This window comes from Lithobates pipiens, unplaced genomic scaffold, assembly GCF_037356315.1.
Source record: "Lithobates pipiens isolate NorthernLeopardFrog02 unplaced genomic scaffold, aLitPip1_a1.2 Scaffold_8, whole genome shotgun sequence".
NCBI lineage: Eukaryota > Metazoa > Chordata > Amphibia > Anura > Ranidae > Lithobates > Lithobates pipiens.
In genome coordinates this window covers 502,913,852-503,035,747 of record NW_027507903.1, presented here as the reverse complement: position 1 = coordinate 503,035,747, position 121,896 = coordinate 502,913,852, and the positions used below count along the sequence as shown (strand labels likewise).

General features: G+C 43.9%; 2 protein-coding genes across 4 annotated transcripts in view; both read left to right on the top strand.

Annotated features, from left to right (window-relative positions):
• Nucleotides 1–4,759: 4,759 nt before the first annotated feature.
• On the top strand, nucleotides 4,760–51,987 carry SSBP1 (single stranded DNA binding protein 1). 2 transcript variants are annotated; one of them, XM_077469248.1, is made up of 7 exons: nucleotides 4,760–4,905; nucleotides 18,832–18,897; nucleotides 19,239–19,293; nucleotides 22,004–22,144; nucleotides 22,815–22,908; nucleotides 23,826–23,914; nucleotides 51,828–51,987. In XM_077469248.1, exons 2-7 carry the CDS (start codon nucleotides 18,874–18,876, stop codon nucleotides 51,866–51,868), a joined length of 444 nt encoding a protein of 147 aa, XP_077325374.1. In that variant the 5' UTR covers nucleotides 4,760–4,905; nucleotides 18,832–18,873; the 3' UTR covers nucleotides 51,869–51,987. The 2 variants fall into 2 exon arrangements, with proteins under 2 accessions (XP_077325374.1, XP_077325375.1); XM_077469249.1 differs by having other exon boundaries at nucleotides 4,849–4,915.
• Nucleotides 51,988–97,568: 45,581 nt separating this feature from the next.
• Nucleotides 97,569–121,896, top strand: part of LOC143960540 (cyclic AMP-responsive element-binding protein 3-like protein 2) — an 89,476-nt gene continuing 65,148 nt past the window's right edge. For both annotated transcript variants that reach the window (XM_077469247.1, XM_077469246.1), the window contains exon 1: nucleotides 97,569–97,994. In XM_077469247.1, coding sequence (XP_077325373.1) covers nucleotides 97,899–97,994 — 96 coding nt within the window. In that variant the 5' untranslated portion in view covers nucleotides 97,569–97,898. The remainder of the gene's footprint in view (nucleotides 97,995–121,896) is intronic.

The window sequence follows — 121,896 nt, the reverse complement described above, 5'->3', positions numbered from 1 at the left end:
CATTGAAGGGAGGGTGCGGCTTGGTGCTTTGACCAGTTACCCTTGACACTGACATCACACACTGTTATAGGCACGATCCTCTGTATAGGCGCATCTACCATACATACAACCTTCATCTCCACCAGAGACTCTCCCCTCTACCCCATATTGGGTAATCCTGCTTTCCCCCTGGACTGGAATGAGTATGAGACACTCACATCGACTGGTAGAGACCGTGGCTTACATTTTTTAGAAGACAATCATTGGCCTTCCGTTCAATCCCTGATTTATGAGAATGGTCACTTTCAACTGCCGTTCTGGAAAGCAATGCGTTTACACCATTTCCTACACTCCATAGCCAACCCAGCACAATTCAATCGCAATTTGATGACCTTTGAGGACTACCACAGTGGTGTAGTGGTTAGCACTTTCACCTAGCAGCAATAGGGTTGCTGGTTCAAATCCCAACCACGACACTATCTGCCTGGAGTTTGCATGTTCTCCCTGTGCTTGCGTGGGTTTCCTCCGGGTACTCCGGTTTCCTTCCACACTCCAAAGACATGCTGGTAGGTTAATTAGACCCTGTCCCAAAAAATTGGCCATAATATGTGTATGTGTATGTCAATGTTGTAAGTGTGTCGGGACTCTACAGGTTAAAGGACTGCATAAATAGCTGCAGATGGACACCAGTGGCAAGAAAAGCGCCCTGAGGCGATTCAGTTCATATAGGTAGCGCTATACAAGTCATTCATTCATTCATACCACAGGGACGAGGGGGTTTTATCTGAAGTACTATCTAAAACTTATGATATGCTCAACTCTCCTTCGGAACACCCCGACCTGACCTTCATACAGAAATGGTAGACTGACCTACAGCTCTTGTTTACTGATGCCCAAAAACAAACTATAATCAGATTCTCCTTTAAAAACATCCATTTGCGCAAAAATACAGGAACTTAATTATAAGCTCTTGACCAGGTTGTATTGCACACCTCAGTTGCTGCACAAGTACTTCCCAGCCACTGCAGACAAATGCTGGAGATGTCAGATGGATAAAGGGACGCTTCTTCATATCTTCTGGTCTTGCCCTCTGCTGCAACATTTCTGGATGACAGTCCGGATGGTCACTCAAAAATTTACAGACTACACGATAAGTAACGATCCAGCTTTTATCCTGCTCCATGCCACTACAATTCTGGCATGGAGCTCTAAAAAAATCGATAGTTAGACATTTGCTGAATGCCGCTCAATCCTGCATTCCCCTTATGTGGAAGAAAAACTCACCCCTGTCTGTTGGGTTGTGGCTATGCAGAGTGGAGGAGATCAGGAGATTGGAGGACTTATGCCGCGTACACACAACTAGACTTTTCGACCAACTTGGTCCGGCGGACAATCCGACGGACTTTGCAGCTGAGGTCCGCCGGACTTTCAAAAGAATGGCCTTGGCCACACACGATCACTTCAAAACTGCGGCGGATTTGAACGTGATGACATAGAATAAGGAAGTTCATAGCCAGTAGCCAATAGCTGCCCTAGTGTCAGTTTTAGTCCGAGTCCGGCGGACAAAATTGAAGCAAGTTTTATTTCTAGGTCCACCGGACTTTGTGGAAGAAGAAGTCCCCTGGAGCCCACACACGATCGAATTGTCCATCGAATTCAGTCCGCCGGACCAAGTCCGTCGAAAATGTCCGGTCGTGTGTACGCGGCATTAGTCCTCACAGCACAAAACAAACAAGAGAAATACTCTGAGGCATGGAGGTTCTGGAATATATTTATTCTATCTGATGAAGGAGTGTCCTTGCTTACCACTTGAATATTAAAACGCAGCAGGCCTGAGGATAACATGCCCATCACTCCCCGGTCAACACCCCCCCCCCTTCTTTCCTACCCCTCTCCCTGGTGACTCTCTCTCCCTTCTTTCCATTCTCTCAGGAACCTCTATGTCCCCCTTCTTAGTCTTCCTGTCTTTTCTGATTCACCTGTACTCAGGGATTGGACAGCGCAACTAGATCTCTGATTACAGAGACAAGGTGATATTTCTTATCGAAATAACCCCAGATGTTAATGATAAGACCCCTTTCACACCACACCGCCCATAGCGTGAGCGGTAAAACGCCGTAATTTTTGGTGGCGTTTTACCGCCGGATTTGCGGCGCTAGCAGCCGAGAAAAGGGTTAAAACCACCGGCAATATGCCGCAATAGCAGCGTTTTGCCGGTGGTATTACAGCGCTGCCCCATTGATTTCAATGGGGAGCAGCGGTGGAGGAGCGGTAAACACACTGCTCCTTCACTGCTCCAAAGAAGCTGCTGGCAGGACTTTTCCCTGACGTCCTGCCAGCGCACCGCTGTAGTGTGAAAGCCCTCGGGCTTTCACACTACAAACAATGGTGCAGCTTCTTTCGGGCGGATTGCAGGCGCTATTTCTAACGCTATAGCGCCTGCAAAACGCCCTGGTGTGAAAGGGGTCTAAATGTTAGCTACGGAGGCTGAATATATTACCATAAATCTTATTGTTATCAATGTTTTATGCTACAAATGCAAGACAGATTACCGGCTTATTTCAAATGTACTTATCTATGAAACATGTTCTGTTAAAGTTGGCATTGTACTTTACTTTCTCTGACTTTTCCTTTTTCTGAAAACAATAACATTTATATTTGAAAAAAAAAAAACTTTTCCTTTTCTATCTACAGCACTGTAATTTCATGTAAAATGCAATGCAATATAGCAACCTGACGGTGTACAGAACTTCCCCAGAAATGTAATTTCCTGCTTTTGTGACTGGCTCAAATAAGATTTTAGGTATCATTTTTGGCAAGTTGCTCCTAAAGGTTTAATCATTTATAAAAGTATGCAGGCCTTGAAACTTTCTCCATTAGAACACAGCTAGTGTTCAGCTGATCAGTAAAAAAAACTCCCATTCAGACTCAGTCTACATTGACACAGATGTCTAAATTTCAGAGTTTAGCTGCATTTAGTTAGAAGACTTTGCTAAAAGCAGCTGGACTCACACAATGCAAAGAAGTCAAAGAAGTATCAAACAAACATAGGAGAACAAACAGCTTTTTTTTTGCCAACAAAAGTGGAGGTTCTCTTTAACATCTTATGGACCGCCCCACACAGAGATACTGCGGAAGGGCGACCCTCCTGCGTTAAATCACGTACATGTGTGTGATTTTGTGCTCTGGGTCTGGGGCGCGCCGGTGGCGACACGATCCAGCTGTGATTGGACACAGTGGGAGCCAATCCGCTTGTCCGGCGGACGCGATGTCTGCTTGGACACGCTGATCGTTCTCTGAAGATGCAGTATGGTGGTCTGACTATGTAAACAAGGCAGACCGAAATTCTGTGAAAGGGAAAGATGGAGCTCTTGTGTTCCTGCTAAACAGTAACACAGATCTCTGTCTTCCCCCAGTCAAAACATCCCCCCCCCCCCACTGTTATAAAGCACTCTCTAGGAGCACCACTTTTAACCCTTTGATCACTCCTGATGTTAACCCCTTCCCTGCAGTGTCATTAGTACAGTGATAGTGCTTTATTTGTTTAGCACTAATCACTGTATTGGTGTCACTGGTCCCTAATAAGTGTAACTTAGACCCATTTTTTCAGGAGCTAAAGGACTAAAAATAGTACCTGCAAAGCGCCTGAAAAACGCCTCCCCGCCACCCTAATGCGAAAGTCGAGTGCTTTTACACTGGGGTGCTGCACTGGCAGGACATTAAGAAAAGTCCAGCAAGCAGCATCTTTGGGGCGGTGGAGGAGCGGTGTATGCACTGCTCCTCCACCGCTCCTGTCCATTGAAATGAATGGGCACCGCTGCCAAAGTGCTTCGGCAGCGGTGCTACACGGGCACATTTAACACTTTCTTTGGCCGCTAGCAGGGGTTAAAATTTGCTAGCGGCCAAATAGCGCCACTAAAACAGCTGTAAAGCACTGCTAAAACTAGCAGTGCTTTACCGCGAACGCTGCCCGCAGCTCAGTGTGAAAGGGGTCTTAGCGTCAGATTTGTCTGCTGCCAAAATCTCTCTAAAAATCGCTGCTTGCCGCCATTACTAGTAAACATATTGAAATAAATATTCAATAAATCTATCCCATAGTTAGTAGACGCTATAACTTTTGTGCAAACCAATCAATATATGCGTATTGGGATTTTTTTTTACCAACAATATGTAGCAGAATGCATATTGGCCTATATTGATGAAGAAATTGTATTTTTTATATTTTTTTATCGAATATCACTTACAACAGAAACTAAAAAATATATTTATTTTTTTCAAAATTGTCCTTTTTTTGTTTATAGCGCAAAAAATAAAAACCGCAGAGGTGATCAAATACCACCAAAATAAAGCTCTATTTGTGGGAAAAAGGGACATCAATTTTATTTGGGTACAGTGTTGCAAGATCGTGCAATTGTAAGTTAAAGTAACACAGTGCTGTATCCTAAAAAATGGCCTGGTCATGAAGGGGGTAAAACCTTCTGGGGCTGAAGTGGTTAAATACAAACCTATAATAATAATAATGATAGGTTTGCATTCTCAGCATTAATCTCACAACGCCGTCTAGTGTCCATTCTTCAGATTGCAGCCGACCAGAACGTCCTCTTGGTTTTCATAAGAAACAGCAGGGACGTGCTACGTGCGCCACCTAGCGGACGGACGAACTCATGCAATAATCAAGTTACAGGGTAAGAAAGTTAGTAGCAGAAGGAGGAGGTTCAGGAAGAGGGGTAGGTAAGGATCCAGGAAGTGGGGCAATTAAGGATCCAGGAAGTGGGGCAGGTAAGGATCCAGGAAGTGGGGCAGGTAAGGATCTAGTAAGTAGGACGGAAGTGGCCTGATCCGGACGGAAGTGAGGCAGCAAGTGTGACAGATTCAGCGGTCCCCCTGTTGGTGATCACGTGTGTAGAAGAGATTGACCCCGGCAAGGTATGAGAAGGTTGTTGATGTCAGGTTTACTTCCCTCGATGTAATAGCTATCTTTTACATAAATACAGATGATATATAGGATGGGGGTGGGTAACATGCAACTATGAAGAAGGCATGCTGGGGCTTGTATTTCCCAGTACATTGTGACCTACAGCTTTTGCCTCCAAATTCCTGAGATTGGAAAGAGAGAGCACGTTTAGATCAAATATATTTATGTCACACCCATCCTCCCTCCCTCTGTACATGCAGTCCATGATCAGTTTGTAAACATGGCACTTTTGTAAGGGACTAGACTGAGGCTCCCTGTGTTGACAGGACCTCACAGACAAAAACCCACTGTTAGCAGAGCAAGGGGAGGGTTACATCGGCTGAAAATGTTTTTACTTTTGGCTGTGACTTCCTTTCCCAGTGACACCAGCTCCCTATTTCTTGTGGTGTCACAAGAGCAGGAAGTGAGGAGAAACCTCACCAATGTGGATCACCTGACAAAATGTTTATTATTTTTTTCACTTCGTCCAAACCTAAAGCGGTATTAAACCCAAAGGCAAACATTTATTATATTGCAGCTTACCAATTCTTAGATGTGATGGCTGCGTTTGTTTGCTTTTATTAGGCTTTCTTTCTTTTATTTTCACCTGCTGATCCTGGCAGTAAGTCTGTTGTTTTTCAACAGAGCAAGCTATCCTGCAAATTTAGCAGTTAGGGTGGTGAGACAAACCATTCACCATGGACGGGGATGCTTATGTAGCGGATGACATTTGGGATCACACGCTTTGTAAATTTAGTTTTTGACTTCAGGACAATAAAGGTTCTGAGGGTTAATTATTATAGGTAGGCCTAACACCAGTCTAGCCAGGCTGTGTTTAGAAGTTCTGCCTGGTCATGTGAGCGGTGAGGTGCAGATGACAGGCTAGAACCAAGTCTGGTTGGATGTTTTGGTATCGGCCCTCTCTGAGCCAATCGGCGGGAGTGCCGGGGCCCGCTGAGGAGTCTGGGAGGGGGTACTTAAGTGGGTATTGGTCACGTGTTCGGGGTTCCGGAGTTGTTTGTGAGACCCCTGTGGTCTGTTCTGGTTCCAGGACCGGGGTAGCCCGTGAGGGGTCATGGGTGTTCGACATCCCGCAACATGTTCATGTCAGTGGCCCCTGGTAGACCCGTCTGGTCTGGGTTGGGGATCCGTCCGTTCTCGAGTCTCGGAGCCGGCTGGTCCGAGGCGCTGTAACTGAGGGAGGATTCAAAGTGTCCGGGTGTGCTCTCAGCTTGGAGGGACACCACAGCTTGTGGAAGTGACAGGGGGAGGACTCTTTGGAGGAGGGCCGTAAAGTGGCACCCTGAGAAGTGCCTGGTTACTGAGTTGAGAAGTACATTGATGAGTTCACACTTTTCCAGTACCATAAAGGAAGCGGGAAACGTTCCAGGTACAGTTGGAAAAAGATTCCTGTATACTCTCAGTTGATTGTTCAAGTTTTGAGTCAACGTGCTGACTGCCATGATCTCTGGCTAGAGATCTGTTCAGCCTTGAAGTACCCAGCTGCGAGTGGCTACTCTCTGGGTGGAAATAGAGACTGTGTTAAACCTGCAGTTCAAGGTACCTGAGTTCTTCACCCGTGCCCTTTGTTCCCTAAAGAGACTGTGTTTGTGAAAGTTCTACTGCAAAGTAAACCTTTGAAAAAGGACTTCCTCTGTGTCAGTGTACAAGTCGTTGGGTATCAACCCTGGGAACCCCATAGACGCAGAGGAGCAGGCCAGGGGAAGGTAATCGGTAAGCCCATTCAGTCAAGGCCGCCCTGCAACGGGTTATGGCCGCTGCATGTGGGGGCTCGTAGTCTGGGATTTACTGTTACCTGTTTTTCGAACTGCGCCATTTTGGAAAGACTTTCACTGAGGTGCGTAAGCATGGGAGGAGCCTGTATCGAAAGCCCGCAAAAATCTACAGGAGCCAGCGCCCAGTGGGAGGAGTCTGAGCTGATCTTTTCTCCGCAAGGGGCACTGTGTGAGTGCATGTTGCGGAAGGAAGCGGTGAGGTTGTTTCTCAGAGCTTGGAGAAAGATCCTGAAGATGTTTCGACCTTTGCATGCACAGTCAGCACCTTTACCTAGGATGCCTTCGGAGAAGGGTCTGGCGAGTGTGCAGACATCGGGGATGGAGGTTATGGATACTGGCATCCGGTTCGCCCTGTGCAATGTAGGAGAGGTTGAGGCACTTGGGACATTATGTGGAAGGTTTGACGGTCTGGTCATGAATCCCAGACTGTTCTCAGGATGCCCCAAGTGCGGGAACTATGTGTTCCAGGTGGAGCAGCCTGTTGTCCCACCCCGGGCCTTTCGCTACAATTGGGCCACGTGTGTCGCCACCGAAGAAACTGTTAATGCGGCACCGTTGCCGTCTTTCGAGGGTCAGGCTACCATGAGTGACTTTACCCCTCCTGAAACCTAAGACCTTTGCTGAGGTTCTGGAGGAGGCTCCGCAGAAGAAGATTGCCGTTGCCACGTGGACCGTACAGGCGGAGGAAAGGATCAAGACGTCCCACCATTGTAGAGGCAGGCCTGCACTCCGAGGCCGGACATTTGGAAAAAAGTTTTTAAGTGCAAGCCTCGGGGCACCACCAGAGTCAGTATGGAAAACTACTTACCTGTTAGGGAGTCTTCGCCTAGCTCACCAGCGGAAACTGGCTCTGACGAGGGAGATGATTGGTAATTTGAGCCGAAACTCCCGTGAGTAAATAGTTTTAGACTTTTAAATCCTAAATGGACTGTTTGCCGGTGTATGACACTGCCCAGAATGATGGAGCCGCGAGGCCCCTGAGAATTTTGATTAAGCGGGCGGCAACAGAGTATGTACTTGATTTCTCCTGAGTTGGGTGAAGTCATGGACTTTGCAAAGGAGACATAAGGAAAATGTCAGGACCGCTTGAAGGTTTCAGAGTTCCCCTAAGAGATGTTGCCATATGAGAAATGCTAAATGGAAGAGGGCCTTTTCACAGGAGCTTTATGAAAGGTTTCAAGAGTGTTTACTACACTGGAGCTATGGTCGGCACATCTACAGTGACAAAATTATAATCTGCCGCCTGGAAAAGGAAAGAGCCATCTACTTCATTACTACTGTGGATGCTGAAGGTAAAGACCTGACTCTACCTGACCCAAGGTTCTATTGGTGAACTGTTTCTGGAGTAAAGTTTGAGAAAGTTTGCAGAAAGAAAAGGAGAAGAATTTCCTTGTGTCTTTAACTGTTTCCTAAGTGTTTCTGCAATACACAACAGGAATGCATGTCAAGTTCTTCAGCCTTTTTGGCCCAACGTGTTAATTTGTTAAAGGACTTGCAGTTGCAACAGCTCTGACCACTAGGTGGCGTGAGTTGGCAGGAAAAATAGTAATAGTGCGCAGAGACTTTTTTTCTTCCATTAACCACTTGACCACTGGGCACTTAAACACCCTTAATAACCAGACCAATTTTCAGCTTTCGGTGCTCTCACATTTTGAATGACAATTACTCAGTCATGCAACACTGGACCTATATGAAATTTTTGTCCTTTTTTTCACACAAATGGAGCTTTCTTTTGGTGGTATTTAATCACCGCTGGGTTTTTTATTTTTTGTGCTATAAAAGAAAAAATACAGAAAATTCTGTAAAAAAATGAATTTTTCTTCATTTCTGTTATAAAATTTAGCAGATTAGTAATTTTTCTTCATAAATTTTGGCCAAAATTTATACCACTACATATCTTTGGTAAAAATAAGTACAAATTGGTGGATATTATTTGGTCTTTGTGAAAGTCATAGAGTCCACAAGCTATGGCGCCAATATCTGAAAATTGATCACACCTGAAGTACTGACGGCCTATTTCAATTCTTGAGACCCTAACATGCCAGAAAAGTACAAATACCCCCCAAATGACCCCTTTTTGGAAAGAAGACATTCCAAGGTATTTAGTAAGAGGCATGATGAGTTTTTTCAAGTTGTCATTTTTTCCCGCAATTCTTTGCAAAATCAAGATTTTTTTTTTTTACTTTTTTTTTTTTTTTTTTCACAAAATTGTCATATTATCAGTTTATTTCTCACACAGCATATGCATACCACAAATTACACCCCAAAACACATTCTGCTATTACTCCCGTGTACGGCGATACCACATGTGTGAGACTTTTTTACACAGTGCGGCCACATACAGAGGCCCAACATGCAGGGAGCGCCATCAGGCGTTCTGGAGCACCCAGGACAATTCTGACATTTCTCTCCTACATGTAAAAATCATCATTTATTTGCTAGAAAATTACATTGAATCCCAAAACATTATATATGTTTTTTTAGCAAACACCCTGGAGAATACAATGGTGGTCGTTGCAACTTTTTATCTCGCACGGTATTTGCGCAGCAATTTTTCGAATGCTTTTTTTTGGAAAAAAAACTGTTTTGTGCTTAAAAAAAAAAAAACACAGTAAAGTTAGCCCAATTTTTGCATAATGTGAAAGATGAAGTTACACCGAGTAAATCGATACCTAACATGTCACTCTTCAAAATTGCACAGGCTCGTGGAATGGCGCCAAACTTCGCTACTTAAAAATCCCCATAGGCGACGATTTAATTTTTTTTTTTACTGGTTATATGTTTTGAGTTACAGAGGAGGTCTAGGGCTAGAATTATTGCTCTCGCTCCAACGTACGCAGCGATACCTCACATGTGTGGTTTGAACACCGTTTTTATATGTGGGCGGGACTTACGTATGCGTTCGCTTCTGCATGCGAGCACATGGGGACAGGGGCGCTTTAAAAAAAAAAAAAAAAATTTTTATTGTTCATTTTACTTTATTTATTTTAGTTTGACATTTTTTTCCCCAAAAATAAATTTTTTGATCACTTTTATTCCTATTACAAGGAATGTAAACATCCCTTGTAATAGGAATATGGCATGACAGGTCCTCTTTACAGTGAGATGTGGGGTCAATAAGACCCCGCATCTCACCTCTAAGCTGGGAAGCCTGAAAAAAAAAAAAAAAAAAAGATTCTGGATTTGATAGTATTGGCGAGTCGGCAGAAGCACCGGAGGGCGGCGGGAGGGGGGGGGGGGGGTGTCTATGGCTGGGTATTGCAGGGTATCACCGACTATGGCTGGGTATATCAGAGTATGGCTGGGTATCTCAGAGTATGGCGTTGCAGAGTATTGCGTTGCAGAGCATTGCAGGATATTGGAGGGTGTTGCAGAGCATTGCAGAGTGTTGCACGGTATTGGCAGGTGTTGCAGAGCATTGCAGAGCGTTGCACGGTATTGGCGGGTGTTGCAGAGCATTGCAGGGTATTGGTGGGTGTTGCAGAGCATTGCAGAGTGTTGCAGGGTATTGGTGGGTGTTGCAGAGCATTGCAGAGTGTTGCAGGGTATTGGCGGGTGTTGCAGAGCGTTGCAGAGCATTGCAGGATATTGGCGGGTGTTGCAGAGCATTGCAGAGTGTTGCACGGTATTGGCGGGTATTGCAGAGTGTTGCAGGGTATTGGTGGGTGTTGCAGGGTATTGGTGGGTGTTGCAGGGCATTGGTGGGTGTTGCAGGGCATTGGTGGGTGTTGCAGGGCATTGGTGGGTGTTGCAGGGCATTGCAGAGTGTTGCAGGGCATTGCAGAGTGTTGCAGGGCATTGCAGAGTGTTGCAGGGCATTGCAGAGTGTTGCAGGGCATTGCAGAGTGTTGCAGGGCATTGCAGAGTGTTGCAGGGCATTGCAGAGTGTTGCAGGGCATTGCAGAGTGTTGCAGGGCATTGCAGAGTGTTGCAGGGCATTGCAGAGTAATGGCAGGGCATTGCAGAGTAATGGCAGGGCATTGCAGAGTAATGGCAGGGCATTGCAGAGTAATGGCAGGGCATTGCAGAGTAATGGCAGGGCATTGCAGAGTAATGGCAGGGCATTGCAGAGTAATGGCAGGGCATTGCAGAGTAATGGCAGGGCATTGCAGAGTAATGGCAGGGCATTGCAGAGTAATGGCAGGGCATTGCAGAGTAATGGCAGGGCATTGCAGAGTAATGGCAGGGCATTGCAGAGTAATGGCAGGGCATTGCAGAGTAATGGCAGGGCATTGCAGAGTAATGGCAGGGCATTGCAGAGTAATGGCAGACTATTGCAGTGTAATGGCAGACTATTGCAGTGTAATGGCAGACTATTGCAGTGTAATGGCAGACTATTGCAGTGTAATGGCAGACTATTGCAGTGTAATGGCAGACTATTGCAGTGTAATGGCAGACTATTGCAGTGTAATGGCAGACTATTGCAGTGTAATGGCAGACTATTGCAGTGTAATGGCAGGGTATTGCAGGGTAATGGCAGGGTATTGCAGGGTAATGGCAGGGTATTGCAGAGTATTTGCAGGGAATTGAGGGGTTACTTTTCGGTGAGCAGCGATGTGGGCACTGCAGATGCAGCCCACATCGCTGCTGACACCGATCTCCTCCCCCTCCGCTGTTCCGATCGGTACAGAGAGGGGGAGGGAGGAACCGGCGTCATGTTATGTTATGGTTTGTTTACAAGTGATCACTCCGTCATTTGACGGAGCGATCACGTGGAAAATGGCCGCGAAAATGGCCGCGACGAGCGGCCGTTTACCGTGATCCGTGATGCGCCGGGTCCTGTGGACCCGGCGGTCACGGATGCTCTCGAGTGCGCGCCCCAGGGGGCGCGCGAGAGCAGAATTCTGGGAGGACGTCATATGACGGCCTCCCACAGTTAAGAAACCGCCCTAAAGCCGTCATTCGGCTATAGGGCGGTTATTAAGTGGTTAATGATTAGAATGTGTTAGAGAAGACATTTCATATGCTGTTGAAGGAGGAAATTCCGTTGTATACATGTCAGAATCTTGCCCTTCAAACTATAGGGTGTACAGTGTTGCCCTTTTGCATTATGTTTTCTTTTCCAGGATACATTGAGATCAGCTATCAGGATCATCAGAGGAGTCCGGGTGGAATAGATAGCTAGTTGGGTGGTGTGTATACAGCATTGATATGACATTGTGATAAGTGTTAAATGTTTGAACATGTTTCCTTTTCTTTCCCTTCCCCAACACCCAAAACAAGAACTCAGGTGCTGTTAGTTTTGTTACTGAATAGGATTTTTACTCCGGCCGTTACCCAGATGATGGGGACATCATCTAAATGGCTGGGGGGATGTGTAGCGGATGACATTTAAGATCAAATGTCACATGCTTTTGTAAATTTTAGTTTTTGACTTCAGGACAATAAAGGTTCTGAGGGTTAATTATTATAGGTAGGTAGGCCTAACACCAGTCTAGCCAGGCTGTGTTTAGAAGTTCTGCCTGGTCATGTGAGCGGTGAGGTGCAGATGAGAGGCTAGAACCAAGTCGTGTTGGATGTTTTGGTATCGGCCCTCTCTGAGCCAATCAACGGGAGCGCCGGGGCCCACTGAGGAGTCTGGGAGGAGGTACTTAAGAGGGTGTGGGTCACGTGTTCGGGGTTCCGGAGTTGTCCGTGAGACCCCTGTGGTCTGTTCTGGTTCCAGGACCGGGGTAGCCCCGGTCCGGGTCACAGGGTGTTCGACATCCCGTAACATGTTCCTGTCAGTGGCCCCGGTTGGAAAAAGGTTCCTGTATACTCAAAGTTGATTGTTCAAGTTTTGAGTCAACGTGCTGACTGCCATGATCTCTGGCTAGATATCTGTTCAGCTTTAAAGTGCCCAGCTGCGAGTGGCTACTCTCTGGGTGGAAATAGAGACTGTGTTAAACCTGCAGTTCAAGGTACCTGAGTTCTTCACCCGTGCCCTCTGTTCCCTAAAGAGACTGTGTTTGTGAAAGTTCTACTGCAAAATAAACCTTTGAAAAAGGACTTCCTCTGTGTCGGTGTACAAATCGCTGGGTATCAACCCTTGGAACCCCTAGATGTGGAGGAGCAGGCCAGGGGAAGGTAATCGGTAAGCCCATTCGGTCAAGGCCGCCCTGCAACGGGTTATGGCCGCTACACTTAAAATGACCAGCTTTTATTTATGTAAAACCTTTATCCTAAAGGGAAAGAAATGGTTGCTGTAACTGATTATAAAGTATGAGCTGGAGTTTGGCTTCAATTTGTTAGTGTATCTAAATTTGCTAGTACATTGAACACTCTCCTCTCCCAGACTGACAATGCTGCTGTCCAATGGTGCCCCCTGTGCTCCTTCATCCAGAATAGGGGGCACTCTAATGCAGGAAGTGTGTTTACTGGCTAGATCACCAGGTAAAAAAGCTTAGAAAAACAAAACTAATGCAGCCACCACATCTAATAATTGGTAAGCTGCAATATGACATTTTTGGTTTTGGGTTTACTACTGCTTTAAGCATTCCCTACTTCAACCAAAACTAGAGAAAATATGTATTGTACTTTATAAATTATTATATAGAGCACATGTATCACACTGCAAAAAAAAAAAATATATATATATATTAGGGATGCTTTTTTTTTTTTTTTTTTTTAAAGTACTCGCTGATACCGATACCTACTGCAACTGTTTTGTTTATACTTCAGCTGTCAGTAATAGTACAAAGCATTGAAAAGTCATTTAGAAATGAAATATATTGATTGTTTTTTAATTTTGCGCTTTTTTAACCACTTTCAGACCGGACCATTTTGCTGGTAAATGACCAGAGGTCTTTTTACACTTTGGCACTGCGCTGCTTTAACTGGTAATTGCGCGGTCATGCAATGTTGTACCCAAACAAAATTTGCGTCCTTTTCTTCCCACAAATAGAGCTTTCTTTTGATGGTATTTGATTGCCTCTGCGATTTTTATTTTTTGCGATATAAACGTAAAAAGACCGCAAATTTTGAAAAAAAATGATATTTTCTACTTTTTGTTATTAGAAAAATCCAATAAACTCAATTTTAGTCATACATTTAGGCCAAAATGTATTCAGCCACATGTCTGGTTAAAAAAAAGTCAATAATTGTATATTTATTGGTTTGCGCAAAAGTTGTCACATCTACAAACTAAGGTACGTTTTCTGGAATTTACGCAGCTTTTAGTTTACGACTGCCTATCTTATTTCTTGAGGTGCTAAAATGGCAGGGCAGTACAAAACCCCCCCAAATGACCCCATTTTGGAAAGTAGACCCCCTAAGGAAATTGATAAGAGGCATGTTGAGCCCATTGAATATTTTATTTTTTTGCCTCAAGCGATTGAATGACAAAAAAAAAAAATTTTTTTTTTTTTTACACAAAGTTGTCACTAAATGATATATTGCTCACACATGCTATGGGCGTATGTGAAATGAAACCCCAAAATAAATTCTGCTGCTTCTCCTGAGTACGGGGATACCACATATGTGGGACTTTTTGGGAGCCTAGCCGCGTACGGGGCCCCGAAAACCAAGCACCGCCTTCAGGCTTTCTAAGGGCGTAAATTTTTGAGTTCACTTCTCACTACCTATTACAGTTTTGAAGGCCATAAAATGCCAAGATGGCACAAAACCCCCACAAATGACCCCATTTTAGAAAGTAGACACCCCAAGCTATTTGCTGAGAGGCATGTTGAGTCCATGGAATATTTTATATTTTGCCACAAGTTGCGGGAAAATTACAAACTTTTTTTTTTTTTTTTTTTTTTCACAAAGTTGTCACTAAATGATATATTGCTCATGCATGCCATGGGCATATGTGAAATGACACCCCAAAATAAATTCTGCTGCTTCTCCTGAGTACGGGGATACCACATATGTGGGACTTTTTGGGAGCCTAGCCGCGTACGGGGCCCCGAAAACCAAGCACCGCCTTCAGGCTTTCTAAGGGCGTTACAGTTTTGAAGGCCATAAAATGCCAAGATGGCACAAACCCCCCCCAAATGACCCCATTTTGGAAAGTAGACACCCCTAAATTTAGGGGTACACTAGTGAGACTAGGTAATAAATGGCGGGTGCCCTGAAACTATAAAAAAATAACTAACCAACCAGCGTCACCTGTAACAGTTATATGGTGATCACTGGTGAAAGGGTTAACTAGGGGCAATCAGGGGGCTTTATGCGGTAGTATATGGGGGTCCCTGGCGCTATAAAAAGCTGCGGCGAACCTAAATACCTACCTGCCTAACTAGCGTCACCTGTGACACTAATACAGCGATCAGAAAAACGATCGCTTATTAGGCTGGGTTCACACTGGAGCGATGCGGGAACGCCACGAATGCGCGGCGGGTTCCCGCATCGCATGCCTCCCGGCGGCAGTTCACACTGCCCTATGCGAACTGCTGGGAGTGTCAGTGAAATGTTAATGACACCCCCAGATCAGTTCGCATATCGCAGTGCGATCTGCAAACTTGGATCGCATGGTGTGAACACCCATGCGATCCGATTCTGCTGCGGACCAAAAAAAGGGTCCCGTGCGAGTTTGCGGCGGGTGCGACACGAATTCAGCCATACTATCTGTATAGCTGAACTCGAATCGCACAGAGATCGGATGTGATTTGCACTGCAGTGCGGTGCGAATCACATCCGTTCTCATAAACCGCTGCAATGTGAACCCAGCCTTAGTGACACTGGCGACGGGGGGTGATCACGGGGTTAAACCTTTATTGGGGGGGTTAGGGGGGTACCTTAGAACTAAAGGGGGCTAACCCTAACTGCCCTAACAGTTACCGTATATACTCGAGTATAAGCCGAGATTTTCAGCCTCTTTTTTTGAGGCTGAAAGTGCCCCCCTCGGCTTATACTCGAGTCATCGCTGTCTGCCCGCTCGATCAGCGTGTCGAGCAGACAGACAGCGGCCATTCTATAATTCAAAAGCCGCGCCTCCGGCTCCGCCTTCGCCTGTGATAGGCGGAACACTGAATTTCCCAGCAGCCTGTGTTCCGCCTATCACGGACATCGTATCATCCTCGTACTACGGACGAGGATGATACGATGTCCGTGATAGGCGGAACACAGGCTGCTGGGAAATTCAGTGTTCCGCCTATCACAGGCGAAGGCGGAGGCGCGGCTTTTGAATTTTACAATGGCCGCCGAGGCGCCGACGAAGAGGGCACGGGACGGAGGCAAGGCAAGGCAAGGCACGGCACGGGACGGAGGCAAGGCAAGGCACGGGACGGAGGCAAGGCAAGGCACGGCACGGGACGGAGGCAAGGCACGGGACGGAGGCAAGGCACGGGACGGAGGCTCGGGACACAGGTAGGCTGGACACACACACACACACACACACACACACACACACACACACACACACACACACACACACACACACACACACACACACACACACACACACACACGGATGGATGGAGACACACACACACACACGGATGGATGGAGACACACACACACACACGGATGGATGGAGACACACACACACACACGGATGGATGGAGACACACACACACACAGGGATGGATGGAGACACACACACACACAGGGATGGATGGAGACACACACACACACAGGGATGGATGGAGACACACACACACACACAGGGATGGATGGAGACACACACACACACAGGGATGGATGGATACACACACACACAGGGATGGATGGATGGATGGAGACACACACACACAGGGATGGATGGATGGAGACACACACACACACACACAGGGATGGATGGACGGACACACACACACACACACACACAGGGATGGATGGACGGACACACAGGGATGGACGGACACACAGGGATGGACGGACACACACACAGGGATGGACAGGCATGTCTCACCCTCGGCTTATACACGAGTCAATAAGTTTGCCAGTTTTTTTGGGGGTAAATTGGGGGCCTCGGCTTATATTCGGGTCGGCCTATACTCGAGTATATACGGTATTAGTCACAAATGACACCCGCCGGCTGATCAGGGGGTTAAACCTTTATTAGGTAATAAATGGCGGGTGCCCTGAAACTATAAAAAAATAACTAACCAACCAGCGTCACCTGTAACAGTTATATGGTGATCACTGGTGAAAGGGTTAACTAGGGGGCAATCAGGGGGCTTTATGCGGTAGTATATGGGGGTCCCTGGCGCTATAAAAAGCTGCGGCGAACCTAAATACCTACCTGCCTAACTAGCGTCACCTGTGACACTAATACGGCGATCAGAAAAATGATCGCTTATTAGGCTGGGTTCACAATGGAGCGATGCGGGAACGCCATGAATCCGCGGCGGGTTCCCGCATCGCATGCCTCCCGGCGGCAGTTCACACTGCCCTATGCGAACTGCTGGGAGTGTCAGTGAAATGTTACTGACACTCCCAGATCAGTTCGCATATCGCAGTGCGATCTGCAAACTCGGATCGCATGGTGTGAACACCCATGCGATCCGATTCTGCTGCGGGCCAAAAAAAGGGTCCCGTGCGAATTTGCGGCGGGTGTGGCGGGTGCGGCGAATGGCTGAACTCGAATCGCACAGAGATCGGATGTGATTTGCACTGCAGTGCGGTGCGAATCACATTCGTTCTCATAAACCGCTGCAATGTGAACCCAGCCTTAGTGACACTGGCGACGGGGGGTGATCACGGGGTTAAACCTTTATTGGGGGGGTTAGGGGGGTACATTAGAACTAAAGGGGGCTAACCCTAACTGCCCTAACATTTATTACAGTCACAAATGACACCAATGCAAAAAAAAAAAAAATGACATTGGTGTCACTGTGACTGGGGGGCAGGGGTAATTGGGGGGTAAAGGGGGGGTGTGAGTGTGCCTGGCATGTTCTACTGTGTGTGTAGAGTGTTGGTGCAACTCACCGATCCGCTCTCCTCCGTGTCGGAACGAAAAATATCGACACGGAGGAGAGAATACATCACTTCCTCTCCTGTGTTTACATTACAGGAGAGGAAGTGATGTCACGGGGGATTTCTATTCGTCGGGAGCGATCGCGAGGGGGTGGCCATGAATGAATGGCCGTCCTCTCGTCCGGGATCGCTCCCGAACGAATACCGACCGCCGCAGGCACCGGGCGGGGGCCCGATCGGGCCCCCGACCCGCGGGAGGCAAGGGACGTACATGTAAGCCCTTATGCCTGCCCGTGCCATTCTGCCGACGTACATCGGCGTGCGGCGGTCGGCAACTGGTTAATGTGAGATGTGTAAATATATGTTAATATGTATGTATTCACTAACAAAGCAAACAAAAAGGTTTTAATTTTTTATCGTTCATAAAATAGACATGAACAAAAAAAAAAGAAAGCAGGAAAATAATAATTAAATGGAGGAGAATAGGGAGTTAATTAAGGCTGATTAGAGTAAAATAAGGGTTAATAAGGGGTTAAACAGAGGAACATTTGTTCATCCCCACTGACGGTTCAAGCCTGAAAGTATAGTTTTCAGGTATTGGAGCATTTGCACGAGTACCGATACTAGTATTGGTGCAACCTATATATCTTGTATAGATACGTTACACACAAAGTGATATATTTCAAGCATTTATTTATTTTATTTTTTTTTCATTTTGATTATAGGTTCTAATGAAAATCTGAAATTCATTATCTCAGAAAATTAGAATATTACATAAGACCAATAAAAAAATAAAAGATTTTTAATATAGAAATGTTGGCTTACTGAAAAGTATGTCCATGTACAGTGTAGTATGCACTCAATACTGGGGCTCCTTTTGCATGAATTACCGCATCAATGTGGCATGGAGGCGATCAGCCTGTGGCACTGCTGAGGTGTTCTAGAAGCCCAGGTTTCTTTGATAGCAATTGTTGAGTCTGGTGTCTCATCTTCCACTTGACAATACCCCACAGATTCTTTATGGGGTTTAGGTCAGGTAAATTTACTGGCCAATCAAGCGCAGTGATACCATGATCATTATACCAGGTATTGGTAGTTTTGGCAGCGTGTGGGCAGGAGCTAAGTCCTGCTGGAAAACATTATCAGCATCTCCATAAAGCTGGTCAACAGAGGGAAGCATGAAGTGCTCTAGAGTTTCTTGGTAGAGGGCTACCCACTTCTCCTTTAATAACTAATTCTGACAAAACCCCTTTCTATTTCTAGGTCTTGACATTTCTTTGGTGTGGTTAGCGTCGGTCAGCACAGATGTTTCGCAAAGCGGCAGTGCAGGTAAGACCACCTTTTATGTGCTCCTGCTAAACACAAAATGACCCAGTGCACCCAGACTGATGGATAAAAAAGGATGTCCTGTCCCGTGACTCAAAGCTTAGGCTTTTGGTCAGGTGATACTTGCCGGAGGGAAGGATCAGCCAATCTAAACTCCAGTCCTACTGTCCTACAGAGATCCTATGACCAAATGCCTAAACAGCAATGGAAAAGTAGTCTGTTCCCAGAATGCTATGCAAGCTTTTTCTCTTGTGCTGTCAATTTGTAGCATATAATTAGGAAATTGGACACAGAATATTGAATTCTCCTTTCACGTTGCTTCTGTGTCTGGTTTTTGTTGTCAGGTGTTACGACAGTCTGCAAGATTTCAATCCACTGATGCGGGTGTCTTGGAGAGGTGTAAGTATTTTAAATCCAGGAATTTACTTATGAATTTGCATCTAGTAACTACTTACGAGCAGTTGTACGCATATACTGTATATAGCAGCACATTGTGGACTTATGCAGTGCTGCCACTACTGTCTTTTTCCTAATGTTTGTGTTACAGAGTGCTTGAAAAATAATGATCGCTTTAATATTGCATGACAATAAACCTATCCAATGCATTTCTACAAATTTGTTCGTTCTTCAGGGTTTGATCATGTCGGATCTGTTGGTCATGGGCGCTGCTGTCTTTTTCCTAATACAATGTTGGTGTTCCAGAGTGTCTGCTATGCCTGCAGTGGCCAGTCAGATGACTCATTTATTTCCCAAATCAGTTGCTTGAATGGAGCTTTATATGCAGATGTCAAACTAGACCCCAACCATGGATGCTCAACCTTTGGCCCTCCAGCTGTTGCCGAACTACAATTCCCATCATTCCTTTGTCTTTGGGAGTGATACTTGTAACTACCCGCTTTGCAATGCCTCATGGGACTTGTAGCTCCACAATAGCTGGAGGGCAACAGGTTGAGCAATTTATTCTACGTAGACTAGATAAGGTGATTCTGCAAGATCATACTAGAAAGGCAGTTTCCAGTTAGTTTTTCTAGGCCAAACGTAAAATTTTAATTTTAATTCCTTGGAAATGTGAGGCTCCTCCAACTCCCCTTTAATACATCCTACTGTCTGCTATCTCCTGTACAGTTTCCATACTGTTGTAAATTGCTCACTCTGTGTATTAATGTAAATAACGCAACTTCCGCAACACCCCTCCGCTTCTTTGCAATGCTAGTATGCAGAAACAAATGCCGCATACACACGGTCGGAAAAAGCTCTCATGGTTTTCCCGATGGCATTCCGACGGGATTTTGCTCAAGCTGTTTTGCATACACACGGTCACACCAAATTCCGACCGCCAAGAGCGCGGTGACGTACAACACATACGACGGGACTAGAAAAGGGAAGTTCAATACCCAGTGGCCAATGGCTTCCATCTCGTAGTTGAATCTGAGCATGCGTGAGTTCTTGCACTTCAGAATTGTATATGTATATACACGATCGGAAGTTTTTTTCAGCAGGAAAATTGAGAAAATGCTCTCAAATTTTTGCTGGCGGGAATTCGGATAGTTAAATTCTAATGGAGCATATACACGGTCGCATTTTCAGATGAAAAGCTCTCATCGGTCTTTTGCTGGCCAAAATTACGATTGTGTGTACGCGGCATAAGACCAAATGTCCCTGCCTAAGAAGTATGCTCATTGACCGATACACGCTGTGAATCATTCTTCTTGTTATTGAATCTATACTTTGGATTTGTTTATTGTTAAATAAAAAACAAAAAAAAAAATTATTTAAAAAAAGTGAATTCTGTGGCTATTCAGTGTGACGGGGCGTGTAAATCGCCATAATAATAAAGGTGCATCTCTGCGCTGTGGTGACACAGAGAAATAATATACCAAACTTATAAATAATCACAAGAAAAAATGTGTAGCCCCAAAAGTAAATGACCAGCAATGAAATGTGAATACTGTGTTATAAATGGACAGCACATCAAGTATGAAGTACAAAAAAGTGCTTAAGTGACAAAAATATAAATCCAATCTTAAATGAAAATCAACAATAAAAAAAATGATATAGTGAAAAATATAGATTTAAATGCACAGTCCCATGATAGGATCAGCAATATAAACTTATTGGTGAAAGCACAAGGTTCAATGAAAAGATGTGCACAAAAAATTGGCGGTGACTTGAAAAGTGAAAAGGTGATCCTGTACAATGCTCCAGAATCATTCACCGCACCCCTGTGAAATGGACACTCACTGGAAAAGCTGGCTGTCGGTACAGCAGCAAACAGTGTAGATCTGCCATCTGTTGTTGAGGAGGCTGTTCAGCAACTCGCACCATCCAGATGTAGCTATATTAAATCTCACCGGGAGCCAGATGAAGTCTCCATAGTGTAGTATTTATTGGATTTGTATTTTAAAAGGAAAAATAAAATTAATTATAAAAACATATAACAATAGGTGCCACTGCCATCCTGGTTTCGGACAGTGGCCTGGTTTTCCATATTTATTCATAGGATTCAAATTCAGAGCACCTTCTGTTATCTCTCCTCTGCCGTGTACAGTGACTGTCTGTTCACCAGAATACAATTGACAAGGCTATAGCTAACTAGTTTGTCCACTCGTGAAAAAAGTGAGGACAGAGCTGCACCTGACAGGAACAGAGTCGGGGGGGGGGGGGGTAGAAGTAATTGTTATAGCCCAACTCTGTGCTCCCTCTCTAGCAAGTGATCAGTCCACCTAACCCCCCAATGGATATGTTATTCTGTTTTTCCTAAATCATCTTCCAGGACTGCACATGAGAGTGTGGTTCCGTCTAAAATTGGAGACACAAGGCTTACAGACCGTAAAAGAGCAAACTCAGACTCCCCACTTCTGTTCTTTGTGTTTCCCTAGGCCTGGCAGAAAGAACATTGATTTTGCAATCCCACATTATCCAGCTTACATTCTACCCCAGGCACAGTGGACCTGGCTGGCTTGGATAGGTTGGACTGGGAAGCAGAGGTCTTTGAAGATTTATAATCCACACCTCTGCTCGCCACCTTTGGCTGTTGTCTGGCTGTGTCCCAAGTAGCTGTCTTTTTTTTTTTTTTTTTTAATGGTTCTCTTTCATTATTATTTTTCAGCCTTGAACAAGGTGCAGGTTCTGGGCCGTGTCGGCCAGGACCCAGTAATGAGGCAGTCGGATAGCAAGAACCCCGTTACCATATTCTCTGTGGCTACTAATGAGATGTGGCGGACAGGTGAAGCAGAGTTGTACAATACAGGTGAGTACGCTCCTGTTTGAATAATGCAGATTGATTCTAAATGCATTCTTTGCTTTACAGAGGACCAATCAGATTATAAATACTCGTAAAGAACACAACAAAGGGCACTACATTCTCAGTCTGGCTTTTGTTCTGGTGTCCTTTTGCCTACCAGGGGCTGTAAACTCCCAGCCTCATGTATACACATAAGGACAACATATGAATTGTCTTCTTCATATTTCATCGGGGAGGTGACCACCCTGGCAGCGCAGTGCTCACTTTTTTTATTTATTTTTTTGGGAATCCGTTGACTCTTTTTGCTGTTCATGCTGTAACAACCGATAACAAAGAATTTACTCAACCATTTTCAGAATACCTTCTATAAGTTGATTGCGTCATAAAACAGGTTTAAGTCACATCTTTACAACAGTTTTAATGGTGCAGCTGGTGGTTTGCCTCAATTTTTTTTTTTTTTTTTGTGAGTAGTTTTCCATGCAGCCAGTCACAAACCAGAGAGAACATGGAGTTCCCTATGTGAATTTGTGAACATAGTTGTCAAGGGGCAACTTTCTGCTTAAAACCAGATAAGTTTCCTAAAGGCTTGAAGCTCTCTTTAATGCATATTTCATATGCTTAGTGCTGCTAGGGCACATATTTGTCGATGAGGTGAAACTTGCATCCTTCTCTACAGGTGGAGGAGACATCAACCAGAAGACAACTTGGCACAGGATATCTGTCTTTCGGCCTGGCCTTCGGGATGTAGCCTATCAGTACCTCAAGAAAGGGTAAGCTTGTGTGTTGGAATTGGCTATTTGACTTTTGGACTGTAGAGTGGTTTATGCCAGGGCAAATGGAAGAGGAACGGCACTTTCTAAGTGCAGTAAAACGGTACATTTTAATAAAATTTTAAAAATCAATACACTCACAAAAGTGGTTCATAGATGGGCATTTTTACCAAAAAAAAAAAATTCTATGAACCACTTTTGCGAGTGTATTGATTTTTAAAATTTTATTAAAATGTACCATTTTACTGCACTTAGAAGGCGCCGTTCCTCTTCCATTTGTCTTTTTCAGAGCACTTTTTACATTTCTACTCGGAACTGGCAGCTCCCTATGGACCGTTTCTTTTTAATTATTTTAACTATTTTACCTTATACTTTATGGACATTACTGACTGTAACAGCCCATTGTGGTCATTAATACTATTTATACTCTGTTCATTCCCATTCAACACTATATGAGTTTACTAGTCATATTCAGAGTGTGCCGTATTATCTTTTGTTTTTTATGCCAGGGCAAGTCAGAGTTTTTCCATTTTTGCCTCCCCAATTTAATTTTGGCTGATGCCTAAGCTACACTTTATAGGCAAAAGTTTTTGGGCAAACGACCACCTGAGCTCTATCCATTCTAAGACAAGTGTGCTACTGGAAGGATCACCAGGTGAAACTAAAGCTTGTAAAAAATAAATATAGTTCAGCCACCACATCTAAGGACTGCTGCGTTGCAATATATTACATTTTTGTCCTTTGCTTAGATATACTTTTAACTTTTTTTTTTTTTTTTTCTCCTGTAAATAAAACGCCAGCAAAAGTCAATCAAAGTTGTTTACAGAAAACATTTGATCATCCTGTCAGCCCTGGGATGTTAATAATGTGAGAAAAATGAATTACTTTTGGTTTAATTCCTTGTTCCCTCCTATAAGTGCTCGGGTGTTCGTGGAAGGCAAGCTCGATTATGGAGAATACACAGACAAGAACAATGTGCGCAGACAGGCCACCACCATCATAGCAGGTAAGGAGATCCTGGGAAATCACTAGGGTTGAAAACTTCTGGTTTTCATAACAAATCCTGTGTACAAGGTGAGGAAAGTTCATGGACACCATGACAGGCAGACACTTGTACAGATCAGTTACCAGCTGGATATTTAGAATGTGGAGCAGCAGGTAAAAAACTGCACTCTCCAGTTTTACTAAAACTGGAGAGTGCAACATCTGGTGCAGCTGTGCATGGTAGCCAATCTGCTTCTAACTTCAGCTTGTTCAATTAAGCTTTGGAAAAAAAAAAAAAAACCTGGAAGCAGATTTGTTTCTATGCAGAGATGCACTTGATTTTGTACTCCCTGGTTTTAGTAAATCAACCCCACTGGTTGATGTGGAGGAACTTGAGTGGCCTGTACAACTCTACTGAACACCTTTGTGATGAAATGGGATACCAGTTGTGAGCCAGATCTTCTCATTCAACATCAGTACCTAACCTAACAAGTGCTCTTTTGGCACAAATGCCTACAGACGCACTCCAAAAACGCACAAAAAGCCTTTTTAGAGGACGGCTGTTATAACTGTGAAAGAGGGCTAACTGCATGGTTTTAGACTGGAATGTCCAACAAGTTATGTGTGATGATCAGGCGTTTGCAAACCGGTGACCATATATGTCCATACCATGGAAACCATTATGTTGGATCAGATTGAAGGTTCAAATAGTTACAAATTTGTTGTGGCTTCAGTCTGAGTTTTGGTGCGAAGAAACAAAGTGTATATATGTCTGTGTCAGTGTGACTATTGTTTGTTAGCGTCTTCAGATATTGCACTGCCAGCAGGGAGCAAAATAACACAAAAATATATTCATTATTCTCACCTGTCACGGTATGGTTTCAGCTATTGTGCGAAGCTGCTGGGGAAAATAATCATGAATAGTTTGCTAAAATAATATGGTGCATTTGGAAGGACTCAGACATCAAAGAAATTAACAGACAGATTTTAGCCCTTCCCTACTTTGTCAAAAACTAAAACTAAACATTTTGGCAATATATACTCTATTTTTTTTTTTTTTTTAATGGAGCGAAGGAAATGCAAAAAATTTTAATCCAGGTTATATTGCAGGTAGTATTGCAGCTATGTTAAAGTGACAGTCAATTCGGTTTACGTTAAAGCCCAACTCCAGGCTGCTGTTAAACTTTTTAAACTTACCCATGTAGTGCGCACTTGCAGAAACCCCTCCCCCCCCCACCCCACCTGCAAAATTCTCATTAGGCTAAGATGGGAAGAAGTACAGTTACTTACCTTATTCTTTGCTCCCCAGAACTCTCCAATGATGTCTGTGGGTTTTACTGTGGGTGGGCCCTCCGCATCTCTCCATAGATTGCAGGACTGCCGGTCCTGCATTGTGTAATGAGAGATAGCTGTGACTGGCCAGGCAGTGAAGTGGAGCAGCTTCAAGTGACCAGCCACATGGAGAAGAGAGAGCCTGCCGGAGTGAAGAATAAGGTAAGTATTTGTACGTATTTTTTCCCCCCTAGCCAAATGAACTTTTAGCCTTATGCACTGTGAGAGAGAGGATGGACCCCACTGTATGGGTAAGGTTATGAGCAGTATTGGTTTTGGCTTTAAAGAAAACCACAGACAACATTTTTTTGACAGAGTGGGAAAGGGTAACAACATCTGTTGGATTATTCTTGCTGCCTGTTGGGTGAGGCCGCGTACACACGGGCGGACTGTTCGCCCAACCTTGTCCGCTGAACAGTGTTTGGGCGGACAGTCCGCTCGTGTGTGGGGCTTCAGCGGACAGTTTCAGCGGACAGTTGGACGAACAAGGTCTTACGGAAATTCCGAAAAACTGTCCGCTGAAACAAGGTTTCAGCGGACTGTTCGCTCGTGTGTAGGCTTGTTCGGCCAACTAAGTCTCGCGCATGCTCAGAAAGGATTTCCACGTCGGAAGGTTGCATTGCAGTGTATTGGACGTCGAAATTTTCGATCCGTCGTGCGTGCCGAAACGTCATCGCGCACGGTTTCAGCAAACTGTTCGTCCGTCGTGTGTGGCCATGTCCGTCCATGCTAAGTTTGAGCGGACTGTTTGCCGAAACTGTTGGACGGACAAAGTTGGGCGAACAGTCCGCGCGTGTGTACGCGGCCTAAGACTTCTTATCCCTGTAACATCAGGATTGAAAGTGAGGGAGGAAATCCAAAGGTTATCAGAATAGAAGGACATCGCATATCTCCCCATGGGGACCCAATGGTTGTCCCTAAATCAAGAAGTAATAATGAAACTCTCCCATAGAAAATAACAGTATATATAATAAATTACAACAGAGGCCATGAAAAAGTTAAAGGTTATGTATAGTGGCATTACATATTTTTTCACATGTTTTCATCTGTCTCCTTACCTCCTTTGTTAATTTTGTAGACAAAAATGACTAAAACATTTAGTTGACTAAAATACGACTAAAACTAAAATGCATTTTAGTCAAAAGATAAGATTAAAACTAAATTGAAATTTGACTTCAAAATTAACACTGGCCTTTAGTGCATGTTCATATCTCAGTACCTTAAATAATAATAACATATGAGATTTTTCACTCCAGCGGTATATAATAAGTTTGTAAATTGTAGAGAAATGTTAACTAATACATTACAATTGAATTACACCCATTCGATTTAGAGACAACTAAAATTAGTTTTAGTCTACTAAAATGTACTGGAGATTTTAGTCTACTAAAATTTACTGGAGATTTAGTTGACTAAATACAAATAAAACTAAAACAATTGCAGAAGACTAAAATGGGACTAAAACTAAAATGCAATTTTTGCTGCCAAAATTAACCCTGGTCACAAGACTGCCCTAACTGCTGATGAAAAAAGGTATTTAGCAGTTTATATTTACTAAAATAATTGCATTTTCATGTTCTATGTACTGTGGGAGAGCAGATATAGTGAATGGAGGGTCCTGGATTTAGTAACAATTTTAAGTTGGCTTTGTACACATGCTGGAACAGAAAAGAAACTTCCTCCGCTTTTACCATAGGATTGGATTTGTACAATGTCCAAAATGGCTTTGCACGCTGTAGCATTAAAAAGACCCTTCACTGTCATATATATAATTATTTTCTCACCTCGTCTTTCGGGACAGCACCTGGAGAGAGCGTAGCTCCACCCACTTTCCCAGGAAACACTGCAGTCAGTTTTCTTTATAGACCGGACACTTCCACCATGGCCTCAGTTGTAGTGTTTCCTCCGACCATGGTGGACACGCTGCAGGGAACCAGGGGTGTGCTACGCTCTCTCCAGGTGGAGATAGTATGGGGCATACCTGTTGTCTTTTTTTGTTTGTTTGTGTCTTCAGGCCAGCCCAGCATCTTCCCTTTACATGTGGGGGATTCTCTGTGCCTGCTCCCCTTCATATCGGGCTGCAGGGCATCCCGCTCTCATCAGACTGGCGCTGGGGGCTGGTAGAGGATGGCGTGATGCACAGCGGTGTAGGCAGCGCCTTCTCTGTGTATCGGCCTCCATGCTTCTTCCGGGTCCCGGGCGGCGAGTGCGTCACTCTGGCTGGGGGCGGGACTTCCAGCGGTGCGACGCAGCTTTCGGTTCCGGCCGCTGGAACGCAGGGGGAGAAGGCGGCCTCACGCTGGTGTTCAATTTCCGGTCCTCGCAGTGGCAAAACGACCGGGAAATTCAAAATAAAAGCAGCCGGACGCCACTACAGCCTCGGCACTATGGAGGAACAGATGGCGGTGGCAGGAGCCACTAACACCAGCCAGACTCAGGTAAGCAGGGGCAGCGGTCCCTGTAACTTATCTAAGGGTCTTGTTTTCTCCCTCCCTTGTTCCCCCTGGGGGAAGCAATGGAGCCTGCGCCACTCTTCCTTGGTTTTAAAATGTTCTAAGGAGAGTGTGTATTATATGCTTATAGGTGGCTTATGGGGAAAAGTCACAGAGGTTAAGCTGCAGCAACAAGCATGGGGGCTAAAGGGTTAGCCATTTTTCCTTGGCAGCTGATTTATTGTTTTTCTCTTAGGTAATGCTGTTAATCATTTTATTAAGTGATGATTTAATAGGGGTTTGTGTTGGTTTATTTCAGGCTAAAGTCAAGGAAAAGATCAAACTTTCCTCCCCTTCCCCTAAGAGGAAATACCCGTCTTGCAAAAATACGCTTAGAGTCATGGGCTAAAGCATTATGCAAGACATCTATAGCAGACCTAGTTAGACCATCCTGTTCTCGTCCATGTGTCTGCACCGAGAAGTGATTCAGAGGACGAGGAGAAAGGTGCTTCCCCCAGGTTCTGAGGAGGAAGAAAAAAGAGCAGTTTCTTCTCGCTATAAGCTGTCTTTGGAAGATGTAGATGATCTGTTAAAGACAATACATACAACCTTAAGCATCAAGGAGGACAAGGCTCAACTGTCCTTGAATGATAGGATGTATCAGGGCATGGGGGAAGTAAAACACTGGGTATTCCCAGTCCAGGTCTGGAATAAGAAGCCAAAGCTTGATGCGGCTTTTTCACAGGTGTCCAGCAATACGGACTTAGCCTTCGAGGACATGGGTGTCATGAAAAGACCCCATGGACAAAAGAGCAGACTCCCTATTAAAAAGGCATGGGATTCTACTCTAGCCAATTTAAAACCAGCAATGGCATCAACTGTGGTGGCTAGGAATCTGGAACATTGGCTTGAGCAATTAAAAACGCACATTGAAGCAGGCACGTCTCGCAAGGACCTGTTAGACACACTGCCTGTGCTGTAGAAAGGCGTAGGGTACATGGCAGATGCCTCTGCCAAATCTATTAAAATGTCGGCAAGGTCTGCGGCCCTGGTGAACTCAGCCCGCAGAGCCTTATGGGTCAAGACATGGGCAGGGGATATGGCTTCAAAAGCTAAATTATGTGGGTTACCTTTTGAAAGGAACTTAGTTTTTGACCCTGACTTGGAAGCCGTGCTCGACAGAATGGCAGACAAGAAAAAGGCATTTCCACTAAAAAAGGTGGTTATGCCACAGACCAAGAAATATTTTCATTCTTTTCAACAGGACGAGGAAAAGGAGACAGGATATAAAAGACCCTGGAGGTCCCAAAGAGCAAGGGGGAGGTCAGGAGGAGTATTCCGATCTCCTGGCCAAACCGCGAAGAACCAGTGACTCATCCGGCGGTGGGAGGAAGGCTACAGACCTTTTTCCACAGTTGAAGATGGCGACCTCCAGTCCATTCGTCCTCAAAATAATTGCAGAGGGCTACAGACTGGAGTTTTCCCAATCCCCTCCAAGTCGCAGAGGGAGAGGAAGGGAAGGGGTGCTATTCTCACATCTTCCTAGTAAGGAAGCCATCAGGGAAGTTTCGTTTAATTCTAAACCTGAAAATTCTGAACAAATCAATCAGTTACAAAAGGTTCAGGATGGACACAATTTTCTTTCAGTAAAAAACCTTTTGACCCCAGGCTGTTTTTTTTGGCCTTAATAGACCTGAGGGATGCGTACCTGCATGTACCCATAGCCCGACATCACAGAAATACCTTAGATTACGGGTAAAGATGGGAGAGTCGATTACGCATCTACAATTCAGAGCCCTCCCTTTCGGCCTGTCATCCTCACCAAGGATATTTACAAAAATTATAGCAGAGGCCCTCGCACCCCTCAGATTAAGGTGGATATCCATAGTTCCATACCTGGATGACCTCTTGCTTTTTGCCAGAACAAGGGAGCTACTGGAGAAAGATCTGGAAGTGACAAGGTCACATCTGGAGAATCTTGGATGGATCATCAACAAAGAAAAATAAAATATGATCCTGTCCCAGACAATAACATTTCTGGGGTATACCATCAGTTCTATTCGGGAAAGAATTTTTTTTCCCAGAGGAAAAGAGAGAAAAGGTACAAAAGGCAGTAAAAGGGACTCAGACAAATCTACCAATCTCAATCAGGGCAGCCATGTCAGTTCTAGGCCTCCTCACGTCCTCGATTCCAGCAGCATAATGGGCACGTTCCCATGCAAGGGACCTCTAGCAGACAATTCTCAGGAATTGGTCCTACGGAGAACCTCTAGAGAAATTGATCAGGATCCCCCCTCAAGTTCAGAGGAAACTATGGTGGTGGCGGAATCGGTCAAATTTGGACAGGGGTCTACTTTGGACTTTTCCCATAGAACAAAGACTGACAACAGTTGCAAGCTTCTGGAGTTGGGGTGCCCATCTGGATGGGCAGATGATCCAGGGAGCATGGACAACCAGGGAGGCCAGGAGATCCTCCAACTGGAGGGAGCTGAGAGCCATTCTCCTGGGACTATGGGCTTTCAGAGACCAAGTTCCGGGTCACCACATTCAGGTGTTGTCAGACAATGCCACAGCAGTGGCCTATGTAACAAGACGGGGGCACAAGAAGCAACGTGTTGCTTACCTCAGCCCTTCAGATTATGTCCTGGGCAGAATCTTACCTTGCATCCCTGACGGATAACAGAAACATGGGGTACTCCCCAAATAGACCTGCTCGCATCCCACTCCAATACAAAGGTAGAGACTTACTTCTCCCTAAACAGACGAGACCAAGCGGAAAGACTAGACGCGCTAGCGCAACCATGGACCTTCCACTTGTGCTACGCCTTTCCCCCCTTCCAAAAGATTCCATTAGTGCTAAAAAAGCTGCAGAGGGAATCCACGACCATGATCCTAGTAGCCCCATTTTGGCCCAAAAGGACATGGTTTTCAACTATACAAAAGTGGCGGTGGGACCCCATTGGGGTCTTCCTTTACAGAAAGTCCTTCTAACTCCGGGGCCCCTTCAACATCCCAATATCGGGCACCTAAGTTTAGCTGCCTGGTTACTGAGGAGCAGATCCTAAGAAATAAAGGCCTGTCTAATAAGTTAGTTTCAACAATACTAGACAGCCGAAAGAAGGTCATTAGATCAATTTATTTTAAGACATGGAAATGTTTTCGCTCCTGGTGCGTAAGTAAAGTTTTCTCACCAAGGGAAGTTGTTTCCGTGTTAGAGTTCCTACACGAAGGTATGAAAAAAGGGTTGGCGATTTAGCACCCTAAAGGTGCAAGTAGCCGCCCTCTCGGTGTTCCTGGAGAGACAATTATCCCAGGACCCCCTTTATTAGATTTTTTTAGGCACTGATCAGAGCTAGGCTAGCATACTACACTATCTAAAGATCACAAGTGAATTTAGAAAATCAAATTACTATTCTCTTGCCCACGAAAGGGATACAGGGCTTCCAAAAACACCATAAGTAGGTGGCTGCGAATGGCCATCTGTGTAGCCTACAAAACTTCAGGGGTAGATCCTCCCGCAGGAGTAAAGGGCCCATTCAGTCAGGGCAGTAGCCACATCCTGGGCAACACGGGCAGGGGCTTCTCCGGGGCGTATTTTCAGGGCGGCTATGTGGACAAGCTTCTCCACTTTCACCCACCATTACAGATTGGACTTGCTCTCTGCTTCAGAGCAGTCCCTTGGTAAAAAAAAGTCCTACAGGCGGTGGTCCCACCCTAGAGTATGTACTCTATCATCTCCAGGTGCTGTCCTGAAAGACGAGGTGAGAAAACCTTAATTATACTTACCAGTAACGGTATTTCTACAAGTCTTTCAGGACAGCACCGATGACCCACCCTAAAGTATTATAAAATGTGGTGTTATTGCTATGTTCTGCTTATCTAATTTCAGCATGGCTGGAGGTACTCTAAAACAACTGAGGCCATGGTGGAAGTGTCCGGTCTATAAAGAAAACTGACTGCAGTGTTTCCTGGGAAAGTGGGTGGAGCTATGCTCTCTCCAGGTGCTGTCCTGAAAGACTCGTAGAAATACCGTTACCGGTAAGTCTAAGGTTTTTTTTTTTTTTTGTTTTTTTACATTATTCCATGCGTACATATGACCGCAAATCCCTTTTGTTTGCGGCTGGTGGTCCTTAATTCTCCGCCAAATGCCTTGGGGTTATGAATGCAGGGAGAATGAGGGCACTGCTATATGACATTCATCAGCGTTGACAGGACACACAGACTAGCCGGACTAGGTATTTAGCCCTTTCATGACTAAGCCTATTTTTGGCATTTGGTGTTTACAAGTTAAAATCCATATTTTTTCCTAGAAAATTACTTGGAACCCCCAAACATTATATATATTTTTTTAGCGGAGACTCTAGAGAATAAAACAGCGATTGTTACAATGTTTTATGTCACACGGTATTTGCGCAGTGGTGTTTTAAACTCAACTTTTTGGGAAAAGGGACACTTTCATGAATTAAAAAAAAAAAAAACTGTAAAATTAGCCCAATTTTTTTGCATAATGTGAAAGATAATGTTACGCCGAGTAAATAGATAACAAACATGTCACACTTTATAATTGCACGCACTCGTGGAATGACGACAAAGTAAGGTACCTAAAAATCTCAATAGGCAGCACTTTAAAAAAATTTTTTACAGTTACCAGGTTAGCGTTACAGAGGAGGTCTAGTGCTAGAATTATTGCTCTCGCTCTGGCGATCGCAGCGATACCTCACATGTGTGATTTGAACACCGTTTACATATGCGGGAGCAACTTCCGTATGCGTTTTCTTTGCTTCGCGAGCTCGCGGGGATGGCGGGCGCTTTTAAAAAAAAAAATGTATTTTTATTTTTTTATGAATAAATTGTTAAAATAAAATAAAAATTTGATCACTTTTATTGCTGTCCCAAGGAATGTAAACATCCCTTGTGACAGTAATAGGTGGTAACAAGTAGTCTTTATGGAGGGATCGGGGGTCTAAAAGACCCCCGATCCCTCCTTTACACTTCAAAGTATTCAGATCGCCGAAAACGGCGATTCTGAATACTGTATATTTTTTTTAAAACCGGCACCATTGGCAGCCGAGTAAACGGGAAGTGACGTCATGACGTCGCTTCCGTGTTTACTATTAGGAGACTGGAACGAAGCCGATTACGGCTTCGTTCCAGTTCCTCCCCAGCAGCCGGAGGCATCGGATGTGCGATCGGTGCTCCCGATTGAACGGGAGCATCGGTAACAGCGGCGGGAGGGAGGGATGGCCCCTCCCGCTCCTCCGTCATAACAGCCAAGCGGCTTTTAGCCGCTTCGGTTGTTATGGCTGAATAGCCAATCGCCCGCTGTAAAAAACGGTATCAGGATGATGCCTGCAGGTGCGGGCATCATCCCGGTATACCCCCTGGAAGCCGAGTACGCACATCTGCATACGCTCGGCGGGAAGGGGTTAGACAGACTAGCTATTTAGACAGAGCATGATTAGAAAATGTATTTAAGCAGTAACCTTTTACCATGTGGATCATTGTGTGGCTTTTCCTTCTACTTTGCATTTCTCTAGCAGATGCCAATAACGGTGAATGTAAAATTTGGTAAATCCTGTTTTTTTTTGTTTTTGTGTTTTTCATGCTTGTGTTTATTGGACCTCTTTTAAAGTTCCCCAAGTTCTTTTTTTCATTCTGTTACAACGGCAAGAAAAAAAATCTTTACACTTGTCAACGTGTCAACTAAAAACTACAAATCATTTGTTATTCAGGCTGTAAGATTAGTGGGAACATTTTAAATTTTATGTGGTAGGTCCTCTTTAATCTCACTGAGACTGTATTAATAGATACAGTATCTCACATAAGTGAGTACACCCCTCAGATTTTTGTAAATATTTTATTATCTTTTCATGTGACAACACTGAAGAAATGACACTTTGCTACAATGTAAAGTAGTGAGTGTACAGCTTGTATAACAATGTCAATTTGCTGTCCCCTCAAAATAACTCAACACAAAGCCATTAATGCCTAAACCGCTGACAACAGAAGTTAGTAACCCCTTAGTGAAAATGTCCAAATTGGGCCTAATTAGCCATTTTCCCTCCCTGGTGTCCTGTGACTCGTTGGTGTTACAAGGGCTCAGGTTTGAATGGGGAGCAGGTGTGTTAAATTTGGTGTTATCGCTCTCACGCTCTTATACTGGTCACTTGAAGTTCAACATGGCACCTCATGGCAAAGAACTCTGAGGATCTGAAAAAAAGAATTGTTGCTCTACATAAAGATGGCCTAGGCTGTAAGAAGATTGCCAAGACCCTGAAACTGAGCTGCAGCATGGTGGCCAAGACCATACAGCAGTTTAACAGGACAAGTTTCGCTCAGGGCAGGCTTCGCCATGGTCGACCAAAGAAGTTGAGTGCACATGCTCAGCATCGTATCCAGAGGTTGTCTTTGGGAAATAGACGTATGCGTGCTGCCAGCATTGCTGCAGATGTTGAAGGGGTGGGGGGACAGCCTGGCAGTGCTCAGACCATACACCACGCACTGCATCAATTAGGTCTGCATGGCTATCATCCCAGAAGAAAGCCTCTACTAAAGATGATGTACAAGAAAGCCCATAAGCAGACTAAGGACATGGATTACTGGAACCATGACCTGTGGTCTGATGAGACCAAGATAAACTTATTTGGTTCAGATGGTGTCAAGCCTGTGTGGTGGCAACCAGGTGAGGAGTACAAAGGCAAGTGTGTCTTGCCTACAGTCAAGCACGGTGTTGGAAGTGTCATGGTTTGGGCTTGCATGAGTGCTGCCGACACTGGGGAGCTACAGTTCATTGAGGGAACCATGAATGCCAACATGTACTGTGACCTACTGAAGCAGATCATGATCCCCCCCCGTCAGAGACTGGTCCAACATAACGACCCCAAACACACCTCCAAGATGATACTGCCTTGCTAAAGAAGCTTAGGATAAGGGTGATGGACTGGCCAAGCATGTCTCCAGATCTAAACCCTAATAAGCATCTGTGGGGAATCCTAAACGGAAGGTGGAAGAGCGCAAGGTCTCTAACATCCACCAGCTCTGTGATGTCCTCATGGAGGAATGGAAGAGGACTCCAGTGGCAACCTGTGAAGCTCTGGTGAACTCCATGTCCAAAAGAGTTAAGGCAGTGCTGGAAAATAATAGTGGCCAAGCAAAATATTGATACTTTGGGCCCAATTTGCACATTTCCCCTTAGGGGTGTACTCATTTTAGTTGCCAGCGGTTTAGACATTAATGGCTGTGTGTTGAGTTATTTTGAAGGGACAGCAAATTTACACTGTTATACAAGCTGTGCATTCACTTTACATTGTAGCAAAGTGTCATTTCCTCAGTGTTGTCACATGAAAAGATATAATAAAACACTAAAGCTCCATACACACTACCAGTTTTTCTGCTGAGTTTTTTTTCCTTCAGATTTACCAAAACCATATAATATGAGGTCAAACCTTAGGAGTTTCAATGTGTATGCAATCAGGCAGGTCCTTGCACTACATGTTTTTGGTAAACCTGAAGGAAAAACTCATCAGAAAAACTGATAGTGTGTATGGGGCTTAACAAAATGTGAGGGGTGTACTCACTTTTGTGAGATACTGGTATATTAAAAGATTCTAGCACTTGCCTGAAAATACAAATGAGCGGATGTCCCATAGCATAGCAGACCAACGTGATCCTGTCTAGACAGTTGTGTGCCGCACTGACTTGTTTAGTTTGGCTGCAGAACATTTTAATTTAAAGTAACCCTGGAAAGGAAAACATTTGTAATTCTGGAACAACGAAATTACAGTCTGATATCATGTAGACATTTCATCTCAGCATGTTCTGCACAAATAAATATAAGATGTCCTGGAGTTCATTTAATTAAAATGTATTTTGTGTTCGTCATGTAGGCAACGTCAACAGCTAATCTGGTAAATTAAATAGAACTGCCATAGAGAGTGCCAGTGTAAATTATGTTACTGCTGTTCATGTGTGAAGTGTATGTTACAGATTTGTCACATATCATTACCAAACATACAAGTTGCAGTCCCTGAAGTTGCCTCAGTGCTTCCCATATATTTCATAAATTACATACCCGGCACAGGTATCCACATTGGAAATTTCCTCCCCTATTCCTGTTCCAATGACAAACAAACATTTTGGATTTCCCATCGCTTTCTGTCTTGCTGACAATGATCACATGGACAAATGGGGCAAAATAATATTTGAAGCTATTTTTCTTGTAGTTTGGATAGAGTATGGGATGCTTAAAGCCCTAGAGCATTGGTCCAGGGGCCATATGTGCCCCTTTGCCTTTATTGGCCCTTGAGGCACTATTCCTGCCACTGATGCCAGCAATGGAGCACTATTCCTCTCACTGATGCCAATTATAGGGCACTTTTGCTTACCATGATACCAACAATGGGGCACTATTCCCCCCCCCCCCCTTTAATACCAAAGATGGGGCACTGTTTACTTCCAGGACTTTTTCTACTCATACTGGCCACGGTATGGCCCCCAAAGTCTGAAGGACAATAAACCAGTCCTTTGTTTGGAGACCCGTGCCCGTGTATGGGATGGTAAACCCTAAGAACTAAAATATGCAGGCAGGTAGGGACTTTTTGTAGAGGAGGTGTTGTTGTTTTTTTTTTTTTTTTTGGGTTAATCTACACTTACTATGAAACTTAGGAAAGACAAGTGTACAGTCCCAGCGTATTAAAAATGTTAGGAATGGAGCCAGTTGCCGAGAAAATGTAATTCCACACATGATCAGGGCAAAGCAAGAAGATTGCGGCAGAAGAGGAAAAATAATATGGTACCAGCAGAGAGGCAGCGGGTGCGTTGAGCTTGGACCTCACATCGCTGGAGGAGAGCACACCCAGAGGTGAGAGTGTCATAATATGCAAGTATGCTGTGCAGGCCCCAAAGTATATAGTAGTCAGTGGACCTAAGAGATTTTACAATCGCAATGTATAGTGTATGGCCTGCTTTTATACAGCTGTCGCATCAGAAATGTTTCCTTTCTTCTGGTGACAGCTGTCACTTTCAGTTCCAATGCCAATGGATCACCAGGACAAAGAGAGAAGGTGAATCTCTGAGTGGAGATGCAGACAGCATTGAAAACCTCAGAGGATCTAACCCTTCCACACTCCATCCAAAATTATATATACATTTTTTTTTTCTTTTTGGGCTTAAAATAGACTTGCATTTCTACAAGAGACCTTGTCACTCTTCCTATGGGGTGCACAGAGAAGAGGATGAGCCTAGAGTGCCGGCGGGGGATCCCAGAAATGGAGGTTCAGGGACATTCATTACAATACCATTGCACAGAGCAGATAAGAACATGTTATTTCCAGAAAAAAAATTGACTGCTTTAAGTCATATTTCACACATGTGCCTTCACCACTCTTTAACCACTCAGCAAAGGTACCGCAGGCAAGCAGCCACTGTAGGCAAAGCGGTTTAACTGTATGTCGCTGCCTACTTCTGCGTTTTGGTCGTGCAGCACAAGCCTGTCAGCAAATCTGGCTAATGATCCACAGCTGGGACCGGTCAATCACCTGCATATATTCACAACCCAGAGCTCTGTGTTGACATTCAACACAGAATGCTGTACACAGTTAACAATCTGTGTTTCTCACCCCTGCAAAGCGGGGATGAGAAACTTAGACATTTAGTAAAAGCAGCACGCTTTACACACATACATTAACCCCTTGATCTCCCTAAATGTTAACCACTTTCCAGCCAGTGTCATTAGTACAATTACCGTGTGTAGTATTATCGCTGATTACTGTATTAATGTTACTGGTGATGTCAGTAGCAGTTAGTTCCCCCATGCCTCACTTAGTGTCAGATTTTCCACAGCACTATCCTAGTCCCATTATAAGTCATTAAGAAATTTGGTAAATAAAAATTCCAGTATATATTACATAGGTGCTATAACTTTCACCCAAACTAATCAATATACACTTATTGGATTTTTTTTAAATCAAAAACATGCAGCAGAATAGGTTTTGGCAAAAATTTTATGAAGGAATTACATTTTTTAGTTGATATGGTTTATAGCCAAAAGTAAAAAAAATTAAAAAAATTATATATTCAAAATTCTTGGACTTTTTTTCATTTATATCGTAATAAAAATAAAACCCAGTGGGGATCAAATACCACCAAAAGAAAGCTCTATTTGTGTTTAAAAAAATTATATAATTTTTTTTGGGTACAGCATGCATGCATGCTCACATAATCAGCAGTTGTAGAGCAGTGCTGAATAGCAAAAAAAATGGCCTGGTCATAAAGGGGTTAAAACCTTCCAGAGTTAAAGTGATTAAAGCTAAACTCCATACAGACAGTTAAACAGATGAAAGACCTATATGGCAGATGTCTGCTAAAGGATTTAATTTTCTCTCCATCCAGTCCTGAAATTTTCACAACGCTGCCATGAAGTCCTGTCTGGCAGGGCCGGAGACCTGATTTTTCTCTATTGCAGTATTGTGCACTGCCCCTGCAAAACACGTTTGCTGTTTTTTATGCCTTTTTAACCACTTTCAGACCGGACCAATTTGCTGGTCAAAGACCAGACCACTTTTTGCGATTCGGCACTGCGTCGCTTTAACTGACAATTGCGCGGTCGTGCGACGTGGCTCCCAAACAAAATTAACGTCCTTTTTTTCCCACAAATAGAGCTTTCTTTTGGTGGTATTTGATCACCCCTGCGGTTTTTATTTTTTGCGCTATTAACAAAAATAGAGCGATAATTTTGAAAAAACGCATTATTTTTTACTTTTTGTAATAATAAATATCCCCCAAAAATATATAAAAAAACATATTTTTTTCCCTCAGTTTAGGCCGATGCGTATTCTTCTACATATTTTTGGTAAAAAAAATCGCAATAAGCGATTATTGATTGGTTTGCGCAAAAGTTATAGCGTTTACAAAATAGGGATAGTTTTATAGCATTTTTATTAATAATTTTTTTATTTTTTTTTTTACTAGTAATGGCGGCGATCTGCGATTTTTATTGTGACTGCGACATTGTGGGGGACCCATCGGACATTTTTGACACATTTTTGGGACCATTGTCATTTATACAGTAATCACTGCTATATAAATGCAGTGATTCCTGTGTAAATGACACTGGCAGTGAAAGGGTTAACCAGTGGGTGGCAGTGTAGGGGTTAAGTGTTCCTAGGGGTGTGTTACTAACTGTGGGGGGGTTGGGCTTTCATTTAGTGTACACTGATCTCTGCTCCAATCACATGGAGCAGAGATCAGCGTCACTAGTTGCTAGGCAGAATGGAAAAATTTTGTTTATACAGCATTTCCTCCATTCGGCCGCTCCGTGAGACGATCGCGGGGATGCCCGCGGCGATCGAGTCCGCAGGTCCCGCGACCGGACTCACGGGGGTCCCGACCAGCGCGGGAGCGCGCCGCCGGCGGCGCGCTCCCGATGGCACGGCGGCAACGAATATTGGACGTACATGTACGCCAATATGTCTGCCCGTGCCATTCTGTCGACGTACATCGTCATGCGCTGGTCGGGAAGTGGTTAACCAACAATGAATCTGGTTTTTGGTTTGACACTCCTTTCTGTACTTCTGTGGTTGGGGCTACTGTTGCGTGCCCATCGAAGAAAGCCATGCTGTGTGGGAGTTGCCTTGTCAGAGTTATTGAGCTAGTTTGAAATTTTCCTAGTCTGACTACACATGCAAACCTAAAATTTCCTAGCGCCTCTTGAGTATGTTCTGGAGTCTGGCCTGTGATTTGACCGTGAAAGAAGAAGCAGCAGATTGAGCTCACCCCTAGGTCACTTTGCACTCCTATTAGCATGGTGCTTGCATTGTAGCACAGGGGATTGGCTCCTTGTCCTGCTTCTCTTTCTGCCAGTCTAGGCTCTTCTGTACAGTGACTGCAGGACCAGGTCCTATTCGGGTAGTTACACTGCTTACATTTAAAAATACATTAGTGATAAATCAGTGAATACAGAGCTACGTTCATTTCTACACCTTTCTTGCATTTATCTTGTTGGATTTTACAGGTGCAAAACCATTCCAGCCATTTAAAAAATATATATATTTATTACACACGACTGACTTCCCTGCTTACCAAAGTATGTCACGAATTTGCAGGTTGAATTTCAAATCTAGCTGATGCTTTTTTATCTATAATTTGAGGCCACATGAAGGTACAGCAGGTGCCCGGGGCTCTTTTCATATGTGGTTAAGTATTCTTAGGAGTTTCCTTAAATGACAGCTGTGCTCTGGGCCTTTATGAATTTAAAACTGTACAGCATGGCATACCTAGAAAATTAAAACAACTTTGCCAGAGGTAATGGACATTTTCAGGAGTAGAATTTTGAAAATGAAGTTTTTATATAAAATGTTAGTTTTTATCTTTTGGTATTTAATAGGCCTGTGGCTCCAATACTTTCTAAGTTGCTGATCAGAGCTTATGCTTTGCATACTTGCCAACGACTCAAACATAAGATAGCCAGGCAGCTAGCCATTTTAGGAGGGAAGGTCGGTAATGTAAGTAAACTTTAAAGTGGTTGTAAAGCTTTTTATTTTTTTCTATAACAATCATGTTGTACTTGCCTGCTTTGTGCTCAGAACGGCCCCAAACTGCTGGAGTCCCCTGCAAGTGCTCTTCAATCCCCTCTTCTGTGTCCGCCCCCATAGCAAGCTGCTTTCTGTGGGGACAGATGTTCAGGCTCATTCCCAATCCAGGCTGTGTGCGCCAGTAGACACACACACAGCACAGCTTGGCCCCACTGCCTGCTCCTGCTACTGCCACTGTCTCCTGTGAGTAGAGGAACATAGACCAGCAGCACTGCTGAAGATGGGCACAGCGTTGGCTCAAGATGGTACCTGGGTAATTATATAGGGAGGTGAAGGGGCAATATTGCATATCAGACAGTACTGAACTTTGTGATAGAGGTCAGCAGGCTCTTTTAACACAAGAAGTTTCCCAAGACTAGCAGACAGCTAGTGTACCTATCCACAGGAAAAGTAGCATGGTAGAAGCTGTCAAAGAAAGGCCAATGAGTTTAAGGTTGTAGTCAAATTAATGAAATCACTCTTAAAGTGGAGGGCCACCCTAAAAAAAAAAAAAAAAAAAGCATTAATATTCTTCAAAAAATATTTGAAGAAAAAAATATTTTTTTACCTGTCCAGAAATCCCTGTTGCTAGGCAGTCTTCCTAATCTGCCTTCTTCCTACTCCTCGGTGATCTTCGGTCTTCTCTTCCTCCGCGCTGTCTTCTGGGTAATGAGGCGCGCTGTGTTCTGGGAACTGTGTGTTCCCTAACAGCGCATTCCCATTCACAAAGCGCCGTGCGACTCGCACATGCGCTGTAGGAAATGGGCAGTGAAGCCGCAAGGCTCCACTGCCTGTTTCCCTTAGTTTGAATGGCAGCGCTGGGACCCGAGAGCCGAGGGACATGTCAGTTCCACATGATCTTATTAAAAAGCTGTACATTTTAACACTTGCGTGGCTCAGTGAATATGCAGTTGGCTAAAGGATAGATAGAGTGTGATGGTAAATGGGGTTCATTCAGAAAATCGACCAGTCACTAGTGGTGCACCCCAAGGCTCTGTAATAGGTCTTCTTTTATTTAATCTATATGTAAGTGATATAACTAAAGGTTTGCTGGTTAAGGGTATGTCTTTTTGCTGATGACGCAAAGGTGTGTAATAGGGTTGATACTCCTGGCGATGTCTGTAACTTGGGCCATGATTAGGCATTGGTGGAAGATTGGTCAATGCAGTGGAAACTGCAGTTCAATATTTCTAAATGTAAAATAATGTACCTAGGGTAAAAGAATCCCTTCTTAAAACATAATGTTAGGGATACAGTGCTGGCCAGAACTATAGAGGAAAAATATTTGTGGAAGATTATTTCAGATGCAAAATGAGCAACCATTTCTAGGACGTATCACTTGAGGGGTCACCAGCAGGAGGAAGGAGGTCCTGATTCCCCTGTATAGATCTTCAGTTATGACTAGATGGATCTCCAGCAGGAGGAAGCGGGTTCTGATTCCTCAATATAGATCTTTAGTTATCACAAAAGGGATCACCAGGTGGAGGAAGGAGGTCCTGATTCCTCGATTTAGATATTTTTTTTTAATTTATTTAATTTTTATTAATATTTTCACCAATACAAAAAAAATAATTTACAAGACCGGGGTGGCGTAGCCTAATACATTCCAAGACATAAGACAAAATATGATTGAGTAATGGCATTGACATAGCATAATTCACACTTAAACCTAAATGTTAGATATATTGTTGACAAAGAAAGAAAAAGGGGGGGGAGGGGGCGTCGTCCCCACACCCAGACACTCCATCCAGGAGTAGTGTTATGGGGTGGGGGGCGAGGCCTCCCTCCCCCCGCCCAGCGCCAACCTACCCCCTCCTTCTCTATCCCCCTTTCTTACCCTGCTGCGATCAATTTGCTGTTTTATTGAAAATTTTCCATACGTAACTAACCATATTATACTGTATAGAGAAGGAAAAAGAAGATACCAATAACGTACCAGGCAGGTTAGTGCGCTGAAACTGTTATGTAGCGCCTACTCATCGATGCCACCCCTTGATGCACTTTCCCCCCCCTACCCCCCCAAACCTCCCTACCACCCACCCCACCTCGAGCGCGCAATGCCGGCAACAACCGTCCCAGTCACAGCCAGACAGCCACCTCCGTACGGGCCAGAAGAAAAAAAAAAAGAAAAAGAAAAAAGGAGGGGGCTCCGCATAAGGAGGAGGGGAGGAGAATCCTCCCTGCCATCCGCCGGGCGGGTACTAGGCCATCCATATATTGACCTCACTCCAGGGGGAATCCCATATCAGTCAGCCAAGGATGCCATAATATCTCGAATTTTCTTAAATTATTTAGCTTTATAAGCATTACTCTCTCGCACCATATTAGAGAGTTAATTGCGTTGACCCATTGTCCAGTATCCGGGGGGTTCCTAGCTTGCCAATTAATTGCTATCAGTCGCCTAGCTTGATATAGGCACTTCAGGACAGATGGCTTGATTGGCAGAGGAATATTAACCCCATCAAATATCCCCAGTAAACAGGCCCTGGCCTCAGGTTTCAGGGTGGTCTTAAAGGCTCTATTTATTTTAATGACTATTTCTAACCAATAACTATATAGCTTTGGGCATTTCCACACCATGTGGAGGAGATCCCCCGGTGCCCCACATCTAGGACATTCATCCCTAGGTTTCCTCCCCATTTTCCATAACTTCTGGGGGGTGTAATATGCCCGATATATGAGGAACAGATGGGACACGCGCTGCGATGGAGATATAGAGGCCAAATGCCCCTGTTCAAGCGTTTTAGCCCACTGTTCCCGAGATATCGGGCCGAGATCCCCTATCCAACCCTGTCTACTCTTGGCTGGGCCTTCACCTTTCAGGAAACTGCCTCTAAGCTTCATATATAGGCACGAAATCTGGCCTTTTGCGTGCCCATGATCTATAAGGGCCTGGAGCAGGGGTATTTCAGTTCGCTCGATAGTGAGTGACCCATATTGGGCCTGGATTGCATGTCTCAGTTGCAGATATTTGTAAAATGACCTATTAGGGACATTTAATTCCTGGCTGATAGTTTCAAAAGATTTCATTACGTTCCCCTCATAAAGATGTACTATTCTATTAATCCCCTGGCTATCCCATTCCGGAGCTTTGTCGACCTTATTTAGTTCAGACAGATGACGATTACACCATAGAGGAGTATAGGTAGTTATTCCCGCATATCCTAGCTTGCGCTTTGCTTGCTGCCATACCTTCCTCATTAGAGTATTAGTGGGGCAGCTATAAAAAAGGGCATTAGCCTCCAGGGCTTCGGGGACCAGTTTATGGGGTGCTCCCATCATCATCAACTTATGACCTATAGACCCCCCCTCTTGAAGTCCTGCCCCTGTTAAGTGCTGGAGTTGGGCGGCCAGGAAGTATGCACCCAAGTGTGGTATGGCCAACCCTCCCTCCGCGACGGGCAGCTGCAGCGTATGCAAGCCTATCCGAGCATGCCCCTTTTTCCAAATTAATTGCCGAATGAGCGAGTCCATGATTTGGAACCATTTCTGGTTGATCCAAATTGGAGAGTTGTATAGAATGTAAAGTATTTGGGGTTGCCAAATCATTTTTACTAGGCTGCAGCGGCCCGCCACCGAGAGAGGGAGGCCACACCAACTATTAAGTTTCGTCTTCATTTTCGTCAATAATGGTGCCAGATTCTCGTTGGCATATTGACTTACGTCCCCTGATATCCAGATGCCCAGGTACTTCAGCTTAGTCACCAACTCCAGGCCTGTTATCGTTGAGGGGGCCCCGTGTTCCCCATGCCGGAGCAGTGGTAAAAGAGCTGATTTGCCCCAATTGATCTCTAAGCCCGATTGTTGACCGAACTCGCCCATCAGATGGATCACTCTATTCAGGGTAGAATCCACATCGCCGATAAAAAATAGGAGGTCATCCGCGAACAAGGCAATTTTTTCCTCGGAACTACCCCGCCGAAAACCCTGTATGTCCGGGCAAGATCTTACCAGGGCCGCAAGGGGCTCCATGGCCAATACAAAGAGGAGGGGGGAGAGCGGGCACCCCTGCCTTGTACCTCTTTCCAGTTGGAATGATTCAGAGGTTTCAGTACCCAACTTGATTTTGGCCCTAGGTTTGTTATACATTAATTTTATCCACTGGGTAAATAAGGGGCCAAATCCAAACCTCTCTAGGACCCTCCACAGATAGCCCCATTCCAAGCTGTCGAAGGCCTTAGTGGCATCGAGTGCTAGGATGGCCCCCACCCCCTCATTATCTCTAGGTAATTGGACATTAAGGAAGACTCTTCTAATATTAGTGCTGGTCGCCCTACCCGGGATAAAACCCGACTGATCTGGGTGTATGAGTTTGTGAATGTATGTGTTTAACCGAATTGCTAGTACTTTGGCTAGTATTTTAATATCCGTACATAGCAGGGATATCGGCCGATATGATGAAACTTCCTGGGAGTCCTTTCCCTCCTTCAAGATTAGAGTAATATTAGCCTCACGCATCGAGTCGGGGAGTTCCCCTGTCTCCAATGCGTGATTCAATATCACGAGGAGTTCCGGCAATAGGACCTCCCCATAGCGTTTATAGATTTCTACTGGAAGGCCATCTGGCCCTGGGGATTTATCGTTAGGCATTGCGGCTACTGCATTCCTTAATTCTTCCAGCGTAAGTGGTAGCTCAAGGGATAATTTATCATCCGTTGATAAAGTTGGTATTGCTGTCCGAAGTAAAAAATCAGTCGCCGAATTACCTTGTCCCTGGATGACAGATTTATATAAAGTTCTATAGTAGTCATGGAATACCCTCATAATTGCGGAAGGGCTGGAGACAAGAACGCCTGTAGGAGACTTGATTACCTGGGCTACTGTTGGCGCACTGTTAGTTTGAACCAGGAGAGAAAGGGTTCTACCTACTCTCTCTCCTTCGCCAAAGTAATGCTGGCGCTGAAAAATCCGCCTGTTCTCTGCTTTTTTTAGGAGGGCTATTTTATAGACTTGTTGGCTGTCCAGCCATTCCCGCCGGCTTGCGGTCGATGGTGCTGCTATGTATGCTTGTTCTGCCTGGGCGACCTTATTTCTCATTGCTAAGTCCTGGTCTCGAGCTTTCCTCTTAATAGTTGCCACTTGTTGTATTAATGTGCCCCTAATGTAGGCTTTTAAGGAGTCCCAGACCGTACCCGGAGGGGCAGAGCCCCTATTTATTTGAAGAAATTCCCCTAAGTTATCCTGGTGGGAGCTTGGGGGACCCATTAATACCAGCCAGCCCGGGTTAATCCTCCACTCTCTTGGACCTGGTCTAATACCTAGAGACAGTATCATGGACAGGGGGGAGTGGTCAGACACCCCCCTTACTCCGTATTCTATCTCCTGGACCACCTCCGCGGCTGCTTTATTGCCCAGTACCATATCAATTCTTGATAGTGTGCAATAAGTGCTGGAGAAGCAAGAATACTGTCTTACTTGAGGGTGACGTGTTCGCCATAAGTCATTTAAACCTATTTCGGAGATGAAGCCCTGCAAGCGCCCCATTTTGGTCACCAATGGAGCAGGAAATCTATCCATATGCGGGTCCAGCGTTTCGTTGAAGTCGCCTACTACTATACATGGGACATCTGGTTTATCTAGACAGAACGTCGTCAATTTAACCATTACTTCCAGTTTAAAGGGAGGGGGTATATAGATATTGGCTAAGATGCATTGGCGCCCGGACAGGAGACCAAACAAAAAAACAAATCTTCCCTCTTTGTCGATAGAGGACTCTTTGCACAGAAAGTCCGTGCCTCTTTTAACAAGAACACTCACCCCTCTTGAATATGTTGTATGAAAAGAGTGGTAGTATGCCGAAAACCTCCGGTTCCTTAACAATGGGGCTGTACTGGGGGTTAGATGTGTCTCTTGAAGGAAAAGCAAGCCGGGACCTCCCCTTCCTGTTTCCAGAAAAACTGCTGCCCTCTTTTTTGGGTCTCCCAGCCCCCTCACATTCCATGATAAGATGTGTACACTACCCATATATGCTGTTAGTACTCAAACCGGACGGGACAGGGGGGAGGGAGAGGAGGGGGCCCGCCCTCCCACGACGGGCCCACTGTCCCTCCCCCCCCCCCCCAATTCCGTTGTATCGGCTATACGCGCTCGAGGTGTTCCCCTTAACCCTACTACCCACCCATTCTCCCCCCCTCCCATCCCCCCACCCCCCCCCAACTTCCTGAGCAACCCCTCCCCCCCCCCTCCTCCTCCCACCCACCCACCCATCAGGGTATCCCCTGGGGGACGCTATTGTGGCTCGACTTTCTATACTCCCCAGGACCCTGGACACCCGACTCCGTTCCCCCCGCTCTCCCAAATAACCCAGGGAGCCCTAGGCTCCCCGGAGTGTCTCACCTCGACCCCACTCAGTACCCCGCTACCAATGCAACCTAGGCTCAAGCTAGCAAAAAAAAAAAAAAAAGAAAAGAAAAGGAAATGGGAAAAAAAAAAAGGGGGGGGGGGGAAGGGGAAGCGGCAGGGCACGTTCGATGAAACATCCTCGATGCTTAACCATTAAGCGTTACTAATAGTGTTTACACTATATTGCAACATACCTGCCATCTCCCTTTCTCCCTTTCTCCCTTTCTCACCCCCCCATGCTAATCAGTGATCTTATAGAACATACCACATACTATCATGATAAAAATTCCCCCATACTGCTCAACAAAGTTATTTCAAGTGCAGATATTATATAGAATTAAACAGTGCGCTCTTGCATCCCAAAAAAACAGGGGGGGGGGTGTTCAATGACGTCCCCTCCAAGACTTATGTGAAGTATATAGTGATATTTGCATTGTATTGTGCGATTTATACCAACATTTATGCTAACACCCTTACTCACCCCTCCTAAGTATTCTACATCTCTAGAATTGTTGCTCGTGCAGGTTTTATACCAAAAGAAAAAAGAAAAAAAAAAAAAAAGGAGGAAGAGGAAAAAAAAAAAAAAAAAAAAAAAAAGGCTCCCAGGGAGCCAGCCCTGTTAGCCAGTCCTAGTGGTTGCAGAATGGCTAAAAATCACTTTTATGTTCCTCCAGCCACCTTTCCACTTCTCCTGAGGTGTCAAAGAAAGAAGTTGAGCCCAAAGCGGTTATTCGTAACCGGGCAGGATACAACAGTGCATAATTTAACTTATATTGACGGAGGGTTCGCTTGATGGGGATAAACTCAGCTCTCCGTTTCTGTAGGTCTGGCGAGAAGTCTGGGTAGAATGAGACCCTGGATCCTTTGTAAAAAACATCGTTCAGCTCCCTGGTCCTGCGTAGCAAAATGGTGCGATCATTATAATTCACGAGTCTCAATATCAGAGGCCTGGTGCGGCCTTCTGATAGATGCGGGCCTGCGGGGACTCTATGGGCCCTTTCAATAGCAAAGAGAGTGGTAAAGGGGGTGTTACCCATAAGTTCCCTGAACCAATTTGCCAGAAAATCTATGGGGTTAGACCCCTCGCTTCCCTCTGGGAGGCCAATCAGGCGAATATTATTCCTACGGTTGCTATTTTCCAGGGCATCTAGTTTTGCTGACTGTATGGCTGATTGTTTCAATAGCACATTTATTTTTTGCTGTAGTGGAGAAAAATCATCCTCGATCGTGCTTAATCTCCCTTCCAGGATCGTAGTTCTTGCTACTGTGTTGCTCAGTAGTTGGCCCATAGAGTGCAGTTCAGTTTTAATACTGGCTAGCTGGTTATCGAGGCCGCCTATAGACGCTTTGCATTCATTAACTGCCTTCAATATATCGCGCAGTGTGGGTTCATCACCCTCTAATGGAGGGGATTCCACCGGAGCTACTATATTGTGTGCTATCTTGCTTGCTGCTGTAACTGCATCATGCATCTTGCTGCCACTAGGGGATCGACCTGGATTAGATGCTAGTTGAGTGTTACTTCTCCTTTCCGTAGTACCCCCCTGTGTCTTTGTTTGCCCTGCTGGCTGAGGGGGCCCTTTTCTGGTAGGGGAAGTTGCATGGGCAAAGCGTTCCAGTTTTGCTACCGCAGTAGCCGATGCCTGATTTGCTTTCTCTTTAGCAGCCCGGGTTTTTTGGTTCCCCTCACCAATCATCCCATCCTCGTTGGCCCGCTTACTAAGCATGGTAGAAAAGCGGCCAATAATAGTGGTGTTGAGAAATTACGATAAAGTCGCCCCCCAAGAAACTTAGTTTTAGCAGCGTGATACAAGTCCATACGGTGGAGCAAAAGAAGTGGTGCGGTGGCCCCAAGCCAAGGGGGCAGCAAGGTAACCGTGCAGGCTGGGCATGGACTCAAGAGACTATTCCCCCAGCAGTTTGCCTGCCTCTAAGTGCTATATTGAATTTGCATAGATAGTTTAACAGGGTTCATCACGCTATAGAAACAGCAATACCAAAAAAAAAAAAAAAAGGGAAGGGGAGACAGCCGTTTCAGTAAGTCCCGGAGGCTCCAAGAGCTTGGGAGCCTATATCATCCAGCAAGCAGGCTTAGTGTGTAGTAAAACTAGGCAAATGTATTTGAATGTTCGTATGGGCATTCCCAGATACTGCACCCTCCTCCTTGCTTGCCTCTCACCCCACCGCTCGCTACCGCTTTACTGTTAGCCTAGGTAGATGCCATAGGCTTCTTCTTCGTGGATTGCTGCGGGCCGCCGCCTGGGTCTTCTTAATGCAGGCTACTGTCACTGCTCTCAGCGCGTCCCGGGTCAGCTGGAAGAGTTCCTTCGGGCTCCCGCAGGCTCCCTCGGCTCGGCTCGCTCCCGATGACACGCCTCTGATGACGCTGGAGCCACGCCGGCACGAGCTCCCGCGAGACCCACGCCAAGCACCGCCCGGCAGTGCACGACGAGCTCCGGAGCAAGGCGACCGGGGCCGCCACGTCACGCACAGAATCCAGGTAGGAACCCAGGCTAAACGCCACCTCCACCAGCGGGGAGATTCACTTGCATGGAGGGAGAGCAAGGGGAGGCTAGGAGCGGGCGTCCAGCGTTCACACTCTCTCACTCACTCACTCCCACATCCGACCACGCCCCCTCGATTTAGATATTTAGTTGGACCCCACTGATAATACGGAGTCCAGTTCTGGAGACCTCACTTAAAAAAAGATATTAATATGATAGAATGAGTCCAGAGGCAGAAAAAAAATAGTGAAAGATATCGGGAGGGACTTCAGAAACCTAATGTACAGCCTTAAGGAAATGGGGAGACAATGAAAACCTTTAATACAAGAAGGGGTAATTAAGTTTCAGGAGGAAAGTATTTTTAATACAAAGCTAAGATCAAGAACATGGGAATATGACTTCAAACTAACAGGAAGAAAGTATTATATTTTACATGAGAGAGTGTTTAATGCTTTGAGTACACTTCCAGCACAGGTAGTGAGTTAGTCAACAGTAATTGGATTGAATCATGCTCGTAATAAACATAGATCTATATTCAGACCAAAAAAAAAAAAATATATATATATATATATATATATATAAATGTGTGTGTGCGTGCGCGCGCACACACTCCGGTCCATATATATTTGGACACAGGCACAATTGTAATTCTTTTGGCTCTGTATGTCACCAGAATAATATTAAAACAAAACAATCCAAATTAATGCTCATGTAACTGGACAAATGAATATAATCATAAATGTTTATTTTTAATATTTTGAGAATACTTTACCGCCAATGACTGCCTTAAGTCTGGAACCCATGGACATTACCAGAGACTGGGGTTCCTCCTTTCTGGTGCTTTGCCAGGCTCTAACTGCAGCTGTCTTCATTTGTTCTTTGTTTGTGGGTCTTTCTGCCTTTTAGTTTTGCCTTCAGCAAGTGAAATGCATGCTTAATTGGGTTGAGATCAGGTAATTGACTCGGCCAATGCAGAATATTCCACTTTTTTTCCTTCAAAAGCTCCTTGGTTGCTTTTGCAGTGTGTTTTGGATCATTGTCCACCTGTACTGTCAAGCACTGTCCAATACATTTTTTTGCTGCATTCGGCTGAATCTGGGCTGACAGTATCCCTCTAAACACTGCAGAATTCATCCAGCTGCTTCTGTTTTTTGCAACGTCCTCAATAAACACCAATCACCGGGTGCCACTGGAAGCCATGCCATCACACTGCCTCCACCATGTTTTACAGATGAGGTTGTGTGCTTTGGATCAAGCCTTCTCTACGCTTTTTTTTTTTTTTTTTCTTTCTTCCCATCATTCTGATACAGATTAATCTTAGTTTCATCCGTCCAACGAATGCTTTTCCAAAACTGGTCTGACTTTTTTGGAAAAGTCTAATCTGGCTTTTCTATTTTTTCAGGCTTATGAATGGTTTGTACCTTGTGGTGAACCCTCTATATTTGCTCTCATGAAGTCTTCTTTTGATTGTGGACTTTGACAATGATACGCCCACCTCCTGGAGAGTGTCCTTCACTTGTCTGGATGTTGCAAATGTGTTTTTTTTTTCTTTACCATAGAGAGGATCTGCGATCATCCACCACTATTGTCTTCCGTGGACATCCATAAAAAAATGTTCCTGAGCACACCTGTGCATTCTTCTTTCCTCAGAATGTACCAAACTGTTGATTTGGCCACTCCTAATGTTGCTACTATCTCTCTGATGGATATGTTTCGTTATTGCGCTATCCTGTTTCACTCGTGGACAGATCATTTAAACACACAATGTAGGTTCACAGCAGTAGATTCCGACTGCAAATACACTTATGCTGGTCATATACAATATGAAAAATCGGGCGAACCCAATTTCGAAAAATGAACGTACGGCCGCGAGCGCAAACGATGGTGCCATCATGTAATAACCGATAAATCGTTCAGTGGGCATAAATAAATTTTTTATGTTTTACTTATACCTAGTGCAGGCAGGTCGGACCGGAAACATATTAACCTTTTCAATTTATCTTTCGGCAGGAAATTTCCAAACTTGTCCTTTTTTTTTTCGGCTCAAAAACGTCCAAACGATTATCGATTTTGTGCCCATTAACTGGCCGAAAAAAAACGAACGAATGCTCTAATGACTGAATTTTGGCCGATTTCCGTATAGTGTATGGCCAGCATTAGCATCAACTCCAGACCTTTTACCTGCTTGATTGACGAAGAAATAACAAAGGAGTAGCCCACACCTGGTCATGAAACCACTTTTGATTCAAGTGTCCAGTTACTTTTGGTTCCTTGCTAAAGGGGGGGGGGGGGGGGGTGGCTTTTCTTAAGAGCTGTAATTCCCAAACCCCTCCTCTGATTTGGATGTACATACCCTCAAATTAAACCTGAGGATGTGCACTTTCAGCCCATATCTAGTATATAACTATAGCTTGAATTGGGGAAAAAAAAAATTGTGCTTGTGTCCAAATATATATGGACGTGTATATGTGTGTGTGTGTGTGTGTGTGTGTATGTATATATATATATATGTATATATATATATATATATATATATATATATATATACACATACGCACATTGGGGAAAAAATGGGGCAGGGGCAGAATTGATCGATCATGTATTCTTTTTCTGCCTCATTCTTCTATGTTTTTGTGTGTGCTTTTTTTGTGACAAGGTGATTTGTAATGTATTTTTTTATTCTGCTCTGAGTAGGGGAAAGGTTATCTTCTGAACTCCTTTTCTGATTACCTGTTACACTCTGCTTCCTTTTACAGATAACATCATATTTCTGAGTGATACGCGAGAGAAGCCATGATGTACCTTTGGCCCTCTGTCCTCCCTTGTATGTTGAGCTCTGGTCTTGGCAATGTGTATTTTAATTTAACGTTATCTTTGTACTTTCTTCAGGAGAATAAAATCTTATTTGCTAAGAAATGCTGTGTCTGTGTTAGGGTTTGTACAGTGAGACATGTCTACATTTATATCGGGGAGATATATAAACGGGCTCTTACTCACTGGACAGTACCATAGCTGCACCACCTTCTACTTGTCAGGGACTCTGGGGGTCAGGACAGGGTTTTATTATTTATACAATGTAACATGTTATACACTGCTTTGTAAAATATTGTGAATGGCACTGGTGACAGGGACATTAGTTACTTCAGAAGCATCTACCCATTGGGAGGAAATGAGTGATACAGGACCAAAAAGACACAGAGAAGATGGCAGCACCAGCATAACCTGATGAGGGACATCTTTGATCAGTCGTTGCTGGAGGATGGTGGATACAATTCTATTTTAAATTAGAACTCTGGGAAGGCTAGGGACACGCAAATATTAAAAAAAATTTCAAACCGTAAATAAGCTTTAATCCTTTTGCTTCTGCTCCCTGGGTGCATTCAGGGTTGTACACTCGCAAGGATGTCAGATTAGGAGCAGTGGCTGTGTCCATGCAGCTGCTGCCTTCAAATTGACAGCAATGGGACTGCCTGAACAGGGATGCATGGAACACCTGTCCCTATGTGGGTAAACAGGGCCCTACATGAGGCTATGCTGGTTAAAGTGTTGCTCTAGGATAGTGATGGCGAACCTTGGCACCCCAGATGTTTTGGAACTACATTTCCCATGATGATCTCTGCAGTGTAGTGGCACATCATGGGAAATGTAGTTCAAAAACAACTGAGGTGCCAAAGTTCGCCATCACTGCCCTAGGACAATTATAGGTACTGTAATTGTTTTTTGTTTTTCATTTTGAGGTTTTACATATTTAGTATCGAATTACTCAACACAACCTCATTTATATTTTACTAAAGCATGAAGTGATATATTGTGTTTGCGCACGCTAATATTATTTAGGTATATCTTTTCTGAGAATGTTGATGCGATAAGCAATAGCACAATTATCATGTGACATATAAAAAAATAAAAATAAAAAAAAAACCTCTGAGGGGTCTCTTTTTTGACAATATACAATAGGTGTTCTTCAGCTGGAAACAAAAAAATTAAGTCAGCAGCTACAAATAGTGTAGCTGCTGACTTTTAGTAATGGGACACTTACCTGTCCAGGTTTCCATTATGGTCCTCACCTGAGCCAGGTTTTCACTGGTCTTCAGGTCCAGACGTGGGCATATTTGGTTTGGGAAGCTGGCTGTGACTGCTTGCAGCTTCACAGCCAGCTTCCCACTGCACATGTGCAAGCCACGCTGCACTTTGTGAATGGTCCTGCAGCTTTCTGGGACCGGTGGTGTGTCCCAAATGCCTGCGGGGGGAAGGAGGAGAGCGCCAAACTTCTGCTCGGATTTGTATATTGTGCATTTACTTACATTGGTACAAGGCTAAATCGATTTATCCTTGTACCTATGTACAGTGGATCCGAAAAGTATTCATAATGCTTCACGTCTTCCACAGTTTGTATTTTTATAGCCTTATTTCAAGAAGGATTAAATTCATTAAGTTCTACAAACAATACATCATAACGTGAAAGAAGTATTTTTTTTTTTTTTTTAATCTTTGCAAATTTATTAAAGTGTAACTCCACTTTTGTTGAGAAAAAAACATTCCGATCCAGTTCAACCTGAGTGAGGTGTCCATAATTGTCCTAGTCAGAGCCCAGACTTGAACATCTCTGGAGAGATCAGAAAATGGCTGTGCACCAATGCTCCCCATCCAACCTGATGGAGCTTGAGTGGTCCTGCAAAGAAGAATAGGAGAAATTGCCCAAAAATAGGCGTGCCAAGCTTGTAACATCATACTCAAAAAGACTTGAGGCTGTAATTGGTGCCAAAGCTGCTTCAACAAATTATTGAGCAAAGACTGTAATACTTATGTACATGGGATATTTTTTGTTTTTTTATTTATAATAAATTTGCAAAGATTTCAAATAAACGTCTTTCACGTTGTCATTATGGGGTATTGTTTGTAGAATTTTGAGAAAAATAATGAATTTAATAAATTTTGGAATAAGGCTGTAACATAACAAAATGTGGAAAAAGTGAAGTGCTGTGAATACTTTCCAGATGCACTGTAAGTAGCTGCACAAATACTTATGACAATAAATCTGCGGGTTGTAGTATAGAATGCTTGCTTATCTCTTACATGGCTTATTGCACATAATGGAGTGGAGGTACAAACAGTGAATCCCTGCTGATGTACCCTCGAGTTCCTGAAGTGCCAATAAACAACCTGTTGCTGTGATATGCCATATGGTTCCAAGCAATGGCTGCTGCTCATTAGGGGAGCATTGGCACCGACCCCCCCCAATCCATGCACCTGGCCCCTAACCTACATGCAGGGTGCTGGACGCATGGATTCCAATTGTTGTTTTTTTTGTTTTGTTTTTAAGCACATGATTAGGAGGCTCTAATTGGCTTCAAAAAGGATGGGCTTGGGGTGCAGAGCACTGTGCCTTTAGCCCACCCTGTTGTGTGACATTAGCGAATTAATCTTTGCTAATGTCTTCCTGTTTCTCCTTCCGGGCCAATCAGGAAGCGGGCCCCCAATGGCCTGGAGTCCAAACACCTGATTGGCCAGGAGGAGAAGCGACGTCTGAGACACGGAGGATACTGAGGGGGGAAGCCGCAGATGTGACATGCATGGGGTAAGTGAAGGGCTGAAGGGGAGACCTGGTGGGCCAGAGGGCAAGCCAGGGATGGGTGGGGGGTCTGGGTATGGTGAGCGGTGGCGAGCTTGAGCATGGGGGGGAGGGTTAGTGTGGGGTGGCGTGCTGGAGCAACGGGGGGAAGGCTGTGGTCAGGTCTGTCTGCCACCCACCCCGACCGATGGAGCACCAGCCACCACTGCTTCCAAGGCTGTGGATGGATGATTACTGATGGCATGCTATTATAAGACCACCTATCCTATGGGGTCTTATCGCTTGGTAAGAGGTTGCAGTTTACGGTGGTGTTGAATTCACAACGCTGCTTATTATCATTCACAAGTGGAAACATATGACAAGGTTTGCAATTGTGGTGGAACCCTCCTACACATAACTAGTTGTTTAATTTGGACATTTGCATGTAGGTGGTGGATTCTCATCTTGGATCTATGTTTATTGATGTATTCATTGGTATTTTTGTGTCACTTTGGAATAGCGGTGTCACCCTCAGAATTTTCTTTTTTTTTTTCAATTGTAATTGGATTTATGATGTCGGTACACATCACATTTATTTTTATAATGTTATGATCCTTTGTATTGGGTTACGTATAACTAAGACACATTTAGATTAGTAATACAGTGAAGTGAGTGTTGTCATCCTAGAACAAGAAGTGTTATTCTTGGGGTCACCAGGTTTGAAAATAAAGGGAAAAGAGCCTGCAAAAGAAAATATATGGTAAACTGCAATAAATTACAGTTTTGTTTGTGGGTTTAGACTCTGCAAATACGGCACCATTTTGTTAATTAAAATATTTGTCGATACAAAGCCTTTTTTCTTAGTTTTAAATAGAGTTGGGGGAGGTTTACAACCCCTGCTCGGTTTATACCGCTATGTGCGGGGCTCCATTCCTCTCGCCCACTTCCTGTCCAGGATATAACATTTCTCTAGAGAGTGAGCGCAACTCTCCAACAGCAAAGAGGACAGAAATAACTACTTTTTTTTCTGGAGAAGAACTAGAACCCCGGTCAGATTTTTTTTCCATCTGTGTTCCCATTGCAGATTTTCCCTTACTTCCTGTCTGGTGAACCATTTTCAGCAGGACAAGAAGTGAAGGCATATCTTTCTAATAGAGCCTCAGAAGTAATAAACCAGAGCTAGAAGAGTAAAAAAGCTCTACACAGGCACCTGATAAACCCCCAGTGGACATAGACATACACAGAAAACATTTTGTATTTTCCTAAAGAATAATGGGGTTCTGTGACCTTTCTTGACCAAGATATTGCAGAGTGATGTTCATTAAATTCCGCACGCAGCTGTAACATTTGTTATGTGTTGAGAGTTCCTCTATGCTGCGGGTATCCAGTCTGTCTATTAAACATTTTTGTGTCGAGGTTCTGCAGAAATTCAAATAAGGGTGTTTAATAAACCATAATTGTCTGGGTGCGGAGAGACAGGATGTTTGTGCAGCATGTTTGCTGGAAATGAATTACGGTCACAGCGGTTAAAATGTCAGTGGCTCGGGTTTATGGTACAGCGCTCGGGCTGCAGTACAGACCTGAATAATGGACTTTCTGATCTTTTTTTAAAATTGCAATTAAGCTGAAAATTCATCTGGTCATATCTTGCCTTCATTGGTTCATCAACATGCTAATGTAATTTTTAATTAAAACCTTTCTGTTTTCGTTATAGACCTTTATTTTAGACCCCATGATGTCTGTATGCTTCTCTATGCAATGTAAGCAGAATATGACTGGTGGGAGGGACAGATGGCTTCCTGAGCTAGCAGACCACCCTAGATAATGCCCACATGTTATCCTGAGCCTTGATGAAAAGCCTTCTGTGTGCAGTAGCCCCCCTAATACTTACCTGAGCCACATCTCTGTCCAGCAATGTCCACGAGTGTCTCGGGCATCTGAGACTCTCCCTCCTGATTGTCTGAGACACAATAGCAGCACCATTTGTTCCTGCTGCTGTCAATCAAAGTCAGTAAGCCAATCAGGAGATAGATGGGGTGAGGCCAGATCAAGGCTCTGTGTTTGAATAGACATATGGAGCTGTGACTCGGCTCGGGTGCCCCCATAGCAAGCTGCTTGCTGTGGGGGCACTCAACAGGAGGCAGGGGCCAGGAGCACAGAAAAGGGACCTGAGAAGAGAAGGATCTGGGCTGCCCTGTGAAAAACCATTGCACATTCCATAAAAATAACAATCACTTTAAAATACCTGAAATCCAATGGATAAAAAGGGATGAGTCAGGGAATGTTAAGCTGGGTTAGATGATGCTGGTCCTCCAGCCAGGAAATGAGATGGGCTCTATCTGACTTGCTGCAGCTTGTGAGAAGCTCACAGTGTTCACTGAATCAGAGTGACCGTTTTCAGTACAGAGGAAAAGCCTGTACAGCTATGCTATATTGAAGGGAAGGGTGGAGTTCAGGTTTAAAAAACAGATGAAAAGTGAGAGCAAAATACAGCTGGAAGTGGAGTTGCATTTTGATCTTCGCAGGCCTGGACTAGATAAACTGGAAAAGGTCCCTTGAAATTCTCTATATCGTGGGCACAGTCATCGCTAGACCTGAGTCCTGGGCCAGGGACACTGCTGACGGAAGCAAAAGCTCAACTGCAGGGAGTCCACATGCAATAGTGTTGACTAACAAATTATGTTCATCTTGTGTGTGAGTATGATTTTTCTTTTTCTTTTTTGAAACAGAAATGTTCTTTTATCTGGCAGTTTATTTGCTCCACCCTGCAATTCTTTGAAGCACCATTTTCAGCTTGTACTCTAATGCCCTGTACACGCAATTTGAAAATCGAACGACTGATCGAAATGGAGAGGTTACTTAAGTGACGAACATTCTCATACGACGGAATAAAAAAACAGAAGTGATGTCACATGTTGTAGTGTATTTCTATAGTATTTTCGGATGACAACTGTACTGATTAAATGAAAATCGTACGTGCTGGTATTGTACGAGAAAAAATGTTTGTGTTTGTCCGATCTAATATCGGATGAACTGTCGTGATCGACTCTCAAACTCTGTACTAACATTCTGATTATCGTACCATCGCTTCAAAAGCGGTATTTTTCATCTGATTTTTAGATCGTGTGTACGGGCTATGTGGCTGGAGCAGTGCACATAACATCGTGGCAATGTGCACTGACCATGCATGTGAAGATCCATGCAGTTGTCTGCCTGTCGTTGATTTGAACAAGCTGTCTGTGCCTGTATGGACAACCTGTGCCTCCTGGACCTGCAAACAGGGCCCCTGTACATAGGTGTACTGATCAGTAATCTGTGTGAATGGGGCCTACATATCCCATTATACCCTGCTCTCATGTTGTGCAATGCATGTGCATGCTGCCGTCCGTCAGTTATGCTGTGGATGGCGCTATCAGCTAAGCAGCTTGCTGATAGGTATTGGAGGTCGTTTCATTTATGCATTGGCACATACTCTCACAGTGTACTTCAAGAATGTTTTGAGGAGGGTGGCTATGCTAGCCCTATAGGGAGTCCTTGTAGGGCTAGTGTAGCCACCAGTATAAATAAGTGTTGTAGGGACACACTTTATGTAGAATAATTTATATAGAAACACACACACACACACACACACACACACACACACACACTATTTGTACACAGAGAAGGTAATTTCAGTCATATATATTTTTTGTAAATGTACAGGTTTAGTTACACATTAGTCAAATATCTAATTGAGGTTTAGATAAGTAAAAAAAATAAAAATAAATGACAACATTAAACAACTATTTCTACCTCTTTATCAAACTATGATTCTCTAAATCACTCTCCATTTATGAAAGTCAGCCGGTTTGGCATGGATGATGATTGATGAGAAATGTTATGTTGTTCTGGATGACTCATTACCCATAAATAAAACATGCAGACACTGTGGATTAAGTAATCACTGATTACTTTGATCATTTATTGCCATAATTAAAGCAGATTTTTCACTAAATTTGCAATTTGGCATGAATACATTTGTGACATATCACAATATACAGCAACAATATAATTTTTCAAAAACGTTCACCTTTTTATTGTTAAAAAGCCCTAAACTCCAATCCAATGGTATTACCTAGTCTGAGATAATGTCATCAGTTTGCTGAGGTCAAACCTTAACTCTTTCAATTTGTATGCAATTGGGCAGACCCTTGCACTATATAGTTGAAGGTATGGCCAGCTTAAAGGGGCATTCCAGCCAATACATTTTTTGGGTAGCTGCTGACTTTTAATAAGGACACTTGCCTGTCCAGCGATCCCACAATGTCGGCTGCCCCGAGGCCAATCCGTCCATCGGATTGGCTGCCAGTGCCTCCATCTTAACGAAGGGAAACCGGCAGTGGAGCCTTGCGGCTTCACTGCCCGTTTCCTACTGCGCATGCGTGAGTCACGTGGCACTTTGTGAATGGCCGCTTTGTTTTCTAGGACACATACATATCCCAGAAGGCAACGGGGCTGCTCAATGAAGAGGAGGAAGAGCTGCGGAATAGGAAGAGGCAGATTAGGAAGACTGCCTAGCAACAGTGGTTTCAGGTAAGTGAAATTATTTTTTTTTTTTTTTTTTTTTTTTTTAAGATTATTAATGCTTTTTTTTTTTTTTTTAATCGGTGGTCCTCCACTTTAACTTCGCAGCAAGTCACAAGTTGAGAGGCTGCAGATCTGAGCTGACATCTCAGTCCAGGAAGTAGATGGTGATCCCTAAATGATGCCCGAACAAAGATAGTAACATCCTTCTGGGGAGAAAAGGGAGATGAAGGCATTGCCAGGGAGAGTACTGTGATCCTTGTGACCGGTAATACATATCTTACACTTGCACACTGCAGTGTATTTCATGAACTTAAACCGCTTTGGGTAAAGCCCTACAGTACACCTAAATAGTGACTATGGTGGCAGAGGTCAGTACTGGAACACCATGCTGCTATCACAGGACTATTGACACTGACATGTGAGGATTTCCTGGTTTCAGATTGGGACTAGACTGCTGAATAATCGACTGAAGTCATGTTGTCCAGTACTTGACAGGTTTACAGTTCCCTCCAGGGAAGCTTCTGAAGAATTTATAAAAGGCAAAAACAAACCAAACCCCTTCTACACCTTTAAACTTCATACACACAGAGCTTTCTCTGAGCATCAGAACTGCTGGCAGGAAAACATGGCTGAAAAAACGTGTTTATGTGCACTTAAGTGCGTCTGCATTTACTAGTGATTTTTGGAAAATAACCGCCTTCACACTCCGAAATACCCACAATGCATAAAAATAGTTCATTATTAATTTTGCGAGTCTTTTTTTGAGAATAAAGAAAGCACTGTGTTAAGCGGGGAACTGTCTTTCCTGGCTGCATTCAAAATTAATCCAGTGATGAACAAGAAGATTGAGGAAATACTCCTGACGATGTTGCAGATGATCAGAAGACAGAGAGAATTGCATGAGAGGACCAAAGTTTGCCGTTACTGGACTCGTCCGTTGATGTCTCGGCACACATCTTTGGGATACTTTGCTAACTTTTATATTCAGCTATGCAATTATCCCAACAAGTTCTTCAACTTTCCAAAGATGTCTGTAGGCACCTTAGACGATCTTCTGAAGTCGTGCCTGGATGAGAATGAGCGTGTCACCTGAGAAACACCTGCTGATAACACTTGTTTTTTTACTTTGTTTAATCTCTCTTAATGAGTTTATAGGTATAAGAAGACACAGTAACAAATTGTAAGTCAACAAAATACAAACATATCAAAGGAACACCGATAAATCCAAGCCCACAAATACACTATATTACCAAAAGCATTGCTACGCCTGCCTTTACACGCACATGAACTTTAATGGTGTCTTAGTCTTAGTCCCCAGGGTTCAATATTAAGTTGGCCCACCCTTTGCAGCTATAACAGCTTCAACTCTTCTGGGAAGGCTGTCCATAAGGTTTAGGAGTGTGTCTATGGGAATGTTTGACCATTCTTCCAGAAGCACATTTGTGAGGTCAGGCACTGATGGGGATGAGAAGGCCTGGCTCACAGTCTCCTCTCTAATTCATCCCAAAGGTGTTCTATTGGGTTGGGGTAAGGGCTCTGTGCAGGCAGTCAAGTTCCTCCACTCCAAACTCGCTCATCCATGTCTTTATGGACCTTGCTTTGTGCATTGGTGCACAGTCATGTTGGAACAGGAAGGGACCATCCCCAAACTGTTTCCCCCCCTCCACCAAATGATTTGGACCAGTGCACAAAGCAAGGTCCATAAAGACATGGATGAGTGAGTTCGGAGTGGAGGAACTTGACTGGCCTGCACAGAGCCCTTACTTCAACCCGATAGAACACCTTTGGGATAAATTAGAGAGGAGACTGTGAGCCAGGCCTTCCCATCCCCATCAGTGCCTGACCTCACAAATGAGCTTCTGGAAGAATGGTCAAACATTCCGATAGACACAATCCTAAATCTTATGGGCAGCCATCCCAGAAGACTTGAAGCTGTAATAGCTGCAAAGGGTGGACCAACTCTGCGAACAAGGCCTTCTCGTCCACATCAATGCCTGACCTCACAAATGCACTTGTGGAAGAATGGTTAAACATTCTCATAGACACACTCCTAAACCTTATGGGAATTGTTTTTGCATAACATTTTAAATGCTTTTTTTTTTTTAGCCCTTTTTTTATATTTGTTTTCCTTTTTCTTTTTTCTATATGGTAAATTTTTTTTATATGGTCCGTTTTGTTGATGATAATTTTTTATCCTGCACCATTCTGATGGGTGTGAGCACTGTGACAAACTTGACCAGGGAAACCTGCTTGGTGCTGTGGGAGGATTTACATATTGTTATGGGAAGAAGTAGATGATCAATTTTGGGAAAAGACTGAATTACATAGGCCCCCTGGACAGAAAACACGTTCAAGTCCGGTTCCTGCTATCTCATTTATAAGAAATACTTTTCTATAGTACTCTTGTGATTGGTGGATGCTCACATGTGCTTTATAAGTGTTGACATGGGAGCCTACGGGACTGAGGGGGATGCCAGAATCTTTCCTACAGGAGGGGGTGGAGACAAGACCAGTCACCCTACACAAGGAGAGAGAGCTGCAGTGACCGGTCTTTACTACAGGAAGCTCTCTCTTGCACAGAGGTAAAGTTTCACACTGGATTACTGCACAGATCTGGAAGAAATGCACAAATCGCACCAAGATTCAAGTAAGAATATACATGACTAATGTATTTAGACATTATTTGTTTATGCTGGAGTTCTGCTTTAAATGATCTTACAGTCTTGCCCTATAACACATCGATAATGACTTAAGCTCCCTGTCGCAGATGTCATCATAAGGAGATGTACTCTGGATTGTATTCAAAGGAGTTACCTTTGTTCCTTGTTCACAGTGTTTGCCAAGGAAGTCTTCATACGTCAAATCTGAGCAAACTTTGCTGGGAGGAGCGGCGTTATCCATCACGGGGAGTATCTGAGTTTTACTATTACGTGAGAAGCTTTACATAGAAGTTGGGCCTCTTCCAGCTGTCAGTGAAATGTTTCCTGAATGCCAACACAAAGCCCTAACCAACCTGGAGCCTCCTGATGTTCTAGAATAGCTACATTGTATTACAACAAAAATACTTTAAAGTAGCAGGGCAGGCTAAAATAATCTGTTTAAAAAATTGCCTCCCCACTGCTTTTTTTACATGCTGCATATGGTTTGTAAGAATTTTCAGTATAAATACCTTTTTTTTTTTTTCCTCACTCCTTTATTTCCAAAAGTGCAGTACAGAGGTCACTCATGACATCTTCAACCATATGATCAAGTTGAGGATACACCATACAATAACACAGGTTGTATCTATGATCATAAAGCACAATCAAAGAAGTTATAGCAATCGTGCACCAAAACTCACTGAAAAACTTGTAGAGCCTGTCACCCTGTACACCAGGGCACATGGTAGCCTCTGCTGCCATCTGTCCCCCAGCACTTTAACCACCTTCAGACCGGACCATTTTGCTGGTAAATGACCAGAGGTCTTTTTACAATTTGGCACTGCGCTGCTTTAACTGGTAATTGCGCGGTCATGCAATGTTGTACCCAAACAAAATTTGCGTCCTTTTCTTCCCACAAATAGAGCTTTCTTTTGATGGTATTTGATTGCATCTGCGATTTTTATTTTTTGCGATATAAACGTAAAAAGACCGCAAATTTTGAAAAAAAATGATATTTTCTACTTTTTGTTATTAGAAAAATCCAATAAACTCAATTTTAGTCATACATTTAGGCCAAAATGTATTCAGCCACATGTCTTTGGTAAAAAACAAGTCAAAAATTGTATATTTATTGGTTTGCGCAAAAGTTGTCACATCTACAAACTAAGGTACGTTTTCTGGAATTTACGCAGCTTTTAGTTTACGACTGCCTATCTCATTTCTTGAGGTGCTAAAATGGCAGGGCAGTACAAAACCCCCCCAAATGACCCCATTTTGGAAAGTAGACACCCTAAGGAAATTGATAAGTGGCATGTTGAGCCCATTGAATATTTTATTTTTTTGCCTCAAGCGATTGAATGACAAAAAAAAAATTTTTTTTTTTTTTTACACAAAGTTGTCACTAAATGATATATTGCTCACACATGCTATGGGCATATGTGAAATGACACCCCAAAATAAATTCTGCTGCTTCTCCTGAGTACGGGGATACCACATATGTGGGACTTTTTGGGAGCCTAGCCGCGTACGGGGCCCCGAAAACCAAGCACCGCCTTCAGGCTTTCTAAGGGCGTTACAGTTTTGAAGGCCATAAAATGCCAAGATGGCACAAACCCCCCCCCAAATGACCCCATTTTGGAAAGTAGACACCCCTAAATTTAGGGGTACACTAGTGAGACTAGGTAATAAATGGCGGGTGCCCTGAAACTATAAAAAAAAATAACTAACCAACCAGCGTCACCTGTAACAGTTATATGGTGATCACTGGTGAAAGGGTTAACTAGGGGGCAATCAGGGGGCTTTATGCGGTAGTATATGGGGGTCCCTGGCGCTATAAAAAGCTGCGGCGAACCTAAATACCTACGTGCCTAACTAGCGTCACCTGTGACACTAATACAGTGATCAGAAAAACGATCGCTTATTAGGCTGGGTTCACACTGGAGCGATGTGGGAACGCCACGAATGCGCGGCGGGTTCCCGCATCACATGCCTCCCGGCGGCAGTTCACACTGCCCTATGCGAACTGCTGGGAGTGTCAGTGAAATGTTAATGACACCCCCAGATCAGTTCGCATATCGCAGTGCGATCTGAAAACTCGGATCGCATGGTGTGAACACCCATGCGATCCGATTCTGCTGCGGACCAAAAAAAGGGTCCCGTGCGAGTTTGCGGCGGGTGCGGCGGGTGCGGCGGGTGCGACACGAATTCAGCCATACTATCTGTATACTATCTGTATGGCTGAACTCGAATCGCACAGAGATCGGATGTGATTTGCACTGCAGTGCGGTGCGAATCACATCCGTTCTCATAAACCGCTGCAATGTGAACCCAGCCTTAGTGACACTGGCGACGGGGGGTGATCACGGGGTTAAACCTTTATTGGGGGGGTTAGGGGGGTACCTTAGAACTAAAGGGGGCTAACCCTAACTGCCCTAACAGTTATTACAGTCACAAATGACACCCGCCGGGTGATCAGGGGGTTAAACCTTTATTAGGTAATAAATGGCGGGTGCCCTGAAACTATAAAAAAATAACTAACCAACCAGCGTCACCTGTAACAGTTATATGGTGATCACTGGTGAAAGGGTTAACTAGGGGGAAATCAGGGGGCTTTATGCGGTAGTATATGGGGGTCCCTGGCGCTATAAAAAGCTGCGGTGAACCTAAATACCTACCTGCCTAACTAGCGTCACCTGTGACACTAATACAGCGATCAGAAAAATGATCGCTTATTAGGCTGGGTTCACACTGGAGCGATGCAGGAACGCCATGAATCCGCGGCGGGTTCCCGCATCGCATGCCTCCCGGCGGCAGTTCACACTGCCCTATGCGAACTGCTGGGAGTGTCAGTGAAATGTTAATGACACCCCCAGATCAGTTCGCATATCGCAGTGCGATCTGCAAACTCGGATCGCATGGTGTGAACACCCATGCGATCCGATTCTGCTGCGGGCCAAAAAAAGGGTCCCGTGCGAATTTGCGGCGGGTGCGGCGGGTGCGACACGAATTCAGCCATACTATCTGTATGGCTGAACTCGAATCGCACAGAGATCGGATGTGATTTGCACTGCAGTGCGGTGCGAATCACATTCGTTCTCATAAACCGCTGCAATGTGAACCCAGCCTTAGTGACACTGGCGAGGGGGGGTGATCACGGGGTTAAACCTTTATTGGGGGGGTTAGGGGGGCACATTAGAACTAAAGGGGGCTAACCCTAACTGCCCTAACAGTTATTACAGTCACAAATGACACCAATGCAAAAAAAAAAAAAAGCAATTGGTGTCACTGTGACTGGGGGGGCAGGGGTAATTGGGGGGTGATCGGGGGGTAAAGGGGGGGGTGTGAGTGTGCCTGGCATGTTCTACTGTGTAGTGTAGTGCTTGTGCAACTCACCGATGCTCTCTCCTCGGTGCCGGAACGAAAAATACCGACACGGAGGAGAGAATACATCACTTCCTCTCCTGTGTTTACATTACAGGAGAGGAAGTGATGTCACGGGACATTTTCATTCGTCGGGAGCGATCGCGAGGGGGTGGCCATGAATGAATGGCCGTCCCCTCGTCCGGGATCGCTCCCGAACGAATACCGAACGCCGCAGGCACCGGGCGGGGGCCCGATCGGGCCCCCGACCCGCGTGCAGGCAAGGACGTACATGTAAGCCCTTATGCCTGCCCGTGCCATTCTGTCGACGTACATCGTCGTGCGGCGGTCGGCAAGTGGTTAAACTTCAAACCTCAAGAAGCCGAGCACGCTCAACAATCAGTTTCACAAAGAGTTGAATTTACCAGGGATGCATAAGCATCTGAGTATACATAGTCATGCCAGCAGCACCATTTATTTCAATAGTTTTTTTACGTGCCCCACTCTATTGGATCAAGGCCTCCATCTTGTTGATTTCCATAATACTCATCAGCACACAGTGACCATTGGTGCTTGTTGTTGTTTCCAGGAGATTGGGATGCAACTTTTCGCTGCATCAACAATAGTACAATGGAGTGTCTATTGGTCTATAGATCTCACAGATGCCGTCGTGATGAAGCAGAAAGAAGGCCAGATCCCAAGGGATCTTGTAGTCCATACATTTCTGGATTATACACCAGGACTTTGTCCAAAAGTGAAGTTTATGACATGACCAGCAAAATGCTGGTCTCCTCTCCGCACCTCCATGTTACTGTGCAATGGGGAACATCCTGTGAACCAATTCTGTGTATAGTACCATTGCTTCAAGAGTTTAAAGCCTGACTATTGATACCTAGAGCAAATGGATGTCTTAGCCCTTGTACACACGGTCGGACATTCCGACAAAATTTGTCGGATTTTGTCCGAAACTGGTGTTGCATACACACGGTCGGACAAAGTTGTCGGAAAATCTGATCGTTCGGACCGTGATGACGTTATTTAGTTACGACGGGACTACGTTCAGGCTAGTAGCCAATAGCTTTGGTCTAGGAATTTGATCTGAGCATGCATGGCACTTTGTCCGATCGGAATTCTCTACAAACGATCGGACAAAGTCCAATCGGATCATGTTGTCGGAAAATTTTTATATCCAGCTCTCAAACTTTGTTGGTCGGTCATTCCAACGGAAAAAGTCAGATGAAGCCCACACGCGGTCGGATTATCCGACAACACGGTCTGATCGGACATTTTCCGTCGGAATGTCCGACAGTGTGTACAAGGGCTTATAGGTAAAAAGCAGGATCCTCTCAATCTGTTTGTTGTTGATGGTAATGCCCATGATCAGTTTGCCATTTAGAGATGTAAGGAAATTTGAACTCCTCGGGAGGAGAAATAAGTAGGCGATAAGTCAGTGAACTGTATGACAGCCTTCAAGAAAGAATACGAAATGTGTCCTGGTAGATCCTTTAAGAAATATAGCCGATGAGGCATAATATTGATCTTGATTATATTATATCTGCCACACTAAGAAAATGTGTGGAAACATTAGCTCAAAAACTTCCTCTATGTGGCTTGGGAGGTAAGTGTCCAAGTATCTAAGATGGAATGTTGCCCACTTAAAGGGGAAGGTAACCTTGGGTGATTGGCCATGGAGGAAAGCAGAGAAATGTTCAAGGCTTCGTATTTGTGATTATTGATACATTGGGCCCCATAAGAGTTTAGTTCAGATAGGAGATTTGGTAGGGAGATACGTGGATTCATAAGAAAAAAAGGTCAACGGCATATGCTGTGACTTTCAGAGGAAAGGGTGTCCCTAAACACGGTCCTATTATGTCCAGATGGTTTCCAATCCTATGGAAGAAAGGTTCTGTCATGTCCAATTCATAATCAGGAATGGAGAGAGATGGCAATTTACTTTGACATGTACAGACGGTTGAAAGTAAATGGCAGTTATCCAGCGCATCATCCGTTCCCTATTACATTTCTTTTCAGCATTGGTAGATAGAATTAGGAGGGAAATCTTGTAATTGCTTTTGTAAATCTTCCGAATGGTCACATTACAGCAAAGCTTTGGGATAATCACTTTATTATAAATAGTTTTAATTTAAGTGCACATGACATAAGTTTTATACCATATATGAGTTTTTCACACCATCTACAGCAAAGGTATTGAATTCAAATTTAAGAAGGTCTGTCAGTGAGAGACCTCATGTTTGTGCTGTGACTCCATATATACTGTATAGAGAAATTTTATGTCTATCAAAAAAATTAGCAATGTACAATTTGCCGTTTTAATAGTATATATTGTTAATTTTTCAGTGTGCTTCCCTACATCAGGTGTCTCTATTACAGTGGCCCCTTACATCAAGTGTAATTTTCAGTGTGCCCCGTAAATCAGGAGTCCCCAACCAAGTACCTCCTTACATCAGGTTTCCCATCAGAGTAACCCCTTCAATGAGGTTTTCCCATCAGAATGCCCCCTTACAACAGGTGTCCCTGTCAGAATACCCCCTTACATCAGGCGTCCCTATCGGAATACCCCCTTGCATCAGGTGTCCCTATCAAAGTGCCTCCTTACATAAGGTGTCCCTATCAGAGTGCCCCTTACATCAGGTGACCCCACCAGAGTCCCGGCTTACAATAGGTGACCCCATCTCAGTGCCCCCTTACATCAAGTGCCCCTTAAATCAGGTTTCCCCATTAGAGTGTCCCCTTACATCAGGTGTCTCTATCAGAATGACCCCTTACGCAGCCATGGGGTTGCAGCTAGTAACAAACAATCCGACATATCACCCCACTGCGAGACTTCATACATCACTTTCAGAGACAATGAACAGTCTTTTGTGAGTTTTGTTTTTGTTGTTTTATTGGGGGGCACAACTTGGATAGGAATATGGGATGTCCATAGGATAAGTTATTGTCATCATATTTTTAGGATTTGAATACATTCTGATCAAGTTAGAGCCAGAAGAATGTAATGTGCATATTGAATTAAGTATGAATCTCCTCCTGGATCCCCATGCAGACTGTTACTCCTCCTCTGCTCAATCTCAGCAAACTATTCCATCTAAGCCCCTGTACACACAGTCGGACATTCTGCCAACCAAATCCGTTGGATTTTGTACGACGGATTGTGTCTGAAACTGTTGCATACACAAGGTCGGACCAAGTTGTCGGAAAATCCAATCATTCAGAACGTGATGACGTTATTTCGTTATGACGGGACTACGTTCAGGCTAGTAGCCAATAGCTTTGGTGTAGGAATTTGATCTGAGCATGCGTGGCACTTCGTCCGATCGGAATTCTCTACACATGATCGGAGTATGTCCGATCAGACCAGTTTGTCAGAAAATATTTCCAACAAGTTGGAAAATTGGGTCCGACGGATATTCCGTCTGATGCATACCACACACAGTCGGATTATCCGACAACACGGTCCGATAGGACACAGTCCGACGGATTCTCCGACCGTGTGTACAAGGGCTAAGAGTTCTTTTACCATCACCGTGTGAAGGACAGAGACATCACTAATGACCGTGTAAAAGCAATGTTCTTAGATCTCTTTTACCTCCTGCCCAAAACTTGTTTCCTCCTGCACAGACTTGTAGTTACTAACTGAAGTATTACACATCCTCTTCTATCAGGTAGTAGGGGCCCACTCTGAATAAGCCTCTATACTGGCTTTGGTTGCTCGCTACCACTAAGCCTGAGGCCTGCAGAACCTCTCCCCGGAGGTCTAGTGGGTTTAAAAGCGTGTCTTCTAGGAAAATGGACTACTGTTCCCAGCTAGCCCATCTTGCAAATCATGAGCCCGCAGGCTACATTGACTTGACACAGATCCCCACAGTCTCTTTTCTGATTCAGGACTCCCCATCATCTACCGTGTGTTTGACGAAGACTCTGCTAACGACCGCGTGATAGCAGAGTTCCCTCACAGACTCCTTGGCACTTCCAGCCCTCCACTGTGGTAACACTCACGACCTTCCACAGTCTTTGATGAGGAACTTTGACTGGACCATGCGTACTGATAGCTTCACCTGCCCTTCTGCTCCAGGTGTTCCTTGCCATCCAACCTTGTGGTAGCAGAGACATTGCCAATGGCCTTGTAGAGGCAGTGTTCCCTTACAGTTTTCCTTGGGCCTCCTCCTGTGATCGGCGCACCCCTATGGGAATGGCCTCCTGCTTCTGCCTAACATGCCATTCCTCACTTCACTCAGCTGACTTCTCCCTCCAGTGGCATATCACCTCGGCTTATATATGAGGCCCACCCCCTGCCAATACTGATTGGGGATTGGTCAGGGCTCAGACACAAGCTGCCGGCCACTCCAGTTCTAGGCCCAGCCCCTCTTCCAGAATATTCTCCTCAGAAGCAGGGGAGGCGCCTCAAAACTGAAGTGCAGGTGGTCACACCCACTGCTACTCTGACCACTCCCAGCCCCCAGATAAAAACAGACCGTCCTAGCTTGCAGCATAAGCCTGCCTAAATTTGCCTGTGCTGCATAACCTAGTAAAATAAACCTTACTAGCACCTACCTATTGGTAGAGGATGCTACATTTACATCAGGTATCCCTATCAGAGTGCCCCCATTACAACGTGTCTCTATCAAAGTGCACCCTTACATCAAGTGTAATTTTTAGTGTGTCCCCTTACATCAGGAGCCCCCACCAGAATGCCCCCTACATCAGGTGTCACCATTAGAGTGACTTCTTGCATCAGAAACCCTCACCAGAATGTCCCCTACATCAGGTGTCCCCATCAGAGGGTCCCCTTACATCAGATGTCACAATCAATGTTCCCCTATCAGAGTGCCCTCTTACATCGGGTGGGTCCATCAGGGTACCGCTAGGCAGAGTAGTCTGTAGGTCTGGACAGAATAAGTTCAATTTACATCCTCTTTTGATGCTGTAGACAGGGCAAACATGTGACACCATTGGTTGTTAGGACGCTGGCGGTTCAAACAACCAGTCACTGTAGAGAAAGGGGAAAACTAGCCCTCTGGCAGTTTAGAAAGAACTGTTACTCCCTCAGGACCATGCTCCACCATTTAAGGATGCCTGATCTACAGAATTATATGCACAGCACATGCTTGGCACTTTTTTGTGCCTGTATTGAATGCAGACGAAGTAATAGTATACCTTATTGTTCATATCCTTCCTAATAACTAATTTGAAAGAAATAAAGGTATGTACACTGAGATTTCTTACAAACCACATGCAGCATGTAGAAGAGCAATGGGCAGGAGACATTTTAAATGTGGGTTATTTTAGCTTTTCCTTCTACTTTAAAACCACTTCCCGCCCAATGTACGTCATATGACATCCTGGACTTTGAGTGTGGATATCTGAATGATGCCTGCAGCTACAGGCATCATCTAGATATCATATTTTTCAGCCAGAGATTCTGTGCACCATAACAATCATAGTGGCAGTTCAGCCACTTGATTGTTCTTACAGGTGGCAGGAGTGGACACCCCCCCCCCCCTCCTGCGATCGGCGAGCCAAAAGTTGAGCGTAGAGATTTCTTGTGACCAGATGATCCTCGGAGGCCCAGGCGTGACGTTATGACATCATGTCCACGCCGCTGGAAGTAAGTAATGCAGGGGACGCGGCTGAAAAGGCCGAGACAGTTTATTTTTTTTTTATCTCTCCATAAATAGGACCTGTCACGCACTATTCCTATTACAAGGAATGTTTACATTCCTTGTAATAGGAATAAAAGTGATCCAAAGATTAAAGTGAAAGTGTAAAAAAAAAGTAAAATAAAGAATAACATTTTTTTTTTTAAAGCGCCCCTGTGACCGCATACTCGCACACAGAAGCGAACCCATACATAAGTTGCACCCACATATGAATAAACAGTGTTCAAATCACACATGTGAGGCATCGCCGCATGCGTTACAGCAAGAGTAACACTCTTTTAGGCCAAGACCTCCTCTGTAACTCTAAACTGGTAACCTGTAAGAAATTTTAAAGTATCGCCTATGGAGATTTTTAAGTACCAAAGTTTTCGTGCCATTCCACGAGCGTGCACAATTTTAACCACTTCAGCCTCGGAGGGTTTGGCTGGCCAAAGACCAGAGCACTTTTTTGCGATTTGGACTGCGTCATTTTAACTGACAATTGCGCGGTCGTGCGGCATGGCTCCCAAACAAAATTGATGTCCTTTTTTTCCCACAAATAGAGCTTTCTTTTGGTGGTATTTTATCACCTCTGCGGTTTTTCTTTTTTGCGCTATAAACAAAAAAAGAGCTTCAATTTTGAAAAAAAGGCAATATTTTTTACTTTTTGCTATAAAAATATATATAAAAATTTTTTTTTCCCTCAGTTTAGGTCGATACGTATTCTTCTACATGTTTTTGGTAAAAAGATCGCAATAAGCATTTATTGATTGGTTTGCGCAAAAGTTATGGCGTCTACAAAATAGGGCATAGTTTATGGCATTTTTATTAATCTTATTTTTATTTTTATTTTTTTTACTAGTAATGGCGGTGATCAGCGTTTTGTATCGTGACTGTGACGTTACGGCGGACATATCGAACACTTTTGACAAATTTTTTGGACTATTGGCATTAATCCAGAGATCGATGCTATAAAATTGCATTGATTACTGTAAAAATGTCACTGGCAGTGAAGGGGTTAACCAAGAGGTGGTGCTGTAGGGGTTAAGTGTGTCCTAGGGAGTGATTCTAACTGTAAGGGGGATTGGCTAGCTGTGACACATCACTGATCACCTCTCCCGATTACAGGGAGCTGTGATCATTGACAGTGTCACTAGGCAGAACGGGGACATGCTTGTTTATATTAGTCCGCAGGATCCGCGGTCGGACTCATGGAGCTCGTGGTGGGCACGTGCGCCTGCTATGCAAGCCTCGCGAGATCACGTAATATAACATAATTTTGCGCAGCGGAGCCACCCTGCCACAGTAAAACTGTGGCAGTTGGTCCGCAAGCAGTTAAAGTGGGATATGTTCGATATATATTTACTCGGCGTAACATCGTTTAATTTGTGAAACTGTTTTTTTTTCAAAAAAAATGCGTTTGAAAAATTGCTGCACAAATATTGTATGACATAAAAAGTTGCAACAACTGCCATTTTTCCCTCTGGTCTCTGCTAAAAAAACATATATAATGTTTGGGGGTTCTGAGTAATTTTCTAGAAGAGCGAAGTGCCAGAATTGGACCAGATGGGAAGCGGTTAAAGGCCATTAAAAGCACAAAACGGGGGAAACAAGAAACCTTTGCATATAAACCAACTCCAGGAACACGCCTGCTAACAAGGTTGTCTTTTGTTCTACTATCTCAAAGTAAATGTAAATCCAATCATTAACATCTTCTATGGGTGTTACCATGTTGGCCCCTTCCTGCCCAGCCTCATCATCCTTTTAACTGGGTTTTTAAACCTGGAGGGTTGGGATGGTCTGGCTGATCACACCTCTGTGATTGGCTGTTGCATGATTGGAACCTGGATCTGCCAGCTTTCGATCATTACTAAAGACCAGGAGCTGTCTTTGACACCTTGATCACTGTGCTGGAAGTGTGCCGTGAGCCCGCTCTCAACACAAAAACCTCTGCAGCCCGTGAACGCATATGTACAGCATGTGGGCGTTAAAGCCCACCCTCTGTCACTGTACATGAGCCTTATTTGGGTGGCAAGAACTTAATGTTTTAAAATATTTTCAATATTTGTAAATGTGAAACTGTCATGACCACTTTCAGACCGGACCATTCTGCTGGCTTAAGACCAGACCACTTTTTGCGATTCGGCACTGCGTCACTTTAACTGACAATTGCGTGGTCATGCGACGTGGCTCTCAAACAAAATCAACGTCCTTTTTTTCCCACACACAGAGCTTTTTGGTGGTATTTGATCACCCCTGCGGTTTTTATTTTTTGCGCTATAAACAAAAATAGAGCGACAATTTTTACTTTTTGTTATAATAAATATCCCCCAAAAATATATATAAAAAAAAAATTTCCCTCATTTTAGGCTGATACATATTCTACATATTTTTGGTAAAAAAAAAATCGCAATAAGCGATTATTGATTGGTTTGCGCAAAAATTATAGCGTTTACAAAATAGGGGATAGTTTTATGGCATTTATATTAATAATTTTTTTTTACTAGTAATGGCGGCGATCAGCGATTTTTATTGTGACTGCGACATTGTGGCGGACACATCGGACATTTTTGACACATTTTTGGGACCATTGTCATTTATACAGCAATCAATGCTATACAAATGCATTGATTCCTGTGTAAATTACACGGGCAGTGATGGGGTTAACCAAGGGGGTGGCAGTATAGGGGTTAAGTGTTCCTAGGGGCATGTTACTAACTGTGGGGGGCTGGGCTTTGTGTTAGTGAACACTGATCTCTGCTCCAATCACATGGAGCAGAGATCAGCGTCACTTGTTGCTAGGCAGAACGGGGAGATGCTGTTCACAACGGCATCTCCCCATTCAGCCGCCCTGTGAGACTATCACGGGTATCCCTGCGGCGAACGAGTCCACTGGACCCGTGACCGGACTCACGGGGGTTTAGACCGGCGTGCACGCGATGGCAGGGCGGCATTTAAAAATGGACGTACCTGCCCGTGCCATTCTGCCGGCGTACATCGGCGTGCGCCGGTCGGGAACTGGTTAAAAATATCTAGTGCTGCTGCCATGAAGGTCTTTGTTCAGACGCGTCTAATTATGGTGGCAATGCTCTGTCCCTGTCTCTTATTTGTGCTTCCCTGTTGTCACCCTGTCACATGGGCTTCCCGAGGGAGACTATAAGGGGCTGTTTTAACACATTTTACACAGGCATGATCAACTGATGTCACCAGCAGGAAACCTGCCTGAGAAAAGCCATGCAGCCATCGCTGGATTGCATGTAGACAGAAGGTGAGATCTGTGGGACAGTGGCGGTGCATCCATTAAAAGCACACAGGTGCTATCCTCTCTGTGTAGAATGGATAGATTCATGCGTAGCACCTGAATTCCAGCGGCAGAGGTGTTTTTTTAAGCACCTGATTAGAGCCATAGGCTCTAATAGGCTTCAAAAAATGGTGGACTTGGCTTACCCGTAACCAGGATGGGATAAGTGCAGACAGCGAGCGCGGGGGTGGGGGGGGGGGGGTTACAGTGGCTGCATATGATGGGCACAAAGGCTGCATATGATGGGCACAGGCTACATATGATGTGCACAGTGGCTGCAGTTTATGGGGCACAGTGAGGTTGCAATTGATGTTTTTTTTTAATTTGTTTGTGACCCCCCAAAAAAAAGTTTGAGCACCAGCTGCCACTGCTGTGGGATATCAGCAGCACTGCAACAAAATATGAAAAAAATTAAAATATTATTTTGTGATTTCAGTCAAAGTTGTGTGAATTTTGTGTAAAGAAATAAAAAGCCCAACTACATGAAAGTAAAAATCCTCCCTTGCATGTGGTAAATGCTCACTTACAGGATGGAAAAAAGCAGTTTTACTTATTCAATCCCAATGCTTAATCTACATACAATGCCCTCCTCTACTACCCTATGCTCCAGTGGTGGACAGTCCCTCTATGTCCTCACATTTAATGGAGGGCTATGGAACCTGCATAGGTCTTGATGACATCAGAAGACCTGTAAACACCAAATTATAGGGAAGAAGAAGCTACAGTGCTGGCCTTACAGCACTGCAAAAGCGGAGGATCAGGTAAGTAAGTCAGCAGGTGTAGTATTTATAGCTGCTGGCTTTTAATAATTTTTTTCCAGTGGACTCCCTCTTTAAACACAAAAACAAAAAATGTAATATATTGCAGCTTACCTACCTTATATGTGGTGGCTGCATTCATTTTCTTGAAGCTGTAGTAAACCTCAACCAAAAAATTTAATTAAAAAAAGGACCCCTGCAAGTTAATGGAATCATGTGCTAGTATGCATACTAGCACATTATGAAAGACATACCTGTAAAACGGATCCCTCCAGTGGCACTGCTAACGGGAATTCTATTACCACCCGGTCTTTCTTCTGGGTTCATTGGCTGATCGATGATGTCTCTCCCGCAATTGCAACACAGAATTTTTTAATAGATGGCGCACCTATCCCTCTCTTCTTCTCCATAACATAGATGGGAGGGGATCTGTAGTCCTCACATATAAGTGAGAACAACAGAGCTGATAACAATGCAGCACAGGAACCTTTTCTTATACTTTTTGCAAATGCTTGTATGCTATAATGGTATTTATGATAGCACCGCCACATATACAAGTACAATGGCACATAGCCATTCCTGTTCATAGCAAGCTACAGTACCCGGGCTACCTGGGTGGAGGAAATATGGCTGCAGTTACACTGAATGGGCTTAGCTGGCCCATGTACAAGGGCCCTTGCAATTCTACATTTAATGGAACAAAGGGAGTGAATAGAAGTTCATTGTTAGGGTTTACATACATACAGTACATGGCAAAGGAAAGGTCCACTTTTTTTGCCAGCCCCCTACCCCCAAAACACAAATTACTTTAAAAAGCCATTTTTGAGCAAACCACTCCCCCCAAAAATGACCTCATCCCTGACCTCCAATGCTTCTTGTGGAATTTCAAGCTTCCAAGTCGACAACGAGTAGAGATGAGCTCAGGCATGTTTGAATCCTATATGTATAGAAACTCAATGTTATCCTGTACATCCAATCTGTAAGTGCTATATTTAAATAAATATTAAATAATCATCATAAAATACAATAAAGTGCTCATGATCCAAAAAAAAGTGCTAAGTGCCCTTATTGACTCTTTGTAAAGTGCTGGTGCTCAAATTAGAGTCTTGTGCAATCTTCCAAATACTATGTACTGCTGTGCATACCACGTCACTCCTCCGCATGCACCAAACTTGGCACCATGCCCCCCTCAAGTGGTCCCACACTCACCAGAGCTTGTGGACTCTGTGCTAAAGCTTTAAGAGTCATAAGCACTTGTTCTCTGCAGGCTTTAAAAGTATGATATACTGTCAGTTTGGGTTCCTTTCCATCTCTCCCCTCTCCTCTGGTGCAATGTATTATGCTCAATACCACTCTTAAAAAAAATGTGACTCTCGCCATGTAAAAGGACAAACAAAGAGGAGGCCCTCCAGTCCATAGCGTAACTCCACTGTATTGTACAGACACACACGTTGAATAACACTTGGTGCATGTACTGAGAAGCGTCGAACATGGAAGTGCCGCTGCAGCATGCACTCCACTGGTCGTATGTGACATCACGATTAACTCCGCACAGCATGTTTCGCCCCTCCGTCTTCAGTAACACATGTTTGTATACTAGCTCATCCCTAGCAGGGAGTCACAGTGACGTCACCCATCCCCCCCGGAAACATCAGAGTCAGCACTGAGGTAAGTATATTTTCCTTTTTTTCCAGGTGAACTTTTTTTATTCATTTATTACAGGCATTTATAAAATGCTGACAATATATTTAGTGCTTTACATCTATACAGTATATTGTACAATCACATCAGTCCCTGCCCTCATAGAGCTTACAAAAAAACTGTCCATAGATGAATTGAAATTTGACTGGTTCAGCTGAATTTTTAACAATCTAGGGCCATTCCCACTTGAGAAAAGTCGATCTAATGATCGGCTTCTGACGAATGGGAATGATAGAAAATCTTAAATCGATCAGTGCCTTTAGCCAATGGGCTGCAGAGCGGTTCAATGCATTCTGACAGCAGAGGAGTCTGTTAGAATACAATAACACAGCGAGGAGGATTACTTCATCCACCTCAGCCTGCTCACATATTATATCACCTCAATTAAAAATGACAGACCAGTGTTAAAGTAAGCAATCGGTTTGGGTATAGTATTTTCATATCCCAACGGATATTTTCAAACTTTTTTCTTCAAGGGATCAGAGAATGTACAGAAGAATCCAAGGGATCACTGAACATGATAAAAGCACATCACACTAGGGAAATACCCACCCAATACCATGCGGCAGGTCCAGGGTCATCTTCCTGGAAAGGATCATAGGTTCCACTATAGTGCTACCTCTGTCAAATACCAAACAATCATCGCACCTCCCCAAAGATGAATATTATCCATCTTAGCCAGCTTTACTCATATTAATACTAAGGTCAATTTAGACAGAAGCCAATTAACCTACTAGCATGTCTTTAGAGTGTAGGAGAAAACCAGAATACCCAGAGGAAACTCACACAGGCACAGGGAGAACATGCAAACTCCATGCAGATAGTGACATGGTTGGGATTGAAACTGACGTCCCTATGCAGAAGTGCTAACCAGATCCACTTTAATTAATTTTGTCTTTAGGATGAACTTCAAAAAAGGGAAGCACGGGGGAAGGGAGGGGGGGGGACATTCGGACTTTACATGAAGTACGTGGTAGCAAAAGAATAAATGGTGAACTGATAGGAATTTTATTGATCGTTTCAGTAGGACTTACAGAAAATGGAGGTTGCAATGATAAACAAGATGATAACAATACATGATAATGGTAGTAATAGTAAAACATGGTAATAACATGAATATCACAAAGTATCACAATAAAACTCCAGAGTTCACCGCAGCATGGTTGCATATGCAACATATTACCTGCAGGACGAGGCCTTCTTACACCGCTTTAGGTAATACATAGTAACTTTAAAATCTGAGTATATTTGATGGAAGCACAGCATTTGATAGCTCTACGCGTTTCATGGCTTTTGTACCACTCGTCAGGAGCATGTGATATATCTATAATAGAAGAGATGTATGATAATCAAAAATAAAATAAATCAGAATAATGAAAAGCATGAACAGGGGAGGGGTAAACAGAAAACCCACACCTAGTGCATTCTTACACTTACTCAGATAAGTGTATTGATGGTATGGTAGGTGGGTGTTACAAGCCATCCGTATGCACCTCCAACCAAGAGCTGTGGATAGGCATAGAAATACCACGGGGCACTCCTGTGAAAACGTTGGAAAATTAAAGACGATAAAGGAGGTCACAAGGGTATGCATGGAGTCAAAGGATAGAGGAGGATGAATAAAGAACCTCCATGTAAAGAGAAATGGGAAGTGCAAAAGTGAGGGATCACCAAGCCAAACTGAGAAAATACCAGAGTGACTGTGAAAATATGGGTAGAACAATGAGTGAACCACCGGTAATATCTAGAGAATAAAAAGAGAGGGCCTGTGGGACAGTGAATGGGAGTGCACAGTTACCTGTTGGGTAAAGGGACACAGTGGACTTAGGTTGAACTTGATGGATATGAGTCTTTTTTGTCCCTATGTAACTACTTTGTTAGTTGTTTGGGTTTGTTTTTTTTTATTAAAAGGGTTAACATTTCGGGTTCAATATACCTTTTTATTTCATATTTCATTTTGTTGGACCTGAAGAGTCGCTGATCAGTGAAAACTGGCTCAAGCGTTCCTTATTCTTTGCACTCCCTGCCGCAATACCCACAATGCACAACCAGTTATATTTAGCCAGCTCTTCTTCTTGACACTGCGTCCTTGTGAGCAGGCCATGTCATATTATTTGACTTAATTTCGAGTATCACAGGCCTCTGTGTGAGCCAGCAAACCTGTATAAATAGGACACTGTGCTGCTAAGCCGTCTTACATAATTGTGAATGCCTCTTACAACTAAAGAGCTTTCTTCTCTCCCCCCTCCTTCTCCTGTCTTCCTGTTAACACCCCACCTCGAACCTTCCTCAGGTGGGAGACCTAACTGACCCTAATCCTTGTGCACACAACGCAGGGGGAGCGAGCTGTCTGACAGAGGCTCCCTGTGCAGCTCCCGCACAGGGATATTATTGCCTGGGCTGTTACAATGGGTCCTGTGTCTGCTCATTACCTGCAAACTCAAACACTCTTTATGTCCCCCTAATGTGCGGTATTTAAATCATACAAAGGTTTAGGTTTCCTCAGGACAGAATTTAGTACGTGGGCTTTAATCTTTACCAAATCGCCACTGCAGAGGGGGGGGACATTAAACTTAAAATTAGGACTTTCCATTACATAGAAGAGCTGCTTTTTATAAACTATGTACAATGAATGTGGAGTCATATGTTTTCATATTAAAGCAGAGTTCCACCCAAAAGTGGAAGCTCCGCTTATCTGCCTCCCCCCCTCTGGTACCATTCAATCACTGAAACAAAATTTTCATATCCCTGCACAATTTAGAAATTTGAGTCCAGATTGTTGCTGCCCAGCCTTACCTGTAGTGTGCGAGTACACTCATCCTGGCATTCACCACCACTCAGACAGCCCTGCAGGCACCAGGCTTCCAGAGCCAGTATAGAAGAGCCGTCAGCCCATTTACACAGAGCGAACAGGGATCTTCCAGTGCCCAGCGCGGCCGCAGTGTAATTCCTGCCTTCTCCTGGTCTCAGCAGCGCCTAAGATGGAACGTCACATGTCCCATAGTCCCCGGCACTGGACCAGTGTGAGGCCCATCATAGGAACCGGGTCCCAGAGGCGGGACTTTTTGTACGTCACTCTGGCCGCGCTAAGTGGGAGATCGTTCCCTGTTGCCTGTATAAACGGCTCAGGGCTAATAATGCATTTAGGAATATCGAGAACCGGGCCTTTTTGGGGGTAATCTCTGGGCTCCAACCCCCTTCAGCCCCCCTTCCGACACCACTGCTGAATACTGTCACTATCTATTATCACCTACACATGTTGATTTTGGTCTTTATTCATCTATATGTAGCACCCTCTAGTGTGCTAGGAGTGATAGTGTTTTTTTTTTAGAGTAGGTAAATTAGTTGTTTTGATCTGAGAAGGGAGTGACTCAGAGTAGAGCTCCCACTTGTTTCCAGAATGTTCTGGTGTTTTCTGGAAAGAGAGGTGGAGAGGGGAGGTGGAGCTGCCTGGGGTATTTTGAGGAGCCCTGACCAATCCCCAATCTGAATTGGCAGGGGGCAGGTTTCCTTAAATACCCAGGGTCAGCCAGCTGGGGAGGAGTTGATCGGGTGGAAGAGGAAGCCTTTGAGGGAGATCCCCAGTCTGGGGGAGGTGATCTTGAGCCTGGGCTGGGATGAGGATTGGACCCTCTTACAACCCACAGAGGTGTCCTAACCAGGAGGCACAGGAGAAGAACACTATCGGGCAATTCTCCAAGAGTTCCACACTGGAACTTTCTATTTTTGCTACACCATAGGGGCCCACGGTCCCTGCCTGCAAAGGACATCTGCTTTGAGCCTGGCTGAGCCAGTGTCAGGCCAACAGTGCTAGCTGATCCAGGAAGTGCAAGCAACTGATGCGCTGGAGGAGTGATAGTCTGCAAGCGAGGAAGTGCAGGAGGAGAAGAGGAGATTGTATATACCATGGTGTATATAGTTGGTCCCAAACTTACTTTGATTGTCAATTACCTGGGCATCTCATAAGTTCTTATCCCCCATCCAAGTTAAATTCCCCTCAATAAAATACAAAAAAAAATAAGTGCAAGGACTGCTTTCTGGTCTCTGGATGCTTGAAAAAGGGCATGCCTGGCTGGGCAGGGTGACAGACAGACCAGGACACTCTGTGGGGGGTACTGCTACTTGTATCTATGGATGAATTCTGATGTGTTCGCACACTCCATGTGCAGAGCCCGCCAGGAAGTCGGCACGGCGCTGAGCTAATCGCAGGCAGTGAGACATTTCCCGATCTCTGCAGCCGCACGTCGGGAAATGTCTCGCTGCCTATGATTAGCTCAGCGCCGTGCCGACTTCCTGGCGGGTTCTGCACGTGGAGTGTGTGAACACGCCGAGCTCATCCTTACTTGTATCTATGTCAGAAACATGGAGAATGCATGCAAAATTTTTGCAATGTGAGTTTCCTAGTCTATAGAAAGAATTTACAAAAAAAATAAAAAATTCCCAAAAGAAACTAATCTTATTAGTAAAAAAACCATTTTATTCTATAAAAACTCAACCGCCTACCAATTTCTCTTAGACTAGTTAAACTTTATTGTCCAATAGACGAGGACAAAGTGCAATGACAGAGTACCGTAACAAGCATCGCTCTCCATATCTGTTCGGACTTTGGCGAACATAGATTTGATTGGTTGCTGTGGGATACTGTACTTAGACAGTGAAAAGTAAAAACATAATGTGCAAGGCCGGTGTTTCGTCAGATTAGGTGACCCGTCAGAATGTGTAATGGAAGTGATGTTCCGTCACCGCCATCTTGCTACACCCCGCACTCCTCCACAGTAAGGATACATTGAGAAGGGGGAAAGCGAACATCTTGTTACACCCACCAGATTTTTGCATTTTGCACTTATTTTTAACTGGTAAACTGAGGTTATATAGTGAAATACAGTACTTAAAACTCCGTCTGACTGGTTAGATGTGGGGTATAGCAAGGTGGCAGCGACGAAATGTCAATTCCATTACACATTCTGACAGGTCGCCAAATCTGACGAAACACTGGCCATACTTGGCTCGAACTTCAGCTGGTTTAGCAGGAACCGGCCAAGATTTGAATTGAGAATGGGCAGGCTGAATGTACCAAGTAGATCGATCGATCAACCTGGGTATAACCAGCCTGCCATATTCTCTTTCTTGCGATTATCACTTACGGCTGCTACAGCCGCTAGTGATAATCACTGTGTTCTTCCGGCGGGGATTGCTCCCCCCCTCCCCCACTGTGTATGGCCTGCCTAATTGCATGGGCCTAAGGAGTTTTCTGCCTGCCTCCATTAGTACACATATGAATACTCACAGGGATAGCATTACATAACAGTGTAATAGAGGGCTGGGTGTGGACATGTTAAAGGCTTAAGGGCAGGTCCATGACCTTTGGATAATGTGTGCAGGACTATCAGGAATGGAGGCCCTGCTTATATTACGACGTGCCTAAACAGGGCGAACATGGAACTCCAGCTTAAGCTTTTTTTTTGTCTTTTTAGGCAGCGTAGGGAAGAGTTAGAAATTGTGTGTCTGTAACTCTGTCCTCACAAGAACAGAAACTATTGGGAAATCCAAAATTTTGCAGTTGCCACTGGAATAAGCATTGAGGAGAAAGCTACCAACGTATACACCTATTCTGGTGACAATTTGTAAAGGTGTGATTGTCTCCCACTTTGAAGAACTTTCCTTTTTTTATTTCCTGTCGTGTCTTCAATACAGAAGGTGAAGGGAAATCTTCCCAATGGGCAGGTAGAAGAATATAGTTAAAATAGTCCTTTGTGAAAAACTTTTTGATGGTGTCCTACTTTATGGACACAGACAATATAGGATAGCCTCATAGGCGTGCGCCCAGGGTTTTCTCCTACTTCCCCCTTAGCGCTCCGGCCTTCCCTCCTCTCTTCTCCTGCCGACTATTGCTGCAAGGATTTCATTGTAATTTAATTGTGTATGTAATTTACAGACCCCTTTGAGCTTTGGGGAGCACAACCTAATGCACACACCTATGGTTAGCCTGATTTGTAGACACGATTCGACTGCCCTCAGACATTATCTGGCTGCTGGGTCCCTAAATATGAAACATTCGCAGTGTGCAACTGTTCTTGTTTAGCCTATGGAGATATGCTTATTTCACCACCACGAGAATATTTTAAATAGTTTGATACATCAGACCAAAAGAGAGACATCTGAAGAAGAAAAGGAGACAGAGGGATTTGGGATTTGCATTGGATATAATCCAATGCAATCCTTACAGCCTTCAGAAATGAGTGCTGTGGGGACATAACTATGGTTGGCACCGCTGAAACAAGCAGAATAAAGTGGTAGCATCACCAGCACACAAAGGTTATGCTAAACACAGGGATATTTATTGCCTAAAATTTGTGGCAATGAATGTGGCACTGGCATCACACATTTTTGCCAATAAATGTCCCTGCCCCTGTCTTTTGTATAACCTTGGTGTGTTGATGATGCAACCATTTTAATCTGCTTGGTTGTAAAAGAGGGACAGTTTTTTTTTTAAATCAGGAAAGGTTTTATTAAAAATATACTAACATCCATTGTATTAATGCTACAAAACATAAAAAGGTTTGCATGCCACAATAGACATTGTGTTACTTCCAAACATATCCATGCCCTAGTGGGCCAAAAGTACTATACACCAAGCATATAATAAAAGGGATATTCAAAAAAAGGGATATTGGTGATCAAAACATAAAAGAAAACAGTCTACAAACCATATTATAACTTTATCTTGTAGAACATTGTAACAGTCTCATCATTACAGGTTCCCTAAGACTTAGCCCAGGTATGTCAAGCCAGGGGGCTCAGAGCCTTTCGAACTTGCCCCTTTGTTTATATATGTAACGTTCCATAAGGAGAGTATTACCCATACGGGTCACCCAAGTGGCCATGCTTGGTGGCATTGAAGATTTCCACCCTATTAGAATAACCTTTCTGCCCTGGATTAAAGCTCGAGAAAAGGCTGTTCTGGTCATCTCCTCTGGAATCACTTCCTTCAAAACACCCAATAAACAGCAAATAGGATCAAGAGGTAGGGCCCTCTGAAAGACTTGAATGAGTGTCAAGAGGACTTCACCCCAGTAACCTTGGAGCTTTGGGCAGCGCTAGGGGAGATGAATAAGATCTCCAGGCACCTGTCTACATTTATTACACAAGGGATCTATCAGTTTTACTATCCTATAAAGTTTTAAAGGGGTATAGTGTACTCTAAGTAAAATATACAGTTTGGACAGTTTTTGGAAACTGTTTAGAGAGCAAGTGGTTACTAACTGAAAAGATTATTCCCATTAGTCCCCTGTCAATGATTCCAAGTCCTCCCTCCATTAGGACATGACTTTCGTAGGGTATGCTTTTAAGTATTCCATTAATCACATATGGTAGCACTGGTAAATAAATCCTTTAGGCTGGGTTCACACTGGTATGACAAACGTTCTGACATTGGGAGCTCATGTCGCATGATGTGTGAAAATCAATGTTTCGCTATGAGAGCCCTCTTAACTGGTCCGACACAAGTCCGTCCAACTTTGAAAATGCTCCCTGCACTTCTTTAGTCCGACTTTGATCCTACATCAGCCCATTGCATATCACTGAAGTTGGATCAAAGTCAGGTCACTGTCCTAACTGATCCGACTTTGGTATGTGACATGTGCTCGGATGCGCCCCCCCACCCCAAAGTACCTTGTCAACATGTTGATGAGGACAGGGGCCTCTTCCTGACAACCCTAGCCGTTGGTTGCCCGGGTTTGCGGGTGGGGGGCTTATCAGAATCTGGAAGCCCTCATTCACCTAAAAAAATGTCAAAAATAAAACAGAATACACAGGCTTTTAAAGTAATTTATTAAGACAGCTCCAGCATCTCTTCAGATCTCTTCTCCCCTCTCATTCACTTCTGCCTCCTCTGCTGAGGTCTTCTGCCGGTTCTTCTCCCCTCTTTGGGTCTTATCCGCTCTCTGCTGTTGTCTTCTAGCCTTTTCAAGTTCTTCTCCCTCTCCGCTGTCTTCTGCACCTTCAAGGTCTTCTCCGCTGTCTTCTCGCTCTTTTGCTGGGTCTTCTCTGCTGTCTTCTGCCAATGGCCAAGGTTGTCTGGAAGAGGCCCTTGTCCTCAACAAGATAGGGACAAGGTGCTTTGGGGTGGGGGGTGCAGGGGCCCACCTGCTCCAAAGCACCCACCCCCTCAGGTTGAGGGCATGTGGCCTGGTATGGTTCAGGAGGGGAGGGGGCGCTCGCTCGTCCCCACCCCCTTTCCTGACCTGCTGGGCTGTGTGCTCGGATAAGGGTCTGGTATGTATTTTGAATGTTCCCCCACGCCGTTTTTTTCTCTTAACATTTTGCGTGGAGTTCCCCCTAAAGATTCATACCAGACACAGTGCCTGATATTGTGGGGGATCAAAGTCGGATCCCTGTTCATTGAAGTCGGACACATGTCGAACTTCAATTCGCAAGGCAAAGTCGGATCCAAAGTGGTATGACTGTAATGTCGTACCAGTGTGAACCCAGCCCTAGTACCAGTAACACATTGGAGGAGGTGGAAAACAGGGGTCGATGATTCCACTCATTCCCCTGTATCTCTCTGGGCTCTAACTGCATGTTGCAACTGTAGGTAAGGGTAAAGCATAGCTGGATTGTGAGTTGGGGAATGATAGCAATTTCCCATGTTGAAATATATGGAAGAGATGGGTCACCCCAAAGGAGCGCCACTGAGGCCACTGTTCTATCTAGCAAGCTCAACATAAGTGTTGTTACACCATATGGGACTATATGGTACTTGTTGTAATTGTTTGCTTTTGTTTCATATCTTTTGAAAAAGTGCATAAGTGGGCATCTGTTTATTTGGTTTCTGGTATAGCTGAGCCTCCAGGCCATTTGGAATGGTGCCCAAACCAGTGTCTATAAGCTTAAGGCAAGCCGCTGAACCAGTTAGGTGGGGGGACATAGAGCCAATCGGGTGTTGCAGTTGGGCAGCAATGTAATAAGGCCAGGGAAAAGAGGGACAGTTGGGGACTATGGGCTTATCAGGGGAAAACATTATTGATCCGGTAAAGTTTTCCAACGCGTCTGATCGCTCCTCCTTTCAACAGGGCTTGAAGGGTGGTGTCTGCTCCATTGGCATTAGATCTTTACTCAATACATACCCTTGGACTGGAGTTACGGTATGCCATGAATGTTCTTGAGTAGATGAGCACTGATACAACTAAAATTTAAAAGGTTTGGTATTATGCTCTGTAATCAGCTTTATATTATGGGTCAATACTAGGTTTTAGCGTTCCTTTATTTTTCTGGCTGTAGAATGTTTTGTACCCTTATATCTTTTTTGTGGTTTCTATATAATAGAAACTATAAACAAGTGCCCCATTGTTGCTGTCAGTGGAAGGATTAGTGGCCCACTTGTAGGTTTATGTAGTACGGCCTCCCTGCACAGGTGCCGCTGTGTCGGCCGCTGCTATGCTGAGAAGGTGCAGGACAGGAGGCCTCTGCAAGTGTCATTAGGGGAGCAGCTGTCTGATTGGACACTGCAGTCCTGGATGACCTTGGTGACCATCTATAGTGTGGGCAGTGCTAATAAATAGTACTGTAGGTGGCACGCATTTGCGACGTAGCTAGGTGAAGGACAGGAACTCGCTGTCTAGGGAGATGTGCTTAGCATAAGGAAAGGTTCCAGTGTAGGAGGGACATAGTAGGGAATGCACACCTGTGTTGCCAGCCAGGAGTTTTTCCGATCTCCTGGCGCCTTGTTGTTATGCTGCAAAATTAAGTACCAATTTTTCTCTGGAATTACTGGACAGGAAATCACTATGTTGGAAATCCCCCACAACATTCTATCCACTTTCTGTTATTCTGGCTTCCTGAAATTTTGTCTATCTGTGAATATTAGTAAATGCTTCTTTCATATTAAATAGAAAAGAGTTTGTGACTTTAGAAGAAGCATGCAAAATTGGAAGCAAAAAAGAGCAAATAGAGGTCAAATAAATTTATTAGGTGTTGACCTAGTACATTACATGGGGTGCAGTGGTGCACATTCCATAATCCATCATAATTGGTAAGTACATATATTAAAATATCAATCCTACAGCTCATAATTCAAAATAATTAAATTCATGTATAAACATATTGCACATAACGAAGATTAATATAACTGATTTGTTTAAAACGTTACAGAGTATATTAAAACTGCATGATTGAATGTAACTGTAGCATCTAAAGCTTGATGCGTTTTGTGGCTATCTTGCCACTCATCAGGAGCTGATGTATGATGAATATCTATAGGATGAGAAATGGTGTGCGAAAAAATTGGTCAGGTGGACATATTCAAAGAAGGGAAAGAAAGGTGTGTCAAAACCAAAACGCCCATACTTACGGGTCAGATGATGACATGAGGCAGTGGGTATGGAGGTGGCCGGGAGCATCATCTGGTAAGGGAGCTGAGGCAGACAGAGCCTGCGGTAATGCAGCGAAGCGTGGTGCCATAGATGTGAACCAAAAAAATGATCCTCACCCTAGGATCAATAATTGTTAATGTTCACTTGAAACATCTAGCATAAATATAAATACAGTGTAAGGTGAACTGAATAAAAATACTAGAGGGTGTGAATGTGTTAAAAATAGAATGTAAAATCTCAAAATAAGATGGAGATATTGTGAAACAGTCAAAGTGATATACATAACATCTTAATGTCAGAATTAGTCCCTTTTCCTGCAATATTGCAGGTTAAAGTGGTTGTAAACCCTTACAAACCACTTTGACCTACAGGTAAGCCTAGATTAAGGCTTACCTGTAGGTCCAAGAAATATCTCCTAAACCTACACGGTTTAGGAGATATTTACTAAAAGACAAGCACTGCGCGCATGCACCGTAGAGAGCGGCGCGCAGGCGCACTATCGCCGTTAGCAGCATGTCGCTGCTAACGGCGATATGCTGTTCGTGGTGATATAAGATAGTGAGACCATGTTGTGAGCAATATGGATGCTCCAACAGTAGTGGGCACTGTTGTGTATGAATAAATAAGTGGAACACTAATTAAAAACCAAAAAATAAATGTTTATATAAAACAAAAAACACAAAATAAATGCACCGTGACACAATACATGTATGTATTGAACTATATGTTCATTCCATCTGAGTGCGCTGTGCTGCCAGAAACGGCAATCGCCGTGCTGATAGTGCTTGTTTAACGTATGTGTCAAAAAATAGTGTGTGCTTCACTGCAGCCACATGATGCCGCCAACGTCACGCTGGCAACTAAATAGGAGGGGGCAGCGCATAGTAGCCCATTATATATCATTTACCTGACACAGGAGCCAGTGATGGCGCCGCTATCCCCTGTAGTCTGGAGCATCCATCTTCTTCCGGGTGTCACTGCTCCAGCCACTCACAGCGCCGGAGCAGCGATGAAGTCACTCCCGTGCATGCGCACGGGAGCCGCCACGAACAGCATATCGCCGTTAGCATTTGCGCCTGCGCGCCGCTCTCTACGGTGCATGCGCGCAGTGCTTGTCTTTTAGTAAATACCTCCTAAACCGTGTAGGTTTAGGAGATATTTCTTGGACCTACAGGTAAGCCTTAATCTAGGCTTACCTGTAGGTCAAAGTGGTTTGTAAGGGTTTACAACCACTTTAACCTGCAATATTGCAGGAAAAGGGACTAATTCTGACATTAAGATGTTATGTATATCACTTTGACTGTGTCACAATATCTCCATCTTATTTTGAGACTTTTACATTCTATTTTTAATGCATTCATACCCGCTAGTATTTTTTTCAGTTCACCTTACACTGTATTTATATTTATGCTAGATGTTTTAAGTGAACATTAACAATTATTGATCCTAGGGTGAGGATCATTTTTTGGTTCACATCTATGGCACCACGCTTCACTGCATTACCGCATGCTCTGTCTGCCTCAGCTCCCGGCCACCCCCATACCCACTGCCACGCCTCATGTCATCACCTGACCCGTAAGTATGGGCGTTTGGTTTCGACACATCCCTTTCTTTCCCTTCTTTCATTGAATATGTCCACCTGAGCAATTTTTTCGCACACCATTTCTCATCCTATAGATATTCATCATACATCAGCTCCTGATGAGTGGCAAGATAGCCACGAAACGTGTCGAGATTTAGATGCTACAGTCACATTCAATCATACAGTTTTAATATACTCTGTAATGTTCTAAACAAATCAATTGTATTAATCTTTGTTATGTGCAATATGTTTATACATGAATTCAATTATTTTGATGTATGAGCTGTAGGATTGATCTTGATGTGCAATATTTTAATATATGTACTTACCAATTATGATGGATTTTGGATTATGGAATGTGCACCACTGCGCCCCATGTAATGTACTAGGTCAACACCTAATACATTTATATTATCTGACCTCTATTTGCTCTTTTTTGCTTCCAAATTTGCATGCTTATTCTAAAGTCCCAAACACTTCTCTATTTATTGTGCTGATAGGGATGGAGGCTATTTTGATGTAATTGTCCTAGGCCTCACTCAAAGTCCCAACCCTTCCCCCATTCCATGCTTCTTTCATATAAACCAGTCTAAAAAATTGTTACTGGAGCGGAAGAGTCCTTTAAAGAGAACCTGTATATTGCAAATAAAGCAACATCAGGACTTTAGGGCTGAAGCACACCTTTGCGATTGGGTACTCTTATTGTTAGTGCAGGTTGTTTGCATTAGCCTGTTGTAATTCCATTAATTTAGAATGACACCTCAATGCACTAAGGCAATGGAACGCTGATGCACACTGCCATTTTTGGTCCATTATTGTTTATTCAAAATCAGTGCACTGCCTTAGGCTCTGTTTCCACTACTGCAAGTTGTTGTGCGACTTGACAAATGTAAAGTCACATGACAAGTCAAAACCCATGTATTTCAATGTCACAGCTACTCCAAAAAAGGTTTTTGCACTACTGAGTTGCGACTTTGGTGCGACTTGGTTCTCACCGGATGCATCACATTGCATTAAAAATTGCATTGCAAAGTCGCAATGTAAATCACACGACTTTGGGGTCGCAATAGTGGAAACCTAGCCTTAAAGTCTAACTCCATGTTTTAGGGAATTTTAAATAGTTTGTTTTCTACTTGTTAAAAAAAAAAAATAATAATAATTATTTGGACCAAGCTGGTCCAAATTAACTATTTCCTTCACTAACACATGCAGTGTCTGCCAGTGCTGTATGAACTATATGTAGCCTCAGATACATTCAGTATACAGTGCTGTATTCCAGCAGTGGTATGAAGACTTACTGTTCTGCTTCCAGAACAAAATCAAGGTGGGCTGAGTGCTGCTCAACCATTCAGAGGAAGCTTTGTATTTACTGAAATAATACAAAGCTTCCTCTGATTGGATGAGGCAGAGATCATGATGTGATCTGCTGTCTCTCCACCGCAGCCAGAGGAAGCCATTTGTTCATGTAAAAAAAAAAAAAAATACAAAGCTTCTCGTGAATCCCTACCAGACATCAACATCCTACCCAGGTGCTGAACCTTCCTGACCCCTCATTCACACTTGAGAGTGATTGTAGCCAAGCAATTTAGAGGTTTTTTTGTATCTGCATTTTTTACTCATTTTCACAAGTGACCTGTAGTACAGGAGCAGCTGAAAAACAGGCATAAGCATGCATTTTTTTCAAGAGCTTCAAATAAAGTCTATGGTCCAAAAATGTATGATTGTGCCCAAAAAGAAGCTTGTCTTGTACTTTTTTGAGCTTCAGAAGTGACATATGCTCACTTGTGAAGGGGCCCATTAGGAATAATGGGATTCTTCATCTTGAGCATTGTCTTGCTTTGGGAATCACACAACAAAACACTCAGGTATAAACTGGTGCTAAAACTCCCTTCAGACTACGCTGCAAATGACTCGTAAAGCCTGATCTACCTGCCCCAGATAGAAATTTTACTTTGAAAGGTCAGAAGCGCACTCATGAATCTACCATTCTCTTTGCCTCTCAGTAAGCCTGATTGACTTACAGTACTGCCCCTCCTTCTCCCATTGTGAGCACGGAGGATTACAGAAGGTTATGTAAACATACTGTATATTTAACAAATTTTTAATAATTTCATAACTTTATTAATTTGTGTCTTCAGGGCTGCTGATAAGATAGTACAGCCAGCCCTCTCGTACTGGTCTCAGCCCCCATCACTTCAAAAGGGGGTCCCAGGCACCTGCTAAGCAGGCTGGCCAGTTGTACTGCCTCATTGCTGACACTCATGACTCTTGTGGATCCACCAGCAGCTGTGCCGCCTTCTCCTCCTCTCCCTCCCACCAACTGCGCTGCAGGGAGATTGGTTTTATTATTTGTGCCCCCTTCCACCTGCTGTTGGGCCCCTCTCGGCCACAGCGCTGTAGGCTTCCCTCCTCTCCCTCCCGCCAGCAGCTGCTGAGGGCACAAAGAGAGATTGCTTCAGGATGGAGAGCAGAGGACCAATAAATATGTCATATTTACCTGCCCCTTCCCTTCCTGATACTGATCACTCACTGTGTCCATTCATTGCGGAAGCATAGTAAATATTCTTTACTATGCTTCAGTTTGTAAATGAATGGGAAGCTTCAGAGCACTTCTCATTCATTCACTGTCCAATCCAGCAGAGGCTGCAGAGAAAGGGACCGATGAATTTATGTCCTCATTCCCTTTCTCTGTCTCAAAAGTGAGACATCATGGTTCTGTTTAGACCCCTGATATTGCACCAAAAACCCCCAACAGGGTAGTTAAAAAAATAAATTTTGAAAAGCATTCATCATTTGGATTGGTCTTGAGAGAGCATTTGACAGGTGGTGAGGAGGCAGCATATTGCCTTCTCACAGCCTGCTTTAGCCCTGCACAAGTGCAGGTTGTGGGGTACTTGCAGAGCAGCGCTATTTACTTAAATGGGTCTTGTTTTACAATGTCCCGCTTTCCTCCTCATTTGTCCCGCTTTTTAGTCTATAGACAATATACAATTCAACTTTCAGAAGTGTTTTATTGTACTAGACCTTTCATCCAACCTCTAAAGTATTATGTTTACTAATTTGTAAAGCAAGTATAAAGGAAAAGAAGGGTTGGTCCTCGTGGTCCACATATATGGGGGTTTGGCCAGGGTATGTCCTTTGCATAAATAATATATATTGTGCTAAAAACTGTCCCTCCAAAGGTCTTGTTAAGGGATGGAGGCACAAAGATGAAGCAATTATTAGACAATATGGTGGGCTTACACGTATTCCTGGTGTCACAGTGGGGTTGATTTACTAAAACAAAAAGTGGTGCAGCTGTGCATGGTAGCCAATCAGCTTCTAACAGTTTGTTCAGTAAGACCCCTTTCACACCAGGGTGTTTTCCAGGCGCTATAGCGTTAGAAATGGCGCCTGCAATCCGCCCTAAAAAAGCTGCACCATTGTCTGTAGTGTGAAAGCCCGAGGGCTTTCACACTGCAGCGGTGCGCTGGCAGGACGTCAGGGAAAAGTCCTGCCAGCAGCTTCTTTGGAGCGGTGTGTTTACCGCTCCTCCACTGCTGCTCCCCATTGAAATCAATGGGGCAGCGCTGTAATACCGCCGGCAAAACACCGCTATTGCGGCGTATTGCTGGCGGTTTTAACCCTTTCTCGGCCGCTAGCGGGGGTAAAAGCGCCGCAAATCCAGTGGTATAACACCACTAAAAGTTGCGGCATTTTACCGCCGACGCTATGGGCGGTTTGGTGTGAAAGGGGTCTTAAGCTTTGACAATAAAATCTGGAAGCTGATTGGCTTCTCTGCAGAGCTCCACCAGATTTTGCACTCTCCAGCTTTAGTAAATCAACCCCAGTGTTTTCCTTTAAATCATATGGATTTAACTGGGACAGAATTCTGGCAGTATTCATACCTGGTTAAAACTGGCCCCATTATGATGCCAAGTCGCATATGTTTTTATTTTTTGATGAACGTGACACTACTCAGCAGATTCTAGGTCAAATTCTTGAGTAATCCAGCGCACAGATATCTGAGGCTCTGAAAAAAACCCGACTGTTCTGGCTCGACTTGGAGCACAGGTTCTGTTTGTTCTGTATTCTGGGGTGTTGCTCAGAAAGTTGTCAGATTATTAAAATGAGATGTCTGATCATTAAAATGAAAGTCTTGTCTAATAATAGATAAGAGCTCACAGTATCAGTGCAATTACTGAGCCACTGTAATGGGACCATGTATGTCATTAAGACATTCTGTGGATCTACATATAATACGGTGTTATCAATTGTTGCACCGCAGGTTGAAAGAAAGTATATTGCTTGATTCCCCATTAATAGGGGAAAACCCTCACTCTGCACTATTGTATTCTGACAGTGGGAGGTTTCTCAGCCATCAGAATACAATGATCACTCTCGGGAGTTAAAGCTGCCAGCAGTAATTGAACTAAAAAAAAAAGTCTATCAGTAGAGTGACTCAGTACAACCAGCCTGCCTATAGATGGATTGAAATTTGGCTGGTCCCTGTTGAACTGGCCAAATTTCAATTGGCCTATGGCCAGCCTAAAACTCACTGCAAAATCACCGTTATAGGCATATAAGACATTAGATCTGTGTGTCTTTTTAGAGGTTTGCAGATTGCTGTATTTCAGGGATATGCAATTAGCTGTTGCAAAACTAAAAGTCCCATCATGCCTCTGCCTCTGGGTGTCATGCTTGTGGCTGTCAGAGTCTTGCTATGCCTCATGGGACTTGTAGTTCTGCAACAGCTGGAGGTCTGCTAATTGCATATCCCTACTGTATTTATTGGCATATAACACTCACTTTTTTTCACCATGAAAATCGGGTGAAAATAGCGCGTGCGCGTTATACTTCAATTTTAGCTGCCTCGGGGGGGACAGGGAGGGGCGGCGGGACGGCGCCATCAGATTACATACAGTGAGAATCTCCTGTTTACTTGGCGTCCTCTGTAATAGGAAGTCAATGGATGGAAATGGCGAGGCTGCTGCATTGATGGCAATGGCGAGGCTGCTGCATTGGAGGCAATGGCGAGGCTGCTGCATTGATGTGGACTAATGAGGCTGCATTGATGGCACTTGTGAAGCTGCAGATAGGCATTGATCAGGCTGCATTGATGGCAATGGTGAGGCTGCAGATGGGCATTGATCAGGCTGCATTGAAGGCAATGGTGAGGCTGCAGGGGGGCACTGAATACTGTATATCCACTTGCCGTCCACCCTATTGCAAATTTACTGCTACAGGGTGTCCATGCTATGTTGGATCACATATATATACGTGATCCTGCACTTCTGGGTGTTGGGCGCAAGCGTGCATCACCGGCTCGCTTCAGCTATGAATCTACACAGCGGGAGCATGGATCCTGTGTTTCTGTAAAGCAGGAACACCAATCCATCCATGCTTTACCCTAGGAAAAAAAAAGCACCTCTCCCACTGAAATACCAGCTAGGCACACAGTTAATCCTTTGATCGCCCCTGATGTTAACCCCTTCCCAGCCATTAGTACAGTGACAGTGCATCTTTTTATCACTGTATTAGCATCCCCGGTTCCCAAAAAGTGTCAGTTTGGGTCATATTTATCCATCCCAGTATCGCAGTCCTGCTATAAGTCGCTGATCGCCGCCATTACTAGTAAAAAATAAATAAATAAAAATTCCATAAATATATTTCATAGTTTGTAGACGCTATAATTTTTTGCGCAAACCAATCAATATACGCTTATTGAGATTTTTTTAACCAAAAACGTAGCAGAATACATATTGGCCTAAACTGATGAAGAAATTTGATTTTTTTACAGTTTTTTTTAATTGGATGTGTTTTAGAGCAGAAAGTTAAAAAAAATAGTTTTTTTCAATTTTGTCAGTAGTTTTTTCATTTAAAAACCGCAGAGGTGATCAAATACCACCGAAAGAAAGCTTTATTTGTTGGAAAAAAAGACATAAAGTTTATTTGGGTACAGCGTCGCATGACCATGCAATTGTCAGTTAAATCAGCACAGTGCCATATCACAAATAAAGGCCTCGTCATGAAGGGGGGTAGATCTTCTGGAGCTGAAGTGGATATACTGTATGTACCATAGCTCCTAACTGTCCCTGATTTGGAGCAATGTCCCTCATTTCTCCTCAGTTGTCCATCATTTTGGTCTGATCCATGTAGGTATATATAAAATGCACGTTTTATCTATCAAAAAGTGTTTTCCAGTGCTAAACCTTTCATCTGATTTCTAAATGTCTGCATTTGTAAATTCCAAAATCCAGTATAAAGGAATAGTAGTGGTAAAAAAAGCACTTTAATGTTTAATCTTGTTTTTTTTTTTTATACAATTCTCCTTTAACCACTTGACCACTGGGCACTTAAACACCCTTAATAACCAGACCAATTTTCAGCTTTCGGTGCTCTCACATTTTGAATGACAATTACTCAGTCATGCAAAATGGACCTATATGAAATTTTTGTCCTTTTTTTCACACAAATAGAGCTTTCTTTTGGTGGTATTTAATCACCGCTCGGTTTTTTATTTTTTGTGCTATAAAAGAAAAATACAGAGAATTCTGTAAAAAAATGAATATTTCTTTGTTTCTGTTATAAAATTTAGCAGATTAGTAATTTTTTCTTCATAAATTTTGGCCAAAATTTATACTACTACATATCTTTGGTAAAAATAAGTACAAATTGGTGGATATTATTTGGTCTTTGTGAAAGTTATAGAGTCCACAAGCTGTGGTGCCAATATCTGAAAATGTATCACATCTGAAGCACTGACAGCCTATTTCAATTCTTGAGACTTTAACATGCCAGAAAAGTACAAATACCCCCCAAATGACCCCTTTTTGGAAAGAAGACATTCCAAGGTATTTAGTAAGAGGCATGATGAGTTGTCATTTTTTCCCACAATTCTTTGCAAAATCAAGATTTTTTTTACTTTTTTTTTTTTTCACAAAATTGTCATATTATCAGGTTATTTCTCACACACAGCATATGCATACCACAAATTACACCCCAAAACACATTCTGCTATTACTCCCGAGTACGGCGATACCACATGTGTGAGACTTTTACACAGCGTGGCCACATACAGAGGCCCAACATGCAGGGAGCGCCATCAGGCATTCTGGAGCACCCAGGACAATTCTGACATTTCTCTCCTACATGTAAAAATCATCATTTATTTGCTAGCAAATTACATAGAATCCCAAAACATTATATATGTTTTTTTAGCAAACACCCTAGAGAATACAATGGTGGTCGTTGCAACTTTTTATCTCGCACGGTATTTGCGCAGCAATTTTTCGAATGCTTTTTTTTTGGAAAAAAACAGTTTTGTGCTTAAAAAAAAAAACACAGTAAAGTTAGCCCAATTTTTGCATAATGTGAAAGATGAAGTTACGCTGAGTAAATAGATACCTAATATGTCACTCTTCAAAATTGTACACGCTCGTGGAATGGCGCCAAACGTCGCTACTTAAAAATCCCCATAGGCGATGATTTAAATTTTTTTTACTTTTACTGGTTATATGTTTTGAGTTACAGAGGAGGTCTAGGGCTAGAATTATTGCTCTCGCTCTAACGTTCGCAGCGATACCTCACATGTGTGGTTCGAACACCGTTTTCATATGTGGGCGGGACTTAAGTATGCGTTCGCTTCTGCATGCGAGCACATGGGGCGCTTTAAAAAAAAAATAAAAATTATTGTTCATTTTACTTTATTTATTTTAGTTTGACATTTTTTTCCCCAAAAATTAATTTTTTGATCACTTTTATTCCTATTACAAGGAATGTAAACATCCCTTGTTAAGTGGTTAAGAGGGCGTGGCAAGGGGTGTGTCCTATGCCTGCATACTTTTGCTGATAGGTGTCCCTTATTCCCATCTCAAAAAGTTGAGAGGTATGGGGGTGTACACATTTCTGGGCATGGCACACACCATAATGTTGGCTATGCAAACAAGGATCTGATCAAGCAAGTCTATTTTACAGAAGTGTACAGTATGAGTACATAGTTGCCAACATTGTTCCTGGTCTTCTTAGAAATGGTCTCCTCCGGCCGTGGACCTCTGGTGGCGGCAGGGGCGCAAAATCGAAAAAAAAAAATAGATTTCTCTGGACATTTCCCAGGAAAAAATAAAAATCCGGAAGAGTCTAAATCCCGGGACTGTCCCGGGAAATTCGGGACAGTTGGTAAGTATGTGAGTGCTGTGTCATTGATTTTGAACACAACCGATCAATTGCATTAAAATGATTGTGATCTGGGCGGAAAAATCAGATCATAGAAAAGTAGATAGAATGATATGGAGCATGAAACAATCTTTTCGATCTTCCAATCATATTTTTCTCTGGACAGTAAATTGTTTGACACTATTGTATATAAACTCTTTTAATGTTAAGTTCAATGACATGTTAATTATGTTATGTTATGTTCTGTTTTAGGTGCATGGTATCATTTTAATAATATATATTGTTATTACCATGTATGATGTTTTAGCTCATCATTTTATAGTATCTGGGGTAGACTACATACATATCTGTAATAATAAATAAATGTTAGTTATCATTACATTCACACTAATAACGCATTAATAATATTCTATAATAATAGAAGAGTATACAATTCATTGATTGGTCTATAGTCTGGCCCCAGTATTATAATAAATACGGCTCATCCTTTGAATAAGCACTGCACTTCCAGGTACTGCCTGTGGGCGGGGTTTCCTTTGTGTTGGTCGCTCAGATATTCTTGTCCTTATCTGATTGGTCGCGCCATCTTATCCTGCACCTTTATTGGCCCTTGATAACATCAGTCATCCACCGTGAAACGGGGTTCACGCCTCCGCTCGCCTCACCATTGGTTCCTGGAGTTATCAAACAAACCGAGCTCCGCCCGCATTCCTGAACTTCTCAGCTGCGTTATCCCCGGGGGCATTAGAGACGCGCTGATTGGCTGAGACGCACGAAGCCTGGCGCAAAGAAAACGACGATTGGTGAAGGGAGAAGAGGGGGCGTGTTTGGAGAGCAGGAGGGGGCGGGGGCTGGGTTAGACTGTCAGTCTGATCGTGGACAGTAGAGACGGAGGATATTTGGGTTGTGCGCTCACTATTATTACCCTGACCTCCCACAGGACCTCATAGACTTGTGATCGGGAGAGACGCCACTCACATCGCACTGATCCTCCTAGCAGTGCTACCCTCTCTGCACACACACATCCTGCAACTTGTTGACTTCACATTGATTCCCTTTAAACTTTTGTGATCAGCTGATTACTTTGCTTTTGGGGGGTTCTGCTGGATTTTAATGTTAAACTAATTTCACCTTCTGCCCAGAAATCCAAAGTTGTTTTTTTCGCTGCTTTTGAATAACGGACTGAAAATGGAGATATTGGAAAGCGGAGACCCTGTCATCCAATGGGATCGCAAGCTGAGCGAGCTGTCCGAGGTGGCCGAGAGCGACTCGCTGTACAATACGGTGAGATGATCAGAATATGATAAAACCATCATTTATATGTATTACACACCAACGTCAAGCGTAGTCTGCCGCCAACGCAACGGCGACAGAAAATGTGCTAACTTCCATTGACGCAAGGAGCGACGAAAGTGCTGCAGAACGTCAATTTTAAGACTGGACGATCGCTAGCGGGTGGTTTTATTGGCATGATCTTGCTACCAAAAATTGCATACTTGCGAAATTTTGGAGCATCGTGCAATTGTTAGCGAATAATCACAGCAGCACTTAATTGTTTTCTGTGTCGCTATCTGCTATCGATTGATCGCAGGCAGTTTTAGTAGCACGATCACACTACTAAAATTCACCCACGGTCACCTGTGATCAATCGCGCTGCTGGTATTTACAGTTGATCGCACAAATCTGGACCATCATTCGATCATTAGCGATTAATCAATACTACCCTCTATGGTCCCTATGTGTAGTAATCAATGGTTAGGCAAGATTGATCAGTTTATGGGTATTTTTAGTACAAGGATCACACTACCAAAAAAATCACCCCCCCCCCCGCTTGCGCCCACTCTAACACTATATGCAGGTCTACTGTTCTCATCTAGATCTGCGCTTATCCCGTTTGTAACCCAGGTGCGTTTAATTTCAGTTTTTGTTATTTGTGCACCACATCTTTTGGTAGTTCTGTCTAAGTGCCCGCTACTCTTCTGGTTACATTTTATTTTATATAATATGTAATGTCCTTCCTTTATATAGATTTCCTTTGATCACACCCGGAATATTATATATATATATATATATATATATATATATATATAGCAAAATAATAATAAAGAGTTCATAATTTATTATTATGACACTGTGCATAGGATTATTATGAATTGTACTGTGCTTCGAAGCGAGAAGATTGACAGCTGTTCCAGTTGTGGGGTTTCCTTTTGTACCGTTGCATTTGCTTTTGTGCTTTTTTGCTAACTATAAATTCCATTGTTACATCTGGAATAACAGAAGTGGGAGGAGCTATAACTGTAACAAACCACTGGCGTTCCTAGTAAGGGTATAAAAGGAGCCAATTACATTCCAGGATTTTCCAGTCTTAGTCACCTCATCTTCTACTTGATCTCATCCTTAAAGGGGGCCCCCACTCAGAGTTTACAGATGTTGCATCTGGAAGAAAGTCAACCATTGTCACCAGCTGGGATTGGGGGGGGGGGGGGGGGGGTCTTACAGGATCTGAAAAGTAGAACTTTTTGAAGCGTCGCATTTTAAACTCCAAATGTTACATAAAAATGTGGGTTTTGAAAAGAGGACAGCAAACAGTTAAAACTCATCAGATTGCAGTAATGCTGGTTGGTGGCAGTGAATGGGCTTACCACAGTATATGGCATTTGTACAGCGTCTTGGGATATTTTGACACTGACAGCATTTATAGAAACTTTGGCTGAGTTCCCTTTGCTAGGAAGTCACAGATACTTGTGATTGGGAGAGTGGGACCTACAAGGGAGTTTTTTCATCACCTTCTTATGAAGTTCCTTCCGTTTAAAACCTGGATAGTATGTAATTCTTTCATAATTAGGAGATGTAAAGCCCACGGGCAGATTTACATCTGTGCAATAAAGCTACGCATGTTGCATGCATTGATGCACCGTGATGCCATTCGTATTTAATTGCACTCCATTGCATGGCAGCACAATGATTGTGGCACACGTTTTGTGACATGTCTGGCTTTTTTGGGACATTTTGGTCCTTCAGAAGCCCGTTGATTTCAGTAGGCTGCCTAAATGCAACGCTCGTTAACACGTGATGCAACACGCTTTATTGCACATGCATTAAAGCACCACACAAATGTAAATGGACCTTTAATTTAGTTTTTCTTCATGGCTAAATTGCAGGGGTCTCAAGCTGGTGGCCCTCCAGCAGTTGCGAAACTACAAGTCCCAACATGCCTCAGCCTGTGGGAGTCATGCTTGTAACTGTCAGCCTTGGAGTGCCTCATGGGACTTGTAGTTTTGCAACAGCTGGAGGGCCTCCAGTTTGAGACCCCAGCCTTAAAGTATGTTCATTTTGCAAGGGAATTTTCACGCACCTTAGAATAGTGTAAAGCTAAGCTGACTGCTGTCTTCTTTGCACACTCGCATTTCAAAGACGGGTTTGTCATCAAAGGCAATGCTAGGGCTTGTTCCCGTCTATGTGCGGCAGCACATTTTTGAAAATTGCACAGGTCATTTTTTTTTTGTTGTTCCCTTTCATGCACTTTGAGGCCTAAAGGAGTAATGAAGCATGGAATTGTACATATGATGCATTTTGCATTCATTTTTAGGTCTTGGTATCAAGCCCAAATAGTTTCCTATTGGCCAACATTAAAAACGCATTAAATGTGCATGTCAGTGCGTGCATGCAAAATACTCATCAACATGCATTTACAAACACATGAAAGCAGAAAGGCAATGGCTTGAGCCTAACCAAAGTGTTTTATAATGGGGGGGGGGGGGGGGGGGGATATTCCTATACAGGTTATGGTAACAAGGGACTAAAGAACTCAAAATTGAACGGACCTAGGGCAGCACACCTATGGTTGGTTGCTCCACCCCCAACCATAGGTATGCTGCCACAGAGGCACCAGGAAAACAGTAAATTGAATTCTTACCTTTCTGTAATTTTCCTATCCTGGTGCCTACCCATGGCAGCATACCTATGGTTGGTGGTGGAGCAACCAACCATAGGTATGCTGCCATGGGTAGGCACCAGGAAAAGCCCTTAAAGCAAGTCAGTGTGTAGCACAATAAAATCTTCCTAGAACAGAGGGTCACATGATCGGGCAGCTGCCAGGACTGGCTTCCGCTCATGTGACCACCATGACAGCCAATCACAATTATCACTCCATCAGGCAGACCTTCCCACTCCTTGGACTAATTGCCCAGTTAAAAGGATGACACGGCTGGGTGGAAAGGGGTTAATCCCTTCTCACCATAACATGTATGGTTATAGTGTACCTTTAGGCCTGGTGTACACCTATGCATTTTATGGAAAGGGTCAGGGATTCGTTTTTGGTTCCATAAATGTCAATAGATCAAAATTGTTTATTGAAAACTGCATCTGGAACATGCAAACTGCAACCTGCATAGGTGTGAACCAGGCCTAAGCTTACCTTTATGCCATAGAGGCCATCGGTGCCATATACTGCACTGATGATGGCCAAAAAGCTGTATGTAGTTTGGAATAAATAGCTCCATGATAATAATTAGTGATGGACGAACTTCCGACGGGACGTTTCGCGAACGCGAAACGCGAACGGACACAAACGTTCGCGAAAACGACCGTTCGCCGCGGGCTCCATTGACTTCAATGGGAGGCGAATTTCGCAAACCTTTAGGTCGAATTTGCGGCCACGGGGTAATTATTAGGGGGTAGCACGTAGTCCCACCACCTGGACAATAGCATAATACATGTATGAGGTGAATTTGGGATCGATAACTACAAGCATTTTTTTTTTATTTGGGAAATTGTTCTGACAATTCAGACTATGGAGCTAATGAAGGCAATGGAGGAGAGGGAAGGTCAGGGACCAGGGTAGGCAAACAAGAGGGTGCAGGAGATACAGAGCACTGACAGCAGCACCGTAATACAGAGCACTGACATCAGCACCGTGACATACAGCGCTGACAGCAGCTCCGTGACATACAGCGCTGACAGCAGCTCCGTGACATACAGCGCTGACAGCAGCTCCGTGACATACAGCGCTGACAGCAGCTCCGTGACATACAGCGCTGACAGCAGCTCCGTGACATACAGCGCTGACAGCAGCACCGTGACATACAGCGCTGACAGCAGCTCCGTGACATACAGCGCTGACAGCAGCTCCGTGACATACAGCGCTGACAGCAGCTCCGTGACATACAGCACTGACAGCAGCTCCGTGACATACAGCGCTGACAGCAGCTCCGTGACATACAGCGCTGACAGCAGCACCGTGACATACAGCGCTGACAGCAGCTCCGTGACATACAGCGCTGACAGCAGCTCCGTGACATACAGCGCTGACAGCAGCACCGTAAGCAGCCCCAGGAGGAAGTCAGCACAGCACAGGGATGGTGTGATCCCCTCATAATAAGAACCCCCAGGAGGAAGTCAGCACAGCACAGGGATGGTGGGAGCCCCTCATAATAAGAACACCCAGGAGGAAGTCAGCACAGCACAGGGATGGTGGGAACCCCTCATAATAAGCAGCCCCAGTAGAAATATGACACCGCTCAACCTCTTCAAAGAGGAGGGTAGGGGCATATAGTACGGTGTGCTTTTTTGGGTCAGGGAAGTGAGCCAAATGAATTAAGAAGGTCTGTGTGCTTGATTCCAAAAATTGTTTATAGACATATACATGGTCTACTGATCACATGTGTTGAATTCCTCCGAGATCCATGCCTCATTCATTTTTAGAAATGTGAGGTAGTTAACACTGTCGTGAGCTAGGCGAGTACGCTTATCGGTCACAATCCCCCCTGCTGCGCTGAACGTCCTTTCGGACAGGACACTGGATGAGGGGCAAGCCAACAGTTCGATTGCAAATTGGGCAAGCTCTGGCCAGAGGTCAAGCCTGCCCACCCAGTAGTCTAGGGGTTCATCACTCCTCAGAGCGTCCACATCGGCCGTTAACCCAATGTAGTCGGACACCTGACGGTCTAGGCGTTCCCTGATGCTGGATCCGGATGACACCTGTCGATGGGTCGGCTGAAAGAATGACCTCATATCCGAAGTCACCAACACATCTTCAAACCGGCCTCTTCTTGCAGGCGCTGTTGGATTGGTACCCGCAAATCCTTCTCTGGGAGTGGGAATTGCTCCTCTGCCAGCGCACGCAAAAGCAGAATGCAGCATTTCTCGAAGCAAGGCCTGGAAGTGCTGCATTCTGACAGCCCTCTGCGACGGCGGTAACATTTCCGCCATTTTGTGTTTGTACCGGGGATCTAAGTACGTTGCCACCCAGTACTGGTCCTTGACCCTCATGCTTTTTATACGGGGGTCCCTATTAAAACACTGGAGCATGAAGGCCCCCATTTGCACTCAAGCGGAAGGTATGTGGTGGTGGTGGTGTTGTTGGTGGTAGTGTCTTTGGGGGTGCACATAGCAGAGAGTGAAGAAGAGGGTGCAGATCGAGAGGATGAGGAGGGTGCAGAAGAATAAGGCTGAGTGAGCCACTCAACCAAGTCTGGTGCGTCCTTTAAAGTAATTGAACGCACCTTCTGCAACTTCCCACTTTGGCTCAAGGCTGTTGCTCCTGCCCTACCCCTACCACCCCTGCGGAAGGGCCTGCCTCTTCCTCTGCCTGTCATTTTTTAAATCACCCTGTGACAAAACTCTTAGTCCCTATACCGCTGAAGGACTGCTGCAGTATAGGGCAGCGGTCAGCAGTAGTGCACGTCAACCCTATGTATTGTGGACCGATAGCGGTCCTTACAGAACAGCAGACTGTAACGCACTCAGGCCTATGTACCGTAGCACCCTATACCAAGTTACCAGTCCTTATAAGAACTTTTGTGGACCAAGCAGGTTGTGTGTTAGTGATTAGCAGACTGTACGTCAGTCCCTATACCAATGAAGGACTGCTGCAGTATAGGGCAGCGGTCAGCAGTAGTGCACGGCAACCCTATGTATTGTGGACCGATAGCGGTCCTTACAGAACAGCAGACTGTACTGCACTCAGGCCTATGTACCGTAGCACCCTATACCAAGTTACCAGTCCTTATAAAAACTTTTGTGGACCAAGCAGGTTGTGTGTTAGTGTTTAGCAGACTGTGCGTCAGTCCCTATACCGCTGAAGGACTGCTGCAGTATAGGGCAGCGGTCAGCAGTAGTGCACGGCAACCCTATGTATTGTGGACCGATAGCGGTCCTTACAGAACAGCAGACTGTAACGCACTCAGGCCTATGTACCGTAGCACCCTATACCAAGTTACCAGTCCTTATAAGAACTTTTGTGGACCAAGCAGGTTGTGTGTTAGTGATTAGCAGACTGTACGTCAGTCCCTATACCAATGAAGGACTGCTGCAGTATAGGGCAGCGGTCAGCAGTAGTGCACGGCAACCCTATGTATTGTGGACCGATAGCGGTCCTTACAGAACAGCAGACTGTACTGCACTCAGGCCTATGTACCGTAGCACCCTATACCAAGTTACCAGTCCTTATAAGAACTTTTGTGGACCAAGCAGGTTGTGTGTTAGTGTTTAGCAGACTGTGCGTCAGTCCCTATACCGCTGAAGGACTGCTGCAGTATAGGGCAGCGGTCAGCAGTAGTGCACGGCAACCCTATGTATTGTGGACCGATAGCGGTCCTTACAGAACAGCAGACTGTAACGCACTCAGGCCTATGTACCGTAGCACCCTATACCAAGTTACCAGTCCTTATAAGAACTTTTGTGGACCAAGCAGGTTGTGTGTTAGTGATTAGCAGACTGTACGTCAGTCCCTATACCAATGAAGGACTGCTGCAGTATAGGGCAGCGGTCAGCAGTAGTGCACGGCAACCCTATGTATTGTGGACCGATAGCGGTCCTTACAGAACAGCAGACTGTACTGCACTCAGGCCTATGTACCGTAGCACCCTATACCAAGTTACCAGTCCTTATAAAAACTTTTGTGGACCAAGCAGGTTGTGTGTTAGTGTTTAGCAGACTGTGCGTCAGTCCCTATACCGCTGAAGGACTGCTGCAGTATAGGGCAGCGGTCAGCAGTAGTGCACGGCAACCCTATGTATTGTGGACCGATAGCGGTCCTTACAGAACAGCAGACTGTAACGCACTCAGGCCTATGTACCGTAGCACCCTATACCAAGTTACCAGTCCTTATAAGAACTTTTGTGGACCAAGCAGGTTGTGTGTTAGTGATTAGCAGACTGTACGTCAGTCCCTATACCAATGAAGGACTGCTGCAGTATAGGGCAGCGGTCAGCAGTAGTGCACGGCAACCCTATGTATTGTGGACCGATAGCGGTCCTTACAGAACAGCAGACTGTACTGCACTCAGGCCTATGTACCGTAGCACCCTATACCAAGTTACCAGTCCTTATAAGAACTTTTGTGGACCAAGCAGGTTGTGTGTTAGTGTTTAGCAGACTGTGCGTCAGTCCCTATACCGCTGAAGGACTGCTGCAGTATAGGGCAGCGGTCAGCAGTAGTGCACGGCAACCCTATGTATTGTGGACCGATAGCGGTCCTTACAGAACAGCAGACTGTAACGCACTCAGGCCTATGTACCGTAGCACCCTATACCAAGTTACCAGTCCTTATAAGAACTTTTGTGGACCAAGCAGGTTGTGTGTTAGTGATTAGCAGACTGTGCGTCAGTCCCTATACCAATGAAGGACTGCTGCAGTATAGGGCAGCGGTCAGCAGTAGTGCACGGCAACCCTATGTATTGTGGACCGATAGCGGTCCTTACAGAACAGCAGACTGTACTGCACTCAGGCCTATGTACCGTAGCACCCTATACCAAGTTACCAGTCCTTATAAGAACTTTTGTGGACCAAGCAGGTTGTGTATTAGTGTTTAGCAGACTGTGCGTCAGTCCCTATACCGCTGAAGGACTGCTGCAGTATAGGGCAGCGGTCAGCAGTAGTGCACGGCAACCCTATGTATTGTGGACCGATAGCAGTCCTTACAGAACAGCAGACTGTACTGCACTCAGGCCTATGTACCGTAGCACCCTATACCAAGTTACCAGTCCTTATAAAAACTTTTGTGGACCAAGCAGGTTGTGTGTTAGTGTTTAGCAGACTGTGCGTCAGTCCCTATACCGCTGAAGGACTGCTGCAGTATAGGGCAGCGGTCAGCAGTAGTGCACGTCAACCCTATGTATTGTGGACCGATAGCGGTCCTTACAGAACAGCAGACTGTAACGCACTCAGGCCTATGTACCGTAGCACCCTATACCAAGTTACCAGTCCTTATAAGAACTTTTGTGGACCAAGCAGGTTGTGTATTAGTGTTTAGCAGACTGTGCGTCAGTCCCTATACCGCTGAAGGACTGCTGCAGTATAGGGCAGCGGTCAGCAGTAGTGCACGGCAACCCTATGTATTGTGGACCGATAGCGGTCCTTACAGAACAGCAGACTGTACCGCACCCAAGCCTATGTACCGTAGCACCCTAGACAGACCAAGTTACCAGTCCTGATAAAGAGCTTTGTGGAACAAGTGAGTTGTGAATGATTAGCAGACTGCAGCAGAAGGGCAGCAGTCAAGTATAATATTCTTTCTATATTTGGAAGAAAGAATATTATACGTGTACAAGCCTATTACCGTACCACTGATACCAGTCCTGAAAAGAACCTTTGTGGAACTAATAGTAACAGCAAGTCTTTAAAATTATCCTCACTGCCTGACACACTGCTTCCTGCCTGTCCCTATACAAATTGGCAAAAAAGAGTAGGCTGGAACGATTAGCTGGAATAGCTCTTTTGTGGACCTGATAGTAACAGCTAATGATGATGATGATGATGATGATGAAGAAAGACTAATCTGGCTGAGCTGTCCCTAAAATAGCAGCATACAGCGCTCTGTCCCTTTATCTAAACTGACAAAAGAAACTCAGGCTGCTGACCTAACACCTATACCAGTCCTGAAAAGAACTTTTGTGTACCAAATAGCTAGCGTTTTCTCTGTCCCTACTCCACACAGGATCCTTTCCCTACAGTGACAGAAGAAAGAATGTAAAATGGCCACCGGATCGGGTGTATTTATAGGTTAGGGGGAATGTCCAAGTGTCCATGAGCTGTCATGTCTCAATTGGTTGTCCTGTAACACATGATAAACGTGTCACGAAAGGTTAAAGTTCTTGTATACATTAAACACGTAAGTCCGCCGGGGCGAACGACGGAAAAAGGCGTTCGAACCCGCGGACGGCGAAAGTCGGAAATTCGCCGCGAAACGACCGCCGGGCGAAACGTTCGTCCATCACTAATAATAATAGGATAGATTTGCACTATACTCCAGCAGTTCTGGAAGTGCATCTGGCTGATGGGGCATAAAGGAATGATTTCTATTGTTGCAGGGGTTTATATAGACAATTAGGGGTTGATTTGCTAAAGCTGGAGAGTGCAAAAATTGGTGCAGCTATTGGCTTCTATTTTTTTTTTTTTTTTTGTCAAAGCTTAATTGAACAAGTCAGAAGCTGATTGGCTACCATGCACAGCTGCACCAGATTTTTTACTTTCTAGTTTTAGTAAATCCCCCCCCAGTTTTGTAGTATTTAGGGCCGTGTGTGGTTACACTCCTGTTTCCCATTATCTGAGTTGTTGTCGGGTCAGGCGAGGCCATATAACGTGTGCCTGTTGTTTTTGCATTTAAATCCCAATTTCTATGCATTAAACAGATGTGTAAACAGAGCCACGGGAAGATGCGTGTTTGCCCAACAGACAGGATCTGCTGGAAAGTTCAATCCATCGCCATTGAGATGAAACGCTGACCTTTCCAACAAATCCCTATTGTTTATAGAGGACATTTGTGTGTTCTTCTCCTTGGCTGGTTGTTTTGCACCAGTCCTGTTTGTATTCCTCTGAACCATCATCTCCAGCGTCACCCCCATGAATGGCTAATATCATGACAAGCACATCCTTGTCTCTATACACCTCCTAAGAGAGTGGATGGGCAGGGAAACCAGTCAAGTTCAACTGTACTTTTCAAATGTATGTCAAAGTAAGAAACTTTTCTTAGTTTTGAATCAAATAGTGGAGGGTTAGAACCCCTCTCTGTTTTTTACTGCTGGGGAAGAAAGAGCTAGATGTTGCTGGGGCATGCTCTAGCCAGGATACAATGAGGGCTGGGACTTGCTGCAGGTTCTAATGCACATTGTGAGAAGCTCACAGTGTGCAGTGAAATCAGAGTAAGCAATTTCAGTACAGTAGAGAATCGTGTACAACTCTTTAATATAGTATAAGTATAACTAAAGGCTAAACTTTTTTTATTTAGTTGTAGATCGAGTGGACAGGGATTAGAACACTTGATAGTAGGGATGAGCTCCGGCGTGTTCGCACAGCCCACGTGCAGAGCACCAGGAAGTCGGCACTGCGCTGTGCTAATCGCAGGCAGTGAGACCTTTCCCAATATCTGGAGCCGTGCATCGGGACAATGTCTCACTGCCTGTGATTAACGCAGTGCCGACTTCCTGGCAGGCTCTGCACGTGGGCTGTGCGAACACGCCGGAACTCATCCTTGCTTGATAGTTTGTATTGCTGTCTGTGTCCCCGTTAAGGAGATGCACCCTCTTTATTTGTCCTGTTTACCATTATCATTGAAAGTAAAAGAAAATCCCAAATTTTGAGTTGTCCCCAGAAAAGGGGAAATCTTCCAATATGGACACTATTTCCCAATGACTCGAGGATCCCCAAGAAATTCCTTTAATTTACAGGGATTTTCTCTCACTTCCTGTTTGGCTATGGGACAGGAAGTAAAGGGAAATCTCCGCAATGGGTCACAGATGGCGAAATAAAATCTAACAGGGGTTATAACCCTCCCTTGCTCTATCCAAAATGAAAAAAAAAAAAAGTTTTTCCTATAATCCTACTTTTTGTTTTACCTTTTTTTTTTGTTATTACTTTTGAACAGAGCTTGAGAGTGTTAGCCTGTTCAGTTGTCTGTGTTATCTGGGAGAAATATTTCTATTGGAGACACAACAAAAATAAATCGTGTTTTTAGTGTATTATTAGAACGCTACTGTCTCTATTTTTTTATTGGTGTCTCTTTACTTCCTGTTCCAGCAATAGCATTGTCACAGGAAATGAGGGAAACCCCTCCACACTGTACAGGACTGACAGAAAAGGGTTTGGCCTTTTATAGAGGATGTTTATGTCAGAGAGCAAATGGAAAACCTTTAAAGCCCAAAAAAAACTTTCAGTTTAACACAACCAAATGCATTCCATGTGCTGTAAAACAACATCAGTTGTGTAAAAGTCTTACAGTCCTTTTTCTTTAGAAAGCAGTCAAAGGCTGAGTAGAAAAACCTGTTAGTTGCCAGCAGTTGCATAGAGGGACATTTTTTGTGTGGAAGCAGTGGTCTGTCTGCAGAAGCAAAACTTATCCCCCCCCCCCCCATTTTGGATAATTGGGGAGATTTACCTTCACTTCCTGACCCATAGCCAAAACAGGAAGTGATAAGAAATCTGCAAACTAAGGGATTCTATAGATAAAAACAAACTAAGTTGAATAATGCCCTTGCTGTAGGTGTAGTCGTTCTCTTTCTCTCTCTCTCTCTCTCCCTTTTTTATGATGTTTCCACAGAAATCTTCCTTTATATGTCTGTAACAGGCTGCACTTAAAAAGTTCATATCATACTTATTATTTCACTGTAATTGTAGGTTTGTTTGCTTGTTTAGTCTGATCAGTTATGTGAACCTTTCTACAATCAGATCTGTTTTTTACGGTATCTCACAAAAGCGAGTACACCCCTCACATTTTTGTAAATATTTTAGTAGATCTTTTCACGTGACAACACTGAAGAAATGACACTTTGCTATAATATAAAGTAGTGAGTGTACAGCTTGTATAACAGTGTCAATTTTCTGTCACCTCAAAATAACTCAACACAGCCATTAATGTCTAAACCACTGGCAACAAAAGTGAGTACACCACTAAGTGAAAATGTCCATATTGGGCCCAATTAGCCATTTCCTTCCTGGTGTCATGTGACGTGTTAGTATTACAGGGTCTCAGGTGTGAATGGGGAGCAGGTGTGTTAAATTTGTTGTTATCACTCTCACTCTCATACTGGTCACTGGAAGTTCAACATGCCACCTCATGGCAAAGGACTCTCTGAGGATCTGAAAAAAGAATTGTTGCTTTACATAAAGATGCAGATAAATATTGTTGCGCTGACTCAAAAAAATATAAATAAAAAATAAAATAAATAAAATGGCAGCTCGCACTATATTGCAGGGAACAATATGCACAATATAAACAAAGAAAATACGGCGCACAAAGCAAAAAATATATAAATGCATTTAAAGTAACACATTCATGTGTAAAAGTCCAAAACAGGTACTGAAAGTTCAGTGAATCCACAACAGATCTCCCTCCACCTCATTCAGCAGAGATAAGGATAGTAGGGGTCCCAGCACCATCACCCAACACGACAGACCCTTACCATCAGTGCGACGATAATGCACAAATAGAAAAGCCACTTTGTTCCACTACTCCTCACAAGCAGTACACTGGAACCAGAAATCTCTCCAATCGTGAACAAGATTCCCATGCAGTTCAGCAGTCATGTGGATAGAGAAAAATAACAAGGCTCATTGCGCAGATATCTTAAAAAACAATGCCCAATTTATTAAGAAAAAACAATTCCACACACATTTAAGTTGATTCAAATAGGCAAAACAACTGAAGCGTCCAGCGCTTCAGTGATAGTCACTGTAGTGCAGTCTGTCCAGGTCCCACGTTAAGCCAGGCTCTGCCCAACGTTTCATCACTCAAAGTGCATCATCAGGGGCAAGCATGCCCCTGATGATGCACTTTGCACTTTTTCATAGAATGCATTGAGGTGAAAAACCTTGAGCTTTTACAACCCCATTAAGCTTTCACAAAAAAAAAGTTTCTATGCACAGCTGCACCAGATTTTGCACTGTAGTTTTAACTGATCAACCGCACTGTGTTTACATTCAGCTTGTCTGCAGTCTGCACTGTAAGGTCGGGCTTTTGTCTTGTGTGTTTTTTTTACACTTTAATTATTTTAGTACACACAAAAACGATATAATATGGCTGCTGATAGTAGGATGATGCCTGCAGCTTTAGGCATCATCCCGGTGTAACCACTTCAATCCGAGGATGTGACGTCCACCCAGGGAGCAGTGGTTAAATGAACGAATGTGATTTCAAAGTGCAGTTCCTACAGTATATATCATTTAACACTAATCTGTTCCAATTGAAGCAAGGCCACGGTGTTGCTGAAGCAAAGTAAAAACCAGGTTTACTGATCTCTTTAACGCCGTTTTTGCGGCATATCCAAGTGCTCTATTCCTGGGGAAAAAAACCCTTTTGAAGATGGTGACCGCACACAATTCTATGTACTATCCGTGGGGTTGAGTTACTATTTCCTGGATATTTTAAACAGTATCCGAGAACAAAGGCCTGTCATTTTTTTGCCACTGGCTGCTTAGCCGCTGGTTTCAGCCACGCTCCCACTAATAATAGAGTCTCAGATCTGTGTCACCACATCTGGATGTACATAAGGGCTGGCTTAACCTGGAAAAGCCTTTGAAATTGGAGCTGATCCGGCTTCTGTCTGCAATGGACTGTCAGCTCTGCGTTTGACTGCTGTATATGGTGCCTGGCTGGGTGGTGTAAAACTTATCAAAGTTCCATGCTTCAAATATTTTTTGACACGACAAACTGCAACACTCATAGTAGGCATTTTTTTTCTCATTTTTTGCTACACATAAGGACACACAACAAAAAAAAAAAAAAAAAAAGCTGAATCCAATCATCCCTGACATTCATTATTCATTTACAGGGTCACCTCCAGGTACATGTAGATGACAATGTTTGTCTAGACGCGCTGAATCTGCGGTGGAGGATGAGCTGCCTATCTGGTGGTTGAACGAGGGCAAATGCGATTTTTAAATATGGTGAGTCTTCTGAGGGTGAAAGGGTGCTGAACTTCCTGTAAATATCACAGCACCCTGCCTCAGTAATCATCACAAGAGCCCTCAGCCCTGACGCAAGCAGTAGGCAAAGTGCATTTACATGCATACTGCCGTAGGAAATACCTATATAGAATTTTGAACATCCATGACTTGAAGAAATTAAATCCAATGAATGATTGGAGCGGGAAGGGGACGGTTAGGCTGGGGAGGAAAAAGCTAAATGATGCTGGACGTCCACTAGCCAGGAAATGAGGCAGGCTCTTTATCACTTGCAGCAGCTCTTCATGCATACAATAAGAAGCTCACAGTGTGCAGTGAAATCAGAGTAATGGCCTGTACACACGGTCGGAATGTTCCGTTGGATTTTTTCAGACGGATTTTGTCCGAAACTGGTGTTGCATACACACGGTCGGACAAAGTTGTCGGAAAGTTGGAAATGTGGTGACGTTCGTTGCATACGACGGGACTACCTAGAGCAGTGATGGCGAACCTTGGCACCCCAGATGTTTTGGAACTACATTTCCCATGATGCTAATGCACTCTGCATTGTAGTTGAGCATCATGGGAAATGTAGTTCCAAAACATCTGGGGTGCCAAGGTTCGCCATCACTGACCTAGAGGCTAGTAGCCAATAGCTTTGGTCTCGTAATTTGATTTGAGCATGCGTGGCACTTTGTCCGTCGGAATTCTCTACAAACGATGGGAAAAAGTCTGATCTGATTTTTTTTTTTTTTGGCGCAAAATTTTAGATCCTGCTCTCAAATTTTTTCCGTTGGAGTTTCCGACAAAGCCCACACACTATCGGATTTTCAGACAATATAATCTGATCGGACCTTTTCGTAATTTCCGACCGTGTACAGGGCATAAGGAATTTCAGAACAGGAGATGAGGCTGTACAATTGTGCAAGACTGATGGGAAGGAAAAAGCAATCCAGTTACCATTACATCTAAGGATTGATAAACTATAAAGGAAATGTTTTGGATTAGATATACTTTAATAAATTGAGCTTTTTGTGACTGAAAAAATATGAAATTGTTTCCAACTTTAAAAAGCAGCTTTCTTGCAGCAAAACCGCAAACAGTAGTGTAGTTCTAGCGGAGTCTGGCTGGTTGGTGCCAGGCAGATTCAGAAACATATAATAACACTGCTAAATACATATCTCAATGAGGCCTAAATCCACAAAGTGAGTGCAGAGGGGGTTTGGGGGGACGTTACACAAAGGAGCTCTCAGACCAGCTGTGGGGGAGTCTAACTCTGTATAATATATACACAATCCTTTGTTACTGTAATGTGATAAGTGCCATTTAAAGGCTACATGCACGAACAGTAACAAGGGGAAGATTGCTTTAAAAGTGTCTGCCCAAGTATAAATACTTACTGGATTTTAAAGAGACTGAAAATGTGGACAGGCAGCACTGGACCCTGGGGTTGTCCTGATTGTAGTGCTATCAATGGTATTATAATGGTGTTGGTACAGATTATCTGGTTAGCGGGGTGGCAGCATATCCAGAGTGTACCCGCAATTTCCTTGTTTTGTGGTGCAAGAACAGAAAATCATAGATTGAAGAACCACACATCAGATTATTAATAGTCCAGATATGATCGTATCCCCATTGATTAATAGTCCAGATACAATTGTCTCCCTATGGATTAATAGTCCAAATACGATTGTATCCCCTTGGATTAATAGTCCAGATAGTATTCTATTCCCATGGATTATTAGTCCAGATACTATTTTATTCCCTTGGATTAATAGCCCAGATACTGTTGTCTCCCCTTGGATTAATAGTCCAAATATGAATGTCTGCCCTTGGTTTCATAGTCCAGATACAATTATATTCCCATTGATTATTAGTCCAGATACTATTGGCTCCCCTTGGATTAATACTCCAGATACAAATATCTCCCCTTGGATTAATAGTCCAGATACTATTGTATTCCCATGGATTAATAGTCCAGATACTAATATCTGGACTAATAATAAAGATTAAATGTAGGTATTATATTCTACATATTCTATGAATTTATGCTCTGGAACTTTGCTGCAGGTGTTGAGCCCACCCAATCTGGTGGGCCCCGGGGGGTATATAAACGTGTGACTCCTTGTAAGCCTCACTCATCGAGGTGTCGTCTCCTCTTGGGGCATTGTCTGACCTTGAATCATGCAGGATTATCTGACAGCTTTTACGGAAATCTTGATTGGGAGATCCCCACCGTATGTACTTTGGTAACTATGTTAGATTGCCAATTATGTGTACATACAGCCAGTCATGCATTTTCCAATCTGATATGCTAAATGCAGTTTCTTTGTAGCAAATCTATCCTCTGAAGAAGACCCCAATGAAATGGGTCAAAACACATCCGAATTTGTCATATATTAGACATGTTTGTCTTGTAATGCTATGTACATTTCTGTGTTTGCAACATTTGCACTTTTGGATAGGCCCTTTCTAGAGCTCATATTATTAACTATCAGGGAAATATTGTATGGGAATATTATTCGGGGTGTGCAGCACCATTACCTCTCCATATGGTAAGTCCAGATGCTAGTCCAGATACTATTGTAACCCAATGGATTAATAGTCTAGATAATATTGTATCCCCCATGGATTAATAATCCAGATACGATTGTCTCCCCATGGATAAATAGTCCAGATACGCTTGTCTCCCCATGATTTAATAGTCCAGGTACGACTGTCTCCCCTTGGATTAATGGTCCAGGTACGACTGTCTCCCCTTGGATTAATGGTCCAGGTACGACTGTCTCCTCTTGGATTAATGGTCCAGGTACGACTGTCTCCTCTTGGATTAATGGTCCAGGTACGACTGTCTCCTCTTGGATTAATGGTCCAGGTACGACTGTCTCCCCTTGGATTAATGGTCCAGGTACGACTGTCTCCTCTTGGATTAATGGTCCAGGTACGACTGTCTCCTCTTGGATTAATGGTCCAGGTACGACTGTCTCCTCTTGGATTAATGGTCCAGGTACTACTGTCTCCTCTTGGATTCAAGCTGGGTTCACACTATTTCCGCATGCGGCTCACAGCAGGGTTTTTGTGCATCCCCCGTTTCAGGTCCGATTCCAGCCCGAATTTTTGGGCTGAATTCGGACCTGAAACGGACCAAAAGACGCACAGGGCACCTGTGCAAATTCGCACCAGAGCCACAGCGGAGATATGTAATCCGGCTCCATAGAGAGCCGATCACAATCTCTTACCATGTGGATTGGATGCGGGGAAACCCGCATCCAATTCACATAGGCACGAACCCAGCCTAATAGTCCAGATACGATTGTCTCTCCTTGGATTAATAGTCCAAATATGACTGTCTCCCCATGGATTCATGAGTCATTTGTTTGCTTTCCTGGGAAGAAAATAGTTTGAACGTTGATTGAAGAGATTTCTCGCCATGCTAGAAGATCTTTGCCGTCCACACAGAAGATGGTCAGAAGTTCTAGATTCTTTCCGTTTAAGGTATCTGTTGGTCTTTAACATGCCAGTACCTGTCACTATTGGCTGATGTGGAATATACACAATTAATTTAGTAACTTTCCATTCTCTCATTATGACAGCTATTTAGGGAAATCGCAACTCTTTATCCCCCCACTACCCTTAGGGTAGTCCTCAGTATTCCTGTTCTCACCAAATTGGATAATCAAATTAGCAAGTGCATTGTCAGCAGCTGAAAGCCTGTTCTAAATTATAGCGGACCTTGTATGAAAATTTTACTGAAAGGCCCACAAGTACCAACAGCTTTACAATTCCAATAAAAAAATAAATAAATAAATAAAAAAGCTTTAAAAAAATGGCCTCGTGCCTGGCTCACAATGTTTCCAGGAGGTGCAGATAACTTCACTTGCCTTACCACGGCATCCTGGAAAAGCTGGCCATTCAACATCCTGCACGTACCTGTTGCAGGAGTAGTTGAGGTGGGGGAGTAGGTTGTCATTGCTGACCCCCTTTTGAAGTGCTATTTGCATGGGTGCCTCTGATTTCAATACTTTCTGAGTCCCTGATCTGGAACAAGCATGCAGCTAGTGAAGTCTGACAGAAGCCAGAACAGATCTGCATAGTTAAGCTTGCTATAAATGGATTTAAATTCAGCTGGTTCAGCCGACTTTGTCGGAAGTCCATCTAACGATCCACCTACGCCATGCTGACGCCTTAGATCAACATAAGCTTGAAAATTGTGTTTTCAAGAGGAGAGTTTGGCAATGGCCATCTGTTTTACCCTGAGAATGAACTTTCTCCTATTTGCTTCCTTCTGGTCTGTAAAATATAATGTAAAAAGTCATTTGTTAAATTTGCTCAATAAGAAATCAGCAGAGAATTTTACTCTCTCTGCCTGTGCTGAGTGTTTACATTGTTCCTAGCTTATCGGTAAACTACAGAACACCTCCCCTTATGTTATGCAGAAAAGGGAAGGAGTTCTGTAGTCCTAACACACTTGCTCTGTATGTTAAGTGAGCATTGTCACTCTCTAGGACAGGCAGTATGTTACTGGCAGGGTTACCAGGTGAAAATAAGGGAAAAGTACATTGTATGTATGGACTGCTAAGCTGCATTTTTGCATTTAGATATGCTTTACAGCTTTATAAAGCAGTGCATCTGACATTATATATACGTTTACTGCATACAAATATTTCAAATATATTGTGTTTATCAATGACATTGATCCAGCTGCAGCGATTGTTAGATGATTCGCTGGTTTATACAGTGCATCCAGAAAGTACTCAAAACACCTCACTTTTTCCACATTTTGTTATGTTACAGCCTTTTTCCAAAATGGATTAAGTTCATTATTTTCCTCATAATTCTACAAACAATAACCCATAATGACAGCCTCAAGTATTTTTGAGTATGATGCTACAAGCTTGGCACACCTATTTTTGGGCAGTTTCTCCCATTGTTCTTTGCAGGACCTCTCAAGCTCCATCAGGTTGGATGGGGAGCATCGGTGCACAGCCATTTTCTGATCTCTCCAGAGATGTTCATTTGGGTTCAAGTCTGGGCTCTGGCTGGGCTACTTAAAGTTATTCACAGAGTTTTCCCGTAGCCACTCCTTTGCTATATTGGCTTTGTGCTTAGGGCCATTGTCCTGTTGGAAGATGAACCTGCGCCCCAGGCTGAGGTCCAGAGTGCACTGGAGCAGGTTTTCATCAAGGATGTCTGTACATTGCGGCATTCATCTTTCCCCCAATCCTGACCAATCTCCCAGTTCCTTCTACTGAAAAACATCCACACAACATGATGCTGCCACCTCCATATGTCACTGTAAGGATAGTATTGACCAGGTGATGAGCGGTGCCTAGTTTCCTTCAGACCTGGTTTGTTTAATCTATTTTGTTTCTTCTGGTCTGAGAGTCCTTCAGGTGCCTTTCAACAAACTCCAGGTGGTCTGTCATGCCTTTTACTGAGGAGTGGCTTTTGTCTGGCCACTCTACCATATAGGCCTGATTGTTGGAGTGCTACAGAGATAGTTGTTCTTCTGGAAGGTTCTACTCTCTCCACAGAGAAACGCTGGAGCTCTGTCAGTGTGACCATCGGGTTCTTGGTCACCTCCCTGACTAAGGCCCTTCTCTTCCGATTGCTCAGTTTGGCCAAGCAGCCCACTCTAGGAAGAGTCCTGATGGTTCCAAACGTCTTCCATTTACAGATGGAGGCCACTATGCTCATTAGGACCTGCTGCAGAATTTTTTCCGTACTCCTCCCCAGATCTGTGCCCTGATACAATCCTGTCTTGGAGGCAACAGACAATTTCTTGGACTTCATGGCTAAGTTGTGCTCTGACATGCACTGTTAACTGTGGGACCTTATATAGACAGATGTGTGCCTTTCCAAAACATGTCCACTCAACTGAATTTACCACAGATGAAGTCCAATCAAGGATGATCAGAAGAAACCGGGTGCACTTGAGCTCAATTTTGAGTGTCATGGCAAAGGCTGTGAATAGATTTTTTTTAATTTTTCATAAATTTGCAAAGACTTCAAACAAACTTCTTTCACATTGTCATTATGGGGTATTGTTTGTAGAATTTTAAGGAAAATAATGAATTTAATCCATTTTGGAATAAGGCTGTAACATAACAAGATGTGGAAAAAGTGAAGTGCTGTGAACACTTTTCGGATGCACTGCACTCTTCTAAGTGTTTATTATCGGCCTCCTGTTTGGCTCTATTGCCCAGTGTTTGGGATCACATCTCTCACACCTCTACCACTGAGCTATATCAGGAAACTCTTTAGCTCTTTATTAGCTGAGGATAGGGTTAGCCTTTTATACATCAAAACATTTGTGGCCTCTGAAGCCCTCCGAAATATTGGTGAGAACGCAAATCCTCTTAAAAAACTTTCCGTCGTTGAAGCAGACATTCTAGAAACTATTCTACAAATTCCTTTTGTCCGACTTTCACCTTAAATGACTTTCCAGCTGCGTACCAGTAGGAGTTTTGTATCCACGAGAGGGGGGATAATTCCACTCTGTATGTGTGTTGGTTTTCTGCTCCGTCTCATCCAGTGAAGAGGTTTGGAGGGTCCCCTCCAGCTAGGATTCTTATACTAGTTGATGAGTTTAGTGCCTTACAGAGCACTAGCTTTGTCCTTACATGCCCATCACACCTGGTCAGCTTCAAGAGCTGGGACAAAGGCCGAGTCCTCTCATGTTAGTGGCTTAGTGATTAGTACTTCTGCCTTGTATCATGAGGGTCCTTGGATCGAATGCCAACCGGGATACTATTTGTATGGAATTTGTATGTTCTCTCTGTGCTTGCATGGGTTTCCTCCTAGTGTTTCATTTTCCTCCCACACTCCAAAGACATGCTGGTAGGTTAATTGGCACTAGTATGTGTGTGAATGCATGTTACGTATTGACCTTGGATTGTAAGCTCCTTGAGGACAGGGACTGAGGTTTATACACAATATATGTAATTCTGTAAAAAATTCTTAGTGGTATATAAATACTTGAAATAATTGCTCTAAAGAAGGGATCTCCAAACTTTCTGAACAAAGGGCCAGTTTATTGTCCTTCAGACTTTGAAGGGGGGATGTCGGTGGGAGTAGAGAATCACCTGGCGTCAATGCAATGGGAGTGAAGAATGTCCCATCATTGGTACTAGTGAGAGGAATATTGCTCCATTGTTGGTATTAGGAGAAGAAATAGTCCATTATTGGTGTTGTGGGAGAAATGGTGCCCCATCATTGGTAGGAATAGTTCCCCATTGTTGGTATCAGGAGAAGAAATAGTGCCCCATCATTGATGTCAGTATGAAGAATAGTGCCCCATCATTAGTGTCAGTGGGAGAAATGGTGTCCCATTATTGATGTCAGTGGGAAGAATAGTGCCCCATTGTTGGTGTCAGTGACAGGAATTATGCCATGATGTTGGGGGTAGAAGGAATAGTGCCTTGTATGGGAGGAATTGTGTCCCAAGGGCCTGATAAAGGCAAGCAAAGGGCCACATCTGGCCCCTGGGCCGCAGTTTGGAGACTACTGCTCTAAAGCAAGGGACCAGCCAAATTTTGATCTATGTATAGGTTAGCTGGTTGTACACAAGTTGATCTATCAATCGACTTTCGTAAACCAGCTTGTTGGTTTATTCCAAACGATCAGTGCCGCCAGCTATAGCCAGCAACACTGATCAATGTATTCTGCTGGTAGGGAAGGGTCCAGCATAAGGATTTCAAATAGTCGATGTTGATTGAAAGAGTAAAATTCCACTTTAAGCTTACTTTGTTAGTGTAGATAGAGATGCTGTTGTATACAGAGGACTTTGCTTTTTCAGAGGGACATTTCATGCACTCTTTTGGAAGCCTTCTTTAGGCTGAAATCACAATTCTCAGTAAAATTACTTTACGTGTTCATTTTAAACTGATAAGTCTTTTTTTTTCTGCATTCATTCCTTTCACGGATAACTGTGACCTAGCACTACGGGAATTCTTCCATCTGACTCGGGTGGGCTGGACATTCTTCACGTTTCCCATGGTGGGAACCTCAGAATCTGAGTTTGTTTGGTTCCTCCTAAATTTCCCTGGAATGCGTTAACATGGTTTCAGCACATTTACTTTACACCAGAGATGTACCAGCTGTGATATGTTTTTTCATCTCACATTTAAATCTCATTGGCTGTTTTTTTGTTTTTACTTTTAGAAATGTTTTTAACACTTCCAGCAATTCAGCCTGTATTTAAAATGTATCTAAAGGCAAAAATAGGGAAGGGTTAGAACATCGGTCGGGTTTTTGTTAATACAACTTGCATATGTGCAGCATGAATACTGTATGTACATACCCAGTGATCGTGGACAAGGTCCACCTGGGACCCTCTAAGCTTGTAATAACACTTATTATAACCTCGTAGAGTCACATCTTCTAATTCACTCGGAATGGGTGGCTGAGATCCTGTTCCCTTAAAGCATATTAAACGGCACAGTGCTTGTGCCGTGTAACCTGCCCCTCTGTAAAGTGTAAAAATCCTGCCTGATCCTGCCACTTCCTGTGTCCCCTCTCTGTGCTGACCATGACAATCAGGGCTGCTGAGCCCTGACCACAGTGGTCATCGTCCGTCCGTCATTTGCAGCTTGCCTCCTCTGCCCCCCCCCCCCCTCCTTCCTGTCAGCTCCATGTCTGTGTGTCTGTGTCCGCCCCCCACCCCAACTTTTAGTACAAATAAAATATTAGAGATTGTCACTCTCCAGCCCACAGTGGTCAGCGTACGTCCGTCCGTCATTTGCAGCTTTCCTCCCCCCCCCCTTCTTGTCAGCTCCATGTCTGTGTGTCTGTCTCCGCCCCCCACTCCAGCTTTTAGTACAAATAAAGTATTAGAGATTGTCACTCTCCAGCTCCTCTATTATAGCCAGGCATAGCACACTGTATACGTGTTATATTAAAACGAGGCATGTAAATACCTTTGTCGGCTGACGTCAGAGGGAGATCTTGACCCCTCCTGCAGTAGCCCTGTATCAGAGATGTAAAGTGGTAGCGAGTCACATGACTGGCCTGAAGATAACTCTAAAAAGGTATTTACATGCCTCGTTTTAATATAACTAATATACAGTGTGCTATAGCTGACTATAATGGAGGGGCTGGCAGTGATTTAAAATTGTGGATTAACAAATACTTTAAGGTGTCAGCATACCAAGACATTTTGGACTATTTTATGCTCCCAACTTTGTGAGAACAGTTTGGGGATTGCCCCTTCCTGTTCCAACATGACTGTGCACCAGCGCACAAAGCAAGGTCATAAAGACATGGATAAGTGAGTTTAGGATGGAGGAACTTGACTGGCCTGCACAGAGTCCTGACCTCAACTCAAACACCTTTTGGGATTCATGTACAACCAGCCTGTTGGGTTTTTCTTGAATGATCAGTGCTGCCAGCTATAGCCAGCAACATCGATCACTGTATTCTCACGGCAGGGAAGTATCCCCGCCGACAGAGCACAATAACTCAGTGGGAGGGATTCTCCCATCCACTTCAAATGTGTGGATGGGGGAATCAGATAATTTTATGATTAATGTATAGGCGGCCAAAGGCTTGTGTCCAATAGTTGCTTGCACAGACCATATCATCATGATGTTGGTAAGAGCGCCCAACCTTGGCAATCAACAGCCAAATCTGCTGCCCTCCTTCAGCCCTTTCGTGTCTATGCAGCGCAGTATCTCTCACCAACTAATAGAGACACGCGCATGGTTAGGTTGGTGTGTCGGGGCTCTGACTCTAAGGTGGTATGTCAGCATTTACATAGCAAGCGCCCCTTCAGTTCTAAGGCTCCGGGGCACTCAGTAAAATAAGACCAAAGTAGGTAAAGCCTACTCTCTGAGCTGCGACGCATGGGCCGATAGTAAGTGAAAAAAGACAAGCCAGCAACATTTCTAAGATTAGAGTCCGTTTTCTGTTCAGCTTTCACTACTCTAGTTTTTTCAGTTTTATCTCAGCAGTTCATTATGTACACATTATGCGTACAATATTCTGGGAAATCTCTGTTATCTTGAATAAATAGAATCACTTAATTTGAATTGCTATGCCTCCGCTGCTATAAAGTTTATTTTTGCTTTCGGCATTCTAGCTGTGAACTCAGATGTTTGTTTTTAACGATCTGCCTCTTATTTTTAAACCAATAAGCATTGGCATGCAAGTGTTTAAACCTTCATCCCGGCCACAAGAACTTTCAGTAAAATATATTCCTCAATAGCCACAGAGGATATAACTTCAGTTTGTGCACAGCAAACTCAATAGCAAACCCAGATATTCAATTGTAAAAGTAACAGTATCATCATTGCTGTGCTGTACACGTA

Coding starts and splice junctions, on each gene's coding strand:
- SSBP1 (XM_077469248.1), top strand. CDS start 18,874: ATGTTTCGCAAAGCGGCAGTGCAG. Junction 22,145..22,814: donor AGCAGAGTTGTACAATACAG/GTGAGTACGCTC, acceptor CCTTCTCTACAG/GTGGAGGAGACATCAACCAG. Junction 23,915..51,827: donor GGCCACCACCATCATAGCAG/GTAAGGAGATCC, acceptor TTCCTTTTACAG/ATAACATCATATTTCTGAGT.